This window comes from Ictalurus furcatus, chromosome 16 (genome assembly GCF_023375685.1).
Source record: "Ictalurus furcatus strain D&B chromosome 16, Billie_1.0, whole genome shotgun sequence".
Taxonomy (NCBI): Eukaryota; Metazoa; Chordata; class Actinopteri; order Siluriformes; family Ictaluridae; genus Ictalurus; species Ictalurus furcatus.
Genome location: NC_071270.1, coordinates 25,855,067 through 25,997,878, shown reverse-complemented (window position 1 = coordinate 25,997,878; position 142,812 = coordinate 25,855,067). Strand labels below are relative to the sequence as shown.

At 42.4% G+C, this 142,812-nt stretch overlaps 7 protein-coding genes across 23 annotated transcripts; 4 read left to right on the top strand and 3 right to left on the bottom strand.

The window, feature by feature from the left end:
- Nucleotides 1–30,666: 30,666 nt before the first annotated feature.
- Nucleotides 30,667–36,271, bottom strand: LOC128620419 (NADH dehydrogenase [ubiquinone] 1 alpha subcomplex subunit 8-like). The gene is made up of 4 exons (XM_053645399.1): nt 36,063–36,271; nt 35,090–35,253; nt 31,665–31,830; nt 30,667–30,996 (listed from the first exon to the last, which is right to left on the bottom strand). Exons 1-4 carry the CDS (start codon nt 36,111–36,113, stop codon nt 30,859–30,861), a joined length of 519 nt encoding a protein of 172 aa, XP_053501374.1. The 5' UTR covers nt 36,114–36,271; the 3' UTR covers nt 30,667–30,858.
- A 102-nt stretch (nt 36,272–36,373) lies between these two features.
- LOC128620418 (MORN repeat-containing protein 5-like) lies at nt 36,374–51,813 on the top strand. Of its 2 annotated transcripts, none has more exons than XM_053645397.1 (6): nt 36,374–36,741; nt 37,008–37,161; nt 37,444–37,555; nt 37,772–37,903; nt 48,459–48,543; nt 51,611–51,813. In XM_053645397.1, exons 1-6 carry the CDS (start codon nt 36,695–36,697, stop codon nt 51,636–51,638), a joined length of 558 nt encoding a protein of 185 aa, XP_053501372.1. In that variant the 5' UTR covers nt 36,374–36,694; the 3' UTR covers nt 51,639–51,813. The 2 variants fall into 2 exon arrangements, with proteins under 2 accessions (XP_053501372.1, XP_053501373.1); XM_053645398.1 differs by having other exon boundaries at nt 36,552–36,741; nt 37,008–37,155.
- Nucleotides 51,814–52,746: 933 nt separating this feature from the next.
- On the bottom strand, nt 52,747–74,596 carry LOC128620417 (LIM/homeobox protein Lhx6-like). 4 transcript variants are annotated; one of them, XM_053645396.1, is made up of 9 exons: nt 74,299–74,596; nt 73,349–73,397; nt 70,627–70,828; nt 67,655–67,776; nt 54,865–55,085; nt 54,591–54,691; nt 54,393–54,488; nt 53,931–54,105; nt 52,747–53,815 (listed from the first exon to the last, which is right to left on the bottom strand). In XM_053645396.1, exons 1-9 carry the CDS (start codon nt 74,384–74,386, stop codon nt 53,736–53,738), a joined length of 1,134 nt encoding a protein of 377 aa, XP_053501371.1. In that variant the 5' UTR covers nt 74,387–74,596; the 3' UTR covers nt 52,747–53,735. The 4 variants fall into 4 exon arrangements, with proteins under 4 accessions (XP_053501371.1, XP_053501368.1, XP_053501369.1 ...); XM_053645393.1 differs by lacking the exons at nt 73,349–73,397; nt 74,299–74,596 and having other exon boundaries at nt 70,627–71,690; XM_053645394.1 differs by lacking the exons at nt 73,349–73,397; nt 74,299–74,596 and having other exon boundaries at nt 54,865–55,082; nt 70,627–71,690.
- Nucleotides 74,597–77,115: 2,519 nt separating this feature from the next.
- LOC128620294 (probable RNA-binding protein 18) lies at nt 77,116–92,945 on the bottom strand. 11 transcript variants are annotated; one of them, XR_008388114.1, is made up of 7 exons: nt 92,809–92,945; nt 91,132–91,245; nt 85,378–85,555; nt 84,432–84,518; nt 81,014–81,377; nt 80,697–80,785; nt 78,102–78,119 (listed from the first exon to the last, which is right to left on the bottom strand). XR_008388114.1 is itself a non-coding variant. In XM_053645162.1 (6 exons), exons 2-6 carry the CDS (start codon nt 91,236–91,238, stop codon nt 77,954–77,956), a joined length of 621 nt encoding a protein of 206 aa, XP_053501137.1. In that variant the 5' UTR covers nt 91,239–91,245; nt 92,809–92,945; the 3' UTR covers nt 77,116–77,953. The 11 variants fall into 11 exon arrangements, 7 of the variants coding, with proteins under 7 accessions (XP_053501137.1, XP_053501140.1, XP_053501139.1 ...); XR_008388113.1 differs by lacking the exon at nt 78,102–78,119 and adding an exon at nt 80,440–80,489; XM_053645162.1 differs by lacking the exon at nt 81,014–81,377 and having other exon boundaries at nt 77,116–78,119; nt 84,438–84,518.
- Nucleotides 92,946–92,959: 14 nt separating this feature from the next.
- Nucleotides 92,960–112,219, top strand: LOC128620293 (ribosome-recycling factor, mitochondrial-like). 2 transcript variants are annotated; one of them, XM_053645160.1, is made up of 8 exons: nt 92,960–93,128; nt 93,213–93,302; nt 98,841–99,005; nt 99,326–99,478; nt 103,387–103,505; nt 108,772–108,863; nt 109,945–110,104; nt 110,608–112,219. In XM_053645160.1, exons 2-8 carry the CDS (start codon nt 93,254–93,256, stop codon nt 110,683–110,685), a joined length of 816 nt encoding a protein of 271 aa, XP_053501135.1. In that variant the 5' UTR covers nt 92,960–93,128; nt 93,213–93,253; the 3' UTR covers nt 110,686–112,219. The 2 variants fall into 2 exon arrangements, with proteins under 2 accessions (XP_053501135.1, XP_053501136.1); XM_053645161.1 differs by lacking the exon at nt 93,213–93,302.
- An 11,496-nt stretch (nt 112,220–123,715) lies between these two features.
- On the top strand, nt 123,716–130,886 carry LOC128620458 (annexin A3-like). Its single transcript, XM_053645480.1, has 13 exons — nt 123,716–123,805; nt 124,123–124,163; nt 125,757–125,838; nt 125,968–126,062; nt 126,417–126,530; nt 126,744–126,834; nt 126,923–127,002; nt 127,096–127,152; nt 128,454–128,547; nt 128,663–128,758; nt 129,034–129,092; nt 129,869–129,991; nt 130,609–130,886. The coding sequence occupies exons 2-13, from the start codon at nt 124,149–124,151 to the stop codon at nt 130,666–130,668; spliced, it is 966 nt and encodes a 321-aa protein (XP_053501455.1). The 5' UTR covers nt 123,716–123,805; nt 124,123–124,148; the 3' UTR covers nt 130,669–130,886.
- A 4,273-nt stretch (nt 130,887–135,159) lies between these two features.
- On the top strand, nt 135,160–142,721 carry LOC128620457 (annexin A3-like). 2 transcript variants are annotated; one of them, XM_053645477.1, is made up of 14 exons: nt 135,160–135,310; nt 135,709–135,749; nt 136,706–136,753; nt 136,853–136,934; nt 137,111–137,205; nt 137,666–137,779; nt 138,429–138,519; nt 138,608–138,687; nt 138,781–138,837; nt 139,551–139,644; nt 139,766–139,861; nt 140,051–140,109; nt 140,534–140,656; nt 142,364–142,721. In XM_053645477.1, the coding sequence occupies exons 2-14, from the start codon at nt 135,735–135,737 to the stop codon at nt 142,427–142,429; spliced, it is 1,020 nt and encodes a 339-aa protein (XP_053501452.1). In that variant the 5' UTR covers nt 135,160–135,310; nt 135,709–135,734; the 3' UTR covers nt 142,430–142,721. The 2 variants fall into 2 exon arrangements, with proteins under 2 accessions (XP_053501452.1, XP_053501454.1); XM_053645479.1 differs by having other exon boundaries at nt 135,174–135,403.
- Nucleotides 142,722–142,812: the final 91 nt, after the last annotated feature.

Below are 142,812 nucleotides of genomic sequence, written 5' to 3'. Positions count from 1 at the left end.
AGCCAGGGGCGCGTGGCGTGGTGTTAACGACTCTAAACACCGTATTTACGGAGCCTTTGAAGCTATGAATGATCCGTTAACACACCGCTGGTGGGGGTGTTAACGCAAAACTTAACGAAACGGCATCATTTCACGTGCGGCGCTCGTGTCACCTTTTTGCCCCGCGCGAGGTTGTTGGCCCCGGTTGCCTGGCAGTGGTGCAAGCTCGCGCTCGTTAGATGCTTGTTTCGGTGGAGAGCAACAATTACCTCCGAACACAAAAGGAATAATGTGGACAAAAATTTAATGTCCAATTGAGTAACGCGTGCGCGAGGCTCTTCTGGCGTCTTTGTCCCGCAGGCAATCTGGAGACTGGGCACGCGCCAGTAGTGAGACACTTTTCTTTTGTTTTTATAAAAGCTTCACAGACTTATAAGAACTGGTTTTTTCTTCTAGACTGCGATTTAACACTGATATTAATCATCTGAAGAGAAACGTGTAGTTTAAAACACTGACCTTTATTCATCTCTCTCTCTCTCTCTCTCTCTCTCTCTCTCTCTCCGTCTCTGAGGGAGGCCCTTTCAGAAAAATCACACACTTCACATATGAATAATTTTCAGACATGCAGTGCATGCGTTTTTCTTTCTTCTCTCTCTCTCTCTCTCGCTCTCTCTCTCTCTCGCTCTCTCTCTCTCTCTCCAATGATTCATTTATTCTCACATACTGTCACAGGTGTACTTGTGCTCGCGCGTGCAATTTGAAGGTACTTGAACCTGTAGGCATATAACGCGTGTGTAGAACCCTTTCAGGACACTAAAGAACCCTTAACTCTTCACATACAGATATAATATAATGTGTGTGCATTACTTACAGTAGTCTAAATGATATATAAATATATAAATATATAAATAAATAAAGCAATGTATAAAATGCATCGGAGAGATAACAGTGGGGGGGGGGGGGGGGGATGGACAGATCAGCCAGACTCAAAATCAAGAGTGAAAAGGTGTATTTTTGAAGTAGGTTTAGCGTCCAGGTGTGGGGAGGTCCTCACACTAAGTGTACCAATCAGAGGTGAAGCTGTAACTTTGTAAGTTTGACAGCTTCAGGACAGAGGGGCTTACGCTTCTTTGTGTTTTTCTCAGCAACATGAGCTTACACTGTGTTTTCTGATTGTCTTATTAACTTCAAAGAGAGAGCGAGAGAGAGAGAGAGAGAGAGAGAGAGAGAGAGAGAGAGAGAGAAGCTGGTGTGGTGAGGGAACACCTGTTTAACATAAGTGAGAACTTCTTTCATGGATATTCCACAACATTATGTAAGTGTAAATGGATAAAAAAAAAAAAAAGTATGATACATTTTTAATAAATAAAAATTGTAATCGGCACATTTCTGTGGAATAAGAGTAGTAAAACACTTCGGGATGTGCTGTTATAGGACAGTAATCACCTTCAATGTTGTAACAGTAACTAATATAGCTTCATCACACTGACTAATTTCCTAGAACAGCATGACATGCAGAGTGTTTAATTCCTGGACAGATTTCTGCCTAACAGTCTTGACAGGCTGCAGTTCCTGTTCTGTGACAGTAGGGGCGCTGTTGCAGTTGTTCAGGTTTGGAGGTTTGGGTGGAACACATGGCTTAGGACCAGAACCCATCCGGCTCCACATGGCTCTCAGTGAAACCTCTCATCCTCTCTCCGCCCGCTTGCCGCCTGCCGCATTCTTCGCTGTTTATGTTTGTTTCCATACAGATTCCACAAGTACAGCTGTCCGTTTTCCAGCCAATCATCAAGCTCCGTAAATATATCCTCATGATGTCATCGGTAATGGCTTTCGATTTTCAGTTACACCCAACATGTTTGCTTTTTCTCACAGTGTTTAGCTTTGCAAATATGCGCACACGCATGCAGCTACCAGTCAATCGGACACGAGCCGTTTCACCGTACCCTCCGTCCCGCCGTCTCTTATGGACGAGGAGCTAAAAAACGTCTTCAGGATTAAACCACATGTCCATTTGTTTTTGCTCGTGTCTAGCTCACCCTCTGAGGGATTTGCATGACTGCACACCTCGTTCCTTCTCACATATCAGAACCCTGTGTTCGAATTCCACTAAAACGTCAAACCCCGGGGTTCTGCTACCTGTGCTGGATTATGGTCACGCTATCGTTAGATGTTCTACCATAGTGCCTTACATTTTATTACCAGTAATAAATGCAGAACTCATAAAGTACCAGTATATCCTATGTAAAAATGTAGATATCTACCAGACTGGAACTGTGCTATACTCTCTTTTGTTTACTTACAAGGAAGTTTGAGGTATTTTTACTCTTATCTCTCCTTTATAATCACTTTTAAACACAGTTCTGTTAATACTAGGTCTCAGGGTGACCTACTTTTAAATCCTCCCCATGTTAACATAGACCTCGCTAATCATATATCAGACTCTATGCTCCTCTGAAATGGAAGAGTCCCCGAAACACGACCATTTCATCACATTGAATGATTTTAAATCTAAAGTTTATCTCCGTAATGACGTCCGTACATGTTTTCAACCTAAAACGTCTCAGCTTTTATTCGCTTTTGCCAGGTTTTACCGGCCGCTTGTCCATGTAGAGTGTATGCCGTAACGTCTGTTTATTCGATCGGTTTTATTCGAATTCGTTACATTTTGGTGGACAATTTGTTGCTAATTTTTCTTCATCACTTGACAGACACCACACCCGAGAACGCGAAGATTCACACAGGCTTCCTCAGAGATATATGAAGCCCTTACATCTTCTCAGACTGGAGCTGATCTCAGAGAAACGAGTTCTTCACGGGTTCTTTCAGTGAGAATGGAGTTTAGCTTCTTAAAGGACTTCTACCTGGTACATTTTTTTTTTCGGATAGTGAAACACTGAATCCTTAAGGGTTCCCGTCAGAGAGACCAACCGAAGAACCCCTCAGCTTCATAGGCTACGCTCCTAGAAAAAAGACCCTGAGGGTAGCTTGGAAGGTTATGGATTTGTAGCTTCCTATATATTTCATGGGCCTTTTTGTGATAAGGAATATTCTGGGCTACTCTGTAGGGTTTTTTTTTGTTTTTTACATTGAATCTTTAAGGGTTTTTCCCAGAGTGACAAACTGAAGAACCTTTTATGGTTCTAGAGTTGGCGCTGTTTTCCACAGAGTGTAAAGTGGCTGTACACATTTGGAGGAGACGTTCACTGTCCCGTTCTGTATAACTGTGTTGAGGGACACTTACGATTGGACAGCATCACTCTGACTGAATTGGAAAACCAACTGAATTTCCAATCCCATTATAGAAACAAAAATTGGAATCTAGAACCCTTCATGGTTCTTAAGCTCGTCTCTACAGGGAAGCCCTAAATGTGTTCTGTGTAGAACCCTACAAAGGAACGTTCCATATAAACCGTTAAAGAAGCTACAGACCATGAAATATCCAAAGAACCCTAGAAAAAAACGTATGAAGGTTTCTTTTATTCAAGAGTTTTAGCTTCCTAAAGAGATTTTATTTGGAAGTATTTCAAATGGATTTCTATTTGTAGTAGGGTTCTATGTAGATCCCTCAAAGGTTCTCCCAGAGGGACAAAGGAAATATTTATTTTTCTTCTTTGGGAAAAATCTAGGGTGCACTGTTAAAAGTGTTCATTGGATGGTTAAATTCTACGTAGAACGGTTAAGAATTCCCCAGAGGGACGTACCAAATAGCCCCTTAAGGTTCCATATTAAACTAGTTTTCTAAGCTACACTGGGAGAAAAAGGGTTCCTTGAGGCTTTTTGAATGACAAATGACTCTAGATTCCTAAGCAGGTTATACTTGGAACCTTTTCTAAAAGGGAAACACTCTGTTGTAGGGTTATACATAGAACCTTCAAAGGTGTTTCCCAGAGTATACCAACAGAGTATTGGTATACACTGTCATAAGAGGATTCCTCATGGGTTCTTTGGATGGTAAAGTGTTCTAGATTCCTGTACAGATCCTACTTGGAACCTTTTCTGAAAGGGAAACACTCTGTTTTATGGTTCTATGTGGAACATTTAAGGGTTACTCAGAGGGGCAAACCCAATCACCCCAATAATATTCCCGATTAAACTTCTTTCTAGCAATGTATAGGCTACATTCTGGGGAAAAAAAATGTTCTTTGATGGGCTTTGATTGGCAAAGGACTCTAGCTCCTAAAGAGATAACACTTTTATACAGGGGCGGAGTCTAAAGCAAAAACGACAACGAAACATGAGGAAGCCAAGAAAAACAAGACACGAGAACCGTAACGCGTGCTAAGAGGGCGAATTCGTGACACACACTGTGAGAAAAGGTTCTTATAAGGTTCTTTAAGGGTTAATTGGATAATTAGGGGGTTCTTAGCTTCCAAAGAATGGTTCTACTTGGAACCTTTTCTAATAGGACAACACTTTGTTGCAGGATTTCCCATAGAACCTTTAAGGTTTTCCCCAGGACACCATTTTAAACATGTAGAAACAATGATATAGTAGTTTAATCATTTTATGCTTTGATAATTTAGTAACTAAGAATTTTATTTTAGCACCCAAAATGGTTCTCTAAATGTTCTGGGATTTAGCACTTCTGGTCAGCATAGGTTCCACTCTCTCCTTCCATAGCACATTAATTTCTCTCTCTTAAGAGGTATCTGTCCCCGTTGTCTGTTCTTCAGGAAGGGACTTCCCAGTGGTAGGAAAAAGGGGGTCTGGGGAAGAGAAAGCGTTTGTCCCGGGAAGACCAGCGCTCCGTGGATCCTCCATTGTTTACTCTGAGACTGACTGCGGTTTCCTCAGCAATAAATCTGCCCCGTCAGGGGGCAGGATCGTCCCTGTGTTGCCCCTTCCATTGTCTCTCACAGGAAACCTTGGCGAGGAGGAGACCGGTGTGTGTCTTTGGTTCTGTGAGAGGGCAGGAGGGCAGCAGGAGAGAGTGGACTGGAGTGGAGACCGCCCGGTTAGGTAAACAGCAGCCATGCTTCCTCAAGTTCAAATGCGTGAAGGACGGGATTTTGCTGATCATTACACGGAGGGTTCCGTATTCCCTTTTAAGATTATGACAGATCTTTATCATTTCTCATCAGAACTACAAGTAAAGATTACTAAAGTTATTCCTGGAGCTTAAGAGCAAAATAAAGACCAATAGGTTCTTCAAGAGTTCCTTAAGGATTCAGTGGAAAACTAAGGGTTCTTCCTGGTACCGTTCTGATCGGGAAGCTCTGTCACAGGATTCCACAGCCATGTAAGCTCAGGACACTTTAAGGTACGCTTGAAGAACCCATTCTTTTCACTCAAAGCAAAAAGTACTCAAAGCCAATATTAAAAAAAAAAAGTCAACGCGAGTATCAGATGCACATCTTCACAACGTTGAGCTGTTTTTGGTTTGTAAAGTTGGAAAATTGTGTCCAGAACAAAAGCTTAACATTTCACTGTGTGTATTCTTGCATTAAAACCGCATGATTAAAGACGTATATCTATATCTTTCTACTTTTTGACTCGGGTGTTTATTTTATAACCTGTGCGAGGTTAATGCGCGCGACGTGAAATGGCGTCCACCCGACTGACCGTGCGGCTGCTGTTCTTAGTGAGTGGCGTGAACGTTAAATCTCAAGTGAAAATGCTCAGTGCAATGCGAAAATGCTTCCGGATGCTTGAACCACGTGACATTTTTCACATTTTTTCTCCTTTCTCTGCTAATTGATTTGAACGCATTAAGCGGAGAGGCATGCGGTGAACATGCGGATTTCAGAACGAGTCTAACGTTGGCACGGAGGAGCAACGAACTGGAGCGCCATCGTCTCCATTCTACTCTCTCGCTCCAAAGAAGGAGACTTTGACTTTGAGATTTGACGGACAACGAGAAGAAACGAGAACGCACGAGCGCTGCCCCGGCCTTCGGGAGTCTTTGGGAATCGGCCAATGGAGCGACCCATCGACGTCTCGCTGACTCAAAACCCTGACACGCGCTTGTCTTTTCCTGAGGCTCAGTGGGTGGCATGTGAGGAGGGATGATTTCATTTGACAGCAGTTATTGCGCTAATACAAAACAACGGCTGAAATGCAGGAGAAAGTGTGCGTGTCTGTCTGTGCATGTGCGTGTCTGAGGGGAGGTGGGAGTGAAATTAAATCCCGATGTCAACAGAAATGCAAAGGAACACTAATGTAGAATAACGACAAGGAAAAGGGAACAGGGGGAAAAAAAAAGAGGTGGTGTGAGTGACAGGATTGACTTGGCTGCCTTGTAATGGAGGCGTAGCTCAGGGCCAATAAGCAACACGGAAATGAGAGGCGAGCCGGGAAGGTCCGCGGGGTCTCTGTAAGACAGCCGAGGTCTACGTTAGGGCTGCACGCATTAGCATTTACATGTAGCCTGTCACGAGACAGGTGAAAATAATTACTACTACTACCGGCCTCATTACACATCTGGTTAAGTTTTGGGGGAGAACTTGGTGCTAGGGTGGTCCTCTCACCGCAAGCAGAATGTCCTTTTAATGCAACGCACTCCGGTCTCCTAAAAAAAAAAAAAAGTGAACATTTCTTTCATGCAGGTCCACGCGATAGCGATATCCATTGGTCCCGCTCCAATTATTGATCAGCGAAGGCTAGTTCAAAGGAGGCATCTTTGGAGTTGACTGCGTGCCTGTCAAATTGATTAATTGGTTCATTAGCCGTCAACAGGATACGGCGAGGGGCTCGGGCCAAGAAGGGGAGCGCAGATGTGCGTCCTCGAGACGGGCTCGGCTGCCAAAACCGATCTCTCGGGCCGGGAAGCTCCCTTGGTGACAGCGTTGGCAGAGGCCAGAAGGCTTTCCTCAGTGGAAGTGCATAAATGTGTACTCATGCTCAAGAGCTGAGATAAAAGAGCGGGGAGGGGAGCGCTGTCGCTGGAGTTAAACATCAAGCAAAATTACGCCTGCTCAATTCGGCAACGGTGCGTGGAGACTTCTTATTCGGTAGACCGAGAGACGGCTTCTTTTTTATCTTCGCTTCTGAGAGAAGTATCTTCAGATGGCTCCGTATCAATGAGTAAACCGCGACTAGCGACGTCTCAATGCAAGATCAACATCCGGTCAAACGTTCGTCCCGCTGAACCGCAGTGCCGTTGAGTTCTGGATTGCGATTGGTCAGGAGGTGTTGATTCATTTTCCGTAACAGCAGCTCTGACGGTAGCGCATCTATACGTCACAGGTTTGTATGAATTCACGCGTTCTAAAACCTTATCGTTTCTATAGTAACAGCTCCATCGCAGCGACTTGGTTGACACGCTCGATAGGTTCTCTGTAAAGATGCATTTATTTAACATTTATGGAAGGAGTCTCCAGTATCAGCCATTTGTAACAGTCAGACACAGAGGAGTTCACGCAGCATGACAAGCTGCAACAGAGGTTGCTAGAACGTAAGCGAGAACGGGAACTGACTTGTTCTGCCGACGTCCTACAACATTAAACGTAACTATAAATGGATAAAAAGTATGACTTGTCGCTCTTTAATAAAAAATAATAATCATAAATGGTATTTTCTAGCAGATTGCTGTGTTATAGGAGGAATAAAACACCAGGGGACGTGCTGTTAGAAGAAAATAATCCACTTTTGGGGTAATAACAAGAACTCAGCTTCATACCTATGTTTATCCTGGTAGCTATAAATTTATCCTCAGGTACTTGAAGGTTTATAAGAGTTTTGTGAAGCCAGTGACCTCCTTATTTGGTCAGATATTTGGTGTGTTCATTCTGACTGATACTCACTTTTAATTATTGCGCATAAAGGATGATATCTGGCACACAGCAAGACAGTTTCAGTCTTGCGTACGTACATGGCTCAAACCGAAAGGTCATAGGAATTACACACACACACACACACACACACACACACACACACACACACATACATACACATACACACGTACGTACACGCTCATGTTTTGCGAGGCCTTTGAAGATGCTGTCTTTCAGATCTGATTGCGAGGTCTTGTTCGCCATGGCAACACACACAAAGCAGCGCTTGCATCTTGGACATAAGTAGCAACAGATGCTGAGCTGACCTCAGCTGCTTCCTGGAAACGCAAATTTGTCAAAATACAAAAAGTTAAGTTAATGTGGACGGGCTCGTTCTTCCAAAGGAACGCGAAAGAAGGTGGCGGGGGATGGGCAGGTTCTTATCCGAGTAACTGTTTAGACGCTGACGAAACTGAAAACAGGGACCGTTCTGCTTAAAAACGATGGTGTTTAATTCATCGTGTCGACTCTGCGAAGCTTTCCGAGCACTTATTATTACCTCGCCCGGAAGCAGTCGTCTTCGACCTCCATAAACGAATCCTAAGTAGATCTTCTCAGGTGTGACGGAAGCCGAATTTCCAGAACAGGACCGGAGTCCATCATACTTGCGGTCTGTGATTACAGCGCTTGCTTGATGCGATCGAGAATCGCGGATCTCCAGCACCATGCGGTAATACCGTGCCCTCCTCCTTCTCCTGGGCCGGCCGCGGCTGGCGGAAGCAATCACCGTATCAGAGGAACACTCTTGACCGCGTGATATCACCTCCTATAATAGAGGAAAGCACACCGGCCGTGTCCACATGCAATCAATTATTTCTTAAAGAAAGAAAGAAAAAAAAAACATGTGCACAGGGGGAATTTCGGCCATTAGCTGCATGGTGGGATCATATCCAGGGTAATGGTGGCTCCCAGAACAAACACATTTAAGCAGTAGGTCAAAGGGAACAAGCCTGTAGCGGAGGAGATCGCCATTTTCAGTCTGCTGGACCTCCGATCGTGTGGCAGAGTGAGAGTTTAAGCAGCACTAATTGCACCATTTCCAATAATCCCATGACCCTTGACCTTGTTTGCTGGCTCCTCCTGCTTCCCGAAATCCCGAAAGTTTTTCCAATCCAGGAACGTGCCAAAGAAGACAAAGAGCAAATGCAAGGAGAATCAACCTAGCTTCGATGTCTGGGAAAACATTAGAATGGTACAATGGTGTATTTGAGTGTGTGTGTGTGTGTGTGTGTGTGTGTGTGTGTCTTTTGTTTAAATGTTTATTTTGAGAGATATTGCACGGATACACATTTTTGTTTTTAAAAAATAATAAAAAAGATCCTATTTGTAAAACTTCCACCGTGCGCTTCCATTATATTTTGACATACAACAATTTATCGTGAAATCTTTTTGCAATAAATTAATTCTGTACTTAAGATTTACTTTAATGATGCTGACTCAGTAATTATTACAGAAATGTCCATAATTAAGAAAAGCTTATAATGTTGGGAAATACGTATAAATATAACAATCACGTTATTAATTAAACATTAATACAGTTATATAACGGCGTCCAGCAGAATTCTGGACTGTGATTGGTCAGAAGGTGTTGATTAGTTCTCTATAACAGCAGCTCTGACAGTAGCGCAGCTGCGTATCACAGGTTTATATGGGTATTAACGCGCTCGTTCTAATACGTCATTGTTTCTACGGTAACAGCTCATGCACAGGGACTTGTACGGCGGATGATCCACATAAACGGTGAAACTGTTAAAGTGCACCTATTACGGTATTTCAGATGTTCCCTTTCATGTAGTGTGTTATATACGGAGCTGTTTGTGAATGTAAAAAGTCTGCAAAATTTAAAAAATCAAAGCGCACGACAAACGGAGTTATCGACTCCCAAAAAGAAGGAATCGATTCTGAACAGCCGAATCGAGTCGTTAGTGATTCCAGACTTTACTTCCTGTACTAACCTACATAGGTTCGTAATAAAAAGCCCCGCCTCCGGTCTTCATCGTCTGCTCGCTGACGGGCGGAGCTGAAACTCGGTACGGTAGTGGGCGTTTCCAATTTGAAACACGCTGACACATGAGACGTCTGACCAATCGGAGCAGAGTATGCTCTCTGCAAGGAGGAATTTCGAACGAATCCTTTAGAACGGATCATTTAACGAGTCGTTTGTGACACTGGGGGGAAAAAATGTAACGCTGCAGTTTAAATGATGAGCACGTTAAAGTGTTTTTTGACCTTTTTGCACGTAAATTTATTGTATGAGAGCTTTAGAACTTTTAAAGCTCTTAGTTTTAAAAGTTTTTTCTGTATTTTCTGTATGGAAATGTTTATTTAACACTTATGGAAGGAGTCTCCAGTGTCAGAAGTACAGCTGTAACTTTACATTTTCTGACATTTTCAGGACAGAGGAGTTTACGCTTTGGAGTTTCTTGGTAACATGACAAACTGCTGGGGGTTTTTTTTCTGTCTTCCTGACGTCAGGAGAGAGGGAATGACTGTTTATAGCCGCTATAACACAAGTGAGAACTTCTCTCATGGATATTTCACATCATTAAATGGAACGATATACAGATACAGAATGGAGATTCCTTTCTCCAAGCATAACGCTTCTCATTTAAAGCAAAAAGTTCTATTTTGGTCTCATCGGTCCACAAAACATTTTTCCATCAGTCTTCTGGCTCGTCCACGTGATCTTTAGCAAACTGCAGAAGGGCGGAAATGTTCTTTTTGGAGAGCAGAGGTTTTCTCCTTGCAGCCCTGCCATGCACACCGTTGTTGTTCAGTGTTCTCCTGATGGTGGACTCAAGAACATTAACATTAGACAATGTGAGAGAGGCCTTTAGATGCTTAGAAGTTACTGTAGGTTCCTCTGTGACCTCGTGGACTATTACACGTCTCGCTCTTGGAGAGATCTTTGTTGGTCTCCATCCAGGGGAGGAAAACAACGGTCTCGAATTCCCTCCATTTGTACACAATCTGTCTGACTGTGGATCGGTGGAGTCCAAACTCTTTAGAGATGGTTTTGTGACCTTTTCCAGCCTGATGAGCTTCAACGACTCTTTTTTTTTTTTTCCTGAGGTCCTCAGAAATCTCCTCCGTCCGTGCCGTGATACACTTCCTCAAGCACGTGTCGTGAAGATCAGACTCTGATAGATCCCTGTTCTTTCAATAAAACAGGATCTCTCACTCACTCACTCACTCACACCTGATCATCATGCCACTGACTGAAAACACCCGAGTCTAATCCCGCCATCAGATTAAACTGATCATCCGAGCGGTTCACATACTTTTTTCCGCTCACAGATATGTAATATTGCATCATTTTCCTCATTAAATAAATGACCGAGTGTAATATTTGTTTTTCTCGTTTGTTTTCTCTTGATCTCGTTCTACTTTTAGGACTTTGGAAAGACTTCCCAAGCTTTCAAGCACCACTGTAAAAGTGTGATGTGTCTTCGTTTAATTAATGAGAAAATGTCTCTGTTATCAAATTGCTGTGGTGGAAGAGGAATAAAACACTACAAAATAATCAACTTCCATAAACATGTATAGTCTGGACTCGATTTCAGGGCAGATGCACTGTTTTTTTTTTTTCACTTCCCTGCCTGTCAGATTAACATTCCTCTCCCGTGAAATGGGTTTTAGGGCATTTTCCAGAGCAATTTAACGACATTTGGGAAAAGTCTTTCTAGCTACGCCAAAAATAAGTATTTAAATGTGGTTATAACTCCAACCGAACACCACCCCTCATTGTTTTTCTGTTTTACAAATGGACCAATGTGTACATGGTATATTACGTCCTATTGAGTACAATGGAAAAGCCAGATAAAGATATAAGTATTACTGCTATGTGACTGTGCACTGGGTGACGTGTCGGTTCTTGGGCCGCTGTGGGCCAAGTCTGTCGTTGTGTTTATTCTTGTTGCAGCGCAGCCAGGCTCTGGAGCCCAGAGGAGCTTGTTTCTCAGGCACAGGCCAGCTCTCCTCAGAGCCCATATCAACACAGTGTAAAAAGAACTGGGCTGATATTTCCCAGTGCGCAAAGCCGCCAAACGCTTCCAGACTCCCACCGCCGGCAATGTAAACAAGGCCATAGTGGGAACCGGATTTTTCGTGCGTGCCGTGAACCTGTTGTGCTCCGACACGGGCTCGGTGATAGCACAAACCAGCCGCCTCACCTGCGGCTCGCCGAGTCCCAGAACTCTGCAGAAAAAACAGAACAAAAATCCATCTCAAGATCTGAAGCCAACACGGTGATCGGCTCCAAATGTGCACGGAACTCAGAGGCGGCGCCTCGGCCCAAAACACGGCCTTGGCCGCAATAGAGGGATGAAAGTGGGTTTTTCAGACCACGCCAGCCAGAGCAGATGTGTTCGGGGTTTGGGAAGAGTGTTAGCCGTGTGCCGAGGCCAAAAGAATCAGAGCGTTCCACCGAGGCCGGCTTGGACCGTATGAAAAATGTTCTTAATTCTATTAAGACACATTACTGTGGTTCAGGCCAAGACATTACAGATCCTACACACACACACACACACACACACACACACATATAATCCTACACTCCTAGAAAAAAAAAAGGTTTCATCTAACATCCTTGAGTGTAGAACCCTACAACTGAGGGTTGTCCTTCAAAAATAATTCCAAAGAGAACCTCTTTACACAGCTGGACCTGCAAATGCAAAAGAACCACTACACTCTTTAAAATAAGGTAAATTCTTCAGCGTATCCTATTTAGGGAACCCTTAAAAGGTTCTATGTAGAATCCTGCAACAAATGCTTTCCTTCTCAGAAAATCAAGAACTATTAACTATCCAAAGAACCCTTTGTGAAGCCTTTTATCGAAGAGTGCTACGCTGTAGGGTTCTTTGGCTCGTCCATCTGGGAGAACTCCTATAGCATCTAAGAAGAACTCTACGGAGAAGAAGCGGGTTTCCGTTTCAGTATGGACTATTAACGATTCGAAAAACCCTAGAGGAGCTGATTTTTCTAGCAGAATAAACACTATTGGAGAAGAAGGTTAAATCTAAAATCCTAAATGGGTCCTTTAAGGTTCTATGTAGAACTCTGTGACAGAGTGTTTCCCTTTTAGAAAGGGTTCCAAGTAGAACCTTTAGAAAGGTAGAACATTAACTATCCAAAGAACCCTTAAGGAAAATGTTTTTCTGTGAGTGCAAGTGAATAATCTGGAACCGTGAAGGTTTCTTTGCTGAGGAACCCATAAAGCTTTGTTGAAGAACAGATTATGCCTCTTTTTCATAGAGTTCCATGTAGAACCCCTTTAGGAAGCTAAGAACTTTAGAAAGAACCCTATTGGAACCCTTTTTTTTCCCCCTATGAATGTAAAAGCAAGTTCTGGGTTCTTTAAGAAAATCCTTAAAATCTAAAGATTTTCTTAAAAGATTTTTTAGACAATTTTATAATCCTATGTAGAACCCTGCATCGGAGGGTTTCCCTTTTAGAAAAGGTTCCATGGGAACACAATGGGATCCCTTTAACAAAAAGCTAGAACCAAGAATATCAAAAAAACAACAAAAAAAAAAACAACCCTTAAGAAAACATTTTATCCCCATTGGGAATTTAAGAGCCCTTAAGTATCTAAAGAACCTGAAAGAAACCATTTTTATTCTAAGAGTCAAAGAGTGTACACTTTTAGAAAACCATGTTAAATCTAAAAGCCAATGAAAAAGGTTCTATGTAGAACTCTGCAACAGAAGGTCTTCCTTTTAGAGAAGATTCCAAGAAGAACCCCTCTAGAAAGCTAGAACCATAACTGTGTGTAGAACCCTTAAAAACGTTATATTCAAAAAAAAAAAAAAAATCTAGAACACTATAGAATGTTTCAAGTTGCTCACCTGGGAGAATCCATGAAGCTGCTGTGTAGAACTCTTCAACAGAGCTGAGAACCCTTAACTATCTAAAGAACTTGAGAGGAACCTTTTTTTTTTTCCTAACAGTGTAAACATGTACACGATCGGAACGCAAGCAATCTTTGGGGAAACCCTTAAAGGTTCTATGTAGAACCCTGCATGAGAGGGTTTCCCTTTCAAGAGAGAGTTCAACCACAGAGCAGAACCACAATTGGAAGCTAAGAACCCTTCACTATCTAAAGAACCATAGAGGAACCCTTTTATCTAAAAGTGTTTTACACGACACATTTCGAAATCAAGGTTCAGTAATGAGGTAAAAACCCTGAAATAAAGCATTTTCCTTTCTGAAGAAAAGGTTCCAAGTAGAACCCTTTATGAAGCTAGAACAATTAACCATGGCAAGCAATACATGAATATTATTTATGTCAGCTTGCTATCTAACTGGTGTAGTTAATAACTTTTTAATGTTGTAATATCGGCTCAGCTTTTGGCTCACCAAGAACACTTGAGAACTTTTCGGAGAACATGTCTTTTATTTTTATACTTGTGAAGTCGTAGAACCAAGATGAAGAACCAAGTTCCTGCCATAACTCATTTTTCATCTACATCTTTTTGGTGGAACTTAAGAAGGATGAACCTGACTTTACTGACGCTACTATTCATGACTGGACAGAAATCCGCCCTCTGAGTCCTGATTGGCCCACTTTACACAGCTGTTTTTTCTTCATTTGCATAAACTAAAAAGTGGACCCATTTTTCCCCCCTCGCGATCCCACAATTCCTTGCAGACTAATTAACAGCAGAAATTTCGCCTAGCGACTTCCTATTCCGTGTGCAGGAACCCGAAGAACCGATGAGGAACCCTCTGTCTAAGACACACCGTGTTTTCTTACGTTTTGAGGAAAAGCAGTAGCTGGAGTGCTTTTGTGCTGATATGAAAGTTGTGCGCACTGTAACCATGGCAACGCTCGTAACAATCCTAGCTAGTATTGGCGAACTAACTCGCCTATATAACCTCTACAGGTTAAGTCTAATTATCGAATTCTTTTGACGCGCTATTTATTCTTATGCTTCTGTTCAATGGTTTCATTCAGACCCGAGTGCAGTTATTCCAAGTGCGATGCTAAAATAAACACCGCTTTCACACATTTCAGATTATGGCCATAATTAAAACAAATGGCTGAAATAAACGACTGAAATGGATGGATGGATGGATAAAATCAGGTCAGGTCTAACAGAGGATATGGCTGTTGTGTTTTTTCTAACAGGTCTGCGATGGTGATGGATGGAAGCGTGTCAGAACGGAGCAGACACGCCGCCTGCACCACCCAATGTCAAAAAACGGTGGTTGTTGGGTTTTTTTTAAAAAAAAATATGGCGGTATGAGTGAAAAATGGAGAATTAAAATGTCGCAGTCACGTTTTTCAGCTCAGGAAGACTCTTTGACTGATGGTCTGATGTACAGGCTATTGATTCTGATATATATATATATATATATATATATATATATATATATATATATATATATACATATATATATAGTAAACATTGTCATTGCTATGCTGTTAAAATGTGCAGTGTCCAGGCTGTATACAGTCAACTCCAGAATTATTGGCACCCTTCATGAAAATAACGAAAAATGACAATACATCGTTTTAAAAAGCAGCTACACGAATTTTATTTTTGTTAGATTTTTAAAGCATTTTTGAAAAATGATTTCTTCTCTAATTTCTTTTAATTTTTGCTTTTCAACTAGACAACTCTATTTGATATATTTCTATTGCTTTCTGATAATAAAATAAAAAAAAAACACCCCTCAATTTTTATACGATTTCTTCTGTTTTTATTTTTCTCATTTTTGTTTTTCTTAATTATTTATGTCTATGATGCATTACTATTTATTACCGATTTATTATTATTATTATTATTATTATTATTGCTGCTCATATTATGTCTGTGCTTGATACCTAAGATAATGTCTTTTTAATCTGAGCTGCATTTTGTGTACGAAAGTCGCTCCACACGTTAAAAATAGCTTAATTCATGCATTTACTAATGTTTACCAAGGCATGAACAAAATGTTTTAAGCAATTTGTAGTTAGTAATTATATAGTACTTTATAATTATTAATAATGTTTTGTTACCAAAGCTCAAATTAAAGAAACATGAAAACGACTAACGCGATGACGTATGATGATTCACCAACTTATAAAACGGCACTTGATCCAGCACGTCCTATTATTTTGCTCTGCCACAAGACACTTAACTGATGTCATGAAATTGTAATGTGTGCTGTGCGTGGGAGGGAGGGAGGGAGGGAGGGAGGTTATTTTATCGTGCTTTTAATTTGCTATTTTGATTTAACGAGCAGAATTAGGAAGAAAGAAAAAAATACCCCTAAATGCTGGACATTTGCGCATGACATCATGATTGTGTGCGTGAGCCGGGGCTGTGCTTCAGGGGTCTGAGAGGTGAAGGCCGAGCACCAGCAGAGGGACTTTCAGCCATTTCCTCTCGTCCTTATTTATTTTTTGCTGCGTTGTTTTCTCAGTATCGCAATGCATCACTTGACATTACCCAAGCAAGCTGGAGCTGCGCAGCATCAGCTGAAAGCAATTTGGCTCCGGAGCAGCACAGCTGCCAGGCGGATAAGACTCTCACTCTTTCGTTTACTTTGAAATGCTTTTCTTTTTTTTCTCTTTCTCTCTCTCTCTCTCTCTCTCTCCCCAACATCCAAAATACACAAGGCAGCCAAATTGCTGACATGTGTGCAAGAGCCTGGTGAAATCCTGCATTCTTTCATGCCCTTCTATGCAAAACTCCCTGTTGTTTATTTAAAGAACACAGAACACTTTAGCACTATTAAGAAACATGTTATATAGTAAACTGAAGGTTTCCTCGCAGGAAAAATCCTCCGCTGTTTATTTTCCTATGCCACCAAAAAAGTTCGTTTTGATTTGGAAAAAAAAATCTATCTATCTATATATATATATATATATATATATATATATATATATATATACATATATTGGCCACGTTTACAATTAAAAGGACAAAAGGAGCTGGAGGGAGGTGGACGGTGGGTTGTTGGTAGTGGGTGGTGGGCCGGGAACGAGGGGTGGGTGGGGATTTGTACCGAGGCTGTGCAGCGTCTGACATTAACAGGCAAGGCAAACGTGGAAGTGAGCTGTTTATTTGTGCTCGGGGAGCTGGACAGCTCGGCTGGGTTCCTTCTCTCAATGAGTCCACACATCACTTCATATCTCGGTGTTCAGCCAGCTGCTGGCCACCGCAGACCTCCTGACAAGGTGCAGCTCTGTTCCTAACCTCCAGCTACTGCCCGTGACACTCCGCTCCACTCACCGGTTAACTAATGTTTCCTCTGGAAGTGGTCTGAAAGCTTAAGAGTGAGTCAGTCAAAACGTTCCCTGTCCTGAAAAACATGCTCTGATAATAAACATCTTATTGCGTTTGCGAACCCTTACAGAAAACTTCATTACACGTCATACAAACGTCCGGCAAAACTGATGGATCCAGGAGGAGTTGTTATTGACCTCCAATGAAAACTCAGTTAAATTGTGATGTAACAATAATGCACTTTGACCTTCCATTCAAAGGCATAATTTGGCTCCTGAGCGCCTCAAAAGAAAAGCATTCGACCCTATCTTTGGGAGATCGCAAGTCCGTATCAAGATGATGCCACGGCTGTCTGTGACCGGGGGCTAAACTGGTCGGGCGCTCTGGGTGGGAGGGGCATACTCTCTCTTCTGTCATTCACAGCAACACCAGCCAATCGTGTGCGTCTGGGAGCTCACGTATGGAGAAGAGGGTGGATAGCTCTTTCCTCTGATCATTTTACGATCGTAGGAGATTGCTTTAAGACCACGCCTGGCTGCGTCTGCATTATTCATCACTCTTGGTGGAATTCAGTATTTTAGCGAATCACATATCTCACTGCAATATCGCACCGCTTGTTCGTTTGATTCAAACTGTTTTCGGCGGACAGCGCGGCCTGCGTCAAATAAGTTCGTTGAAGCCCCTGGTGCAGCGCTGGCAGATGCCACACTTCTCTTGCGTTCAGGTACACTGTGTTTTAATGGAAAGAAATGGCTTTTAACACGCCGTTCTGAGCCACGCCCAGATGCCTTGCCTCTCTGGTCCTGAAGGCAAGTGCGTGTAGGTGGGCTCTGTAGAGAAAAAAAACCCATCCCGGCGTTTATTAGACAGTGCGCTCGTCACATGTCCCACCTGGACGCACGCCTTCTCGTCATGATGACTGACAGAGCTCTCAAAGGGGCGGAACCTCATGACCAATTGCCAATCACTGACACGGTAATGAACATGACTGACACCTCAAACTTATCGGCACCAGTCAGAATCTCTTGGACCTGCAGTACTGGTTGGTTGAGAAGCTTAATCCACTAGTATACGTTGTCATTTTTTAAATCTGAGTTTAAGTTATATAGATTATTATTATGATATAGGTAACGTACAGTATATTGCTAACGACGTTTCATGGTCACTGAGATACTGAGAAAGGTTTGAGGCAAAAACATTTATTAAATAAACAACTAAAATCAAATGGTACTATAACCTTCCTGTAAATATGGTATAACAAATACTACTTTTTCTTTGAAATGTAATTTTTTTTTTTTACTTTGTGTACTCATATTCATGTAGTATTTCTTAATAAAAATTAAACTAAACAGTCCAAATCTACCTGGAAGCACTGGCTGGTTTTATAATTAACCTTGAATGTTTTGCTTCCAAATATCGTTTCGTTATTAGTGAAAAGTCATTAAATGGTTAAAATGGCTATACAAGTAAACTTAATTTAATTCTCAGTAAATTCTTTAGACTTTCTTGAAGTTAATAAGATACAAAAAAAAAAAACACAGCTTGTCACGTTACAGAGAAACCACGAAGGGGCGTAAACTGTCACGGGTTCATGCGTTCACAACATCACGATTGCTTGATTACTGCAATTGTTTGTTTGTTGGCCTCCCGTCTAAGTTGATTACCAAATTACAATGCATTCGAAACTCTGCAGCACGGCGTCATCACCCGTACAAACGCTTCTAACATATTACTCCCACTTTGGCTGGTTTGCACTGGATGCCTGTCTCCTGTCGCATTAAATTCAACCTTCTGCTCCTCGCCTTCGGAGACTTAAATGTTCTCGCGCCCCAATACCATGTGACTTACTGCACATATACGCACCGACACGCTGCCTTCGCTCAGCAAGCCTAGGACTCCTCTGTGTGCCTAAATTCCATCTCTCCACTGATCCTTCAGTGTAGCTGCCCCCAAGTTAATGAACTCGCACCCCTAAAGTCTCCGGAACATATCCTCCACATCCTTATTCAATCTCAGATTAAATTCTTTCTCTTTTTCCAACGTTACCTCTCTACTTCTGATGCCTGACTTTTTTTTCTTTCTTTCTTGTCTATATGTTCAATTGTTCTTTGTTCCTGGTTGTAAAGCGTCCTTGAGCTATGGAAAGGCGCTATATAAATAAAATTTATTATTATTATTATTATTATTATTATTATTATACACTCCGCCGTCTTGAAGATGTCGGAAAACTTTCCAAGTTCCAGCTTCACCTCCGTGTGTTACAAAGTGCTGACACTGGAGACTCCTTCCATAAACGGTACATAGACATCTCCTTACCCTGGAGAAAAAAACGTCACCATATCGGTTTATCCATATATGTTTATGTGGAGCGTCCACTGTACAAGTCCCTGTGAAGGAGCCGTTACTATAGTAACGAGACGTTAGTGATCCTAGACTTTACTTCCTGTACTAACCTACGTAGGTTCGTAGTAAAAACTCTTGCCTCTGGTCTTCATCGTCTGCTCGCTGACAGACGGAGGTTACGGTAGTGGGCGTTTCCTTTTCAACACACATTGACAGAGGTGGACCAATCACAACAGACTGGGACGTGTGACCAATCAGAGCAGAGTATGCTCTCTGAAAGGAGGGGTTTAGAATGAATCCTTTAGAACGAATCATTTAACGAGTCATTTGTGACACTGGGGGGGAAAAGGTAGTGCTGTGATTTGAATCAGGAGCACGTTAAAATGTTTTTTGACCTTTTATCGTATGAGACCTTTAAAACAAAATTAGGCGCGTTTCAAATCCATAATGAGTGCGCTTTAAGCGTTAGTGATGATGTAAGCTCACAATCCTTACATACGGTGACAGAATCAAACTTTGTTGGTCGCCTTTAGCACGTTAAACTGGCAGGATGATGAAATCCACACATCCTCCTTGGAACAAAAGAATGCAGGAATTTCCACACGAGACGGAGAAAGATTCGTGACTAAGCTCTCTTCACTTCCTCAGACGACGAGCTGTCGACCCTGCAGGTGCTCCGAGCGGGGGATGAGGAGTAAACAGGAACGTGTTAACGTCTTTCAAGTGCTTTAACGAAATCTAATTCACGAAATAAAACCACTGGGTAAAAACATCACAAGTGCCTCTGTTATCAGAACATCAGAGCTGAACGCAAAAGTTTGTGCGCCCTGAGTGAGATTGATTTTACAGATATTCCTTTGTTCCTCTGGACACAAAGTATCTGTTAAAAACATTAATAGTGAAACTGTGATTTTGGACCAACTTTCTGTGCTCCTCTGAGAATGTTTCATATCATTCGACATTATGTTTTAAAAGTTTTGTGATGCTTTCCAGCAGTTTTTTCTTTTTTTTTTTTTTGGACATCGCTCATGTCTGTGTCTTTCATGATTCTTCCAATTCTAGCTCTGTGAAAAATCGATGATTTCAGGTTAAGATCCGTTTTCATGATTCCAATTTAGTCCAATTTAGGAAGGGGGGGGGGGTGTTAGGGGGTTGGGAGGCACAAACTTTTGCACTCAGTTACATAAACATCCCGGTGTCTTTGTGGAAGGTGGATTACAAATAAGTTTAAACAGGAAACGGATCAAACCTTTCGACTATGAACGTAGTCAGTGTGTGTGTGTGTGTGTTTTGGGGGTGCACTCAGGGTGAAAGTGGGGTCCTGGCCCACAGTGACTGATAAACCCACCGCAGTCTCAGAAACCCGAGCTGCAGGAAAAGACTAACACACCTTGACATGTTCAGGAAACTGCAGCATGATGCTGAGCTCGGTGAGATCCGCTCGCCACCAAACTCGCCGCGCAGGACCACTTTTAAACTCGCTGTGCTTAAATGAACACAGTGGCGAGGAATGTCTTCATCACACACCTCCTCCTCCTCTTCTTTCACTCCGTCTGTCTAAACTGCGGCGTCCTCCATCTCTGTGAGCTTTGCCTTATATGGAGTTTCGTGGGCGTGGCTGAACGAGCTAGGTCATTTTTCATTTTTTTCTTCAGTTTTGGCTACGAAATCATTTACACACAACTTTACTGTCTCAAGGCCCACTTGTGAGTGAGAATAAAAACGGTGATGTATACAGAAAGAAATGTGACGTGTAAAGAAAGCCTTGGAGGAAAGGAAAGACGAAAGAGGAAAGGAGGTGTAGAGAGACGGCAGACGAAGGTCGTGCAGAGAGCCATGGCCTGGCCTTCTTTCTTTTCCGCGAAGCAAAAGTGATCCGTCAGAGCTAAAATTTCAACAAACACCCTGTATATGAGACAGACAGAGGAAAAGATAGACTGAGAGAAAGAAAGACAGAGAAAAAGATTTGCAGCTCGCACGAATACCGAAAGCAGAGCGTGTAAATAGTGCTTTGCTCTGTATCTCAGGAGGAGTAATGAAGGCCTGGGTACGAGCCAAGACAAACAGAGCCGGCTGTGCACCCTCTTTCCTCCTTTTCAAACCCACACCCCGGTTCTCTCCGTCATCTGCATCCCCCCTTCCAGCTGTCAGCAGCTGGACCTGTCACTCACTGCAACCTCTTCGAACCAGCAATCAATCACTCCCTCTGTTTGTTTACGTATCTATCTACAGTACGGCACGAAGCGAGCCCCGGCCCCGGTCCAGCCAGAGATGCGTGCGAGACAACAAAACGCGTCGCCAAGCGTTCAGGAAAATAAACACGCCGCAAACTTACAAACATATCGGCAAAAAATAGAACCTGTTTAGGACAAAACCAAACAGAGGACTCGCGTTAAAGCGGCGATGCAGTACAGTGGCAAATCATTTTTACTCGATCGCTCCAAACTCGTTTTTCTGTAAATGTTCTCCAGTGATTTTGGTGTCAGTTAAGCACACAGTGGAATCTATAAACAGGAACGAAAGTTCACCGTGTAGCTCAACACTGCAATATTCTTTATGAGGGCGGCCATCTTAGATCATCGACATCCTTTTTTTTCCCTCCTTTCACTGTGCAAAATTTTTTCCCGGACGTATTTTGCGGTCACAGACACACACAAAAAAATCGCACAAGAATTCAGCGGTCGTCGGTCGAAAGCCGATTTGGTTTCACTGCAACCTGAGAAAGTCTTTCTGCAGTGTTGGAATAACGATAAACGGAACACACTAATGGACAGAAAAACTCACTCTGAAGAATGTTTTAGTTTACGCAAGATTTCCGAATCACTTTGACTGATGACGTAAGCATACTGTGCGTTCAAGTCCTCCTGGAAAGTTCATATTTACGGGTTGGGAAGTCGTAATTACGACGTAAGGTGTGCTCATGTCACTTTGTTAGGAGCGAGATGGCGGTGTACCTTCTCACAGCAAGGTTTTTAAACTCTACCTCTAGAAAACGAAGAACAAAGAATGCGCATCAGGTGCGCTTTGACTTTTTTAGATTTGAAATCAATTCCCGAAGCCGCTGTAAACTTTAGCGTTATATATTATATCCTGTTATATTGTAAATAAAAACGAAATAGATAATAACTGAAATCAGCTTCTGAGACGAGTCCATAGATTCCACCATGTTTTTTTTTTTTACTGACACGCCCCCAACTCGGACGCTCTGAGCTCAAAGAAAATCCAGAGTTTCCCACCTGTAATTACGACTTTGTGGTGGCGTTCATGTGCGTTCAACTCGTAAATACGATCTTTCCGACGACTCGAACGCACCAGTGGTCATTTTCTTTCATCGTAGAGCTATCGTTAGAGGATCTTCGTCGCACATCTCACATCATCACACGGTCTGTTATAGAACTTAGACGCAATTTTATTGGAATCTTGTACATGATGCTGAGTAAGAATCTCTAGCGCGATTTGGCGTCGCATCTTAAAGTTTAAAAGTTCTACTTTAACCTTAAATTAGTCAATAAAACATCCTTAATATTTCACTTAAAAAATGACATTCGGTCGCTTGATAGTGCTGTATAAAGTGGTGAGCATCGATGGACATTGATTGAAATTATTTGTACGCTAATGTCAGACCACGCCCACTAGCCTCCCAACGTTTGAATGCAAGCGGGTTACGAATTGAACAATGTCGGATGAGATACACTTAATAATTAACCACAATATCCACAATTAGCTTTGTAGCTCTCAGGCTAATAGTTAGCTTCATATTAGCTAGCTAGCATGATGTTGCCGAGCAATGTTTAACAATAACTGTAATGCCAGTGGTACGCCTTACAACTTCATGTAATATGACATGTGTTGGCACATTTTCCCAATTTTGATAATTGGTTGAACATTAGCATGCTTCCTAGCAAACACGGGCAATGGTTTTAGCGTTAGCTAGCTGTCTACCAATATAAAAGGTAGCCTATTGCTTGCCAGCTTGCTAGGATAACGGTTTTTAATAACACAGATTAACGACTACAAAAAAAAAACTGTAGTATTGTTTTAACTAGCTTGTTAGCAATGTTTTAAATAACAAGATAGGATAGTTGGTCTAATGTTAGCTCGCTTGCTAAGAAAATTAGCCATTGGTTTTAAAAGATTAGTCACATTAGCAGTGTAAGCACCAAACACGTCTTGTCTGATGGACTGCGTTTGTGAAAAACGTTACGTCAATGTCTTTGATATTGCGAAATGACCTCAGAGCTAGCGCATGCGTTAAGGCTCGGGGATCCGTCAGCGCATATTCAGTGGCATGACGACCCCCACAGTCGCTCACACACTGTTTAGACGGCTCATGTCATAACACACGAGCGCACGGCGGTTTGCTCAGACTGCTGGTGCGGCTTCTTTTTTTCCTTAAGTTCAGTTTTGAAATTTTTACAAATGATATTTGAAAAGTAGGACAAAGCGTTTTCTGGATCCACAGCCAAAGAACACAAACACTCGGCAAGCTTGGACACATTACGCATACACGCGGTACCAGGTTCCCCAGCAAGCGCTAAGATCACACCACTCAGAGTCATTCAGGTGCTTCAGAGCGCTGCTCTCGACGCCCCGGCGTTAACACTTCACTCCAAAACATACCGGCCATACAGCGAACCTTTCACGCACCTCCTCGAGCACAAAAGAGCTTTACAGTAGTAGCCATCAGCTGCCAGATGCTCGACATTCTCTCTTCAGTGAGGAGCAGAACAGTGTAAATACGGGGGAATATGGCCGACATTCCGGCATATAACATTCCCTAGTTGGTAAAACACTCCGAAAAGTCATATAACCCCACACACACTCAACACTCTTTCTAAATGTAGAAATGTTTGATCAAACAGTCAAAAACATATCAACAAACCATGTTTACTGCTAACCAGCTGATACTGTAGATCAAGACACGCCCCTTGGGGTGGGACATATACACTCTAGAGAGCATTTAATTGGACGAACACAAGACTAGTACGGGATGAGTCGTCAAATTTTTTTAATAATTTCCCCGGCAGTGATGAACTATAAAAAATTCAACCGTGAATATCACCAAAACTATTTGTTTTTTTTAAAACATGTTTTCCTAGATATAATATTGTTTCGGTGTCCATAACACTATGAGGAAAGTACAGAAAGCTCGGAAACACCTATTTTGATTTCAGGGCCACTTTAAAATCATTTGACATCATCCGCAATTATCCACTTACCCCAGATGTAGTCCTGGAAAGCCACAACATGGTTTGCTTCTTCAGTTCTGCACTGGAGCCTCGGTGCTAGCGAACAAATCAACAAAATTTATCTCACTCAAAATAACATTTTTCATAAAATACATACCTTCAAATTCTTCATAAAGTTAAGAGGCAAACAACGTTGTATTGTCATTTCAGTTTAGTTACTACCAATTTCACTTGCTAGTTAGGTCTCACTCTAATACGAATACTAACACTCTATAATATTAGCTAGCTATCATGTATGGGCTAATATTGGTAATAACAAGACTTACCCTTAATGTTTTAGCTAGCTTGCGTACTAATTTTGACAGCAGTTGTAACAACAATATATAATTAGCTTTTCTGTAAAATTATTTTTATAAATAAAATTGAATTGAATTCTGTTGTATTAATAGTTGGTTTGAAATTAGCCAGCTTGCTAGCAAACAGGTTTTTAGTGATAGCTACAGTAGCTTGCTAGCTAGCAAACATGGCTACTGTTTTGAATTGCACAATATAAAAGTTGTTTGTTAGCTTGTAATCACAGGTTTGGGGCTATATTACACACAATAGCACGATGGCTTAGCATTATGTTAGCTTGCGTGTTAGCGATGTTTTTATAACCTGCTAACAAACTTGGCTAATAGGTTTAATGCTTGCTAGCTTGTTAGCTAGCCAACTTGGCTACTACTATGTTCATGTATTAATTGCATCTATAAATGTTAGCCTTTTGATGGCTAGCTTGCTAGTAAAGATATATAATGTTTTTTTTAATAACACGGGCTCGCCGATTAACACAGTTAACACGGTGTAGCTAGCTTGTTAGGGATATTTTAATAACCATACGATAGTTAGCCTAATATGGCCAAATGTCAGCTAGCTTACTAGTAAACTTGTAACCTTTATGATTTTAAAATAGCTAGCTTGCTGGCTAGTGAACTTAGCCCATTGCTCGATAGCTTACTAACAATTTTGGCCGCTTGTATATTATTAGAAATAGATTTTATATTTAATATATGGAGCTACTATCTTGGAAAATCTAACATTATTTATATATATGAAATGCATTACATTTATTTTTCAGTATATTCTTGAATGTGGGGATATTTGTGTGTGTGTGTGTGTGGGGTGGGGGGGTCATTTAAATTATTTTTTTTCAAATATATTGCTTTTCAATATGGATAATTATATTCTAATTTTAAAACACTACACAACTTGTCAGGATCTGTGAATATTAGGAGCAATTTATTCACACTCGTTCTACTTGGAGCTTGATTCTTCTGATTGCCTGGGAATCTGTGGTTTAGTGGTTTTGTGTGTGTGTGTGTGTGTGTGGATTCAGTCATTCCCTGCTGTCAAACACCTGACACTAATCTCATTAAAAATGCTAGCTTCATTATACATATGGTACGGATCAGACGTCGCAGTATCCCGGAACGTCCCGTGCATTGTTCGGTTGCGAAGAGAACCATCTGGGAGGTTTAGGGTTTTCAGCTCGACCTGCAGGAAAGTTCAAAGTCACTCTTGTGACAGGACGTTTTAAAAGGAAACATGAAAAGCACCCCTCGAAACTGTGGATCAGAGCGAAGGAGAAGCGAGAAGGTAAACCGTCGCGGCTTTTCTTTCAGCGGCGACGGAACCCTCAGGAACGTTCGGGTTTTGTTTGTGGATGGGCTGAACACGCCGCTCTTCCTGCACCGAGGTCTCTGATACATACAGCACTCGTGACCTTATGACCTGCAGGGCCGAGCGCTGGTCCACGAGATGTTTTGCGTTCACATGTTTATCTTAAAGCTCTCGATAGTGGGAGCGAACAATAGGAATATTGACAGTATAGTTCTGCGAATGAGGCGTTGTGTTTGAGTGTTTCAGCACCGCTTTTTTGAGACTTTGAGACTGTATTGTATTTCTTTCCGCTGCCAGACTTGGCTTCCTGCGCTGGGGCGGCAGTGTCAGGTTCTGACCCCATTTTCCTGTGTTAGGGTCTGAGCTGAAAGGCTGCCACGAGCCCTCAGGCCCTGCCCACAGCCTCCAGACCTCAATCCCCCCCCAAAAAAACCCTCCACCCCTGCTGTCATGGTGTGGTCGAGGTCACAGCCAGAGCTGTCAGCGGCTTCCTGCACGAGCTGCTAGCCTGCACCACACCTTGGGAATTCGGGGAAATGTAGCGTGTGTGTGTGTATGTAAGTGAGAGGGGGATTTCAGATACACACATCAGGGTCAATAACAACTCTAGGAGTTTTCACAAGAAGCTTCTTGTATAAACAGGAGAGCAGATCAGAGCAAGGCGACACCTGTGGAACAAACAATACAGGCTAACAATATAGGCTATGTAACATAACCCAAAGGAAGTTCAGCATCATGGTGTAAGTTTAATTCGTTAGGCTGCTAGATATATAAAATGAAAATATATCTAGAGTTGTCTTAACAGCTATGTATCCTGTAGACCATATCTGGTTATGCTAGTGAGAGACGTGTAAAGAATAACACAGTAAGTGTCGTGCTGTTTGAGGAAAATACGATGGGGTGATGTGTGATGTGATGAAGCAGGGTCTCTTTCCTATCGTTCTTGAAGTCCTGTCCTGAAGACAACTATATAAATCTAACAATACAGCTTCAGTCGTCCTTCCCTTTAAAAAATTAACTTTCATTTGCACAGCGCTTTTAATTATAGACAAGGTCGCCTGGAAGCGTTACAGAACTCTGGATGCCGTTTTAGATCGATGATAGACAATCCAGAGGCGATAGCGGCGAGGAAAAACTTCCTGAGAGGACACGAGACTCGAAATGGAACCTGGATAGTGCGATTATAAATCAAGACTAATAGTACCGAGTGTGATTACAGGATGCTCAGCATGAGCAGATTATGAATAAGAGTCCTGGGATGAACAGCAGGACGGTCTTTATGATTACAGCAGCAGTTCCTTGCTACATGTCTACGGTATCCAGGTGAGATCAAACACTGACGCGCGGGTGAAACTTGGACTTGAACTGTTTTTGAGAATTTTTTCATTTTTTTGGTCAATATTGGGCCATCTACATGAGCAGAAAGTGAGTCAGATGTGCAGAAGCAGATGTTTAAATTAAATATAAAAATACATTAATGATAACTGCAAAGAAATCTGGTTTAGGAGTTCAGGCATGACGAGTGTATTTTGGACCAAAAGTGGTCTAATGGCATGAAAAACGGTCCGAAACAACAAACGACTGTGCTTCATTAAAAATGTCAGATGACCAGATGTGGTAAGTTTAGGTGAAGTTGAGTCAACTTACTCTCTCTCTCTCGTTCTCTCTCTCTCTCTCACACACACACACACACACACACACACACACACACACACACTATAACGCATTATAAGATCTTTTCCTAGTCTTTAATTCACCTTTTAGAGCTGCCGGAGAATCCCTGATCCCTATTAACAGTGAAACTCGATCCACCACAATCTGCTCTCTTAAAAAAAAAAAAAAAAGCCAGCAAGGTTCTTGCCTATTTTCTATATATTAATCAAGAGTGGTGAAAAACAGAGCTTTGCCCATTAGTTTTATTTATATTGGGCCATATAGTCGTGCATCGCCTGTGGGGCCGCTTGACCCAAGGTGGTCTGGAGAGGTGCAGTTGAACAGAAGGGCACTGCAGACCTGCTCTACGGCTCTCGCGCTTTGAACTGGAGTTGTGTTGCACAGACACTCCTGCTGCCGAGCTCGAAACAGGAAGTCAGAGCCGAGCGCTGGAGGAAATTGGCCTCGGCCCAAAGGGACCGAACCTCCAACCTCGAGGTCTCTGACATTACACAGCCTCAGTCTGGTTTTACACTCACTCACACACACACACGTATATATATATATATATATATATATATATATATATATATATATATATATATATATATATATATACACACACATCTAGTACTCGGAGCTTGGAGAAGGAGTAAATTTGCACTTGATTTGTAGCTGAGTGCAGCCATTTACTCTGGAGGCACAATGCCGAATGAATCGGTGTATTCTCTGACAAACGCGCCCCTCAAACACCCGTACGTATAATTTCATAAAGGCTTATTATGTCCTTTGTTATCGAGGTTTTCACGTGCGTCTGGTTGATTGCAGTCATTCTTAACTGCATTGTTTCATACACAACCCCAGAGAGACCACACATTATCGTATCCTCGTCCCCACGCCCCAAATTGTTTGCTCTGTTCCGTCTTTAAAACTTGTATGATTTTCTTTGTATCTTGTGAAATTTCTTTCTTTATCGATTATTTAACAAATACGACAAAACTTATGAGCCAGCTTGTTCTTTTAAGTAACTAACTAGCAATTGTTTTCCTTTTACCTTGAGATCCCAATAAAATAATTTAAAAAAAAACAAGTTCTCAAAAAAAGTAGTGAAGAAGTAGGATGTGGACGTCACAGTCTCTGAATAATTCTTTGATTATGGAGAATGGCGAGATAAATAATTCATGTTCTGCATCTTTCTTCTTTAAATTGGCTGGTTGTGGAATAACCCTCAGGATGGATGCTGGCTAATCAATATATGCTTTTTTTTTAATCTGCCAAAAAAAAACAAAAGAAAAAAAAAAACAACTAAAGCTGACCATGTGATCCTGAGAAATCATGCCATAATGAAATAAATAAATATAAATATATGAACTGTAATGAAGCAAGGTCTCTGTTTGGATTAGAAACTGTACGTTGTTTTCTTCGTCTTATACCTCAGCAATTTGCAAATGATTCCAATTTTTTTTTAAAAATTATTAAACAATGGCACGTCATCCTTTTTATCCGTTCCTAGTTACATTTAAAGTATTTAAGTTAAGTTGTTTCCTGTTCTCACTTACGTTAGAGCAGCTATAAACAGCCGTTCCCTCACCAGCACCTCTTTTAGCTAATAAGGAAATGAAAATAAAGCATAAACTCCACTGTCCTGAAGATGTCAGAATGCCGCTAGAAAGCGCCGACACTGGAGACTCCTTCCGTTAATACTACGTTATTACAGCATTTATTTCTCCTTACAGAAAACTTTACCATGTCGACTATTTAAAAAAATCTGGATATGTGGAGAGTACGCTGTACAGATCCCTGTGATCGGGTGGTTACTATAGAAACGACAACGTATTAGAACGAGCGCGTTAATATAAGCCTGCGCAAGAATCCAGAATTCATCCATGTGAGCACTCTGTTATGTATTATCCTTACAACCCATTACGAAGCATCAACATTCAAGCCATAATAATAATAATAATAATAATAATAATAATAATAAGGTTCTTCTCCATGCAGATGTTCTAATTTCTCCAGAATTGCTTGATCAAGGTGCTAAGCACTGCTTATGAACATGTTATAAATGCTTAATATCTGTACCCTGTACCCACACAAGAATAACCCAGTTATTCAATAAGCCATGAAACAAAAAATGGAGGACAGTCACTATATAGAAGCAGTTTATATATATATATATATATATAAATATATATATATATATATATATATATATATATATATATATATAAATATAAATATATATAAATATAAATATGTATAAATATAAATATATATAAATATACATATATATAAATATACATATATATAAATATATAAATATACATATATATATATATAAATATATACATATAAATATATATATAAATATACATATATATACATATAAATATACATATATAAATATACATATATATATACATATATATAAATATATATATACATATATATATAAATATAAATAAATATATATAAATATATATATAAATATATAAATATACATAAATAAATATATATATAAATATAAATAAATATAAATAAATAAACATATATATAATTATAATTATATATAAAAATATAAATATATATAAATAAAAATATAAAAATATATAAATATAAATATAAAAATATATAAATATAAATATATATATATATATATATATATATATATATATATATATATATATATATATATATATATATATATATAAACAGCTATAGTATATTAGTTACATTTCTGTGTAAAAAATATGAATTATGAAAAGAAAAAACGTGTATAAAAATATACACTCAGATATCTATGGTAAAGATGTTTGCCTGGATAATGAGACACAAAATAAAAGCACAAGCCCAGTGTGAATGAAATGATTTAATCCACAACACATGAACAACTGTGTTTATTTAATACATTTCTACACGTAGGAAGGCGGACCGATGCTGTGGGTGAAACACCGGGTCCGCTACGGTCAGTCTGTCGGGTTCTGGAAATGTCTGAGAGGAGCGTCGGTGGGTTCGGTGGGAAAAAAATGAAAACGTCTCTCTTCACCAGTTCCAGAAAAACAGGCGGCTGCCGTGCTTGGCGGGCTCGAGCGGGGCGTCGATCACAGGGTTGGCCTCGGGTCTCACTCTCGAGTGGTACGGGTTCTCGGGGAGAGGCCGAGAGGTCGCCACCTTGGTCACCTGACACGACACGGAGAGAGAGAGAGCGAGAGAGCGAGGGTGTAATGAGGAAAGAGAATGACAGACATCTGTATGTGGTTCCTAACAGTTCAGATCTCATGTATAGCTCTAGATAACTTCATGATCTTGTCCTTATTCCAGAAAGCAAAAAAAAAAAAAACAAGTCGTTTAGAACTTATTAATATCCTAAAACTCTGTCTGAGTGTTTATTTTATATTTTAAATTTAAAGATAAAATGCTTGATTCAGCACTTGGACATGGCATCACAGGTCAATTTTAACGTGCTTGTTTGAATTCGTTTCTATAGCAACAACTCATTCACAGGAAGTCTCCGGTGTCAGAGGTAACAGGAGCTGTAACAGGATCTTCAGGACAAGAGGGGTGTACGCTTTCCTAAAACATGCTGTTGGAGGAAAATAATCGGCCTCGCAGTGGTACCGGCGAGTCCGCTTCATCGCAACACGCCGTCGTTGATGATTTTCTCCAAACAGCAGGCGGAGCGTTGCGTTCGATTCGAACTTTAACCCAGAAAGACTCCTGTTTAACCAGGCAATCAGCAACAGGTGGAAAAGGAGTTTTAGCGATGTGGAGAAGGTTAATGGTGGAAGAAAAGAGATATCTGTGTGTGTGTGTGTGTGTGTGTGTGTGTGTGTGTGTAAGTGTCTGACCTTGGACAGGTCTCCCAGCTCTGGTCTCTCCCAGCCGAGCTTCTCCAACACACAGTTATCAAACTCCTTCTGCTGCTTACGGCAGTGACGGAGCTCAGCCAGGTTCGAATAGTCCAGACAGGTCCAGTACTCGGTGAACGACTCGGCACAGTTCCCCTTAATCTGCCTGCACAAGCACACGCGTGTAGGGAAGAGAACATTATTTACAACTTTGTAAATCCTTCTGAATTTACTCTATACGTCACAGAACAGGTTTTTATCGCTTTTTTTTTTTAGCTATTATATCCGAGTGTGCGGTCCTTCTAAACACGTTTATCAGTCCGTACAGGATTTCTCGGGGGTTTTTTTCCTGATCGATGCGGCCAAAAATGCTGGATTTTGCTGCGGCTTAAAAAAAAAAAAAAAAAAAAAAAAAAAAAATTTGATGTTTTACTTTGGGAATTTCATTTATTTTTGAAAATATACACTTATTTTTGAAAAAAAAAAAAAAAAGTCGTTTAAATACAAGTCAAAGTACATTTACACATGACTCCTCTTTGTTTTTATTGATATTTCCCGCACTGTTCCAATTTTTCCAGAACTGGGGTCGTACCTGAATTGGCAAAAATCGCAATCGCACGAAACAGTTTTGAACGGTCTTTTCAGTGATGTTTGTTGGTAAATGAGAGTTTTCAGCTGTACTCATGATCGACGCACGTGAATCTAAGAGGGTTTCTGGCTGAATGCTCGTTGTGATGACGTCACATGGCGCGTCCTGGCCCAAATCTGTGGTTCTGAAAAATTGCACGCGTCTCCGAATATCGCGGAGTTTGCTCGATTCCGGTTTCATTTCTGTGATCGCAAAATCCGAGAGGGGCTGCTTTGTTTAGACTTTTTTTTTATTTTTATTAACGAGCAGTTTATCCAGGGCCGTGTCAAAGGGGTGGGCGAAAAGGGGCGGTCTCGGACCCTTGGGGGGGGGGGGGGGGCTCGTACTCCTTACACACTATGTAATGGATGTCTGTGTGTAATGGACTCAAAATGAGGCGGTCTTTAAGGCAGATTATCTTCAGTTTGGTATTTTTAATTCATACTTAGTCTACTATTAAACGGTACACAAATACAGGGGGGACTTGATGGCCGTCGAATACGAGTCTAACGTTTTTATAAAATGGACTGCGATCACCACTTTGCAGCCAAACAGAAAGGGTTCAGCGAAAGCCCTTAGAGAGAGAGGATTTTTCCAAATCAATAACAGATACACCAATTTCTTTTACCGTTTAAGCCTGAATCAGAGATGGGCCTTATTTAATTTGCCAAGTGCCTGGTGTTTACGCAGGTTTCGAAGGCCAGCCGGCTGGGACGCTTTTTTAGATGCTGTGCAGACTCGGGTTCTTTTTCGCTACATTTTTCTCAAAATTGCATTCCTGGTGTCCGCAAACCTGCGGGCTCCGAAGATGCTCAAAAGATACTGGGATCACCACCCCATATTTTTTCCATATACATCACCGCTAAACCCAATGAGAACTACTTTAGCTGCATATTAACCGGTTTTGATCGTACGCCAGTTAATAATTAAATCCATGGCTCTATTTAGTTCCCTTCTCTCGGCTCACGCAGGTCCCTTTCCGCTCTGTTTACGCTTAGTCCCGCTTGTTTACACTGCGGACAGAATGGTTTATTCCACCCTCCTCAGCCAGCGGTTAGATCTGTACGCGTCCCCCCCTAAAAAAAAAAAAGAAACGAAGCTGTTTTGTGTTTTAATGACAGACACCAGTCACGGTGCAGAGGCGTCGCTGTGTTATTAGAGCCGAGCGCCTGCCATTAGCCAGACTGAGACGAAGCAGACCACTTCCTACACATAATCGAGCAGGGGGCAAAGCTCTCTGCTCCGCGCCGCTCAGGATGTACACACAGCCACCAGACAATGCAGACTCGACACGTAATTACGGGATTTAGTCACGCGTCATGATAATGTCACAGCGCCACGGCTGAGGACCGTGTGGGCCGGGCTATACACACACACATCGCAACTTTTAATTACGTTTACTCACTATACTACAACACAAGCGTTCTGTGTCTTTATATCCACACTAGAAAACTACAAATAATGTGCGAAGGTAAATTGTAGAACTGTTTGCTTCTGATTACTTTCTTTTTGATTAACTTTGTGAATTATATCTGATGAATTTTATACATGGAAAAAGACTAGGTGAAGTCCCCCCCACCCCCCAATCTCCAGCTGTCCAGTCTGGGCGAGTCTGTGCTCACGATAGCCTCGGATTCCCGTTCTTGGCTGACAGGATGGAACCCGATCTCTTCAGCTCTTCTGCTGTCGTAGTTCATCTGCCTCAAAGGTTCAACGTGCTGCGCGTGTTGAGATGCTTTTCTGCTCGCCACGGATGTAAAGACTGATTACACCTAGAGTTACTGTATCCTTCCTGGCAGCTTGAACCAGTGTGGTCGTTTTCCATAATGACAAGGTGTTTCCACCTACAGAACTGTCGCTCACTCGATGTTTTTCGCACCGTTCTGTGTAAATGCCAGAGAGTGTGGTGTGTGAAAATCCCAGATCAGTTTCTGGAATACTCAAACCAGCCCATCTGGTACCAACAACCATGCCACGGATAACACAGTCACACAGATCAAACTTTCTTCATGTTTGATGTGAACAGTAACTGAAGCGCTTGAACTGTATCTGTATGATTTTATGCCTTGTGCTGCTGCCACACGATTGGCTGATAAGATTGTGCTGATAAACAACTATACAATAAAGCAAAATTGGCAAAATCTAGCTAGAATTTTGGCCCTCTTTTGGTACCATGCTTCAAAATTAAGTCAAATCATTAACAAAACAATTAATAAAAAGTTTTTAAATAATTTAAAAAATAAATCTATATCTGCAATTCAACTGTATTCATCTTTCAAAAGTACTTCCTTCGCTTTAGTATATATATTTATTTCATTTTATAATGTGTGTTTTTCACTTATTCGTGTATTCTTATATCTTATTTTATTAATTAGATTTTTTAAAAATGATTTTAACTACTTTTGCTTTTTTAATGACATTTCATTACCTTTTTGTCTCCGTTTAACGTTTATACTATTTGATCCTACACGACGTTGGATATGAATAAGACGAATGAAACTAACTTATTTATTAGTTTATTTATCGACTGTGGGATTGGGACGTGCATGATTAATTCTGTTCCTTGGAGAACAGTGCATTTGGGGTAAAGAATCTGAAAGACGACGCGGCTCCAACCTGAGACCTTACGATCCTACGAAATCGAAAGGACAAAAAAGTTCATCGGAACGGCAACTTTGTACGTACCGTGAAGCGAGAGTGGAACTGTGGTACGTTATCGTGTTATTTTCTGTGAAACACGCAGCCTTCAGATGTAAAAACAAATGTAAAATGTCGTCTTGTGATCGCGTGAGAGTACCTGAAGAAATTAAGTGCGCACTCGTTGACTTTCCTGCCTTCGTTCAGACACTTCCTAGGGTCCTTCTCCTCCCACCTGCACAGCATGAACTCCTTGTTGGGTTTGTCACACTGCGAGCCGAAGTGATGTGCGGCCGCCTTCAGGACGGCTGACGAGACGTTTACCTTTAAAAAAACAAAACAAAAAAAACACAAATATTAACAGGTGCTTTCACTTTACCCTGCTGTGTTCTCAGTTCTTCACTAAGGTGAGAGCACTCGCATCCGAGAGCATCTGTCTGATCGACAGGGTCTCCATCCGCTTCCATGTGACCTCTAGTCAGAAAGTGATTCGAATCGACTCCCTGAACAAAGTGAATCAAACACGCTGCACTGCTGTCAGAGAAAACTAATCAACACCTTCTGACCAATCAGAGCGCTGTATTATACAGCAACGTGTGTATAACGAGTGTATATGGTGTCAACATTGATAAAGTAATCCTGAATGAAATGCATTAGTCGTGATATGCAAATTACAACATGTTTAATATTCATCGCCTCATTTGCATATTGAATTCAACAATTCTCCTGCTGTATACTTTCACCAGGTTAAGCTTTCTCCTAATATGAGTGAAAGACAAACCCTTTAGAATACGCTTAAATGGTATTTATGAATAATTCGTATTTATGAATAATTAAGAAAATGTTGTCCGTCTTCTTACAGAATGGACAGTGACTATATTTGTCTCGGTTAATAACAGCTGGCTAGTAAAGGTGGTGCAGGACATTTATCCACTCAGCTTATAAAAGGGGCACAGGTTACATAAAGTATGCAATATAACATAATATATTATATTATATTATACGTTATTAGACATATAAGCTAGCTAGCTGGCTAGCTATCTCAGCCCAAACTTCATTTCTATGCAGCTAGCTAGCACCACTTTTGCTTTCAACTTTAAACCTAAAAATGGTTTCAGCTTTTATAAACATACCTCTTCGACGCTCAAATCCGACAACGTCGGAACATCAACCGGACTGGGCATTATTCTGATTTACAAACACGCCAAACTAAATTAAAAACAAGACTAACAGCCCACTCGCTGCTAACCGTTTTAACGTCCCGGTCAGCGGCGTTATTTTTCTCCGCACCCGTATTACTGAAGAAAGCCCGCCTCCTGCGTTAGGATTGGCTAATCTGTGACACAGAGACGAGAAGTCAGCCAATCACGTCAAAATATTCACGTGCGCGTGAACTGCAACCTCGAGGCGTATGTCGTCTGAATACAGGCGGGAAAACAACTCCGCTGTAGGAGGACAGTGGGACTCAATGGAAGGTCAGTAAGATGCGCATGCGCGAAATTTTTATTTATTTATTCAGGCGCGAGTGCATGACGCAGTTATTGTGCGACGATGTGTATTTCGGGGCTGGAAACAAACAAAACAAAAACTAGATTTTTTTCAGGTTTTTAAAAAATGTATATATTTTTTTTAAACTTTGAAAACTTTGTAAAGTCCTTCTTAGCGAGTTAATTTGTAGAAATGCTCACGCTCATTGAAAGGCTAAACTACGCTCGTGATTGGCCGAGTGTTTCCATGGTAACGTCAATGCGTTTGCATCGGCAAAATGGAGTTTACAGGTAGCAGTTACAGTGGAACTTATCAAAGTGGCAGGTAAAAGAATTAAAACGTATTTTTACACGTCTAAAGCACTTAATCGTGTTTTTTTTGAGAAATGAATAAATGATATGGCTTATTGATTTAAAGCTTTTACATTATTATACGTTTGAAAAAGGATTTATAGCTCAAATATTTGCGTCTGTTCATGTTTCTTATAGTTCTCAAGTCATTCCTCACTGCTTTTGTTCTTATAGTATTCAAACGATTATTTTTATAATTTTATAGTCTTATTTTTTTTTTTAAATGATTTTCCGTTTTAGGATGGAGGGCAGAGGAGAGTACACACTCCCCACACATACCAGATATGAAGGAGAGATGAAGGACGGCATGTTTCATGGAAAAGGAGTCTTGCACTTTCCTAATGGAGGGAAATATGAGGGAGTCTGGGAAAATGGGATATGCAAACAGGTTCCTGTGTGTTGTTTCTCGATCAGTAGCTCAATAACACAGTAACATTTGGACCGATCTGTCAGACATTTCATAAACGAGGTTTAAATGACAATTCATTAGCCTTTAGGATCCTAACCCTGGTCCTGGAGACATACCCCCCCAGGGCAGTTTAATGTTTTCCTGCTCCCACACACCTGATGTAATTAATCGTCTCATTAACAACCCTCCCTACCAGTGAGGATCCAGAACTCAGCAGCACTGTGGTATAAAATGAGATAATATACTAATTGATAGATGCACTTACAGGGTCACTACATCTTCTCCGATGGACTGGAGTATGAGGAGACAGACTGGGATTACTGTGACGGCTACGATCGACGTTTCTACACCGAGAGATGTTACGGACTCAAACCTGCAGGTAAATACCTGTTATTTCTCTGCTGATACTTAATTTCAGCTCTAATTTACAATAAAGTAAAAAAAACCACACACACACAAAAAAACAACAACAGAACAAACCTATTTTAACTTACAGCGGTCATTTTTCATCCTAAGGCAACTTTTCGTTATAGGAATACTTTTCTGTTCTTCAGAAAGTTGCTTTTGATAAACAGCCGTTGTTTTGTGATGTCAGGAGAATCCCAGCTGACTAACGGCGTCCCTCCTCCTGTCATCCCTGACGGCTGCTACGACTGCGGAGACGGATTCTACGATCCCAACAGCAGAGTCGTCACGGCTTACACAGGCGGTTTTCTCAGGAACGCCGGTAAAAGGGTTAACGATAGAATAGTTAATAGTGTTAGTACGTAAGACTGAATCCCCGTGCACGCGTCGTACACTCATACAGGATATGTTAATGACAAAAAGTCCAAGAAAAACACTTTTACAGTAGTTTTAAATCCTTTTCTAAGGGTTTTCCTTTCCAACCTGCTTAGTTAACCAGTCCAAGAATCCTTAAAAAAAACCTTCTTTTTTATTTTTCATCTAAAAATGTAATATATCAAAATAACAGATGCATATACAGTACACGTTGCGCTTCTCCAGCCTCGAGAGGACATTTTTGCATCAAATCCCCAACTCTTTGTATTTTAGCGTTTCTTCAGCCACTACAAGAGGAAGTCTGCGATGCATTTTAGCCACGTTATATGCTATAATGTTGTATGTTATTAAGTCCAAATTCCTCTGCCGGTCTGAAAAACCAAAAACGCTTCCTAGTGCGTTCTCGTCACTGGCGGCTTACGAATGTTAGCCAGGTTAAAAAAAACGGCAGACAAATATCCCCATTGTTGATATTTATAAAACAGCTAAAAATTCCAAAACGGATTCGATGACCAGGTGTAAACAGATCCGGTGTGTTTTCGTGCGATTACGCAACAACGCTGTCAGAGTCGGGATTTAAACTCGCAACTCGCAGCCGTCCAGTGAGCAGCGCAGGAGCGTAACCGCAGAGCCACCGCTGTCTCACTGACTCATTTCAGGGCAGGAAGATTGCGATCACACGATAACTCCAGGGTAGGTCCTTTCTCTCGGCCTGCCATGCTGACATGCTTCTCCGTAGCAGTCATTTGAGCCGTGTCTCCAAAAAAGCCAAATGTAAAACACATTTTTTTGTCCCCACCGTGTACGATGCCCGGTTTGTGATTTGAAGGGAATTTGGGATGTCGGGATCGCAGATAGCAACTCCGCTCCCTGTGCCAGAGTTTCAGATCGGCACACCACCAGGCAATGTCGTGGATTAGGGAAAGGTTGGGAATTAAATATGATACACACACACACACACACACACATAGTCTGGGCCTGTGTATGCTATATGTGTCTGTGGTTAGACGCTTTTGTATATATGAAGCCAACATGTGCTTTTAATAAACCGTATCTGAGATGTTAGTTCGATTTACACTGACAGAATATGTCAGGGTTTTATAGACTACTTCAGTAAAAGATAATATGATACTCATTCGTCATCACTTTGATCAATGTGTGTGTGTTCAGGTGTGTGTGTGTGTGGGGATGGTTCTGACGTTCCATTTGCAACCACTTGGCAGTTAGATGTGTTTTCCACTGTATTTTGGTAAAACGCTGTCTGAAGTAACTACGTGTAACTCGAGACGGATTACCTGATGATCTCGGGCTGATTCACAGCGTGCGGGTATCCGAGAGACTCGAGCACATCTCGAGCACGTGCGTCGTCAAACGTTTCAGGAAAACACGTACAGAAATCCCCACGCCACGTCGGAGCCATCGTGGACGTTTGTCGGAGTTGTGTCGATCCCTCGCCTTGTAAATAGAGGTTTCCAGCAGGTTTTTGTCAGGAAATACGTCAGCTCAGCTCGGCAGCAGGACACGTTCAGCTGTTAGCTGTGGACGGATCACTGACGTGTTTATATTTTGCGAAACAGAACCAATGTGGTTTGTTAGGAAATAGCGCAGGCATGTGCGAGCAAAATGATAACTACAGGAGTGGGTGGGACTGAGCGGAATTCCTTCAGAAGCAGGTGCGATTGGTCCGAATTCTTTGGCGAGCAAGGAGAGTTTGGTCAGAATTCCTCCAGGGGAGGTGGGATTGGACAGTATTCCACCTGGAGTGGGGGGTATTGGTCAAAATTCATTTGGAAGCGGACGGGATTTGTTAGAATTCCTTCAGGAGTGGGAGGATTCGCTAGAATTCCTGAAGAAGGTGATTGGTCGATATTCCCCCAGGAATAGAGGGTCCTGGACAGAATTCCTCAGGAGTGGATGGAATTGGACAGAATTCCTCGGTGAGCAAATAAGCTTGGGCAGAATTCCTCAGGAGAGGGTGGGATTGGTTAGAATTACTTTAGGAGTAGGGGGATTAATCAGAATTCCTTGTGGGTGGATGGGATTGGGCAGAATGAATTCAGAAGCGATCGGGATCGGTCAGAATTCCTTGGTGAACAAATAGAATTGGGCAGGACTCCCCCAGGAGTGGGCAGGAGCGAGATAAAACACAGTCTCGTTCATAGAACTAACAGCAGGACTTATACTGTCATCTATAAACATTAACTAGTCTCCACCTCCCCTAAGCCCCGCCTCTGCCTCCCCTAAGCCCCACCTCCCAGTCTTAAAGATGAAATTATCCTGGAACACTGCAAGTTACTCTGAATGTGAATGAGTTTCATTTTAAATTTGTAAATGAAAGCTCTCCCTCTTATCGAACAACTTTTTAACAACGTTACGGAGCTTAACCGTGACATTCGAAGCAGATGTACGGTTATCGAATTTTGGGCGAGAGAGACTTTCATTGCTTGTTAGCTACATTAGCATTGTAAAGATTGTAAACAAACACTAAACATTGCTGTTAGGTGGAAAACCCTTTTTTTTTTTTGCAGAGACATTTTATTAAGCTTCTAATCACAGAAACAGCTGGAAATTCCCAAAGATCAGAAACCTCACATGCAATAAAATGCTAATGACCATCAATTTAAACTTTAAAAAGATGACTTTTACGTATCAGACACCTTTATCTCTTATTTTCGAAGTGTATTTTTGTGGTATTCCTCTGTACTGGTGGTGGTTCTTTGTGCGAGAGAGTACAGCACAGCGAAGTGATATTTTTATCACTCAGAGGTGAAGGTCTATTTGTCAAAATGGGTGTGAAGACGGAATTTATTGCCGGTGGCTTCCCTCCAGGATGAGGGACGGTCGAGGGGAGGCACACACACTGAGCCACCGCTGAAGAGGAACCCCCTGTCCCAGCAGGGGGGGGGGACCATCAGGGAAGGACAGGAAAGACGGACAAACTCAGGGATGACAGGAGGCAGCCGGCACAGGGAGCAGCAGCACGAACCGGGGCAGGAAGCCTCGAGGAAATGCCCCGGCTCGGGGCCAAACACTGGAGCAGGACGGAGGAAACCCTGGGGGATCTTCGCACAGAGCCGAGCGTCGGATGGACGCAGGAGAATGTGTTTTTTCTGTATGGGAACATGAGTCACCCGCATACCTGCTGCTGCATCACGTACAGCTTCCCTGTCACACTGCCAGATCCCTCCTGTCCATTAGCAGTGCTTCAGCAGCATGACCAGAAGGTTGTGAGGTCAAACCCCGGGTTTGTTTAATAACTTAATCCTACGGTGCGACCTTTCTTCAGTCCCTCACTCGCGACTTAACTCGGTTCCTACCTACGATCAGATCCCATTTCGTGTTTGACACACGAAAATAAAATCAAAACTTCTACTCATGGTGTCCACTCGTCATATCACACGCAATTTCTTGTTTAATGTGTACAGAGATGTTATCTCAGAAGGAAATAGCAGAGGTCGTCGGAGCCTCTGGTGAGCGTACGGACAGTAGGTAGTACAGAACGAAGCTAGTACAAAGCCGAGCGCGTAACGTACATAAATCCTACAACTGATTCGATTTCCACACGGGTTAGTACGTTATTTCCTTTGTGTTTACCTCGTTAGCTTTAGAAGATATACTGGATATAGCTGCTATGGTTTATCATCAAAATAAAATAACTTTTAAAAAAAATGAGATTGCATTAAATTTACATAGGCTTCTTCTTCATTTTAAATAGAATGAATAAAATGTCAAATCATTCGATTTAGCGCACATGAACGACAGCGATTTCAGCCCGACGTCTCCTTCTTCATGATCACCGCGGCGTGAAATCTATCCTGATCACTGCACGGCGAGCCAATTACGTGTTTGTGCCCTAGAGAACTTCGAAACACGCGATTCTGAATAACAGCATCATAGTGTGTGTGTGTGTGTGTGTGTGTGTGAACGGTCCGTCAACAAACAAGGCCTTGTTACGGTGCACAGCCGCAAACACTCACACACACTCACATGCACTCACACGCTGGCACTGCTCTTCAGGTTTCTGGATGTTCCTCTGAAACGAGAGGTGTTTTCCTGCGTGCCAGGGAAGCGTTTAGAGGAAGGACAGATGATTACTGCGGTTCCTCCCTGAGCAGAGACGCTCTGTAGCGCGAGGAGGGTTTCCAAGATCCCGTCATTAGAGCACGACGGTGCGATAAAGCAAAAAAAAAAAAAGTGTGTAGGAGCTTCACATCGCTGTTAAGCACTCTCAGATTGCTTTTAGACAGCCAGGCTCAGGGTCCTCTGGAAAATATACTGTGCAGAATTGTCCGTCCACCTCAAATATATATGTCCCGTGTCTCACGTTAGTTTCTTTAGTTTTAAATCGAATTATATTAATAAGTAATGGACGTTGATGCCAAACAAAATGTTTGGTTTTACATTTCTTCCTCAAACCACAAGATTCCGTCTCAGAGTAGTGCTGGTGTGGTTTAGGACACAACGTAGCCTATAAATATGATCTAAACCTCACCGTGTAGCTGGAATGTTAGCTATAGCGGCGGCCATCTTGAGCTAAGTTCACGGTGTATTATTTTGAGCGTGCCTTTGCCGAATGTTTCGATGCGACGAGACGAGTGAGTAATAAGCTTAAGAGACCGCTTAAGTCGCATGAATATTTTTAATATATTATTATATCCCCTCCACCAAAGTTTGAAAGCTGTATCCTACGATTGTTCCGTACGTCACGGATTACCGTGTGAGCCGGATTGTTGTCGATTCGATGGATTGGATTGGATTGGATTCATCCCTTTTTCGGGGCTGCTCTTGGATTTGTCACCGAGACGACAAGTCCGTGATCACGAACCTGCTCGAGAGCAGCTTATTCAGCGTGAACAAGATGATACGACGACGTGCAATGAATTTGCGTAAGTGCTAGCGCGAGTCCTCGGAGTTTGCGCTTTCAGCGCGTTTAAAAGGAAAAGCGTATAAGGAATATAGCAGCTGAAAGTTTATTGGTTAGGATTTCCTGAGTCGGATTTATTATCCCACAGCCACTAAATTGCAAGAAAGAGAGAACGTTTAACGGTCTTTCCAGGTCTGCGTACCAATGCGTCGCATTAGCTAACTGGTGACTCGCTGATCGGATTTCGAGTCTACACGCAGTAGCAGTTCTTTCCTGGACAAAACGTTCCGAGGCGCGTTCGGGGAACTGAATTGTCCCGAGATAACGGTGAGGAAATCTGCCATTCGTCGACTGCGATTTGTTAAACGACGTACAAGATACAGGGCCCTGATACGGACGAAATGTTCCCTTAAACGCGCGAATATAATATATTGCAAAGCGGCTGACGTTACAAACTCCTTTACTCTCATCGCTCCGAAGACGCGAACTTTACACTCCGAGCACTTCTTTTCCAGAGGACGCCGTTGAAGGGAAACCGAAGGGAAACTGTGCGTCTGTGGCAGTAGGACTGGATTCATTAGCGTATAAAAGAGAAAAACAGATCCTGTAGCATCCTGAATTTTATTCGGGAAAGTTAAAAAGTTCAGTTAAAAAACCAGGATGGTGAAAAGTTGACTGTAAAAAGCCCATTAGGAGATTGGTGTGTGTGTGTGTGTGTGTGTGTGTGTGTGTGTGTGGGGTTGCTAGGCTAGATATCGTTTGTGTAAGAACGTAATATTTTCGTGGACATTTTAGTAATAATGGAATTGATTTATGTATTATGAAACCGTGTTCCGAGTCTCAGAGTCGCTGGCTCTTTTCCCGACGCTCTGCTGCCGAACTGTTTGTCCAGGTTTCCTGCTTGTAAAGTAATTTTTCCTGTGAAATAAGCGAAAGGTTCCCGCTCGCCCTCGCTGCCAGTGAAAACAGGACGAGCCCGAGGTCCTTCTCCACAACCCGCAGACTACGAACAGGCTTTGTTACCCCGCGTTCACGCTGGCGAGTGAGAAGTCGCTCGGGTGACGCTCGCGTCTGTTGTCTCTTGGCTCGGATGATATCAAACATCGTACTCATTCCGTTGAACATATTGTGCTTCGTACTCAGATTAGATTACTGACGAAAGCGAACCGTATTAGCTACGTACACGCACCGGAGGCACCAGCGATCTCCTTCCGAGCTCTATTTTCATCCTAATGTCCCTAAACACGTTTAATTAAAGCTCGGATGAAACGAAACCGTAACGAGGTTATAAGACGTTCTGCCGTTGTCGTGAGTCAAACTCACGCAATGGGAACTGATTGCATCATGTGAGGGGGAAACAGAGAAACATCACACACACACATACCCACACACACACACACACACACACACACACACCATAGGACCGCTCCAATCGTTTGGATTTGTCGCTTTACTGCAATCAAAGCTGATTCGCACAGACTTGAGAAAATCTCGTTTTTTTTTAGCGTGGTAAGTGCAGCTCGGTGTAGAAAATGAAGGGCCGCTTTGTAGCTTGCTGTAGCCTAGCGTGAGGATCTCTCGCTTCTTCGACCACAAGATCGCTGTGATCTCCCGGCCATTAATGCAAGTGCAGCTCTGTTTGGAAGGAAACACTTTTCCTTCTGAGTGTATTTTAGGGATTAAGATAAACACCTTTTAACAAGGTGCCATTAGAGCTTCCCGTCTCGCCGGAGGGCTCCAGCGCAGAGACCGAGTGACGAATTATTACCAGCGCTAAGCAGAGAAAGGAGACACGCCGGAGGACAGCGAGCCCCGCTTCTTCTAATCACCGAAACGCGGGCTGGGAATAAAACAACAGGGCAGGCACGTTTTTAGCGGCGTTCGACTTCTCGGCGGTTTTAGAAATAAAGTTAGCACGAGTTAAAGGTTAAAGGTCAAAGGTTTCGTACGGAGCGAAGAATAGAAGGTCTTCCCGAGATGTATCAGCCATTCAGAGAACCCTTTAGGAACCCTTCATTGTATTTATACATGGTCATCAAAATGTTGTGTATGCTGAATTTAGAAAGCGTAAATGTCCCTTTTAAAGTTTTTTGATACAGTATGGATATGAGAAGTCCGAGTACCAGGGAATATCCGATACCGAACCTTGCACAGATTTCTGTTGCTGCGAGAACACAAACAGTCAAGATCTTTCTGCTTTTACGCTACGATATGTTTCAGTAAGCCTGTTATGAAAGGCCGGAGTGCAAAGGTCTGCGTACTCGTACTACAAAACCAAACAACGGAACCTACAAGACGTTTAACGCGAGTTTGGGTTCCGAGGCACAACAACGGCGAAGATATCAATAGTTAAACAACCGAAGTGATTTTTCCGAATGTGTCCCGCCCCCCCTCCCCCCACACTTACACTGCTCCTCGACTCTTTGCTGGAGTTTCTGTGTGTTTCTGTGTTTTAATCCTCTTCTCACTTATTTTTTGATGACTCCATGAGTCTGAGCTTTAATATGTTTTCTTTCACCCGGTAATACCCGGATATAGAGACGTTTAAAAAAAGATTGAAGGTACCATCATTGGACCGTAATGACCTTTTGGAGATAATAAATAAAACAAACGTACACACACAATATATGGATACAGGGTAATGGTGCAAGTTCTTGGTGGTACCGTTCGTGCAATAAGGAAAAGTCCAGTTTAGAGGATGTAAAAGGGGACACAAACTTCTGAGCTCGATAAAAGGACTCAGTCGTTGTAGGCTCGGCTGCGGCAATCGATAAACATGGGATTATTCGTTCAATTATTAAAATAAAAAAGGAGGTACATTTTTCTTTGCATTTTTAACCAGAATCCAGGGGAGATGCAAACTTTTGCACTCAGTTATTACTACAGAGTGAATATTGATCGAGTTTGATCCTCACGTGTATATACTTTATTTTTTTTTTAGTGTTTTTGGATTTTCTTATAAAATAATAATGACCTGATATTCTTTTATTATATATTTCTAATTTTTAAGTTCACACACACACACACACACACACACACACACGTTCTACCCCCAGGCCTATTTTTGTATTTCTTCATTCTTACTATTGAACATGATCACGTGAGTAATATTTGATCAAAACACGTGAACACGGTGCGTCTCACCATTGCATACCCTGCAACTGCACGTGTGAATTCGTAAGTAAACACGTCTGACGTCATGTGGACTGTGTGTGTGTGTGTGTGTGTGTGTGATAATTAAACCACTTGTGGGAAAATGAACGTGAAAATAAATGAAAATAAAAATACACACACGTGACAAGTCGTGTTTAAAAGCCACGTGACTGCTCACGCGTGGAGTTCACGTGCTAAATAGCATTATTGAGCATTATTCACCTCTTAACTTGTACATTAGGATATTTTTGCTGCGCACTAACGCTTCTGCAGCAACACGCAGTGAGTGTGTTACTCTGCATTCTTCCTGTCTTCCTTTCTTCCTTCCTTTCTTCCTTTCTTTAAGGCAGAAACACGGCGCGTGTTAACTCCTCCGCTTTCACAAAGCACTATTGATATTGAAATTGATGTCACCAGGTGACTCTTTGCGGGCCGTTAAATACAGCGGATAAAAAAACCCAACAACTCAACCACCGTGGAGTCCATCCGGGGCTCCTTTTCGGCTTCACCGTGAGCCGCGCGAGGCCACCTGTGCTCAGAAACAGAGCCAGATTAGCCTGTGAATTATAGCGCGTCGGTAAACGCCTGGGAAACGATCAGCCTCAAGAGGGCAATTTGGCCGCAAATATGAAAATGCGCAAATTTCTGGACCCATTAACGTATACAGGCGCGCTCGAGCGCCGGGGTGTAATTGCGGCGCGACCCCCGGCGCACATTCAGCCGCTTGCGCGAGCCTATTAATTGCGTTAAAATAGTAATGAAATGACGCGGCGTTTGCACGCGCGCGGGCTGGCAGCGCACCGCATAAGCATCACGGAGGCCTATAGGCAGGTAGAAGTGGCGCGCGGGGCGCGTTGGAGAGGCAGTTTTTAGGGGCCATCGCGCGCAATTACGGACAATCAGAGGAGGGCTCGAGACCCCGCGCTCTCCACAATGGGGCCCGGTGCGCTCCGGTTTTTTTTGTTGTTTTTTGCTGGGTTTTCGAGCGAGTGAGTGAGAGAGAAAGGGATGGAGGGATGCGGGGTGTTAGGGTGGGGGTGTGGCGCTCAAGTGCGTGCAGCTGCGCGAGCGCGATTCAGCTCCGGCATCGGCGGCCACCTCTCGCGCCGCAATTAGCAACTCCTTTCACTTTTTTTCCCCCCTCCTCTATTTAAAGAAAAAGAGGAGGAGGAGGAGGAGAAGGAGAGAGAAAAAACCCCGCAGCAGCGCCACTGTTAGCCACTGTTTTCCACCCGCGGAATCATCTCTGGCAGAAAAGCAAGCGATTGATTGTTGCCTCGAGTGGCTCGTGAAGAGCGTATTTTCATAATGGAGCTCTTAATCCTTCGCTTAAAAAATGGAAATTGCCTTAACTGCGCGTGAATGATGAGATTGACACATGGCCTCCTGTTTTGTTTTGGGGTTTTCTTTTCTTTCTTTTTTTTTTTTTTTTTACGGGGGGAGGCTATAATTCCTGACCAAGACCTGCATCACTGACAATATCTCTAGGTAAAAGTCTAAAAGTGAGGATATTTATTTATATGTTCGGTGCTTTATGCTTTACACGAATAAGCCTGCGTTGTAATTTTCTACAAACTTTACGGATAACATAAAGCATCAACAAATAACATTTCCTGGATTATCCAATATTTCCATCTAAACACATCAAAAATCAATAACTGAGACTTTCTCTCTTACTAATAATGCATTAAAACCGATTATGATGTCACTAAATACGATCAACCAATCACGTCGGATATGTAAATGATGTAAGGAATAAAGCACAAAGGGCCCTGCTGTTATACACACAGAGTTGATCATTTTCCCATAGCAGAATGCCACGACGTGTTTGATTCCTCTCCTGCCATTTTAAATCGATAAACAAACATCATGCCGTACTTTTATCCGTTTATAGTTACATTTCACGTTCGGAACAGCGACGAGACGAGTGAGATCCCGTTCCCGCTTACGTCATAGCAGCTTGTTCCCTCACGAGACGCTCTTTATTTATAGAAATCACGTAAGAGTAAACCCCACTGTCCTGTGAAGATGACGGAAAACCTTTCGTAAAAACCTACAGCTGTACTTCTGACTGTCACAGAGCACCGACACTGGAGACTCACTTCCGTACACGTCGAATAAAGATTTACTCACCTTACTGAAAACGTCGGCGTCGAGCTGTTACTATGGAAACGATAACGTGTTACCGTGCCGTCAAAAGCTGTGCTGCTGCGATTCCAGAAATCAGAGCTGTGGGATAAATAAAAATCGACATGTTTTGACTGGTGTAAAGTAAATCAGGGATGAATTGAGGATGTGAACGGAGGGTATTTGAAGTGGCGTGAGGACTTTCTTCGTGTAAAAGTCTAGAGAGCTTCCTGTGCCGTTTTAAATAGTTCTTGGGTTAAAAAGCAGAGTTCATCGTGTAGAGATTAGTCTGAATGAGTGATAATGACACGCCTGGGCTACTTTAACATTATAACTTTACACTGCCTGTCTTTTGCAGATGATCAGGAGCACGAGTGGATCACACGGACATGCCGGAAGGGCTGGGATGAGTTCGTTGGATGTAGTCCCAGGAACAGCACAAAGTTTGTATAGTATAACTTGCCTTTAATGTACGTTTGAATAAACATGCCGAGATAACTGATTGTCTAGAATGTAAGAGCCTTTGCAGTATAACAAGGAGTCGGAGAGTAACCTGCTGCATTTATGGTTTGTTATATATGTTTTTTTTTTTATCTTTTCCAAATCTGCGGGTTCGAAAGTGGAGTCCCGGCGAAGCCTGATCCACTTTCTGGATCTACGTTTTATCGGTTTTATTTTTAATGGCATTACGATGGTGGAGAACAAAATTAACCACGATCAGATTCGACTGGCCTCTTTTAAAAAAAAAAAAAAAAAAAAAAAAAAAAAAAAAAAAAACTTTAAAAACAGCATGACATTTAAAATATATCTATATATATATATATATATATATATATATATATATATATATATATATATATATATATATATATATATATAGCTGTTTCTGTTCCAGCATGTTTTGACATTTTAGTAAGTGGTGGAAAGTAAAGAAAGAAAACAAATCTCTAATAGTGTAATAATTAAATAATGATGAAGAAATAAGATCAGGTGTATAAAATCTAAATGATGGGATTCTCTTTCTAAAATAAATCTGGTGGGATTATTATTATTATTATTTTTTAACTAGAAGATGCAATAAGTTCGAGAAGCCATGGGTTAAATGATGAAACGTGTGTGTGTGTGTGTGTGTGTGTGTGTGTGTTTTAATATTTTTGTGGGGTCCTATAATGACCGGAATATCGGACAGTATTAACCTCGTAGGGACGATGATTTTTACAAACACTGCAGCTTTTAATTAAAAGTACACCCAGAATGTTAACAGAAAGTCCTCACAAGGTGCCTAAGACGCATTTGTGTGTGTGTGTGTGAGAGAGAGAGAGAGAGAGAGAGAGAGAGAGAGTGCGTGTGTGTTTGTGTGTGTTTGTGTGTGTGTGTGTGTGTGTGAGTGCTCCAGGCTGAGCTGTACCTCAGATCCATGTGGTAAAAAAAAGGAAATAATAATAATAATAATAATAATAATAATAATAATTTCTGAAAACAGAAAGCATTTTTTTTTAAACCCCAGCAAAGCCAAAAATCCAGCTCTGTTCAGATCGCACACTGCCTGTAGGGGTTTCAGTCTCGTGCTTCTGCACAATACAGATTTGTTTGTTAGCATTTAGTCCTACTTTGGGAAATATCGGCTGAGCAAATGTATTCGATGCCCTGCGATGGATTGGCACCCTGTCCAGGGTGTACCCCGCCTTGTGCCCCATGCTCCCTGGGATAGGCTCCAGGTTCCCCGCGACCCTGAAAAGCATAAAGTGGTATAGATGGATGGATGGATGGATGGAAATGTATTCGAATAGGACAATTTATTCTTTTTCTTTTAGAAAAAAAAATGCAGTAGATATCCTAAAAGAACAAAATCAGAAGTCACTCCACATCAGTCTGTCAGTTATCGGACGGATACGAGCGTAAAATTCAATTCAGTTAAGATATTTGTACAGCGCGTTTAACAACGGACGGGTGTCACAAAGCAGCTTTAAAGACATCTATACAGTTTAAACGTGTGAATTGATCCCTGACGGGCGAGCCACGGCGAGGCGACGGAGGCGAGGGAGGGAAAACTCCCTGAGACCATACGAGGAAGAAACCTCGAGAGGAACCGGGCTGAACAGGGAACCCGTCCTCGTCTGGGTGACCCCGGAGAGTGCGATGATAAATCATATGCCAATATAAAAATGGTGGATATCAGAGTGCAAAAAGAATTCATTTGATCCGATCCGGTAAGAAACGGAAAAGACTGGAATTGGGTTTGGATGGGATTGTTTTGGAACTGTAAATGTTTTGCTAGGATCGATTATTATTATTATTATTATTATTATTATTATTATTATTATTATATTAATACTATTTATTATATTTATATCATTCTTGCAATGCAAATGATTTCTGTGAGAAAGCTGCAGTTTTGTGGAAGTCGTGGACTTTTAGAAAGTGCTCCAGTTCAAAAAAAATAAATCATCTTAACGCTTAGTGGTTTATAAAAAGAAAAAATATCATATGTATATCGATGTGGTCTGATTATCTGATATGGTTAAATCTGGAGTGCAAAAGTTTGCACCCCCTCTTGTGTTTTTTGTTTGTTTGTTTATTTTTGTGGAACAAAGAAATGTATCTTTATTTTACAGTAGAGGTCTCCAAAAAAAAAAAAGCAAAGTTCAGTAATAAATGTTACCGTGGGTCTTTGTGTCTTCCGGCACAGATATTTCAAAGGATCTAAAAGCTTGGATGCAATTAAAGGAGGCAAGCTTTAAAAACAATCGATCACTATAATTATAACGAAGGATCATCTCTGAAAACAACCGCGTCTCTTTGCTGTTCCATTTCTTCATCTTCTGCTTTTTTTGTTTTTTTTTTACGAGGGTGTACAAACTTTTAGACTTTCTGTAAATGAGGTAACTATATATATATATATATATATATATATATATATATATATATATATATATATATATTCTACTCTGTGTCTTTGAATATGTATTCAGAGCAGAGCTTACAACCTTGCTGTGTTTTGTTCCTGTTATAAACGACAGGAATCTTTCGTTCATTAATGAACACGTCGTACGTTTTTTTTTTGTTTGTTTTTTTTTTAAAATCCGTTTAATGTCTGCGAAACAAGTGAGTCCCGGTTCTCGATAAACAGTCACTGTGTAAACTCCTCTGTCCTGAAGAAAACTTAACGTCGCAGCTTTAACCTCTGACTGTTACAAAGCGCTGACACTGGAGACTCCTTCCGTAAACGTTACACAACCGTATCAACAAGGACACGTTTCGGAGTCGTACGTTTTAACACACAGTGTATAGAGTGACGGATAGAAAGATTATCACGCACGTAGACAGCAGCTACAGAGGAATAAGTGTGTGTGTGTGTGTGTGTGTGTGTAATTCATGCCCACCTATTGCAGCTGCTTCTCCAAAATTTTCCATCCAACTAATGATCCTTTTGGGAAAATAGACCTAAACTCTCCTTTAGATTTAAGTGTGTGTGTGTGTGTGTGTGTGTGTGTGTGTGCTTTGAAACAGTACCCGGGACAGGAGATCAGCCCCGTGATGCAGCCTGACAGTGACTTCCTGTGTGTGATGGTGCTGGAATCAGTGAGTGAGTCATTACTGCACACGCTGACCCGTGAAGGGCCTGGCAGCTCCGCCATCGGCCTGTGATTGCTTCCTGCTTTACACCGTACACACACACACACACACACACACACACACACACACACACAGAACTATATAATACAGTACGGAAAGATCCACTAGATTTTCTCCCGTTAGTATTCGACAGTACATTCTCACATAAACATATCGACTGTTAAACACATATATTCAGCTCTTTTTGTTCGTTTTTTCCCTCCACCGAGCGAGCGAAGCTGTTTTTAATTTAGCTCGTGGTAAATCAGCGTCCGAGAGCCTGATGGGCTCCGGATCGTCCGTCTCTGCACTCCGTACGGATACCGCTCGCGTTCAAGGAACACTCGAAGACCACGTCATTTATTCATTTTATTTATTTCAATTTTACAAAACAGACAACGGGACAAGGGGAAAAAAAGTGCTTTACAGGCTAATATCAGTTTCAATAAATACAAGAACGTCGAGGCGTCATCCTCATCCTCATCCTCATCCTCCCCCACGACCGAGCTCAGAACACACAAGCGTACTCCGCAATACAAATATACAGTTTAGTGACAGCGATAGCTTTTCTTTTTCTTTTTCTTTTTTTCTTCTTTTTTTTTTTTTTGCCCAAATCATTCCCACGCCACGTCAGAGTCCGGGCCGAGCCGCGCGCTCGCGTTTTACACCGCAGGAACCGAGGCACAAGCTAACATGGCAGACACAAAATCAGCGAAAAAACAGAGAAACACACACACACACACACACACACACACACACACATTCTGCTCCCATTTCACGTCAGGACACGACTTAAATTAAAAAAAAATACATGTACGTGTTTTTGTCATTTTTTTTTTTTTTCTACATGTACTCGGTTTTCCGTTCATCTCTTCCTACTCTCTGGGTACAACATTGAGAATTTGATCATAAAAAAATAAACAACAAAAAAAAAAAAGCCAAAGCATGTTGCAATCAGGGAAGTATGGGTTGTTGTTTTTTTTTTCTTCTTCTTCTTAGATATTGTGAGTATGGTGAGTTTTTATAACACTGACTGACTCCAGTATTACTTACAGTAACAAGTAAGATTGCTATTCTATACCAATTTAATACCATTTTTTAAATAATTCGACTAGTTTTTCCATCCTGTGGCACTGCAGTTCACTTCAACCTCTACATACGATGATGCATCTTTGTTTACTCTGAAAAGCGTCTTCAAGTATTGAGATATTTTCCCCCTCCACATCGTATCGCCCGTCCTCGGTCAGGACGGCGATACGAGATGTGTGTTTTGCGAAGCCGTTCAGCTCAGCCGCCGTCTCCGGGCAGTAATCAGGCTCCGTGGGTTTTTGTATGCCTGACGGAGCAGAGACGCAGATGTTCGCAGGCGATGAAAGTGGCTTTTCGCTGATAAATCCATCCGAAGGAGTGAGACACAGAGAGAGAGAACGAGAGAGAGAGAGGGAGAGAGAGAGGTGGCACGTGCAGTCTGTGCTGTAGATCCATGTAAACACTCGGGAACAAACGCACAGATCCAGCGCCATACTCGACAAATCACCACTGATCGGTTTTATTTATTTATTTTGTTTCTGTTATTGTTTTTGTTTTTCTCAAATTTTTTTTTTTTTTTCTCAGAGCGAGAGACGGAACCTTCCCGCTACGTCCCACGTCTCGCTCCGTGGGTCTCACGTCTTTATCGCGTTTTAATCCTGCAGTAAGAACCGGGAATGTTTCGAGCGGTCAAACCGCTCTTCAGTGCGTGCATTCGAGGTCCAAATCCTGGTCCCGGTTCTCGTTAACGAGGTCCCGGGCCGACGCTAACGGCTCACAGGTGTGTGAGACTCGCCTGCAGGTGAGGAAAATCCTGTCCACTGAAAAGCAGGAGGAAACAGCCCCCCCTCTCCTGGCGAGGTCGGAGGTCAAGAGCACGCGGGGACGGTGACCCTGTCCTTCAGCCGGAGGCGACCTCTGAAGAGTGGACGGACGGAAGTCAGGAGCGGGAGGTCAGGGTTGAGGGGTCGGGGTCAATGTGGCGGGGTCGTTAGCGGCTGAGGGGCAGCTGCGGCAGAGACATTGCCTGGTGAGGGAGACTCTGTGTGGTCAGCACCGAGAACGGATGACCTGCAGACGTAAAAAACGGCGGATTAATACACACACACACACACACACACACACACACACAAGCACAAATTCTGTGCTTGTGGTTCTATTCATGTTATAGGATTGCGTCACTCACTGTCGATGTAGCCGCGCAGCGCCACCATGCGCGCTCTCTCCGGGCTGCCGAAGGGCGAGTAATGCAGCTCGTCAGGCAACGACGGGGGCATGCGTGCCTGCGGGTGGGCCTGAGGAGGGCCGCCGTGCTGCGGCGTGTGCTTTTTGTGTCTCGCTCGACAGTTCTGAAACCAAACCTGCAAACAAAAACAGGACAGGAGTTACAGCTATCTCAGCTCCTCCTCCTACTAATAAGAACACTCCATAACATGCTGTTAAAGGACAATAATCAACACCAGCGAGGTGTGATGATGCAGACTTACTGTCACCGTGCCACTTCCCTATAACAGAGCGTTTTATTCCTCTTATACGCGACGTTTTATCCGTTACAGAATGAGACGACTCGTTCCGAGCAAAACAGAATAAACGAAGCGATAACAAGTGAACGGGAGAGTACGAGAGATCTCATTTCAGCATCTCTCACCTGTATGACTCGTCTGCTCAGCCCCGTCATGTCCGCAAGCTTCTGCAGCGTCTGCGCATCAGGGTTGTTATCCTGCGCGAACTGAGCCTGCATCACCTGCACACGAAGCGTCGCGAAACAATTACAAACCCAAAGCGAACACGACTCACTCGCTAAGCAATAAAAGGTCCTCGTGTCGTCAGAGTCAGGGTTTTGTACCTGCAGCTGCTCAGCGGTGAAGGACGTGCGAGCGCGTTTAGCCGGTTTGGGCTGGCTGTCCTGCTCCGACGGCACGGCTCCTTCCAGCGTCAGGCCACTTCCTGTACGGAGAGAGAGAGAGAGAGCGGGGAGAGAGAGAGAGAGAGAGAGAGAGAGAGCGGAGACAACAGCAAGCTGTCAGTACATGCTAAATCTCAAAATGACTCTCAGGTACAGGGAGCTACACAGACAGCACACAGGAGTAAAGTGACTATAGAGTACTCTAGACACACACCGCTCTCAGCAGCCCGCTTCAGGTTCTCCACCATGGTGTCGTAGTGGATCCTGCACAGCACCTTCTCCTCGACCAGGCCGAACTCCTCTCCGGTGGAAAGCTGCCGTTTGCAGGAGAAGCAGGCGAAGCAGGCCAGGTGGTAAGCGTTACCGCGAGCTCGCCTCACCCAGTCGCTGGCGTAGATCTGGCGCCCACAGCGGGCACACTTAGTACCAAACCTACTGTGAGAGAGACAAGGCCCGGCGCATCAATACTCTGCTGCGACTCATTAAAGTACTGAGCACTCAGTAGATTACAGCATCATTGCAGTCTGGGAAAACTAGACTTTCCTGAACTCAAATGTGTGGGGTTTTTTTAATACAGGTATCTCAACCATAAGTGTAAAGCTCTTTTCTACCCCATTTTATCCCAACTTGATCACCTGCCAGTTCCCTCCCACCAGCCAGCCCGACGTTATTCTACATCCTCTACCAACTGGCGAGGGTGAAGCTTAACACGTGCTTCCTCTCAGACGTGAAGCCAAACACCACGTTTTTTCCTAACTGCTGCTTCACGCGGAGTTGCAACACACTTGTAAAACTGCTATCTGCCCTCTTCCGCATACATGAACTCACAGATGCCTACGATCGGCTAGTGTCACTACGACTGACAGGCAAAAGTCCCTCCTACCCAGAGAGCACGGCTAATTTCGCTCCGTTCGACTGGCTTGTGCGTCACCTGATTCCAACTCATAATCTCTCGACAAGAGAGCAAACGCTTTTCTGTTCTGTACTGACTTTCCAGAGCTTGATTAAATCCTGCCCCTGACTGTGGGAGGAAATCACACTTGGAGCTTTCGTTACGTCAAATCTGCGGCATCCGTTCAGTGCAATTCAATCTGTTATGATTAAAAACGTTTCAAAAAAGACATCACCGTACCAACGATATCGCCGAAAAGTGTATCGCGTAATCATTTTCACAATATCTGGATTATATCGATATATCGCCCAGCCCTGATTTCCACGCTTAGTCGTTTGACCTTATGTTCTTATACCGAAGAACCTACAGTACAAACCACGATGGGAAGTCTGCATCTAGGAAACACTGTAGGATAATGCTGATGTACGAAATGATGTGCTACAGTGATATAACTGCTAATAAAAAGGACAAACAGTAGTACAAATTCACAAAATGAGGGCGTAATATCAAATAACAAGGGTACGGAAATCCATAGAAGAATAACAGACATGCAGAGTAACGTACAGGAACCCTGACGCGACTCCTAGATATATTTTTTTTTAAAAACCTATATTGCTATATAATAAATGTTTCCGGCTTCTGTTTGCATTTTTACAGCCCTGAAATAAGCCCCGCCCCCATTTGTAACAGCTCAGCTGTCGTTTTAGCGGAGGACATGGGGATTATTAGAGAGAAAATTACAGCTCATGAAGTTCATGCGATAACTGTAATACATCTGTCACACAGCAGACGGCTCTGGAAATTGCAAACCGCACCTTTAATTTGATATACAGCAGCTCGGGGTGTGTGTGTGTGTGTGTGTGTGTGTGTGTGTGTGTGTGTGTGTGAGCGAGCTCAGCACTCGTTCATTAACAAATTCATCTACATGCTCCCTCCGTGTATCAGAATGTCCTTCATGTTGTCTTTCAGACGTGTTATATGAAGAACAGGGTTTTGGAGGTGTGTCGGTATAACCTTACCTTCGTGTATGAATATGAATAAGTGCACAGTGTTGACGGAGCTTGTGGAGCAACCAGGATCTCTGTTTGCCAGCTTTAATACATTTGCTTTTTTTTATTTTTTTACAGTGTTGAAATGAAATTTTTATTTCCCGGCAGTATTTACACCCTCACCCAATATGCATTTAAAGAAAGAGAAATGTCTTCCTATCCTGTTTTTTTTTTTTTTCCTTTTAATTAAAGACAGAAAACTTGGTCATTTCAAGACCTGAAATAATGATACGATCTTAAAGAAACCTTATAGAGACTTTATTTACAAAATTGCCATACGATGAAGGTTTCAGACATTGATGTTTTTTACAGCCCTAAAATAAGCCACGCCCCTATCTATACCTGTATACCTAGTGTTGGAAATGATTTACATGTTATTATTGGTATTATTATTATTATTATATAAACATTTAATGACTGCTTTGTATACTTGTACCAGTGTGCACTTATACTTGAAGAAAGCTCTGTAGGACCATAAGCACAGAAGCTCTGAAGTCATGTTATCAGGTGTTATTTTGACGGAACCGGACCGAACACATAACAACGCGGTTCTGCTGCGGAGAAGGTCAGTGCGGCTTGGCGCAGCGGCTGAGACTAATGCTGTGCAGATGGCGGCGGCTTGCATGGGAGCCCCAAAGCCTAGACCCCCTCACACACACACACACACACACACACACACACACACACACACATGGACCCATCCACCACCACACCTCTGGCACATGGAGCGCTTGTGTAAACAACGTGTCGTACACCACCTCCTCCGACCACAGAGAAATGTGGGATATCAAGATGACTGATTTGGCTGCGGTTCCCCTTTCCCTTCGTCCCAAGAATGATGACACCAGGCTTGCACGCCGGATCGTGGGGCCGAGGGGCCCAGGTTTGGAGTCGGTGGTGGTGTGGGGAGGGGGGGGTCTGACGAGCGGGTGGTTGGGGTGAGTTTTTTGTCCACTGAAAATGACATCATTGCAGTCTAGAGAGGCTCGCAGATAGCCTAACAACTCTCGACTGAAACGTTCCTGGCGAGACGATTTTTCCCATTTTTGATCTGCACCCAGGTTCCCGAAAACACCATAAAACCAGTTTCCCTGCATGATTCATGCGATGCTTTTCTCTTTAACACTGATTTCAGAGCAGCGACACTTATTTCTGGGCCATAAATAGAAACATAACATTAGCAGGAAAAGTGATACGTTTAAATGGAACCTGTGAATTTGTGCTTTAGACTTCGGAATGCGAACACACAATACGTCTTCTGTTTAACTGGTTGAAGTCATTAGAACGTTGTTGCTAGGCAACTGGAAAACACAGACACCGAGTATACGCTAGTTAACGATTGATTTGGATGCTTGCATGTAGACGTCCTTTTTCAAGGACAATGTGAAGTGGAAACGAGACACAACCCCGAGGAACATCGACCTTTCCCACATATGTGTAGAAATGACAGATTATAGCCTCAGGACCGCCGTAATTACACTGTTATTACACTTAGCATCCACCGCTAACGGAACCGCCGTGGGTCCTGCCATGGTGAGAAATTTCAGAAATGGGTCGCAACTCATCCAGCTCGACTTCTGAAGGTGTAATAATATAAGACAAACAAAATAGTGTAATAAACAAACAAACAAACAAACAAACAGAATCAGTAAACACGAACCCATGTGAATGTGGCTTGAGTTGAAATGGATCCGTTTCCTAAAACCTAATAATCGAAGGAATGGGAATTCTAGAACCCCAAGAACATTGGAATGGGAATTCTAGAACCCCATGCACAAAGCAACTCTAGAATTACAATTCTAGAATTGCACAAATGAATTCTAGAGCCTCATCCACAAAGAATTTCAAAATCTAGAATCGGAAAAGAAAGAATTCTACAACCAAAGACGCTAAAGTTTTCTAGACCGCCCAGGCTCAAAGGAATTCTAGAACCCTGTTCATAAAGAAAAATTTTAGAATTGCACACACAAAGGAATTTTAGTGTCTTTCCTTAACTGAATAACAATTCTGAAGATATGTGGCAAAACCTATGCACAAATAAATTCTAAAATCCCCAACACAATATCGTTCCAGATTCCCATGCACAAAGGAATTATAATATTCCATGCACAAAGGAACGGGAATTATATAATCTAGAATATTAAAATCCAATGTGGGTGTCTTACTTAATCTAACTGAATAAGAATCCTGAATATTCCTGAAAAGCATTGTTCCACCACACAGTTTGCCGAACGCTTCAGCTCAAGCACAGAGCCACTTAATGAGGTTTGATGTAACTTCGTCTTTTTGCTTGTTTTTCCGTTAAAACATAAAAAATGTCTGAAATCATCGAGCAGGAGTCAAAACCATTCAGTTGGATTTTGTGTACTTTACTAAACCCGTGTTCTGACAGAACCGGACCGCACAAACAACACAACGTCGTAATGGTGCATTTCAGAGGACTGTTTGGAAAAAAACTGGAACCCTGATGGAATTTTGACACCACCACCAGCACTATCAACACCCCCACCCACCACTATCACCCCCACCACCTGTATCACCACCACCAGCACTATCAACACCCCCACCCACCACTATCACCCCCACCACCTGTATCACCACCACCAGCACTATCAACACCCCCACCCACCACTATCACCCCCACCACCTGTATCACCACCACCAGCACTATCAACACCCCCACCCACCACTATCACCCACACCACCTGTATCACCACCACCAGCACTATCAACACCCCCACCCACCACTATCACCCCCACCACCTGTATCACCACCACCAGCACTATCAACACCCCCACCCACCACTATCACCCCCACCCCCAACTATCACCCCACCACCTCTATCACCACCACCAGCACTATCTCCCCCACCATCACTATCACCACCATCAGCACTATCAACACCCCCACCACCACTATCAACACCACCACCACTATCAACACTCCCATCACCCCCACCACCACTATCAACAACTCATCACCACTATTACCACCACCACCACTATCAACACCCCCACCACTATCAACATCACCCCCACCCACCACTATCAACACCCCCACCACCACTATCAACACCCCCACCACTATCAACACCACCACCACCACTATCAACAACACCACCACCACTATCAACACCCCCACCACCACTATCAACACCCCCACCACCACTATCAATGCTCCCATCACCCCCACCACCACTATCAACACCCCATCACCACTATCACCACCACCACCACCACTATCAACACCACCACCACCACTATCAACACCCCCACCACTATCAACACCACCACCACCACTAGCAAGACCCCCACCACCACTATCAACACTCCCACTACCATCAACACCCCACCACCACCAGTATGACCACCACCACTATCAATACCCCCACTACCACTATCAACACCACCCCCACCATCACTATCATTAACACCTCCACCACCACCACTATCAACACCACCACCACCACTATCAACACCCCCACCACTATCAACACCACCACTACCACTATCAATACCCCCACCACCACTATCATTAACACCACCACTATCACCACCACCACCACTATCAACACCCCAACCACCACTATCAACACCACCACCACTATCAACACCACCCCCACCACCACTATCACCACCACCACCACTATCACCACCACCACCACTATCAACACCCCCACCACCACTATCAACACCCCCACCATCACTATCAACGCTGCCCCCACCACCACTATCAACACCACCACCACCACCACTATCACCACCACCACCACTATCAACATCACACTACTCCAGGAACAAAAATCAGCAATACGGTTTTGAAACTGAACGGTGAGAGCGGTGTTTTGTGCAGCAGGTATAACTGCGGTTGTGTTCTGGGTTTGTGTCTGTCGTTCAGAGCAATAACTCGCAACAGGAAACTCTTAAATTTTCAGAGTATTTCCGAGAGCATCTGAACTAATTCACATACCGGGATAAAATAACAGAAAAACCCCAACCTGAGGAAGTACAAGCCCGGAGGATTAATCCTGATGTGCTGTTCTCTAATTTCCAGAAACAGAACTGTTTACTTTAAGGGGGAGTTTTGACTGTGCTCAAAAGTCTGCAGTGCACCAGGGACGCAGAACCACCTGAAATTTACTTAACACATTCTACAAATGTTCCATATATATATATATATTTATGGGGAAAAAATCTTTCTCCACATTTAATACTACGGCAGCAGGTGTTGTTCACATTTCATCACTTCATCACTCGTGTAGAATAAGAAAGAAATTCTCTAAAATGGAAAATTTTATCTGATAGTATCCGATCCTTTTGTGTGCTTCCTATGAAGATAGTTATCGGTGAAAATGCCAAGGTGTAGATCGGATTGGACTCGACATGAAGGGACGGTGAAATCTGAGAGGCACTGAGACTCGTGGAGGAGAGCAGAAGAGAGAAGATGTGAGGGGCTGAGCCGAGTCTTTCCTACAGGAGTCTCAGATTCCGCCGTCCCTTCTCCCCGTCTGATTAGCAGCCGTCTCCATCTTCCTGTGTGGCCCTCCGCTCACGCTCCTTGGCCTGTTTAGTTGTTTTTTTTCCCTCCTTAGGTACAGCCTCTGCTGTGTCCTGCCTCCCCTGCTGCTGAGAGTAAACCCACTCTGATTTCCTGCAATTACGCCCGATTAGAGCAGCTGTCAGTCCGGCGCAGATGAGAGGCCGACACGTCCACGTCTCCGTTTCCTTCCAGACGCTGACGTTCGGCTCAGACGAGTAAAAAACACACTGCTGTGCCCCACAGAAAATCAGATTATAGGTTCTATCTCTCCAAACCTGCAATGTGGAACGCTGCGGAGTCTGCAATCTGTAGAGTAGCTGTTCATTTACCTCCAGGGATCAATAAGGAGTTGGACAAATCAATGAGGTCATTATGGACAATATTCTGCCTGCTGCATCCTGCCGTAGCTCAGAGTCACTTCGAGATTAACAACAGATGAGGTTCGGCTGTCTGTCTGTCTGTCTGTCTGTCTCTCGGGTTCTGTGTGGGAACGGAACGGCTCGAAAAGGAATTCCGCAGCACCGCAGAGCGCACACGCCGTTTCCAATCCACGCAGTCAGTCAAGATGACGGACGTGTAAACGATTCTCACACTGTAGAACCGTTCCCTACCCTATCATGACAGAGGTTCCTCAATTGGACATGAAAAAAAAAAAGTCCTCACGTGCACCAAGGAATTCTAGAACCCTACACACAAAGGAATAGAAATTCTAGAATAACAGTGATTTTACACAGCTATGATTTTACACACAAAAAGCCCTTAATCTTAAGAAGAAAAGAAATGCTAGAACTGCTTAGAACCCCAGGCACAAAGGAATTTTAAAACATTGTAGTATCTAGAACCCCACGGACAAAGGAAAAGAAACTCTAGAACTGCACGCACAAAGGAATTCTAGACACACAGAGGAAGAGAAATTCTAGAATCACGCGTACAAGGTAGTTCTAGAAACCCGAGCACAAAAGAACAGGAACTTTATGATCACACGTGCAAAGGAAATCTAGAACCACACACCCAAACGAAATATAAAATGTAATCACGTGTACAAAGCACTAGAAGCTGTAGAAAAATCAACAACCCCACGCACAAAGGAATAGAAACTTTAGAACCCTACACAAAAATGAATAGAAAGTCTAGAACCAAACGCACAAAGGAATAGAAAGTCTAGAACCCTACACAAAAAATAGTAGAAAGTCTAGAACCAAACGCACAAAGGAATAGAAACTCTAGAACCCAACACAAAAATGAATAGAAAGTCTAGAACCAAACGCACAAAGGAATAGAAACCCTAGAACCCTACACAAAAAATAATAGAAAGTCTAGAACCCTACACAAAAATAAATAGAAAGTCTAGAACCAAACGCACAAAGGAATAGAAACTCTAGAACCCGACACAAAAATGAATAGAAAGTCTAGAACCAAACGCACAAAGGAATAGAAACTCTAGAACCCGACACAAAAATTAGTAGAGAGTCTAGAACCAAACGCACAAAGGAATAGAAACTCTAGAAACCTACACAAAAATGAATACAAAGTCTAGAACCAAACGCACAAAGGAATAGAAACTCTAGAACCCGACACAAAAATGAATAGAAAGTCTAGAACCAAACGCACAAAGGAATAGAAACCCTAGAACCCTACACAAAAAATAATAGAAAGTCTAGAACCCTACACAAAAATAAATAGAAAGTCTAGAACCAAACGCACAAAGGAATAGAAACTCTAGAACCCAACACAAAAATGAATAGAAAGTCTAGAACCAAACGCACAAAGGAATAGAAACCCTAGAACCCTACACAAAAAATAATAGAAAGTCTAGAACCCTACACAAAAATAAATAGAAAGTCTAGAACCAAACGCACAAAGGAATAGAAACTCTAGAACCCGACACAAAAATGAATAGAAAGTCTAGAACCAAACGCACAAAGGAATAGAAACTCTAGAACCCGACACAAAAATTAGTAGAGAGTCTAGAACCAAACGCACAAAGGAATAGAAACTCTAGAAACCTACACAAAAATGAATAGAAAGTCTAGAACCAAACGCACAAAGGAATAGAAACTCTAGAACCCGACACAAAAATTAGTAGAGAGTCTAGAACCAAACGCACAAAGGAATAGAAACTCTAGAAACCTACACAAAAATGAATAGAAAGTCTAGAATCAAACGCACAAAGGAATAGAAACTCTAGAACCCGACACAAAAATTAGTAGAGAGTCTAGAACCAAACGCACAAAGGAATAGAAACTCTAGAAACCTACACAAAAATGAATAGAAAGTCTAGAATCAAACGCACAAAGGAATAGAAACTCTAGAACCCGACACAAAAATTAGTAGAGAGTCTAGAACCAAACGCACAAAGGAATAGAAACTCTAGAAACCTACACAAAAATTAATAGAAAGTCTAGAACCCCACACAGAAAAGAATAGGAACTCTAGAACCCCATACAGAAAGGAATATAACGTCTAGAACCCCACGTACAAAGGATTAGAAACTCTAGAACCCTACACAAAAAATAATAGTCTAGAACCCTACACAAAAATGAATAGAAAGTTTAGAACCAAACGCACAAAGGAATAGAAACTCTAGAACCCTACACAAAAATTAATAGAAAGACTAGAACCCCATACAGAAAGGAATATTACGTCTAGAACCCCACGCACAAAGGATTAGAAACTCTAGAACCCTACACAAAAATGAATACAAAGTCTAGAACCAAACGCACAAAGGAATAGAAACTCTAGAACCCTACACAAAAATTAATAGAAAGACTAGAACCCTACACAGAAAGGAATATTACGTCTAGAACCCCACGCACAAAGGATTAGAAACTCTAGAACCCTACACAAAAAATAATAGATAGTCTAGAACCCTACACAAAAATGAATATAACGTCTAGAACCCCACGCACAAAGGATTAGAAACTCTAGAACCCTACACAAAAATTAATAGAAAGTCTAGAACCCCACACAGAAAAGAATAGGAACTCTAGAACCCCACACAGAAAGGAATATAACGTCTAGAACCCCACGCACAAAGGATTGGAAACTCTAGAACCCTACACAAAAATGAATAGAAAGTCTAGAACCCCACGAACAAAGGAATAAACAGCTAGGGCTCTCTATTAAAATGAACTCTGCCTAACAGAAACATTCTTTCAATAATAGTAAAATGTTTCGGGAACGTTTATGGCAGCCGTCCTGGACGAGCACAAGAGATCTCTAACAGCTTGCTCTTTAGAAATATAAACACCAACACCTCTGTAACATTCGTAAAAAGAGTTTTCACCAGAAATAAGTGAGGTTTCAGCTCAACAAGCTGAAAGTGCCAGCTTCACCCCTTGCCTACTGCAGTCATGATCTCAGCAGGTATCAGCTCAGGAAACAGGGTTCTAATCTGGACCGTTCCTTGTGGCTCGGGAGGTGCTCTTATCTTTTCTTCCTTTTCTTTTTTTAACCTTTGTAAATCTATTATCTAGAAAGGTGCATGTAGAGTATATTTAAAACTTTACTTGGAACAAAAGTAAATATTGGACTATTATGCATCTTAAATCGTTTTAAAGGTCACTAAATCATGTCTCCAGGTGAAGGACACGTGTTAAAGGTACAACAGGTACAAAAGTGAGAAGGACAGATATGCTTTAGAACCTTTTTTTTCTGAAAGGGATTTAAAATCGAATTGAATTAAAGCATTTTCCGTATTGTTTAATCTCCTGGCATGTCAGACACTCGGGGTAAAATCATGTAGTGGGTTTTTTTTTTTGACAGTGTCTTGGATAAAAGCCAGTTCGTCTCCTAATCACAGAACAGCCTGGAGAACAGAGAGAAGGTTTCAGAGGTTCGATCTTCACAGAGAGCTTCACTCACTTACTCCTGACTGCTTGACAACTTGAAACTATTACAGCCGGCTTTTTACTTGTCTGCACGAATCTCTAACACAGTCAATCACTGCAGGGCCTCCGGTAATGTTCCCATGATGCCTTGATATATAAGGGCCTCCACAGAAATAATAAGAATTAAAAAAAACAAAAAAAAAACAAAAACAAAACAAAAAGAAACAACTTAATACAATATAATAAAGGGCTGAAACCCAGCAGCTGACGTGTCTGTGGGAACCAGACTTTTTTATTTTTAATTTCGGTAATTAGGAAAAAATTTGCATGTCCCAGTGGTTGCTTGTGCCTTAAGGACACGACTGAGATTTTTTTTTTTTTTTTTTTTTTTAAAAAAAGAAAAGAAAAGAAAAAGAAAAAGTAAAAAGAAAAAAGAAAAGAAAAGATGAATGCACGGTGTGTAAAATGTTTTATATTGTAATACAGCCTCGCGCGTAAACATGTGGTGTGAAAATGAGACAGTGGCGGTGAGATCTATCAACAAATCACACAGCGAAGGTTCAAATAAGAAAGAAAAAAAATTCATATTTCAATCCTGGATGATTTGTCAGTTTAGACCGAGACAAGCTGATATCTCTGCATGCTGATTTGAATCTGATCTATCTCCAGTCTGATTGCATGCAGAATGGAGAGGAAACACACACACACACACACACACACGCACACACACACACACACACGTGACACAAATCTGGCACACACACACACACACACACACACACAAAACATTCCCTATGAAAACTAACGCTCTACACCCAGCACTTCTGCCTTTCTCCAACAAAACTGCTGCACAGATGTGTGTGTGTGTGTGTGTGTGTGTGTGTGTGTGTGTGTGTGTGTGTGTGTGTGTGTGTGTGTGCCCAGCCCCAACACGGCCCGTGAAGAGCCAGCGGCATTCACAGCCTATCATGTGAAGCATCACTTCAGATTATTGGCTCTAACACAGAAAACAAATGTTCTCCTAAAAACACCGTATCAGCTTTAAAGGGGCCAGTCACTTCACCCGGCCCGGGAACGAGCGGGGAAGGCAGGCCAACATCCTGCACGCTCTGCAATCACCGCATCTCACACACCCCTCACATCCCCTCACATCCTGAACACCATCTCCCAGCAGCTCGTATCTCCTATGTTCACTCCGCACTCCGAGACCCGCGTGCGGATCAAAAACACCCCCCGCGCGCTGCCGCCATTACATCACGAGTACACCGCCGGTGTGGACCGCGCGCACTGCTAGATTACACAGTGCCGTGCGGTCAAATGATTACTATTCGGTGGATTGTCTCAATGTCACGGTTCCTCCTCACACCATCTCTCATATCATTATTATAGGGAAGCAAAAATATCCTGACTCCAGACCGTCCAAAGCCTTGGATTTCAGCACGACCGTAATAACATCACGCGCGGGAAATGTTCATCTTCTTCTTCATCTCACACTCATGTCAGCTGTAATGCAAGGGAACTCCTAGCACACAAACTGGCACTAAAGAGGACCTTACCTCGTTACCGTCGTTCAGTAGGCTAGATAAATATAACATCAAAAGAGAAAGCAGAAATAATGGACTTGCACGACATTTAGTAAAGCACTCAAATGTTTTTGTTTGTTTGTTCTTTAAAGGTGAAGTCTCAGGGCTTCCTGCGTCATAAGAACTGAGACGGTACAGCTTACCTGTCACTGTACCATGTCATGGCCGTTTAATTAATTAATTAATTAATTAATTAATTAATTAACGGTCAAACATAAACACACCTTTAAAAATGATCGAGTGTTCGAGTCCTTTAAAGGCACACCGCATGCATCTTTCCAGGTGTAAGATATAGGAACAACAGAGGGTGATAAGGAACAAGTTACAAGGTACTGTTCAGTACCCTTAGCACCCTTCATGTCGTCCTGCATGTATAGAAATTAAACGAGGAAGCACAGAAATATTCCACTTTCGGATTAAGAAGCATATAAATAAACAGAAACAGAAGGAAAAAAAAACAAGTTACGCTTGATTTGTTTTGTTTTTTTTACTAAATGTAACACACATCCTTATTTTTCCTTTACCTTCTTAATGTTAGAATGAATATTAATATTCAGCTTGCAATCAACAATAAGCGATTAAACAAAAATGATATGCCGTGTAAAATGACTTAGTAGATTAGTTTCTCAAAGTGCACTCTGTGGTTTGTTTGTTTGTTTGTTTATTTATTTATATTTTTGTCACGACGCACTGCTACATAGCAAAGTGATCCTATTTATTTGTGTTGCCTAATTATTAGTTTGTTTCTCTGCACACTTGACTTGAATTCCTCCTGTAAACGATGCCAACATGGACCTGTAGATGAACTCGTGCAGTGTGATCAATAAGGAGCTCTCCAGCTCCAATAAACCTCCAGAGTGTTACTCTAAGCTTTCCCGGGTGAAGATATTGAGCCTCGTGGTTAGGTTCTGTTCAGAAAATAAACCTGTGCTGTTTCCTTTTGAACAGTTTAAAGGACCGCAAGCAGGTTGAGAACTCGTGCTTTAGAGCTTGCTGGAAAACTGCAGCCTCCTTTTTTTTAAAAAAAAAAAAAAAGAAAAGAAAAAAAAAAAAGAAGGAAAAGCAGACTACTTCCGGGATGAAGTGCATGGGGAAAAAAACTTACCCTACCTGAAATAATCCATTTTGCAGAAGATCTCCTTGTTTTTGATGTAGCAGCTGCTGTGTTGGCGCAGTGACGTCCTGCACACTGAGCACTCCAGGCAGCGCACGTGCCACATCAGATTGTTCACCTGCCAATAATAATAATAATAATAATAATAATAATAATAATAATAATAATAATACACTTATCTCTTTAGCTTGTGTAGGTTGTAATGCATTAATGATTATTGTTGTTGTGACATTTGAGCCGCATTTTAAGCTCGTGCGTTTGCGTTCACGCGATAAACAGGCTATATTAACACTGTGCACTACAGCCAGCTCTAGACATTATACTTCTGAAACTACATTTACACTTGTGCACAATAATCCGGTTTATTGCACTCGTCTTTTGCTCATATTACTGTCCTTCAATAGGCTATATCTGACGCTTAAGTGACTTTTTGTTTGTTTGTTTGTTTGTTTGTTATTTATTTTGTTGCACATGGACACAATTCCCCGATATGTTACACTCAGCACATGTTCTAATATTCGCTGCACTACACAGGTATCATTCACAACTTTTGTCAGAACATTATCTTATGGTATTCATGTCACTCTCACACTTCTCCCTGTCATCACTGCACACACTGCGTGCTCATTATCGCTTTCATTTCCCCGCGAGGGATTAACACTCTCAGTTTATCTCGTTTTTATCTGATCTCTTATTATATTATCTTGTGAAAGATCATTTCGGAGGCACGAAACTTCTTTTGGTTTTATTTTAACGGGGGGAAAAACAATTTGTGACATAAATAAATCAGGTTCAACACAAACTCGTGTTCTAACGATACTGAACTGTTCCTGTGAAGAAGATACAAATAAAGTAAACATGAAAGGATTTATTTAAATAACTAATTTAGACACTGAATGATTTTATTTACATATAAGCCTCATCATGTATTATTATATAAACATTACAGTCGTGCTTTAAATTCTAACTTTTGGAGTCATGTTTAGGGAAAGTTTGCCCAGAAATAAAAAGAATTCTAGCTACATGCCATGCAGCAGTTATTATTTTATTTTTTTGGGAGCAATTAAAGTGATAAATATGTGTAAAATATTATGCTGCTATTAGCCTGCTTGTATAACTGTACAGTTTAGACTCTACTGACTTTAGGTTAAATTACAAATTGCATTTTTTTTGTGTCATGTATTTTTTTTTTTCCCAATGAAGACTTTAAGGCTTTTTTTTTTTTTTTTTTTTTTTGCGAATCTGAAAACGTCACAAAGTCGTTTTTGTTCTTCCGGCTTCGCTCTCTGTAGATTTCTCAGAAGCGGATCAAATTATAGACACGGCTCGTGCCACGACAAACGACGATTCAAATAATAATAATAATAATAATAATAATAATAATATATTAAAATAACATTTTTTTAAAAGAAAGGGGGGAAAAATCCTGACGTTTGTTTTTAAATAAAAAGGAATCAATCCAAAACCAGGGAAGCGCGCGCATAATAATAACGACGCCGCCTGATTTGTCACTAACAAGTTTATGAGAACAAATGGTTTGTTAAACAGAAACAGAAGTCGCTTCTGCTGCACGCGCTGCTCTCTCGCGTCATCAGATGGGTGCTGTAACACCCCACGTGCATGCTGAGCTTTTTATTTTTAATTCTATATAACAACAACAACAACAACAACGACAAAAAGACATTTTCACTTACATTTTAAAAATGATTTAGACTGCTGCACCGTAATCATAATTACAGCCAGTCATAACACTAGACATGCACGCGCAGCTGTATTCCTACAACTCAGTAATTCTGCTCTCCAGAGTAAGAACTTGCCTCACGTGCATCCGTACACACAGTGTGTTATATCTCTGATGCAAGATCAGAACACACCGCATGCATGCTTAACTCTTGTTTATTTATTTATTTATTTATTTATTTTTACGAGTGCACGAGAGCACGTTTGTAATTTATTAGATTGCTGCTCCGTAATTATAATCATAGCACCACATATGCACGCGCAGCTGCTCTGTTATAGCCTATTGCTAACGCATAGCCTAATCAGAGCACACTTTAGCCGATGCATGCTCTTTTTTTTTTCCTCACATTTTTTTTTGCTCTAAATAAACATTTTGAGTAAATAAGGACACGCTATGTGACGTGCATCTACACTACCGCTTCCTTATATTGATTTCCCTCCTATTTTCGTGCGATTATATTATTATTCCTGCTCCATATTAATAATCACAACAATAGCACGACATATACATGCTTAACTCTCTCTCTCTCTTTTTTTTTTTGCTTTATGAGACGTTTTTGTCTAAAAAACAATGACACGCTCTGTCGCGTGCACCTACACTGCGAGTGGTTATATCCCATTTAAATCGCTTTTTGGTTAATTAAATTGATGCCGCATAATTATAATCATAACACACACACACACACACACATGCTAATCCCATTTCCCTTCTACACGTTTTTCTACGGGTCGCATTTTGGCGCATTTTTTTTTTCTTTCTTTCTTTGGTTAGATTGCTGCCTCATAATCATGCACGCGCAACTGTATTCTTATGTGAGACTACTCCTGCTTTCCAAAAAAATAAAAAAATTAAAAAAAAAAAAACCCGAAGAAACCCCGTGCCTGATGCGTGATAGTACCACACCGCGTGCACAGTAGGACACGGCGCATGCTCAACTTTATTCCCATAACAATATGCAACTCTGCTCACGTGCATCTGCACAGTTAACGTGCTATAGCGATTGCTGATGCATGACCACAGTGATCGCAGCACACCTCATGCATGCACAGGTTCACTTCCTATAAAAACCAAAATGCTACATCACACATTGTGCGTGCACATCCTGAACATCCCGGGCACGGTACACATCGTGCAGGGTTTAAAACAAACACACACACACACACACACACACACAAAAAAAAAACCGCACACAGAGCCGACGTCCTGTACGCGCCGTGACTGTCCTACCTTGAGCAGGTACCTGTCCAGGATCTCGAGGCCGCAGCTCGCGCACACGTTCTTGCCGGTGGAGGGGACGGACGAGGCGGAGGCGCTGGATGTGGGCGAGCAGATGGACGGCGTGGACGGAGGACTGGGGGAGCAGCGCGGCTCCTCTTTCTCCATCACCGACCTCTGAGACTCGCCGTCGGAGTGGGACTGTACCGGCCCGGGGTTAGAGAGAAAAAAACACACAGATATTTCTTCAGCAAACCAAACAACATACAAAGCAACATCCATCTGACCCGCCTAAAGGCCTACATCACCACGTGAAGCTGAATTAAATAACTTTCAGAAATGATTTTTGCCTTTTTATTCACTAAATATGACGCTGTATGTTTGGATATAAATATCTCCGGTCCTGTGCAGGTTCACTTCATATTACAGACACAGCGACATTTCAGCTCTAACGCGCAATAACGCTGCATAAGCGGAGATTTATCAAGGTTTCATATATTTATTAATAATAATAATACAATACAAACCCAAAGTAGCCGAGAGAGAGAGAGAGAGAGAGAGAGAGAGAGAGCAGTACAGTTAGGCTTCATGCTGTCATTCATATTCATCCACAGCTCTATCACTAACATGTAATCACACTCAGCCTGTCACACCGCACACACTTTAGAGTAAATACTGAATGAGTTAGTCCAGTGTTTAAAATGTCACATGAATATATATATATATAGATAGATAGATATACATGAGCGGATTTACTCTTTAATGCGCTGCGAGAGACTGAAGAAGTGAGAATGAAAAAGTTCATCAGTTCGTCCCGGTATTTTTCTGTCTCGATGCAAGATTTTGTTTTTGTTTTTGCAAGGTCTTACACTGCAGGCATCATTTGGCTCAAAGCACAAAACTGATCAAACTCGCGGTCTATATGTAGTTTAGAGAGACGACGGGCTCAGAATTCGCGTTTAGTGACGTCAGAGTAGTGGAAACGAGCGCGCGCGCAAGAGAGAGAGAGAGAGAGAGAGAGAGGGAGAGAGAGACAGAGAGAGAGAGAAGTTCAGAACATGCAATACGATTTTTAAATCAAGGTTTCAGCTCGTTAGAAAAGAACACAAGCACAGAGAGAGAGAGAGTGTGTGTATGTGTGTGTGTGTGTGTGTGTGTGAGAGAGAGAGAGAGAGAGAGAGAGAGGGTTTTTCTTTTTCAAAGCAAGCAGCACATAACTAAACTATTGCACGGGAATCCGTATTATTATGAATATTATTATTGTGATTATTATATTTTTTAATAAGGTAGCTCGATACTCCAGGATGGACGAGATGTCTTATTTATGAGTTATTTATGTTTGTTATTTATGTTTGTTATTTATGTTTGTTATGTCCAGTCTCTGAATGAATATTGTGTTGTCTTTTAGAGCAAGACTCGCATGTAAAAGATTTTGGTCTGAGTGTGACCGACCCGGATTAATCAAAGATACAAAGAAAGAAAGAAAACAATAAATAAATAAATAAATAAATAAAAAGAAATACATTCAACACACGTCTAAAGCCACGCGACAAGATAAGACCCTGTGTGTGTGTGTGTGTGTGTGTGTGTGTGTGTGCGTGCGTGCGTGCGCTTGTGTGTGAATGTAAAAGTACAGAACGTGCACAAATAACCAATCTATAAATAATTACAAATAAATAATGCTGTGTGCATCAACGCCAGCATACCGAGCGGCACGTGCACAAAATGGAAGTGGAGTGCAGCAGCGCTTTAGCGTGGTGTAAAAACAGATTGTGTCTGTTTTTTTTGTTTTTTTTTGTATTGTTTTGGTTGTTTTTTTTTTTTTTTTTAAAAAATGTAGCGTCTAAGATCATTTTGTTGTAGAGGTGCTGCGAACTATCATTTATGTTTATATTTATATATGTATATATGCGTGGATATATCACATATTAAGTATCCATGTGATTATATATCTATTATATATTATCATATCCATATTACAAGTGGATAATCCTAGTCTGTAATTGAATATTTTTTAAAAGTCGGGTTGACTGATCGGTGAGTTGTTTATAACTCTGAAACGCAAATAGCATGATCATTTAGATATTTAAAAGTTTATTCATCTGTAAAGAAATAAGGTGTCAGGCTGTAGGATACTTTTCCCTGCCGCTCGTCTTACTATCAAGAGTACTGCATTTTGATGGTTTTGTGGCTTTAGTATAAATATATATATATATATATAGCCTATATTTATATATTTAACCTGGAAAACTTTAGAAATCATTTACTTTGAAGCTAAAACATGTCCACTCGATGGTAAAAGACCAGAGACAAGCAAAAGTAGAGTTTATGTCATTAGCAGAAACATAAATTAATGTCACAAACCCGACAAAGATTCAGTTTAATACCAAACACATTTTCCAACTCATTTCGTCTGACTGTTTAAAGCTGAAAGGATCCTTTCGCTGAAGCGACTTTAGAAAGTTCAGTAACATTAAAAGCGACTCGAAACTTTCAGTCAGTTTCTCATTTGAAGCCGCGGTGAGATTTTGAAGAAGCGTCTACACTTGAGACTGAGTAAACCGGGATTGAGTAATCTCACACCGGAAAATAAAAAGAGAATAAACCCGGGTTTAGTGTTGCACTAAAACCTCCATCAGCACTGAGTTAGTTTCCTAGACATTTTTTTTTTTTTTTTAAATGTGTGTGAAGTCGATAAGAAGCCGCTTACCATGTCGGCGTGTCGGCGTGTCGGTGTCGGGTGTCCACGCGGCGTGACGCTCCCGGTATACCGCGCGTGTGCGTGTGCGTGCGTGTGCGTGTGCGTGTGTGTGTGCGAGCGCGCGTGTGTGTGTGTGTGTGCACGAATCACCTACAAAGACACAATTCAACGGCGAGGCGACGTCAACTTGCGGCATCTCTCTTTCTCTCTCTCTCTCTCTCTCTCTCTCTTACACACACACGCGCGCACACACATACTGTGTCTCTCTATTCGCCCTATATATGCGCTTAAAAACAATAAAAACACCGACATAAAGGCGCGTCTACAAATACGCCCCCCCCCCCTATTTTTTTTAATGGAGCTATATTCCAACTGGACCCCCCCACCCCACCCCACCCCCCCGCCTTCAAACAACACTTAACCCATTACCTCTTTGGATAATCGCGTGTTTCGACGCTGAGAAAGAAAGAGAGAAAGAGAGAGAGAGAGAGAGAGAGAGAGAGAGAGAGAGAGAGAAGGGGGAAAAAAAACTATAATAACAAACTACCTGCAATTACAAATGGCTTGAAATGCTGAGGGTCCGGGAGTGTCAATTTCAGCTGTCAATCAGAGAGGAAGAAGAAGAGGAAGAGGAAGAGGAAAACCACCAAAAGAATTGCAAATTAGATTTTTTAATTGCGGTAATTAAAATCTAATCTCTCTCTCTCTCTCTCTCTCTCTCTCTCTCTCTCTCTTTCTGCAGACGTGTGAAGAGGACGAGTCAGGACTCTTCATGGTGTAGCCTATATAGGGGCTGATGTTCTTCCTCACAGCACTTTTATAAGGTTGAAAGTTTAGTTGAAATCTCAGCCGAGTGAAGACGCGACTCGAGGTGCAGGACTAAACCCCTGAGCGCGCCGCTGGCGTTGGGGAAGAAAACAACAAGCCCCAGTCGTGCACTTTTCTTGCACTCCGTGACACTGGGTTTAAACCCTGCATGCCGAGTCTACGTACCTGTTTCGAGTTAATTCCTTCGGAGAAAAATCGATTTCCCTCTGACAGAGGGGCCAAAATCTCATTTTTCCAATACATGAAAGAAATGCGGGGGAAACAGACGTGAGCGCGCTTTCGGACGTCCCTCGGGCGTGAGCAGGCGCCTTGTGGAGCTCTCTCCCATAAGATCCGCGTCTCAAATCCGCCTCACAAAGTTGTGTAAAGTCGCTGAGGTCCGGGCGCGCGCTCAGTTCAGCCTGCTGCACTGCGTTATTTAGGACTGTTAGTGAAATTCTTCCTTCACTTCAACCCCCCCAACACCCCCCACCCCCCCACCACTCACCCCCTCCTCCTCCTCCTCCTCCTGTTTTTTCTTTTGGGATGGATGGAGTTGCTGACTGCAGGAAGTGGAGAGAAATTGAGGGGCTGGCTGGCAGGTTTTTTAATCCTCTCCCGGTCCGAGAGCCGCTTGTATTAAAGCTTCACCTTTTCCCCCCTCTTCTTCTTCTGAGGCTTCTGAAAAGCCGCACGCACTAAACATCCAAATAGTATAACGGGTTGCCATGGTTACCCTCCGTCTCGGCGTGATGTTTAACACGGAAGTGTGTTGTTTCATTTTTTGACAGGTTTGGTGTGAGTTTCTTGAGGAATTTTTTGCGAAACTAAAAGATGATGAAAGAAGAAGCAGAGGTTTAGTACAGAAGTTTGCAGGGTCTTTATTTTATTGCACAATAACACGCGTCATGCGTCGTTTGAAAGCTGTAGCTAAATATTTCATACGATATCATCATAATATTAAAACCTTTATTTAAACAGAACAGTGTGAGATTCATCATCTTATGTACTGCTGTTTATATACAGCTGCAGTAACTATAGTATAGTTATAGCCTATATATATATATATATATATATATATATATATATATATAATAACAAACAACTAAATAGACACCAACTCGAAATCGCATACTAATATATATATATAAAGAATAAGAAATAACAAGTGTATATATATATATATATATATATATATATATATATATATATATATATATATATATATAAATTTGTTATTCTTTATATAACCTATGTTAGTATGCGATTTCGAGTTGGTGTCTATTTAGTTTTTTTTTTTTTAATAAATATTTTTATTTCCCAGGCTACGTGGTTTTGGATCTATCTATTTTAATTGGTTAAATCTTATAAAATGATGATTCATTTTTCATTAATATTAGCCGCTGTGGCTCCTGCTGTTCGTCTGCTGATGTATTATCTGTTTTATTCACGACACATGACTGAATTTAGTTTTTTTTTTAAAGAGGTTTATTGGATAATCCGCATATCTGCAAATGAAATGTAAAAATTAACAAAAAAAAAAAATCAGTGTAAAAAAAAAAGCACAGAACAAACATCACTGAAACTCATCTTTAATTCGAATTAAATCGCACTTTTTTTTTCTTCTTTCTGTTTTCTGTACTCGTGTTCGATTATTTTGAGAGTGATCTACTGTATAACACTCCAATCCAATCGCACCTATCACATGTTAGGGCAAAATAAAATGTTTACTCTGCTGTCATTTGTCAAGATTATTATTTTTTTTTTGCATATTAAAATATACAGTTTGGTCATTTCTAACCGCAGTGCAGAAGCTTCAAGTCCCAATATGATGAGTAGTGCTGTACATCTCCACAAAATACTACCACTAATAATACGTCGAGTATGAGGAAATCATTATATTTGTAGTAAATACGCCCCATTTACTCTTTTATTTTTCTCTATTACCTTTTAAACTTATTATAAAATCACACATACAGTACAAAATTATAACAAAATTTAGATCATAACATTAGAAGAACTAAAATATAATATACATCTCTTTGTCTCATATTGTAAGCACAGTTTCCTTTGGAAAGGGAAATTATATATATGTATATATAATACACACACACACACACACAAGATACATGTTTATATACGCATTCCGGACCGGAAGGTGTGTGTGTGTGTGTGTGTGTGTGTGTGTGTGTGTGTAGAAATAATAGACAAAGAGGGAGGAATAAATTTTAGACTGAAGCTGAAAGGACTCACCTATCAACATTTCTTTTCCTTCTCCTCTTTATTTCCCAAAGCCTAAAGCATCACTCACTGAAACACTTTAATGGAGTCATGTTAAAGTCTTTCTCTAGGTATGTACAGGAAGTAATAAGAACAATAGCAATAATAATAATAATAATAATAATAATAATTTCACTTGTATTAAATATCAAACTCACAAAAATGCACGTGATGGGCCACTCCTGAGCTCTTCAGAATCCGAGGGGACGTTACAGTAAACTGTTTATGATAACAGTTACGTCATTATGAGGCACAAAATGGAGGCTATATACCTCATGAGAAAATTGGAGTCGCATTAAATGAACGTAAAAGCAGCTTTTAACATGACTAGTTTATTGAATCGTGTACGTGTATGACTGGACATGTCTCAGGAAAAAAATAATTACAAAAGCATTACTGAAGTATTTAAGCACAGAAGCGCCTACATGCTAAAACACGAAAAATGACAGATGATTTGAATATGCAAATCGGGAACGCCTTCTAGCCACACCCTTTCTTGAATAAAGACGTGTTGCATATACAGTGGGCTGGATTTGCATTTTATAAAAATACAAAATAAAAAAAAAAAAAAAAAGAATAAACTGGTTTTGAGTTTTATGACGTAACAACACACACACACACACACACACACAATTGAATTTCACACCATAAAAGGTGTGTGTATATTTTTATAAGTTAAAAAAAAAAAAAAAACAGCCATAATTTCTCTGAAATTACTGAAAAGACGATCATTGGTATTTTTATTTCAGGACCAAAAAAAAAAAACAAAAAAAAAAAGGAAATCATTATATGAAAATATTAAAATAATAGTTAACACGTTCCATGTATTACAGAGGTTTAGACGGCGGTCAGATGGCGAATTTCTCTGAAATACAAGTGAAAAGACGAGCATTTCTATTCCTAGTTCAGGGTTAAAACATAAACCTAATTATTATTTAAAAGTTTTTCCTTGAGATTAATAAAACAATGAGATCACAGCTACAGCTCGAACTCAATTCCAACGGTGCTCGGACATTATCGTCATAATGGATATAAAACAGTGAGCCGAACGTCACGTCGCGTCACGTCGCTCCTCGTCGTCAGTGTAGATCACGTGATTGAAGTCGGGGGGGGGTTGAGTCGACAGTGAAGTGACTCCTGGAGCTCAGGTCCAGTTCTGTGCTTTCAGACTTACAATATTCTCAAAATACAACCAAATAAAACAACAGACACGACGCAGGATTACGATGGAGTTCATAACTCAACACGCAAGATGTTTCAAGCACGAGTAAAAGGTTTCAGTTAGAGAAGGAGAAAGGAAATCGTCAAAAACTGAAAAGTTACAAAAAATGTACAAAACCTTAAAATATTCATTAAAAAAAACAAACAAAAAAAACCATCCACTGGGAAAGAGAGAAGTGTTCCACACGAAGGTCTTCCTCCTCCTCCGGTCCTGACAGAACAGCGCATTAAAGAGTGTGTGTTTTTATTAACCAGAAGTCCTCAGTGTGCCTGCGTGTGCCTGCGTGTGCGTGTGTGTGTGTGTGTGTGCGCGTGTGTGTGAGGACGAGGTCATCTCTTGAACCTGCGGAACTGTTTGTTATAAGGCTGAGATCTCTTGTCCTTCTTCTCGGGAGGTTTGTTGTAAAGGTACGGCGACGGGCCCGAGTATTCCTCGTCCACGTTGTCCTCCATCATCTGCAGCTTGGCTTCGATTGCTTTAATCTTCGCACTGACACTGTAAATCAGAGCGACACACACACACACGGACAGAGTTAACACACTACTGCACTACTTTTGTGATGGAAAGGACAAAAAAATAAATAATATTCAAATGTTTAAGAATCGCAAGTTGAAACTTTTTTTTTTTTTTTCTTCACTAAACACAAACATCTAAACATTTTCATTCGAAACTTGTAGTCGGAAGGAAGGACGCAGACTTTATATTCACATACATAACTGCTGTCATTATCTTCTAATTAATTATTATATACATTTTTAAAACTGAACTTATTAAACCTTGCTATTTATTCACAACGCCAATCCCAAAAAAGTTGGGACGCTGTGTGAAATGAAAATAAAAATATCGTAGGTTTAAACTGAGGAAATGTACCGATTTGAGAAAAAAAAATAAGGAGATTTTGAATTTGATGGCAGCGACATCTCAAAAAAGCTGGGCTGGGGGGGGGGGGGGGGGCAACATAACAGCTGGAGGTTCATCGGGAACAGGTCAGTCAGATGATTGGGGATAAAAAGAGGATCTTCGAAAGGCGGAGTCTTTCAGAAGTAAAGGTAGGATGAAATCTGGATGTTGCTCTAAAACCTGTATATACCTGTCAACAATGATGTCGCCTTTCCAGATGTGCATGCTGCGCATTCCATAGGCACTGACGCCCCCCATACCATCAGAGACGCGGGCTTTTGAACCGAGCGCTGATAAAAATCTGGACAGTCCCTCTCCTCTTTAGTTTAGAGGACATGGTGTTCATGGGTTCCAAAAAGAATTTCACATTTGGATTCGTCTGACCACAGAACAGTTTCCCACGTCACCTCGGTCCATTTTAAATGAGCTTTGTCCCAGAGAAGACGGCGGCGTTTCTGGATCACGTTCACATACGGCTTCTTCCGTGCCTGATAGAGCTTTAACCAGCGTTTGTGGACGGCTCGGTGAACCGTGTTCACAGACGATGAGTTCTGGAGGTGTTTCCGAGCCCATGCAGTGATTTCCATTACAGAATCATGTCTGTTTTTAATACAGTGGCTCCTGAGGGCCCGAAGATCACGGGCATGCAGTATTGATTTTCACCCTCGCCCCTCTCTCCAGATTCTCAGAATCTTTTGACGATATAATGTTTTGTAGATGATGAGATATTCATAGTCTTCACAATTTTACGTTGAGGAACGTTGTTCTGAAATTGTTCCACAAATTGTAGATGCAGTTTTTCACAGATCAGTGAAACTCTGTCCATCTTTACTTCTGAAAGACTCCGCCTCTCTAAGATCCTCTCTTTATCCCCAATCATCTGACTGACCCGTTCCCAATGAACCTCCAGCTCTTTCTTTTTACTAACACTTACTTTTCCAGCCTTTTGCTGCCCCCCGTCCCAACTGTTTTGAGACGCCAAATTCAAAATGTCCTTATTTTTTTTCTTAAAACGGTACAGTTACTCAGTTTAAACATTCCATATGTTTTCCGTGTTCTGTTGTGAAGAACATACGGGTTTACGAGATTTGCAAATCATTGCATTCTGTTTTTATTTACATTTTACACAGCGTCCCAACTGTTTTGGAATTGGGGTTGTACTGAAAGGCTCCAAATAAACAAACAAACAAACAAACAAACAAACAAACAAACAGCTGTTAAATGCATTTTTTCTTCTTCTTTGGAGCCTTTCTAATACTTACAAATGTGTAACATGAAGTAACACAACAAACAAACAAACAAACAAACAAATACATAAACATCCAAAACAGCTAAGTATTTCAAATGTATTTAGACCATGGGTGTTAGAAAGGCTCGGGGAAAAAAAAAAGAAAGAAAGAAATGATTTTAAATTACTTAGTTTTGTAAAATCGGGATTTGTTTATTTACATATTTGTTTGCTCGTTTATTTATTTATTAATTACTGTGTCGCATAAATAAAAAAGCAATTTTGGGTGTTACAAAATAAACAAACAAATAATTGAATAAACAAACACACAAACACACAAATAAAACTTACCTGTTTGTCAATGTTCATCTAGATCTTTGTTTGTTTGTTTATTTGTGTTACTTGGTGTTATATCACTTTCTAAAGTGACCGTGGGTGTCTTTTTATTTAGACACATTTATTTACTCCTTTCTTTAGAGAGGGTGTTAGAAAGGTGCACAACAAAACAAACAAAAACAACTCGATACTTAATTATAAAATAAATACAGATTTCAATGTGTGAATATAAAATTATGCAAATAAACAGTTCTATAATATAGCACATATGTAGTGATAATGCAGCTTTAACAACTACACATTATTCTTCTTCAATGGTTTATGCCACTGCGCGCGCGTCTCTCACTCACTCACACACACACACACGGCTTGAGGAAATCACGGCGGTCGGCGATACAGCACTAATGACATAAGAGTTAGAATACACTGCGGGCGTTTCTACTCTGCTGGAATGTTTTTTTGTGAAGCGGTGAGAGAAAGCTGAGCAGCGGGAGAGGGGGAGAGGAGGAGAGGGGGAAAAACAAAAAAATACCTCCATCACGGAGAGAGAGAAAAAAAAAGGAGGAAAAGGAGGAGAAGAAGGAAAAGTCGAGTACAATATCACAAACCTCAGCGAGGTCGGCTGCTCTTCTGCTTCGCTGCACGACGGCTCCAAGCTAGCAGGCAGGTTCTTATCTCCTCTGTAGGGCTCAAACCTCTGACACACACACACACACACACACACACACACACACACACACACACACACACACACAGAAGATCCTATTAAGACACCACGGTTGCAAATCTCACATCACGAAGCTCTGGATACACAGATGGAAATTTTTTTCACGTTATTGAATCAGTTTAATGAAAGTCATGTGAAACCGAGTCGTTTCGTATTAACGACTCGTTCTTGTCGAACATCCTTCGAAAGTATTGGTACCCTATAAAAAGTGTCGGGTGGAGTTAGTGTGTCTATGGTAGCTGAGCTGCGTTATCGGAAGATTTAACGCTACACTTCAGGAGGCGCTCGTTCACTGTTTAGCCGCCATCTTCCGCTCCCTTTGCCGTTTATGGGGGTTTGTGGGCGTGGCTAAACGTTAAACAACCATATCGTGAATGTGCTTGGTAATATACAGCCATTTGAGTAGGACGTAAACCTGGATAACTTTTGTAAAATATTCAGTTCATCTGAAAACGTTTACACAACTTTACTAAAAGACTAGCCAGACAGAGTAGAGACGCCATGACGGGTCCGGGTCCGGGTCTGTGTGTTCGTTCCTTATTCCCGTTAGTGAGGAGAGAACCTGCGGAGAACAGGAACAAGAGGCACAATTATCAGAAACACTAAACACAAACGGCAAATTTTCACACAGCATTAAGAACTCCGAACATCACACGTGCTTTTAAAATCATTAACTCCTCTGAGATGCTGATTCTGATTACACATCATTAGGAGTTGACTATTTAGGTAACACGTTCTTGCTAAATTCACTCCCCCCCCCCGAACAAGCGTGCTAGGTTTAGGTTAGTCAGCTGATGTAGCTAATATCCGTGTTGAGTAGCCGCTGGTTGCCATGGTAACGTGTGTGTGTGTGTGTGTGTGTGGAGGGGGACGGGGTTGGGATACCCAGACAAATTGAAACTGAAACTAAAATCTCCTCATATTCATCTGTGAATATTTTTGCATAATTTTTGCATATTTATGTATAGTCGAATAATTAAATCAAGCCACTTTGGCATTAAAAATGCGTATTTTTACCAAAACATCCTGTATAGATCATTTTTTTGAGTTAAAATGACCATTTTAAATTCTAATACCGTGAAAAATCGAACATTACGGACTGATTTATTACTGCGGCTTTGTAAAAGCGGTGGTTTTAGCGTGAAAGCATTATCCCGGGACTCACCGAGCCACTCGGGTCTAAACAAGACTGACTCTTTGAGACGTTAATTATTTGGATTGATCAAACAGATTTAAAATCCGCACCCTGTGTTTACGGATTTCCGTGAAGCTGCTTTGAGACGATGCCCGTTGTAAAAAGCGCTATACGAATAAAACTGAATTGAACCGAACTGAAACAATAGTCACTGGATTCTTCAATTCAACCCGAGATAAAAATGCTCCCTTATAGCTATTTACGCCAAAGCAGCTGGTTTCCTGTAGCGACTCATCAAACCTACGAGACTGACAAAGAATCCCGTGCCCATACCATGTGTAAATAATTATCCAAACTAAACAGCACATCTCTGATGGCTTCAATATGGCGCTGTACATTGTCCTGTAACATCACTCCACATGTAGTTCTAACGAGGTGCTTTCAGCTCAAAAAAATAAAGGAAGAAGAAGGAGGGGGAAAAAAAAGCCGATGACATGTCTATGGAAACGCTCGAGACTGATGCCGATCGTTAAAGACAAAAAAAATACACTTTAAAGGAACTGTCGGAAAATTAACCGTACACGATGTACTTATTACACCGGATGTAGCTGGTTTGATTTCCCAAGTTTGCGTATTTCGTTTCTGGAGCTACAACGCTAACAAGTAACACAAGCTAAGAATCCTGGTTCAGTTCCAGCTTCAAACTCTAGGGGGCGTGGTCTCAGGACAGAACAATCCCAATCTGCTTATTATCCTCAGAAGTTAGAAACACAGACTTTACATTTTCAAGCTTGCCGCGTTTAAGCTTCAAAACAAGAAACAAAATGGACGCGTCCATGAAAGCACGTGCATTTCCTGCTACAGGCGAGGCAGCGAACATCAACCATCAGAAGTTTCGGATTTATTTCAATCTCTCTCAAAATGGCGATCGACCAGAGTTATAGAATGAACCAACTAACGTGTCGGTAAACTGTGAAATTTGAAGCCGTGAAGTCGTATTTTATTCACTGTTGACGGGGTGAGCGGCCATTTTGTCATGACGATGAACTTGGGATTAAACATTTCCAACTTCCACAAAACAGGAACTCCAAGTTGATGAAGTGTTTTCTTTGTTTTATCCCCCTAGTCAGCGGTTGGAAAGTCGGAATTATGAGCTTTCACTGAATGCTGTGCTTTAAAAAAAACAAACAAACAAACAAACAAACAAAAAAGCGCGATTTGGCTTTCCAAGATGGCCGCCCCACGGTGAAATTTAAATTGTGATGGCAGATTCTGAAGAAACCGTTTACATGCATCTCAAAATCAAATACAAGCCGTATTATTTACAATCCGTTATTTATAATCCGATCTAAAAGGCACGCAAATGCAGAGAGAGGGGACTGGCGTCAATGTTTCCATGACAACAAAAGGTCAAGGAGTCACATCAGCACGTTCAGCGTTTTAATCATGTTGTTATGAATGAAGTATCAATAATTTCAGATCCGATCAGCTCCTGCTTCTTGTTATTGTTGTTGTCAACAGCTCTGCTCCTTGACCTTGACCCCAGCCTGGTGTCCCGTTCCCCTCTGAGGGAGCGACCGGGACAGGGTGAAGGGGGGGGGGGCGTCATTCTCGACCATACAGGATTTCCTCTTTCTCAGAGGCAGCTGCCTATTGTTAAAGACCAGCTTCTCTGAACGAGTCCTTCAGCTGCCCTCAACACTGCTTCTGTCTCACCGAGCCGCTGCCGGAAAATTCCAACCCGGAATTCTGTCCTGCTTCTGTTCTAACGTTCACCTTAACTACAGACGGCACGGTACCACTTCTACTACGAATACCGAAACGAGTAGGAGTCGACACCCATGTGATTTTATTTCCTTTAAAAAAAACAACAAAAACTACTAGGCTATAAAAAGAAGCACTTAAAAAAAAAAATACAGAAACATTTTTTTTCCCAGCTACAAACATGGCTTACATAAAAACTCAACTTTTTAAAACTCAGTTCTCAGAAAAAAAAACATTTACACTGTAAATATAAATAAAGTACAAATAAAACAAAATCAAACAAAAACTACAATCAGGTCTCTTTATAAACTTTGTAAACACTGTCCATTCCAATTTCCGAAAATGTGGAATATTTCCACTCAGATGATACAAGAGCAACTCCCAGCATTTGCTTTGCTGAATAGCTCACTGTTTGTTGTTGACTTTAAGTAACACGGTTACTGTTGTTATTGTGTAACCTACTTCACCCTACTTTATGCTTCTACACAGCAGAAATTCTGATATTTCAGGCTAGGTTTGTTACAGGATCCCATTAAATTCAATATCTGATCCTGGTTATCAAATGGAGGTCATTTCTAACTTTAGCTGATCATGTTGCTTTCATAGTTTGGGGTTTAGAGTTTAGATTTAGATCTTAGGCCCAAAGTTTGGGTTTAGAGTTCCAGCTCAGGGTTTTTGCTTAGAGTTCGGGCTCAGAATTTGGGTTTAGACACTTACCATTACCTGTGCGTGGGCCCAACGCACCACCAGTTTCTTGGACAACGCCAGCTTTCCATTGAGACACTGTATGGCCCGTTCAGCCTCCTGAGTATGGAGAAGAATCTCAGTTAAGAAACTAAAACCACACAGCATTCCCTAACATATCATTTCTGGGACACATACACACACACACACTCCAACAATGAATTTACCAGGACATCATACTGCCAAGACGCTCTTTTTCTTTTCTGAAGAGCCCTTTCACATATACAGTATTAAATCCATTGAAATGAAACCACGGTGTGTTTCGGGCAGGTGAACACACAGCCATCACGTTCAGGTGTGACTGAACTCTGTATTTAACTGTAGTGAGAACAGAATTCAACCCTGACCATGATTTGTGTAAATAAAAACTCTTTACTTTATTTATTTATTTATTGAATGTGTATTTAAGGACAATACACATGAATCAATTTCAGTATTAAAAGGGTCAGGATCATATCGTGATCTCGATTTCATCAGGAATCGTTCAACACACATCAGAACTAAAAACCGAGGACCGTTTGAAGATTTCCCTCAGCGCCTGCTCAGTAACAACACAAAGCAGCAATAGTGGTGGTGATAGATCACTGGGGCCCCCAAGATGCTTGTCGAGCGTGTGTGCATGTGTGTGTGTGTGTGTATAAAGCGTTTAAATGCTTCTCCAGCTTACACCACTCATGGGAATCACAACTGCTAGACAAATGAAAGAACCCACGTTTAGAATATGAATATCGTTTCTTTACTGCTAATGATCAGCGATATCGGTGTTTTCTACCAAATCCGGTCGACCGATAAATCACTGTAACGATAATCCAACAAAAATCAAACGCATACTGTGCACGTACTGTGGTCGACAGGCAAACTTAATCCTTTACAAGTGTTATAGCTCTTATATAATTAATTAAATCATACAGGTTAATACCAGAAGTAGCATCAAACATGGACACTTCTGAATCAGACATGTGAGAGGAACCTCTTTGGTGTGGAAGTTGACGAAGCAGTATCCTCTCGGCTGACCCTCCAGCGGTCCGGACTTGTGGAACAGGAAATCAAACTGCTCCACCTGTCCGAATTTCTCCAGGAGCTTCACCAGGTGATACCTGCAAAGCAGTAAAATAAATAAATAAATAAATAAATAAAAATCCACCAGGAAATCCACGGCCAAGGTGTGGAATAAAACGCTCCGTGTGCCATGCAGTTACAGTAAAATCAGCAACCACAGGGTGGAGTGATGAAGCGGAGATACTGGTACCGCCCGGGAGTTGATTATTTTCCTATAACAGCGCGTCCTGAAGTGTTTTATTCCTCTTATACGACAGCAACATGCCTACGATTACAGTTTTTACTTATTAAAGAATGACACATCGTACTTTTTATATAGTCACGTTTGTAAAACAAGTCAGTTCCTGTTGAAGTAGTAGAAGAAGAAGGTTTACAGAGAAACCCCGAAAGTACAGCTTTACCTCTGTCTGTTACTAAGCACTGACACTGGAGACTCCTTCCATAAATGTTAAACAAACATTTCTTCTTACGGAAAACTTGAGCGAACGAGCCGTCACCATAGAAACGATGACGTCTCAAAACGAGCGCATTAACATAAACCGTCAGAGCTGCTGTTCTGGAAAATGAATCAACACCTTCTGACCAATCAGAATCCAGAATTCCACGCAAACCGTATACGCAACCAACGAGTGTTTGTGTTAACCCGTTACACCCCGTAAGAGGTTCTGTTTACGTATTTGCGAGCGCTTGCATGTGAAAAGAGCAATAAAACCCCGACACGTATCCGTGGTATGACATCACACTCCCGCCGCAGATGGGCTTGATTAGAATGACAGGTCACTTTACACCTTTTTAGCTGCCGTAAATCTGTTATTCACACAATACAGAGGATACAGCAAGAGGACAATGAAAATATCAAAACGAGGAAGTCTGAATTCCCTCCAGAGCTCAATTCAGAACAAACATCTACGACTGTGCGCAGACCCAACCCCCCATACCCCCAAAGACGCTGACCGACACGCCGAGAGCCAATCAGGGAAAAGAAAAAATACCGAAGTCCCGCCCTCGGTTTCCGGTTCCGCCTTGAACGAGGGCAATAGATTACGCTCGCTTCAACAATCCTTAAAGCCATTAACACCAGGAATGGCTTCTCCATGCCCGGGCTGTGAGCTGTACACCACCCGAGGATGTGTGACTTTCCTCACATGCCGCCAAGAAAGAATAGAACAACACGCGAGAGCGGCATTCGCCTGCGTACGTCTGTACGGCGCTCTACGCCTATAAAGAACTACACCGCCTGCGAGTTGTGACCATGCCAAAAAATATCCAACAACATTAAACGTACACCACTCTGGAAAATTAAACATCAACTACACGAAGAAGTAAAGAATTAAATAAAGCCCGCGGGTCAAAAATCTACACGCTTGTTATACTTTGGTTGTTCTATTTGTGAAAGACAAAAATAATGAACTTGATTTTTTTATGAAAATATTTATTTGTGGGTCTTTCTTATTCTTAAAGGTTCCATGTAGAACCCTAAAACAGATACAACTCATTCCCGATCACCAGAAACCCTTTTCAGATCCCTTTTAGGAGGTTAACAACCCTCAATCCTACAAAAAACCCTCTTTTTTTTTTTTTTTTTTTAAATAAGAGCACACCAAGTACCAAGAGCTGACAGGTTCTAGATATTAGGAAGGAAAAAAAAGAGCAATAATTTCCCAGTTAGTACAAACACTCCTTATAAAAAAAAATGTTCTTTAAGGGTTCATCAGGTGGGTCATTAAGGGCTCTGCAAAAAAGAAAAAGAAAAAAAAAAGGAAAAAAAAAAGGTTTTACTTGGAGCCCTCAACTTTTTTTTAAGGGCGCATACTTAAAGTTTAAAAAAAAAATGCAAAATCAAAATATAAAAATAAATATAATAATTAAATAAAGGTAAAAGGGGAAATCGACAAAGCTCCACATCTACAACGTGGAACAAGGTGACCGTTTCATTTTCTCATTTGCACGTCATGTGCCCGTATTATTAAATAATTAACTGGCATTATTTTTCTTTACTGGACCAATCGAGTGTACTGCCATGTACACCTGAACACTTCAGAAAAGTGAAGAGTTTGTGCTATGTTATTACGGACGCTGCACTAACACCACGTCACTTGTAGCCGGGGTATTTCTGCGTAAACAATCGGAGCGGTCTGGGAACGGCGGTTCTCGGGCCGAGCTGCGGACCCGACTCGGGGTCTGCGTTATTGTTGTGGGGTTATTTTTAATCCTGGGCCAGAATCGGGGTCCTGGCCGCTGTCTTAATGTCTTCCCCTTCTCTCCCAGGAGCTTTATCCCTGCTGAGCATTTCGCACTTTCCCAGACTCCACCCACTCGGCCCTGGCCACCAGATCTTCCTGATTGAGAAACGGACCGAGACGTGATGCACGGGGGACAACCACAATGCACCTCTCCGGGGGGCAATAAAACGGAGTGGCTGGGAGGAAAAAGAAGTGGGTTCTGGATTCAGAACTTGTTCTCTGACTGTAGAAATCAGAGCCGAGAGAGAGAGAGAGAGAGAGAGAGAGAGAGAGAGATCGGTGTGAGCCAATGAAACGAGAGCACTGTTTCTTTTCTTCTCCACCCACCTCTCATACTGAGGTTTCGGGGATCTGAGTGCGTGAAAGGCAGGAAGATGTAAACGGAAAAAAAAAAATCAGAAAACAACACGGCAGTGTTTTCCAGTTAAACAACAGGCGTATTATACAGATATACATCTGCGTGTTCTGATGAGCTGAGCACATGGCAGGAGGTCCCTTTCTCCTCCCCTCGTCTCATTGGAACCGGATTTGTGTACACTTTATCTGTCTACGTTATAGAGGACGGGGAGTGTAAACACCACGGACAGGGAGTACACCTCAGGCTTCCACACGACACGATGGAATCAGTAGTGAATTCGTGATGATGAAGTACAAAAGGACTATTCCAAATCGCCTTACTAGCACGTTAAACCGTTTACGCACCACTTCTACTTAGGAATTATTTTTCCCCACACACACCAGTTACATGTCAATTTTAATTTGCAATAACTGATTTAGAATGGCTGCGTCGGTTCAAATCGTTAAACCTCGTGATAATTATGAAACGTTGCGTATATTTGAAAGAACTTTCCCACTGGTGAGGTGTTTATTTTGGAGGATTTGATTAATCCGGAATTGTTGGAAATATTTCCAAAGCCAAAACTGGTTCGGTTCGGGTGAAAGCAAGAATGGATTGGTTGACGGCTAAGGGACTTTTTTTTAATTTAAGTTTTTTAAAAAGTGGAACCATTTTATCGCCATGACGACAACAACCCAATGACGCTCCACTCTGAAAGCTCAACTGATTATTAAGTGGACTCTAGTGCGAGGGAAAATGCTTCTAGTTTGCATTGTTTTCACATTTGTTCGCCCCATTACAAATGATTGGGGTGGCTGGCCAAATAATAAACAAACAAACAAATAAATAAAATAAACACACAAACAGCACAGGAGGTTTGAAACATAACAAAAAACCAACAATAAATCACCAGCTTGAGGAAGAATCAGCACTTCTCATCTAAATAGGAGCTACATTATGCTCCATAACACTAACGCTAGCTTAGCTAATCTTCCTGCTGTGATAGGATCCGACTTAAGAAATTTCGACTTATTCTTATTATCGTGCGACTTATTTTTGCGCCGTTCGTTAGTAAACTGCCAGAGACGGTTAAAAAAAAATCCTGGAGGAAAAGCAGTAGCGATAATGAAGGAGCTCATGGGCTTTCTCACACTCCACTGCATCCTCAGGTCAGCGATGTCACAACCTCACGCTTAAATAAATCTCAAGTTCAAGTGCAAACACAGAAAGTGTTAAAGCTCTCGTGGAAAGTCTGTCTCGCCGGTTTTCTTTTTTAGTTTCTCCCTCAGTGAATTTCTGTGAGCTGCCAAGCAATGATGTGATGCAGTACAGAGAGAGAGAGAGAGAGAGAGAGAGAGAGGTGGTGAAGTGTGAGTGGTTTCAGCAGGGTGGCTCGTCACACTGCCCTGATGCTGACCTTCTACAGCAGAGGTTCTCAACCTTTTGTAACCAAAGATCCCGACCCCTGCCTCCTCCATCATGTCGCAACCCCCCATATTGGAGGAGACCAGGTATAATGATTATCTTTTCTATATAAAATCTATCTCTCTCTCTCTCTCTCTCTTTTTTATATATATATATATATATATATATATATATATATATATATATAGAGAGAGAGAGAGAGAGAGAGAGAGAGATGGATCAAGAAAATTTTTCAAAATTACCGCAGATTTGAGACGAGACGCGTCACATGACGTCATCACGACACGTGTTCAGCCAAAGCCTTCTTCGATTCACGTGTGTCAAACATGAGTACAGCTAAAAGCTCTCATTTACCAACAAAGTGAATATTTTTAATAATAAATGAAATGATTTATCGAACGCCTGCTGGATTTGATCATATTTGTGTCGCTGTTTAATAAGAGCTACTCGTTAGAACATTAAAAAAAAAAAAAAAAAAAAAAGAAGCAGGAAATCAAGACTAGCGTAGGAAAAGAAACGGAAAGTTTTGGGAGGGGAAAAAAAAAAAAAAAGTACTTTGTAAAGTTGACATATTGTTCTGTTCGTCTTTCTAAACTTTCCCGATGACATGACAGCTTTCATACAGAAGAGGAGATGGATTTTTACTATACACGATATAAAAGGTTTCCTAATAAACTGACAACAATACAAGAAAAGAAAAATCTAAACTATTCTTATTTAACGTCTAGAATTTTTTTTTTTTTAAACCAGTTACCATGAAATCACTGCTTCCGGTTAAAGTTTTAATAGTTATTAAAAGAAAAAAATAACAATATGGATGTTAATGCATGATCTTGCACACAGGCTGTATACTGATCTTTTATTCAACTGTCTTTTCCTTCCTTCTGTTTCTAATCCACACCGTTACAGCAAAATATTCACATAATGATTCCTCTACCACTAATAAACACGTTGTGCAGATGTAATATTTATTTACAGGTCACGTCAGTGCATTAGCGAACACTCTCTCCTGTATCCTGATAGCTTTTCTGTGGCTTGGTTTACTTTCGCAGGATTAGCACCGCATCTTCTCTTGGACTCGATCGGTCATCCTGACGCACAGACACAGACACATGAGCTACAAGATTTGGAAACTTCGGGGAAGGGAAAAAAAAAGCCCAAAAAACCGAGCGCTGACGTCACACCGCTGGCTTTTCACTGTGAAGTGGACCCTGATACAACAAACAGTGCCGGCATGTGAACTAATTAATCTTCCCCGAACACCAGCCCATGGGCACCCAGGCTGTTTTCAATCCAGCAGGTTATTTAAGAGAAACAGCAGATGGAGGGGACGGAGGGGGAAGGAAACGCCTGTCTAGACACCAGCCTGAGTGAGCTGTACATTTTCCAGCAGCTCTTTCTCTTTCTCTCTCTCTCGCTCTCTCTCTGCAGGTTGACAGAGTAAACATGCCAGGTGAGTAAGAGAGGACGGCCGAGCGAACAAGCAGGTCTCCACGGCTCTTTTCTCACACGCCCCTGTGGTCATCTGCACATTCTCCAGCCTCACACACGCACGTCTAATCCATCATCCGAACAGGTCAAGACCGTATCGTGGCCTCCGGGTACTCACTCTGTGATTTTAGCGTCGATGTTGCCGATCCACAGGCGGTGGCCTTCCTGCGACGAGCCGCTCGAAAGGATGGAGGCGTTCTCCACAGTCTCCGTAGCCGACTGCATTGGACTCCTCAAATACAGACAGAGGAGGTACACATTACCTGATGAGTAAAACACTGCGTGCTGTGCTGTAACAGTAAAATAATCAACGACGAGGTCCTACGATGTAGCCGACGTACTGTTATCATGACAACGTTGATTATTATAATACCCTATAATAACAGCACAACATGGTGTGTTTTATTACACCATATTTATTACACAATGGCATTATACTTCAAAATTTTTTTTATCCGTTTACAGCTACATTTAAAGTTGTGGAGCATCCAAACCAGTTACTTCCTGTTCTCACAGACACTGGCGACTCCTTCCGTAAACGTTAAACCAACGCGTCCTTACTTTTAAGCCGAGTGTCTGCCGCCATGAAAATCCCTGTGAATGATCCGTTACTATAGAAACGATAACGTATTAATATAAACCTGCATCGGGGCAGTGGTGGCTTGGCGGTTTAGCTCTGGGTTACTGACCGGAAGGTTGGGGGTTCAGCACTGCCAAGCTGCCACTGTTGGGCCCTTAAGCAAGGCCCTTAACCCTCTCTGCTCCAGGGACGCTGTATCATAGCTGACCCTGCGCTCTGACCCCAACCTCCTAACATGCTGGGGTATGCGAAGAAAAGAATTTCACTGTGCATATGTGACCAATAAAGACTCATTACTCATTGCTCTCAGAGCTGCTGTTAGAGAAAATGAATGGACACCTTCGGACCAATCAGAATCCAGGATTCAGTAGGGCTCTGGGATAATCCTCTACAAGCTGACATGCCGATCTATTCACCTCAGTGTTTCCTCATCCTTGTGTCATCTCTTTACAAACATATTTTAGACGGATATAATGTATGAAAAAGTGAACATACATCTCTTTTATCCAAAGTAAGAATGCTCCAGTCCTACTTCTTTCCATTTTAGATACTAGATCTAAATCAAATCACTGGGTCAGATCCATTATTTCAGGCACCAGTAGCCTAGACGTTTGGTAGATCCCAACCCCAAATAAAACTCTCTCTCTCTCTCTCTCTCTCTCCTTATTCATTTTCTCATTAATAAGCCCAAAAACTTTTAGAAATAAGATTTAAACCATAATGTTTTTTTTCCCCTTCGTCTTCTTTTTATTCTTTTCCTTATTATTATTATTACGTAATGAGAATAACACTCACGACTAACTAAATAATGCTCTTGTGCTTCACACTAAACATTTAGACTAAATGAATTATAATTCCAGTTTTAAACACATTTTAACTTCATCTTTCATTGTTGCACTAAACGCTTGCCGAAGCTACCATGACAACCTTAACTGTAATACAACACAAACCTTACACGTAATATTATACAACACAACAGCTAAGCTAGCTAACTAACTAACTAACTAGAATCGCCAACCGCGAACATTTCGTGCTTTCAACCCAACAAGCACTTAAATATCCGACGATAAAGAGTTCAGTAACATTTAACAAACAACCGATAGATAACGTTATACTTCGGTAGGATCTTTATTTTTCCATACTAAGCCCGTTAGCTCGCTAACGCTAGCTAGGTTAGCGTCGCGTTTTCCTCGAAAGAAATCGTTATTTACTTACCGTACTGTTCAAGCTCGCGACTAAAAGCAAGAAATAAAGTCGCAGTGATTAGAAATGATTTAAAAACAAACCATATCGTAAACTAAATCGCTAAATTTCTTTCTGCCAGCCGATATTTAGCGTCTGTGCTAGCAATACTAGCAAGACGTCAAGAAACGCCGCGCCCGAATGACGTTTTCGGCAGGTCTTAATTTTAGTTTGGGGGACAGGGCCGCCATTTTTGATGACGTAGAACACACGTTGCTGCATGGCGTTGACCCGCGTTTGAAGTAAAGTACACTGTAAAGCGGTGCAGAGTGTGAGTTTAACCTGCGTGTGAGGTATGTTTTCATATTACTCTTACACAATAACAAAGCTAACAGTTTTTTATTTGATAAATTGTTCATTATTTGTTTAAAAAACAGAGTTTTACCGAACTGAGAGCTCTCATAACAGAGTGTCCCACATGTCCTCTTCAGCTGCGGTGCCATCAAAGAGTGAAGCTTGGTTTGCTTGTTAGTGTATGATTATTATAATTATTATTCAGACAGATGATTTTTCATTTACTTAATTCAGCAATGCTAAATATTACCGCGATGTTTTGCATCAGATTCCTAAATGACATGTTTGGTAATGCTTGTTTTGTCATGTAGAAATATTAAACTGCTCAAAGGCAAAATAAATGTGTGTTTATAGTGACAACTGTAATACAGCAGCTTATATTCTGTAGATTCTGTAACTGAATTGTGTCTTTCAGAGCTGTTTATTGTCGTTTGGACGGTTTTGAAGATAGAAGAAAGATGCAGCAGCCCGTGAAAACCTTCCACATGGCCAACATTTTAATGATAATGATAATAATAATAATAATAATAATAACAACAACCTATTTTAAAGTGACGAATAAAATTTCACTCAAAGCGATGACGAATTAAGTAGGAAGAATAAACAAATGTGTAATAGAATGCGCAAGGATAAAATAAAAGCAAGAATAAACATTTTTTTCAATTAAACTACACAAAAATAGAATACATTAAACGCAATAAAAATAATTCAAGGATTTTTCAAATATTTCGGTAAAATAAATAAATAAATAAATACCCAAGCACCTTCAGTTCAATGCCTGCTAAAATAAATATCAAATATATATTTTGCATAATACAAAGAGAAGCACAGTAACAAAAGGAGGCCTGTTCATTTCTAGCTTTTTAAAAGTCTCCCGAAAGTAAAATAAATAAATAAAAGAGGAGAGAATCACGTTTAAAGATTTAATTCCACTGAAAGGCACAGCGCTTACGTCTACATTTTAATATTAACCTCTTCTAGTGATGGAAAAACACTATTACTGACCGATTGGAAAGAAAGACTTCGAAGTTTATAACAGGAAATGAGTCCTCACGTCGATTGTCATCGTCGTCCACACCGGTCTCCGTCTCATCACCTCGCGGCGTTTAAACCCGAGCCTCGTCGTCGTCGTCTCTTCGCTCCACTGTTCGTAATAACATCGCTATGGAAACTAATCACAGATTCATTCCCTCGCTTCTGTTCTCTCGGATCGGGTTCGTGTTATTGTTTATTATTCGTCCGTTTAAACGCTTTACCAAAGAATGTGTAAGCGCTCTTCTCTGTTTTGATGACGACGATGACGGTACAGGAGCACGGCGGACATTTTGATTTTGACAGTCGCTATAGTAATAGCTATAGTATAGCGTGTTCCACAGGGACTCGTACGCTCCATGTGAACGGATTAAAAACCACGTGTAATCACTGATGTGGTGAAACGTGTCTGGAAGGAGTCTCCAGTGTCAGCGCTTCGTAACGCTCAGAGCTGTTCAAGCTGTAACTTTAAGTTTCGTTTCAGTAAGTAATCTTCAGGACAGAGACTTGAGTTGATTCTTGAGTCTTATTAACTTAGAGAGAGAGAGAGAAGGTTTATAGCTGTCTATATCTGCTAGCACAGGAAGTAACTTGTTTCGTGGACGTTCCGTGACATTAAGCGTAACTATAAACGGATAAAACGTATTTGTCGTTCTTTACTAAGTTAAAAATTGTCCGAGTGATAAAACCCTTCAGGATGCAGTATCTCGGCTTCACCACAACACACCGTGGTTAATTATTTTCCTATAAGGCGCTACCTCCTGTAATATCTCTCAGATTCTCCGTGACTTTTATTACTCTTACAGTTGCGTCTGCTGCTGACGGACGGCATTGTTCCCTCTTTTCCGATAAGGATTTAAGCTACAAACGCTTCTTTCATGAGCTGAAATGTTCCATAAAGGGAGCAGCAGCTGCCCTCGGCGGTGGTCAGAGGTGCGTCGAGGTCCACGTGGCACCTGTCCTGCACTTTTCCGCTCGGCTTGCTCTGTTAAAATCTGCCATCGCCCTCTCAGCCCGCGTCCTCTCCTCCTCTCTCGCCAGACGGCTGAGGTTGTCAGAGTCTCTCTTGTCAGCTTTGCCTTTAAACTGCACCAGCTGTGGGCTTTTATTGAAGCTGCCACACGCCGACGCCGGGGTCTGATAATAATCACAGTTGTGGCGTGAGGGCAGGAATCAGAGCGCGGGGGGGGGGGGGATTTAAAGCCTGTGTGTCGTGAAGCTTTATCGCTGACGAGCAACTGTGAAAAGACACGGAGCCTGCGCCGCCTCAGCGCCCAGCACTTCAGAGACAATAAGCAAGGCCTTGTTTTGGCTACAGCGATACCTCACACCTAAACGCAAAGCCGGGGCTCGGCACACGAGCGGAGGCGCTTTGTAAACATCTGGATCAGCGGCACTCTTCATGCTTCTGTAGAAGAATGGGCCTTTTTTTTTAGTTCGCGTGCAAATTTGTTTATAACTACAGGGCCATGAAGGCACCACGGAAAACTTTTTATTAGTTTAATATTTCCACACCATACTACTTTAAAGTCAGAAGTATGTACGCAGGACGGGGGCGGGCGATACGACACTAACATCACGTCACAAAGTTTCAGGACGTTTGCCTTGCAAAATAAACCTTTAAAATTTATGAGTTTGACGATGCTTTTATTTAACGTGTACGAAAGTATGTGAGAAATTGTACTGTAACGAATTTAAGGTCCGAAGTAGAAAACCCGATCAAATCTGCGTCTAAACTGTTGGAACGGCGAGGGCAAGTGTGTTTATTTGGGTGTAGACTGAAGACATTTGGGTTTGAGATCGAAAGATGAATACGAGACGAGAATTTCAGCTTTCATTTCCTGGTATTTATATGTAGACGTGTTAAACGACATGGCACACGGCACATTTTGTATCAGACCTGGTTTCGTCTGTGTTTGTGTAGATCTCATACTAAATAGTTTCAGAAATGAAAACAGAATCTGACATACAACGAATGTGATCTGTGTAGACACACGGTACAGTTTTTAAATGATAATGTTGTTTATTGAAGCAAAAAAAGTTATCCAGTACCAACTGGGCCTGTGTGAAAATGTATTTGCACCCGTAGTTACTAATTCCCCAGATCTATGAAACTCCATTAATAATGGGGTTCAGCTGGACTAGACACAACCAGACCTGATTACTGCAAACCCTGTTCAACCACATCTACACTTAAATAGAACTTTTTCAACAGCTGGAAGTTGGTTAAAAGGTCTTAGGGAGTAACACACTATGCCAAAGGTGAAAGAAATTCCAGAAATGATGAGGAACGTGATTGAAGTACATCAGTCTGGGAAGGGTTACAAAGCTATTTCAGAGGCTCTGGGACTCCAAAGAACCACAGTGAGAGCCGTTATCTCCAAACGGAAAAACTCGGCACGGTAGTGAACCTTCCCAGAAGTGTCCGACCTTCTAAAATTCCTCCAAGAGCACAGCGACGACTCATCCAGGAAGTCACAAAAGAGCCGAGGACAACATCAAAGGACCTACAGGCTTCTCTTACATCAATAAAGGTCACGGTTCATGACTCCACTATCAGAAAGACGCTGGGCAAAAATGGCTCCATGGAAGAGTGGCGAGGTGAAAACCACTGCTGACCCAGAAGAACATTAAGACTCGTCTGAATTTTACCAAAACACACCTTGATGATCCTCAAACCTTTTGGGAGAATGTTCTGTGGACTGATGAGTGGAAAGTGGAACTGTTTGGAAGACAGGAGTCCCGTTGTATCTGCCGTAAACCAAACACAGAATTCCACAAAAAGATCGTCATACCTACGGTCAAGCATGGTGGAGGAAGTGTGATGGTGTGGGGATGCTCTGCTGCTTCAGGGTCTGGACAACATGCAGTAATTGAGGGAAACATGAATTCTGCTCTCTACTAGAAAATCCTAAATTAGAATGTCCGCTCTTCAGTCTGTGAGTTGAAACTCGAGCGCGACTGGATTATGCAGCAAGACAACGATCCAAAGCGTAGGAGTAAAAATCTAAATTAAAGTTTTGGCCTATACAAAGTCTTGACTTGAAACATTTGAGATGCTGTTGAAGAACCTTAAACGGGCGGTTCATGCTCGAAAGCCCTCCAGTGTGGATGAACTACAGCAGTTCTGCAAAGAAGAGTGGGCTAAAATTCCACCACAGCGCTGTGAAGGACTGGTCTCCGGTTATCGGAAGCGTTTGGTTGTTTGAAAATCTAAAACTATTTAGTATGAGATTTACACAAAAACAGAAGAAATACTTTTTCACAGCTCTGTACTCTTGGTTTGAGCCTTCAGTTTCACCTGTGAACGCAGGATAAACCAGCATGAAGATCAGAGAGCTGTCAGTGGATCATTTTTTTTTTCCTTTTTCATCTCAGGTCTGATCCGAGCCTAAAGAATCAGATCTGAAGATCTTAAGGTCAAATTGGAGTTAATTTTTTCCCCGTGTTGTATTATTTTTGTGTTTAAACTTTTGTTAAGCAGTAGTCTCTGAGTAATACTTGGCTCTGCTATACCGTATATTCCAGTAAAACTTCAGATGTGTGTGTGTGTGTGGGGGTGGGGGGGGGGGGGGGGTTAGGAGTTGTGTATTGTTGATGTTAACGTTAAGGATGTGGATTGATGTGAGTCAGTCTGCGACGCGCCTTCTATCAGTAACAGCTGTCCTGTTTATAACTTACGGAAAGATCCTACAAAGAAACCGTGGGAACTCCATTATCCGCAGTGAGTCATGTCAGAACCCATAAGGAGAGGAGATCGCTCACTTGGCCGTCTTGGCCACGCCTCCTCGCTGGCAAGACCAGGCCCTTTGCTACTTTCCGTGGGAAGAGACGCACGTATCCCGAACCGAGAACCAAAACGACGCCTCGCTGTTAAAATCTGTCCGTCAGTCATTTGTAGTCTTCCGACATACAGCCGTTTCCATGGTAACAGCGATCCTGAGATCACTAGGGGCGAGCGATGTGACGAAACCATCGTATCAAGATCACGATCATCATTTCCGTGTGCAAAGTTTTCACATCAAGTGAGCTGCTTCCGATTAAATGTTTGTAATTAGATATATTTTTAAAAAGCAAATGAGAACGATATCACGATACCTCAGAAAAGCGAGTCGCGACATATCGCGATATCGATATTATCGCCCAGTCCCAGGGTAGACCAGATTGTTTTCCTGATGCACTTTTCCGACAAGTTAAATCGAATTGGCCCTTATTTAAAACCGAAAAAAAAGGCGGGGCTCCTTGTGACACAACCACCACCATGTTTCTACTGTTACGATCATGTTACAGAGCTTTTATGAATATTTTATTATGACAAATAAAATGTCGAAATAATATAAAAAAAAAAGTCATGTATTTGCATAAATCTCGATGTAGATTAGAAGCTTTAGATCATGATCGATGATATTCGCCCCCTTGTGGTGAAAGGGAATCGTTACCGTAGTACATTGAAAAGATTCGATTGTTTATTCGTTCTCGAGTAAACGAACTCGTAAATTAATTCATGGAGGTTAGAAAAAGTTTTGTGTCTGATATAGATTCAGACCTTCAGACCTTCATGAGCCTATGTAAGCTGAAAAGAAAAAAGGTTTATAACCATCGCACTGTATAGTGAATGTGGCGTCTCGGACAAACGCTAAATCTGTTCCCTTTCCTCTCGTGTGTGTTCTTATGTACAGACATGACGTCTAGTCGTCTAGGCTTCCTGCGTCCGTTGCTCTACTACATCAGAAGCCCCGTTGTGAGCAGCGCGCGAGTGCCTCCTCTCACTCAACATCTCTGCCCCCATGTTGTCGTCTCTCCACCTTGTTACGCCCGCCATTACGCTACGAAGAAAAGTAAAGGTAAGTGTAGCGCCCGCACGGCTCGTCTCGCCACGCAGAGCATTTCAAAGAGCCGTCTGTGAGGGTGAGCTCGGGGTCGGGCCTTTGTTCCGGGAGAAAATCTCCGCTCTTCAGTTCTAGTGCTTGCTTAGGTTGAGTGGAGTGGCCACATGAGAGGCCGGAGAATTCCTCTCGTCTTGCTTTCATATGTAATGGCACTGATGATCTACCAGCATGCAGGCGACTCCTTTCATTTCTCCATCAGAAATCTGTAGAATAGCTTTAAACCCTCTCATCTGTCCTCTTGTGTCTCCTCTCGTCCACACCGCCCCTCTGTGAAGCCAAAGCGAAGAGCCAGACTGGTAAAGTGAGCATCAACGCCGCCCTGGTGGAGAATATCATCAGCCTGGACGAGGTGAAGGAAGACATGGCTGCCGTGCTGGCTACGCTGAAGGATGACTTCAGCCGAAACCTGGGCATCAGAACCTCGCCAGGTCAGCGTCGTTATCCCCCCCACCCCTTCTCTCTCTCTCTCTCTCTCTGTCTCTCACACACAGACAATCTTATACTAAAGTTCCTGTACTGTAAGGCAGGAACCATGACGGTGCAAGAAATTATATACCTTTGACTGTATAAGCAGCACCTATTCATTTGTCCACCAGTCCACCATACTCTGACTCACTGATGCCAGTCTGAAACTACAAGAAGATAAGAATCTGTTCTTCTACTTTTTCTATTTTTATATCATCCCAATTAAATGATAAAAATATCCCAGGAACCTGAAAGATTTTCCTGCTTTCCTTGTTTCTAGTTTACTAAAAGCAGGAAAAGTTTCCTGGTTTTCCTGACAAGGTTTCAGAATGAGTTCCTAAAAATGTTCCCGAATGGGTTTCTGGGTTCTTCAAAAAGCTCTCTGTTCCTAAAAAGGTTCCTGGGTTGCCATCAGGTTTCTAGGTTCCTACAAGTACTTTCTGGGGTTTGGAAAAAGTTCCTGAATGGATTCCTGGCTCCCTGGAAAGCTTTCTGTGCGACTGAAACAGATCCTGGGTCTCCAAAAGGTTCCTAGGGTTCTGAAAAGGCTCCTGAACGGGTTCCTAAAAAGCTTCCAAGGTTCTCTCGAAGGTTCCTGGGTTGCCAAAAAAGTCTCTAAGTTCCCGATTGGGTTCCCAAGAAATGTTTCCATGGTTCCTGGGTTCCTTAAAAAGCTTTATGGATTCCTTACTGGGCTTTTACAGGGAAGGGGCTCCTGGGTTCCTAAATGGTCCATGGTTTAAAAAAAAAAAAAGTTTTCAATGTTCATGAAAAGGTTTCTGAAAGGTTTCCTAGAGGGGAGGGTTCTGAAAAGTTCTTAGTGTTCCTGAGAAGGTTCCCGAGGCTCTCCGGCTCCTAAAAGAACTTCTGAGTTTCTCTAATTCCTGAATTGTCAAAGGGGCCAGAAGTTTCTAAAAGTTCCTGGGTTCCCGTATGGGTTTCGAGAGATCTCTCCGTGAAAAGAGGGTTTCTGCAGGGTTTCTACAGGGTGATCAGAGGCGTCTTTATATTTGTCGTGGAGGTTATGTCAGGGTAAAGCAGCATTGTTTTACCTCCTGCTCCCCAAGGGATTACTCCACAAGCATCCATTCACCGATCCATTCTGTTGTGGACTATTGTTCCCCGAGGTGGGAACGTTCACTGTGTTTATGGTCATTCAGGGTCAAATCTGATCACCTCAAACCAGCCCAAGCGCTATATCGGCAAGGTGGATGTTCCCTGACCTTTTGGCCTTCTTGTTTACCCCTCTCTCTTGCTTTCGCGCTCTCTCTCCGGCCATCATTTGGGAAAGCAGGCCAGAGGACTTGAATCTGTCTGGCATCTGAGCTGGAGGAGAAACCGGTTCATGCATGACATCATTTTCTTTAAGAGGGACTGATGGTCATCTGGGGCTCATTACCGAGTGATTTTGTTGTGGAGGAGGGGCGGAGGGAGACACCTTAACTATGGGAAGGACGTGACGAGGCGCACGATTAATGCACTGACCCAGCGTCTGGTCGCAGTGCCACTCTGGAAGCCTCACCATGCCATGCTCTTTATCTCCATAGCACCTTCTTCCTTTCCAGCAGAAAGCTGGACGAGTGCTTCGAGTTGAGGACGCATTAGCTTTCGTGTAGCATTACCTGCTAATCCGAGAACACACAGCTTCAGTTCAATCACGTAATGCAGCACAGTGTTCCAGAAAAGGTTCCTGAATGTTCCCCTGGCCCCCTCAAAAAAAATTTCTAGTTTGCCAAAAGGTTCCTGCATGGGTTCTTTGGCTCTCGAAGAAGTTTCCTTAAATCCCGAGCTCCTACAAAGCTTTCAGTGTTCCTAAAACGATTCCTCAGTGGGTTCCCGGGCTGCCAAATGGTTTCTGGGCTCCTGAAGAAAAGTTTTCCGGGTTCCTCGGTTGCCAAAACGGTTCCCGGACCGGCCACAAATCATTCCTAGGTACCTGAAAAGGTTCCTGCAACGAATAAGCGCCTATACAAAGGTCAGCCGTGTCTGTGTGAGATAAAACAGCAGCTCCGGGTGAATCAGGGTTCAAAAACGTCTCCGATTGAACTCGTTAGCGAATCGTCACACTCCGGGCGTCGGAGTAAGCGAGATAAAAAACGTCCGTGGAATCCGTTAAGGCTGGAAATGCCATGTGAGTGTTAGGGCTTTCACATATAACTGAAATGAGTTTTAATTAAGGCTGGGTGATCTGATGATGATGATAAAATATTGCGATTGATTCAGTACACTTTTCCGGGATATCGCGAGTACCATAATTTGTTTTTAATAACAATTACAAAATACGACATAGAGCAAAATACAGCAGGAACTAACGAAGCGTCCTGAAGATAACGTTGTGAGGTTACGGCTCTCTCTCTAACGCTGGAGACTCCTTCCACAGCTGTTAAACTAACGTCTCCTTACGGAGCGTTTCCCCACGTCAATCGCACGTCACACGTTAATATCGGAGTTTCTGGTGTAATAAATTAGACACATTCTGACCAATCAGAATTGAGATCTCACCAGTGCTGTGTGTGTGTGTGTGTGTGTGTGTGTGTAAGAATATTTAAATGTAGTGATCCAAGAAGGGAATCTGTGGTTTTGAGAGCGTTTATCGGTGAATATGTTCTTTATCTGAGTGCTGCGTGACCTCTGGGTGTTTCCGCTGGAGAGGGCGTGAGGTGGTGGCGCGACCAGGAAGAGCTCAATTGGTTAATAGCCTCCCCGTCGATCCTCATCGTTTTGTAATGGAGGAAACGGCGGTCTGAGTCGGCGGGGGGAAACGTTAGCAGATGTGAGACGGACCAGGTAACACACACAAGCGCGCACACACACACGAGACAGGGACCTGAGACACACTCATCTAGGCCATGACCAATCATTATCCACAAGCGGCAGCCAGCGCTGTTGCTCATAGTCGAGGCACGCGCTGTTCCTAATGACAAAATGGAAGTTTGGTTCTCTTTAAAATCACATCTGTGATTAGGACTGGCTCGGATTCCGAGGGCAGTTTCGCAAATGGTGTAATTTTTTTTTCCAGGTACAGCCTGGAAGATCGAGACACAGGGGTTATGCAAGAAAATGGTATAAATATGGAGTTTTTGGCGCGCGCCCGGGTCGAGCGAGCGGGAAAGGAAATAAATCAGAGCGCAGAAAAAACGATGGTAGATTGTGGCGTGTCTCGAGCGAGACGGTTAGTGAGGTAAGACAGGAGAGACAGCGAGACGAGGCGCAGTGGCGTGTGAGGCAACGCAGATGAGTGGAGGAGACGTGCTGGCGTGAAGCTCTCGGTTCTCCGGCTTGAGAAGGAGCAGAGCGAGGAGGTGGAACTGCTCACTTTCAGGACGAGTCAGGCCTCGCTCTCTGTTTCCTGATCTTACGCTCAAATTAAAGAGGAAGGAAGAAAGAGTGCAGAGAAAATATCCCCGAGCCAAAAATACTTCCCTTTACACATTAAAATGAACACTGCTGTCGGTCTGTCTGCTCTGATCATGTCCTGTTTACGAGGCGCGAGTCCTTTCTATATGCACTTTAATGTTGCCTGTTGAGTCCTGCGTTCTGATTGGTCAGGAGGTGTTCTGCAGCTCTGACAGTAGCGCAGGTTTCCGTTAGCGCGCTCGTTCGAACGCGTTCTCGTCTCTATAGTAACCGCTCGTCCACAGGGACGCGCACAGATGTTTTATGTAGCGTTTATATGGAAGGAGTCTCCTTCTCCAGCATCTTCAGGACAGAGGAGTTTGTGGTTTCGCGCTAACGTGGCAAGCCGCGTCAAATTTTCAGAGAAGCTTTTTAGGTTCTTGGCCCAATTCGGATAGTTTAAAGTCGAATAAAAATCCAGCAGAATTGATGCGCGATACGTGCTCTGTGTGTTTCATTTCGTCTGTGTAAACAGGTGCGCTGGACCACATCACCGTGAGCACCAAGGACGGTAAATTCCCTCTGAACCAACTCGGACAGATCTCCATGAAATCTCCACAGCTCATCGTCATCAACATGGCCAGCTACCCCGAGGTACACAGGGGACCTAAAAGGGGTTGAGGGTATTTAATTGCTCTTGGCTTCTCCCAGAGGTTCTCTATTGAACGTGTAGTTAGGGTGTATAGAGAACCGTAAAGAGGGACAGACGTGTTCTCCCATCATAGCTGCTGTAATGGAAGTAAGAAATGCATTTAGGAGTTCCTTTAGGGCTGTTAAAGGAATAAAAATATATATTACACAAGTGAGTGATTGTGTTTTAAAATGGCTGCCTTCCCAGGTGTTGATTTGTCGATGTGCATCTGGAACCTTCCATTCCGAGTCGGTGTTCTGAGGGAGAGAGCGAGTCGGTGTTCAGAGGGATGGTCCGAGTCAGTTCTGAAAGCGTAGATTGACTGAGTCAGTTTTCTGAATGAGCAGAGGGACGGAGCGAGTCAGCGTTCTGAACGGTGGCGCCAGTCAGTGTTGTGAACTATGGGGCGAGTCAGTCTTCGTCGGGTGTCGTGAGCGGCGGGGAGCGGGTCGGTGTCGTGTGCGGCGGGTCGGTGTCATGAGGGGTGGGAAGCGGGTCGGTGTCATGAGTGGTGGGAAGCGGGTCGGTGTCGTGTGCGGCGGGTCGGTGTCATGAGGGGTGGGAAGCGGGTCGGTGTCGTGAGCGGCGGGGAGCGGGTTGGTGTCGTGAGCAGCGGGGAGAGGGTCGGTGTCGTGAGCAGCGGGGAGCGGGTCTGTTTCGTGTGCGGCGGGTCGGTGTCATGAGTGGTGGGAAGCGGGTCGGTGTCGTGAGCGGCGGGGAGCGGGTCGGTGTCGTGAGCGGCGGGGAGCGGGTCTGTTTCGTGTGCGGCGGGTCGGTGTCATGAGTGGTGGGAAGCGGGTCGGTGTCGTGAGCGGCGGGGAGCGGGTCTGTTTCGTGTGCGGCGGGTCGGTGTCATGAGTGGTGGGAAGCGGGTCGGTGTCATGAGTGGTGGGAAGCGGGTCGGTGTCGTGAGCGGCGGGTCAGTGTCGTGGGCAGCGGGGAGTGGGTCGGTGTTGTGAGCGGCGGGCAGCGGGGAGCAGGTCGGTGTCGTGAGCGGCGGGGAGCGAGTCAGAGAGTCAGTCCTACTGTCTGGGACTCTGATGGATAGTTGGGGTTGAAGTTCTTTGATCTTTCAGAGCGATTGAAGCAGAAGCCAGGACTCTGTCAGTGATCAGGAAATGACCGCACACTGCCCTCTGCAGCACAGACCTGCTTTCTAACACACACACACACACACACACAATCTCTATCTCCCTCTGGTTTTCTCTCTCTTTTTGTCCTGTATTTCTCTCCTTTGCCTGCTCACTTCCTGTTCATCTCTCTCTCTCTCTCTCTCTCTTTTGTTTTCCTGTCTTTTATTTCTCTCCTTTGCCTGCTCAGTTTTGGTAAAATCTTTCTCTCTTTCTGTCTCTCTCCCTCTGTCTCTCACTCTACTCTCTCGCTGTCTCCTATTTGTCTCTGTCTCTTGCCATCTCTCTCTATCCATCTCATTCTCTCCTCTCTCTCTCTATCCATCTCTCTTTCTCAGAGCATGTCTGTCTCCCCATGTCTCTGTCTGTCTCTCTCCTTCTCTTCTTGCCTCGCAGTCTCTCTCTCTCCTCCCTCTGTCCGTCTCTCTCTCTAGCTCTGTCTCTGTCTCTCTCTGTCTTTCTTTATATTTATCATTTTCTGTTTTGTTCGTTTGCTCGTTCTCTCTCTCCTGCCCCCCCCCCCCACCCCCCCCCCCTTGATGGATGACTTTTCCTCTTGGATTAAAGGTTCCTGAATGTTTCAGGGTTTAGTTTCAGGCTGTGGCTCGCCCTGACGGAGCAGGATTACACTAAAGCTGTTTTTTTTTTGTTTTTTTTTTTAAAACTCGGTGTTGTGTAATAACAGAACTTAATAGAATCTGCAGTACTTTTGAACAAGATATGACTTTTTTTTTTTAAATATTCTTTATTTTCATTAATACACGTAAGGATCCTTTCCTCGACGTGAGAAGTGGGTGTGAGAAGACCCCGGACACGCGGACGTGTCTTAGCCGGTTCCACTTTGGTACAGATATTAAATTACACTCTAGCTGTATAACATTTCCTAAAACGTTTTGGCGTGGAATCCCGACACCCCGTCGTTGATTATTTTCCCTTAACATCACGACACGGAGTGTTTAAATCCGTGCTCGGGTGTGTGTGTGTGTGTGTGTGAGCGATTACGTACCAGACCTGCACAAAACTAACACAGAGGTGACTGGCCCGGCTCGAAGGCAAACAGCTTTATAATGATCCTAATCCATTACACAAGCCTGCGCCAGAGACGACGACGACGGCGTTGTTTTCCCGTCATTCATTACAGCGGCACTGAAGTTGCAGGAAGAAAAAAAAACAAAAAAAAAACCCCTCCGTCTGTCTGTTGTGTGAGAGTTCATCAAAGAGCAGCGGTTAAACGCTTAAGCCTTCTCTCGTCATTAGGGGTGTGTTTACTTTAGCTCCACTTTACTCCACTTTGCTTTGAACTCTGCTCACATTTTTTTTTTTTTTCTTCATCTTTCTTGCTTATAAGGCATTACCTAAACCCAGAGTGTTATTTGCCATTAGAGGCAGAACTGCCCGGGGAAATAATGATAAATGAAATTCAGAGAGCAATCAAACACACACACACTCCGTATCGATCATTCGGCGCGAGAGGCGGAGGGCTCGGGGAAAAAAAAACCCCAGCGCTTTTGAATCCGTTTGGGGAAAGAAACCACAAAAAGATCCACCTTTTCTGAGAGCTGTGCGCCAAAATATGGGGAAAAAAGCCTCCCGTTGTTCACGTTGCACGGCCGCACGGTTCGGAGCTCTGCCAGACATCACCAGATGTTTTAGTGTAGAAAGTCCAAATATGTCGAACATCACAATTCTATCCGCGGTCGTTTCGATTGTAGAAATAACTTCCTCATGGCCGCATGGGATCTGTTCGGATTCTGTGCCTGGTTAAAAAGTTTGCGCAATTAATACATCTTTAATCCATTACCGCGTTATTGGCGGTTTCACAAATAAATAAATAAATAAATAAATAAATAAATAAAACCAGCAGCTGCAGTATGCAAATGAGCGCCGTAAAAGCATTAGGTCTCGGCCGTTCTGGATATGATTTTATCGGCGGTTTGGCGAAACATCGATTCGCAGTAGCGTGATCTAGAACAAATGGCAGATTCTATAGACGCGAGAACGGGCAGATTAACAGGCACCAAGATCAACTGTTTTAGTGTGAACATAAAAGTAAAAAAAAAAAGAAGGTGAAATTCTTGGAAGTGGATTAGAGCAGTGAGGCGGAGGTGGAGCGGAGTGTGTTGAGTGTGTTGAGTGTGTTGAGCGTGTAGTGAGTGTGTAGTGTGAGTGTGTAGTGAGTGTGTGTAGTGAGAGTGTAGTGTGAGAGTGTAGTGAGTGTGTGTAGTGTATGTAGTGAGAGTATAGTGAGCATGTAGTGAGTGGTGTGAGTGTAGTGAGAGTATAGTGTGTAGTGAGCGTAGTGTGTGTGTAGTGAGAGTGTACTGAGTATAGTGTGTAGTGAGTGTGTGTGTAGTGAGTTTAGTGTGTGTGTAGTGAGAGTGTAGTGTGTGTAGTGAGAGTGTAGTGTGTGTAGTGAGTGATGAGTGTGTAGGGAGAGTGTAGTGTGTGTGTGTGTAGTGAGATTGTATTGTGTGTAGTGAGAGTTTAGTGTGTAGTAAGCTTTGTGAGCGTGTAGTGAGCGTGTAGTGAGCGTGTAGTGAGCGTGTAGTGAGCGTGTAGTGAGTGTAGTGTGAGCGTAGTGAGTGTGTAGTAAGCACGTAGTGAGTGTAGTGAGCGTGTAGTGAGTGGTGTGAGTGTAGTGTGTAGTGAGCATTGTGAGTGTAGTGTGTGTAGTGAGCATGTAGTGAGAGTTTAGATAGAGTGTAGTGAGTGAGCGTGTAGTGAGCGTGTAGTGAGCATGTAGTGAGAGTTTAGATAGAGTGTAGTGAGTGAGCGTGTAGTGAGCGTGTAGTGAGCGTGTAGTGAGTGTAGTGTGAGCGTAGTGAGTGTGTAGTAAGCACGTAGTGAGTGTAGTGAGCGTGTAGTGAGTGGTGTGAGTGTAGTGTGTAGTGAGCATTGTGAGTGTAGTGTGTGTAGTGAGCATATAGTGAGAGTTTAGGTAGAGTGTAGTGAGTGAGCGTGTAGTGAGTGAGCGTGTAGTGAGCGAGTAGTGAGCGAGTAGTGAGCGTGTAGTGAGCGAGTAGTGAGAGTGTAGTGAGTAGAGAATGTGTAGTGAGCGTGTAGTGAGCGTGTAGTGAGTGTAGAGTGAGAGTGTAGTGAGCGTGTAGTGAGTGGTGTGAGTGTAGTGTGTAGTGAGCATTGTGAGTGTAGTGTGTGTAGTGAGCATATAGTGAGAGTTTAGGTAGAGTGTAGTGAGTGAGCGTGTAGTGAGCGTGTAGTGAGCGTGTAGTGAGCGAGTAGTGAGCGAGTAGTGAGAGTGTAGTGAGTAGAGAATGTGTAGTGAGCGTGTAGTGAGCGTGTAGTGAGTGTAGAGTGAGAGTGTAGTGAGCGTGTAGTGAGTGGTGAGTGTGTAGTGAGTGTGGAGTATAGAGTGTAGTGAGTGAGTAGTGAGTGAGTAGTGAGAGTGTAGTGAGTAGAGAGTGTGTAGTGAGCGTGTAGTGAGTGGTGAGAGTGTAGTGAGTGTGTAGTGAGTGTGGAGTATAGAGTGTAGTGAGTGAGTAGTGAGTGAGTAGTGAGTGAGTAGTGAGTGAGTAGTGAGCGAGTAGTGAGCGAGTAGTGAGAGTGTAGAGTGTAGTGAGTAGAGAGTGTGTAGTGAGTGTGGAGTATAGAGTGTAGTGAGTGAGTAGTGAGAGTGTAGTGAGTGTGTGTAGTGAGTGTGTAGTGAGTGTAGTAGTGATCGGGTGGGCTGGCAGGACCCCGAGCCTGGTCAGGGTCACTAAAGGTCAGCAGGCTGTACTGCAGCCCCTCAGCTGTCTCCCAGAGGAGTGTGTGTGCTGACAGTGCCCTGTGGCGCTTCTGCGACAGACACACACACACACACACACACACACACACACACACACACACACAAAACCCTGCTGTAGCTTCACTACAACAAGATGGTGTGCAGTTCACCTCTGATCAAAGGCTTGTGTGTGTGTGTCTGAGCATGTGTGTGTGAAAGTGTTTGTGAGTCAGTGTGAGAATCTTTGTGTGTGTGTGTGTGTGAGGTAGTAGTAGGCACAACAGCCTCAGCTGGCGGTCATTAAAACCCACCCTGAAATGTGTGTGTGTGTGTGTGTGTGTGTGTGTGTGTGTGTGTGTGTGTGTGTGTTCTCAGGCCACAGCAGCAGCCACCCGTGCTCTACAGGAGAGCAGCATGAAGCTGAACCCAGAGGTGGATGGCACCATCATCAGGGTCCCCATTCCCAAGTAAGAGAGTGAGAGTGTGTCTGTGTGTGTGTGTGTGTGTGTGTGTGTGTGTGTGTGTGTGTGTGTTTGTCAGTGTGTCAAGACTTAGCAAACCACTTTCACCTTCCAGTGGCCTTTGTCTGTCTGTCTGTTTGTCTGTCTGTCTCTCTCTCTGTGTGTCTCTCTCTCTCTCGGGTCAGAATAAATCATTGCAGTGTCTCAGTCCCTCTCCTCGTCTCCTCTCTCCCGTTGTCCTCCCTCACCTCTCTGTCGTAATGTTCCGTGTTGAGTCCTCGGCGCCGGCTGCGTCTGCTCGGCGTGGCAGCTGCTCGTCTGGCGGCGGATTGCGAACGGGCCGGACGAGGCGTCCGCAATCAGCGCAGCCTCCTCACACACATTTGCATGTATAAAATACAGAGTGCGTGGCTTGATTGGATCCCAATCACTAATTACGCACATTGTTTGCAGTAAACACACGCCGCTCTTGGACTGTTTGCAAAACGGCTCGTATCAAAGCACTAATTAAGGAGGAGCGGCAGAAGAAACATTCCTACACCTACCAGAATTTAGACACGCATTGTGGTGCTCGGGTTCCTGAAGGTTTTGTTTTCCCCTTTGCCAGGATGTTTTATTTCAGCACGGTATGAAAGGGGTTTCGATCTGGTGTTTTATGTGGCACACCTGGGGGAAACCCTCCGCATGGTCAGATTTTGTACTACGTTTGTGTACGTAGTTCCGAAAACGTTCCTCAAGTCAAACGTTTCTCGCTTGCACATATCTCAGTCACACGTGAAGTTCTATCATACACGCACCGATCAGCCTTAACATTAAAACCACCGGCCTAACACTGTGTAGGTCCCCCTCCCCTTGTGCCACCAAACACGTCAACAGTGTTGTGTGATAATTTCAGGAGATCGCCGTAGTGGAAGCGTCATTAGGAGAGATGGGATAACGTTTCCGGTCAATATTTTCTTTTATTACTCTAAATTGTGGTGTTTTTGGCCGTTTTCTACAATTTATGGAGTAAAATTGTGGTGCGGGCTATATAAAACAGTCTGCTTGTTATAGGGTGTGTGTGTGTGTGTGTGTGTGTGATCGGCAGGGTGACTCGGGAACACAGGGAGAACCTAACCAAGCTGGCGAAGCAGTTTAGCAACAAGGCCAAGGAGTCGGTGAGGAGGGTTCGCTCCAACGCCCTGGCGCAGGTGAAGAGGAGTAAAGAGGGCGTGTCCGAGGACACCATCCACCTGATAGAAAAGCAGGTGAGAGGTTTCTGTATTGCTTATTTGGATCACGGCAGTGGGGCGAGGCGGAGCCGAATGTGATGCGAGCGTGCCGTGTGTAGCGAGAGTGTTGCGAGAGCGTAGTGTGCCGCGAGAGCGTGCATAGCGAAAGTGATTAACTTCATTACTTTAAACCCGGATTTCAGTTCCAGTCACGGATTCAGTCTTAATCTGGAGTTAATCTTAATATTCACTTACCTTCACGTCAGACCTTTTACCCTCGGCGTTAATGCGATGCTGTTTATTACTCGTTCGGAGCGAAAGGATGCATTACGCTGTCAGGATAAACCCCGGCTTTTTTATCGCTTCTAATCCGTTTTAAAAATAAAACTCGCATCAACAAATCCCTGATTACTTCAGAACTGTTTCATTTAATCCTTTCTGGTGCAAACCACTCGGAATTTAAACCGGGACGTGCTTTAAACCAGAGACGCCAAAATAGCGGGTGTGTGTTTATTTGTGATTTGTGATTTGTGTCCCAGGTTCAGCAGATGGCGGACGCTTTCGCAGCAGACATCGACAAACAACTCGCCTCTAAAACCAAAGAGCTCCTGGGCTGACACGGACTCTTTAACGAAGCTTTCCAACGTCGTTTATTTCGGGTGTCATTTCAGGAGTCGGAAGCCGGACATCCCGAAAAAAACGAGCGGAACTGTTTTTTTTTTGTTTTTTTTTTTTAACCAGCCCCCCCCCATCCCCCCCGTCAAACTAAACATCCCGTAACCAGCGCGGTGATTAAACCGGACTGTAGAAGGCAGCGATTGGGGCGTTGTTTGTTTGTGTGTTTTTTAATCGCGTGTAAACAAACGTCGCCATGGCACGGCAGCGGCTGTCGGAGGCCACGCCCATCCTCACATCCTCACATCCTCAAACAAACAGCCGGGAGGACAGATGAAGTTTTAATGTGGTTCTGGGGTTCCTCCCTGCTAATCAGAGCGATGCCACACGGCCGCGTTTACGTAAGAAAGTGTAAACTCGTCAGTCTTTACAGGACGGAGCTCGTAATAAACCCTTCGTTTCCCTACATAGCTGCTGTTTTGTTTCTGTTTTTTTAAATAAAATACGGAGATTTTTTGTTACCAGTTCAGTCGTGTTTTGTCTTTTGGTTTGTTTTTTTTTTTGTTTTGTTTTTTTTAAAGGTGACATTTATCTCGCACATGCACCAAACCTGAGCTATTACATTGTGTACTTACATTTCGAGAGGTACACAGCGCAAGGGAAACATCAGGGTGACTGAATAAACAGGCGTTTAAACGAGGCAGTCCACAGGCGGGTTTTCTCCGAGGCCAGGTCCATATGTCAGTAATTTGGGGGCATTGTGTATCTTGGCCTGGACTGGAGGCTCATGATCGATGAAAGGGGTGAAAATCCCGAGTCGCTGGCTCCGTGCACCGGCTTGAAAATTGCTTTCAGCTGATAGCTTCACTTCGCTTTACATTTATCACGCGGATTGCGGTGCGTCTCTCCCTCTCTCTCTGTTTACAGCCGCCCTGACGGAGGCGATCGGGAAGGCGGGAGCCGGGGCCGAATGTTTTTCCTTCTGTGTCGCTGAAAATATACACGCGTAAATTGACTCTAAACTTTCGGGATCGTAAAAGTCTCGCTGTCGATTACCCGCTCGTCTCGGGCACGTCTTAACATTCTAAAACCGCGTGGGGAAACAAAATGGCCGCTCCCTTTTTTTGGCAGCTCGATCTGAGAAACCGGGACGAAAGTGATGGAGCGGTGCGGATTCGGTTCAGTTATTTAGATGACTGTTTATACTACAGAAAGTGTTGATGATTCATCTTCTCTACAGCAGCTCTGAAAGTAGTTCTGACCGTTACGCCAATCGCAGGTTCATATTAAGGCGCTCGTCGTAACACGTTGGCGTTTCTATAGTAACGGCTCGTTCACGGAGACTTGGACCGATTTTGCGGCAGCTTCTTTCACGCGCCTTTCGAAATCGGCGGAATTGTTCCGCGCACGCTTTCGCAGTGATGCTCGTCGGTCAGCGAGACCTATCGGCTGCACTCGTGTTCGACGCACGTGAATCGAAGGGCGCGTCACGTGACGCGTCTTGGCCCGGATCTGCGCTAATTTTCGAAAACAAATTGCGCGCTCCTCCGAATATTGCGGAGTTTCCTCGATGTTGCGTTCGTTTCCACGCTAAAAAAAAAAAAATCGCGTAATCCTGTAGGGACTGACCGCAAAAACATCTACTGAAGTGTTTACGGAAGGAGTCTCCAGTTTCAGTGTTTTCTGAACAGTCAGGAAGTGAGAACGGGAACGAGCTCATATCGTGGACGTGTTCTGCAACGTTTAAAACGAGATTATTTTCCTATAACCGCACCGCTCGAAGAGACCGTGACGCGTTTGTCGTGTCGCCTGTAGCGTGCTGATCTAGGGCGTGTGTGGAGATTTGGGATGCGACCACAGGATGAGGAGACTGATGTCTGACCATAAAGCATCTTCTTCCTGAAAGTATAACCGTGAAATACATCACACTGTGTGTCTGTCTCGGGCGGCTTCTTTTTTTCTTTTCTTTCCCGTCTGGTTTATATGCAGATTATTTACGCTCGAGCTGCATCACTCATCCTGGCGTGCGGTCTCGGAAGCGCCGATATCCCGGTTTCAGTGGAGAGCACGAGCACTTGTGGAAACGGCAGGGTCTCCAGCGCAGAAGAAGCGCTCTATTATTCTCATCCCGGGCCGCGCTGATTACGCTCTGTGCGCTCTGCTGTGGATGGGTGGGTGAGGCGCGAGGAGGACGCTGGAGCTCGAGAGCGCGTTTAATCACTTCAGCGGCGCTCTGAATTGGCTCGCCGCGTCTTCGCCTGTCTCTCAAGTGTACGAGGCCACCCGACGGCCTCATCAAGGATCCAATCAGCTTAACTGCGGAACGCACTTCGGAAAGCAATGGTTCTTTTTTTTTTTTTTCTTCCCTCTCCCCTCTTTTCCACCGGTGCCTTTAAAAAGAGGGCACGCGGCCTCACTGCATATGCAAATTGCACCCAGGAAAATTAACACGATTTTCCTCTTTCTTTTTTTTATCTTTTTCTTTTTTGGTCAGATTTTTAAAAAAAAACAAAACAAATTCTGTCACACTTCTGATAGCGGCTCGTGTTTCAAAAGCGTACAATTATTCCAAGGTGCGTCGTTTCCGTTTTTGACTCCGGCTTGTGTTTTTCTTTTGTTGTCTTTTTTTTTTTTTTTCTTTTTTAAAAAAAACATCTGAGGAACCAATCGAGAGCTTTAAACGAATTACGCACTTTAATCAGCTCTTCTGTTTCCCGACAAAATGACAGCTGAGTCCTCTGCGCCGTAAACGTTCGATTCGAGACGGCTCTTGGATGCACACTTCGCGCAGGATGTAGAAGTCATTACTTCATACCCGTGCTTCGTACACGGCGCACTCATAAGGAGCGATCCGGTTTGTTTTTTTTGTTTTTTTTCAAACATTCAATCTACAAAACTTGTAGGAGCGTGTCAGCGGAGTGAAACCGTCAATGTCTTTTCTACGTTTATCCGAGAGAGCTAAATAATGTAATGCACCTTTAAATGTCTATGTGCTCAGCGCTGATTGAACCCTAAGGGCCACTGATGTACCCTATAGAATATTTACATATTTACACCCCCCCTCCCCCTCCCCCTCCCCCTTTTTCTGAATTGGTACGGGTTTGGTGATGCCACGAAAATATCATATCACGACACCCGAAGACACGATATGTAGAAACGGTAGCGTTACATTTCAAATTAAATTAAAAATGTAACGTGTATATGATATCATGATATCCGCACGATACGTTTATTACGACATAACGTCTCCTGATATTGGTATTCTTACGTCATCGTAACGCCCAGATACCTTTAGGTATCTTTTAGCTAGAGAGGAACCCGTACCGCGACGTTAAAGCTTTAAAAGGGATTCAGTTTTGTACCTAAATTGTCGCTATGAACACATTTCACCAGGTAAAGGTACTACAGATCAGTACTCAAGACTCTAGGCGAGTGAAACACTTGGTCAAGCGAAGACTCGCGCTCAGGTGAGTGGTCTGATCCAGGTTCAGAGCAATCACTTCCTGTAGAGTAGACGTAAACCCGTCTCCGAGAGGAGCGTCGCTTTAAGGTCGGAGTGCTTAAGTCTGTCATTTCGAATCGTCCGGACATCGTGATTACCGACACGGGAGGAATTATACGTTTAGCTTTTTACATCCGAGACGATTTCCTGTCCACGTCTTGATCCTAAGTGAGTAGACACCCAGCCCCACACCCCCTCGCCCCCACACCCCCTCGCCCCGCCGTCTCCGAGGGAGCGCGCTCTTGTCTCATGGGAAGGCTGTAATCAGCGCCCGAGGAGAACGGGATGAGGAGCGGCGTGCGGGTGGGGCTGTGTGTCTACCACATGTTCGTTATATGTTATCAAAACCACACACGGGTCCTCCTGCAGGAGAACCTCTGGTTTTCATCCCGCTCTTCCGGGATCAATATCAGTGATCCGCTTGTCCAAATCCCAGTGCTCTGGCCAGTATGGAAACGGACATAAATAACGTGTGTTACTCCATCCCTGCTGGAACAAACAACAACAGAAACCCTCGCAGACTTTATAATGGTTTTAATGGTTATAATGGGAATTGTATTCGTTTTAGTGGAAACTGTAATGGTCCCTGTGGGTCTCTACTGGTAATTTGTTGCTTTCTAATGGTAGCATGTTGTGTCTAGTGGATACCATTAAGGACGTACATTATTAAGACTTTCTACTATGTAATGGAAACCATTTAGTAATGGTTTTAATGGTTATAATGGGAATTGTATTGGTTTTAATGGAAACTGTAATGGTCCCTGTGGGTCTCTGCTGGTAATTTGTTGCTTTCTAATGGTAGCATGTTGTGTCTAGTGGATACCATTAAGGACGTACATTATTAAGACTTTCTACTATGTAATGGAAACCATTTAGTAATGGTTTTAATGGTTATAATGGGAATTGTATTGGTTTTAATGGAAACTGTAATGGTCCCTGTGGGTCTCTGCTGGTAATTTGTTGCTTTCTAATGGTAGCATGTTGTGTCTAGTGGATACCATTAAGGACGTACATTATTAAGACTTTCTACTATGTAATGGAAACCATTTAGTAATGGTTTTAATGGTTATAATGGGAATTGTATTGGTTTTAATGGAAACTGTAATGGTCCCTGTGGGTCTCTGCTGGTAATTTGTTGCTTTCTAATGGTAGCATGTTGTGTCTAGTGGATACCATTAAGGATGTACATTATTAAGACTTTCTACTATGTAATGGAAACCATTTAGTAATGGTTATAATGGGAATTGTATTGGTTTTAATGGAAACTGTAATGGTCCCTGTGGGTCTCTGCTGGTAATTTTTTAGCTTTCCATTGGTAGCATGTTGTTTCTAGTGGATACCAGTAAGGACCTACGTCCTTAATACTTTCTACTACATACTAAATACCATTTGTAATGGTTTTAATGGTTAACAGCTGATGGTTTGTAATGGAATTTCACGATGATGTGTGTTTGATCCGAGCTGGAGCATCGTCATCACTGATGGTGACGGAGAGCCGAGTGGTTTATAGCTACACGATCATCATCATCGTTATTATTACTACTTGTGTAGACTTTTGTCTAGATTGTTACACAGTGTTAGGAAATTGCTACTCTAGAGTGAGACACACCCACATGGGCGGGGCTTAAAGTATATGTTTTAGAGCGCATTTCATTGGTACAAAAGTACAAAGTGAGGCGTAAAATAATTTCTGATATGTTACCTGAAGGTGACGCAGCGGGAACATGTCCATATGAAGGAAAAAAAGATGCTCTAGTGGTGTTATAGCTCTGAAAGGCCGGGTTTGATCACTTTAAAGCTGTACAGATCTGTCAATCAAAGGTCTGGAGGTGGGTAAGTACGTGAACGCATGATGATCAGGGCGGGTCCTGACGTTCAGATAAAGACGTGAGGGTTCAGTCAGGAGTCAGCGGTTCGATTTATCATCCGAACAACTGCACCGGCGTTCCGAGGTTTTAAAATACATCTCGTATTACACACGCCACCCGTATTTATTACATCAGTGTGACACACGATTCAAGTGTACCATATGTTCCACTTATCTCTCTCTCTCTCTCTCTCTCTCTCTCTTTATCTCTCACTCACTCACTCACTCTCTCTCTTTATCTCTCACTCTCTCTCTCTCTCTCTCTCTCTCTTTATCTCTCTTTATCTCTCTTTCTCTCTCTTTATCGCTCTCTCTCTCTCACTCTTTCTCGATTTCTCTCTTTATCTCTCACTCTTTCTTTCTGTCTCTCTCACTTTCTCTCTCTCTCACTTTCTCTCTCTCTTTATCTTTCTCTCTCACTCTCTCTCTTTATCTCTCACTCTCTCGATTTGTCTCTCTTTCTTTATCTCTCACTCACTCACTCTTTCTCTCACGCTCTCACTTTCTCTCTCTATCTCTCTCTCTTTGTCTCACTCTCTCTCGCTCTCTCACTTTCTCTCTCTCTTTATCTCTCACTCTCTTTATCTCTTTCTCACTCTCTCTTTCTCTTTCTTTATCTCTCACTCTCTTTCCCTTTCTCTCTCACTCTCTCTCTTTCTCACTTTCTCTCTTTCTTTATCTCTCCCTCTTTCTCTCTTTTCTCACTCTCTGACACTCTCTCTTTCTCTCACTCTCTCTCGCTCACTCTTTGTCTCACTCTCTCTCTCTCTTTCTCTCTCTCTCTCTTTCTCTCTCTCACTCTTTCTTTCTCACTCAGTCTCTCTCACCCTCTCTCTTTTTCTCTCTGTGTCTCTCTCCCTCTTTCTCAGTCTCTCTCTCTCTCTCTCTCTCTCTCTGAGCTATCGGATTAATAACAGTCGCCTGGTACCACTTTGTAGAAACTTTGTAAAGATTTAGCGTAAGACTTGCTGCGATGCTTATTGCTAATCCTCCTCCATCAGGAAAAGTCAGGGGGTAAAATGGCAGTTGCGTTACAACTAATACATGATAACCTTTGTAATAAAGAAGTATCATTTGGAGCACAAATGCGCCGAGCGGACAGGAAGTCTGCTAATCTGAAACCCGATGCGAGAGGAAGGAAGGACTCAGGAACCAGCCTTCAGAGCTTTCACCGATCATATTCATCACAGGGCTGAGGGCCCAGACTCATTAGGCCACAGCACTGCACTTAACTAAACATCTTTTCCATAAAATAAATGCTTCCAGGTTAGGCCTCAGCGTCAGCCGTGCTCGCATCTGATCCCAATTAGCTGCGCGAGATGGCTACGGCCTGAGCACAAGCAGTGGCCATGATCATGATCATGATGGTGATGATGATGATGATGATGATGATGAAGATGGTGGAACTCTTTCTCTCCAAGCTGTTGTGTTCCGCTGATGTGTTCGGTATCGTTCTTGTTTTTTAACAGGGTGAGAATCCTGTATAATACGGATGTACATGAATACGTTCTAAAGAATGAACAGATAAGCACGTTATTCTTTCGTTTGGACAATAATTTTAAAAAGAAAAGAAAAGATTTTTACTTTCCTGCTAGTGTAAGCCGGCGAATTAAACACCGTGTTGATGTTCATGAACGCTCAGCCGTCATTGGAAGCGTCCTGATTTAAATCACGCTACGAGTTTGTGTATAGTTTGGAAATGAAACCAGCTAAGTTCGCTATAAAACCCTTCAGCGGGTGCGAACCAAAATTACGCTGCGTTTGTCTCGTGATACTCGAACTTCCAAGCAGGAAAAAAAAACGCCCTCCCGGCTCAGGAACCCTGCGCGGTCTGCTCGCCTCCGCGTCCCTGCGAGTCCGGCGAGTGACGTCAAATCAAGATGGCCGCCGTCAAATCAGCATGAGACATAAACGCAGCAGCACTTCTTACCTGCAAATGTGTTCGCGTTAGATCGATCAACATACAGACGTGTGCGCTTGTTAAATCTATAACCGAGGAGGAAAATACACATCACTCATCACAATTGAGTTCAGAACATTCTGGTTTAGGCCACACCCACTTCTGGAGTTATACTTCATTCGATTAACCTCAGAATGATGTCATTTTCGATCCCTGCATTCAAGCGACGAAGCGTCGATCAGACGGACGCCTCCGTGTTCGTCTTGTATTAGCAACAAGCTGACCAGCTGGCCGTGTTGGGTAATCGGTGACCTGTAGAGTCTGCGGTATAGATTTAAGTGAAAATGTCTGTACGTGGATTGATCTAAGGCGAATACTTACAGTATATACGGCGTAACTCATTGACGGGTACGAAGCGCCGCTGCGCTTACCGTTCCTGCTGCGAGCGGCCATTTTGATCTGTCGTCACTTGCTGAACTCGGATTTTGAGAAGACCATCGGTTTCCAAGCGGGACGTCTCCTTCGTTTTGGAACGATGTAGTGGAGGATGGGAAGTTTGAGTTATAGTTGAACTCCAGGATATTTGAGATCCTGAAACACTGAAGGTGTGTATAACGCTGAAACCCGAAGTGAACGCTGTTCCATCGCGTGATTCCAGGTACCGTTCCTTGTCGTCAGGAGCCGTATCGTTTTAGTAGCTGTAGTACGTATCTGTTCCCTAGTGTAGCTTTAAATCTACCTGAAGATAGTTATGATCCTGTCATGAACATTAAATCTGTTTTTTAAAGGTACTATATTTACATTTCGGGGTCGATATTAAAGTTCCGACATCAAAAAGTACCAAGGAAGAGGTATAGTACTCTTTAGTTTTGTGAGACTGCAAGGCTTTTTGGGATCGTTACCGGTTTGGAGAGTTCTGGAGAATTTCTGTTTGGAAACGGTTCTGAAACGGAAGTTTGTTGTGGGGTCTTTACATGGAACCTTTTAAGGGTACTAGAGGGAACCTAGGCTTTGTATTGTAGTTTATTTTTGAATATGCTTGAACGTATTTTCTAAACGTCTTTTCCTCTCTCTCTCTCTCAAAGAACAAAAGGATTTTTCTGAAAAGGGGAGAAAAAAACGCCGCATGCCTAATTTTTTCTTTTCTTTTGTTTATTTGATTTTATCGAATGTTTTTATGGATCGAAAAAGAAAAGAAACCCTTAAAACCTTCTCATTTTTTTTGCCTTTGTTTTTTTTTTTTTTTATTTAGCGATGTAGTTCATTAATTAGTGAGTTAAAATGCGCTTTATTTTCCTTTCATATTAATGGTCATTTTTCTTGGTCTTAACCATATTTTTTAAAAAATATGAATATTTTCTGTCGAGTTAAAAAAACAAAAAAACAAACCTAAATTCGTTGATTTGTTTGTTTGTTTATTTATTTGCACTTTATGACTTTAATTCTCCGTTCATATCCCTGGTAATTTTTCCTCTAAACATTCTTTAAAGTGTTTTTTAAAGTTTTTTTTCTTTTTGCATAATTCTAGTCATTTCCTATAAAAACAGACAGACACGGTGAGGACGCGGTGAGGGTGAGGACGCGGTGAGGACACGGTGAGGGTGAGGACACAGTGAGGGTGAGGATGCGGTGTGGACGAGGTGAGGGTGAGGACGTGGTGAGGATGAGGTGAGGACGAGGTGAGGGTGAGGGTGAGGACAAGGTGAGGGTGAGGACACAGTGAGGGTGAGGATGAGGTGAGGGTGAGGACGTGGTGAGGATGAGGTGAGGACGAGGTGAGGGTGAGGACGAGGTGAGGGTGAGGACGCGGTGAGGACGCGGTGAGGACGTGGTGAGGATGAGGTGAGGACGAGGTGAGGGTGAGGACGCAGTGAGGATGAGGTGAGGGTGAGGACGCAGTGAGGATGAGGTGAGGGTGAGGACGTGGTGAGGATGAGGTGAGGACGAGGTGAGGGTGAGGACGAGGTGAGGGTGAGGACGCGGTGAGGACGAGGTGAGGGTGAGGACGCAGTGAGGATGAGGTGAGGGTGAGGACGTGGTGAGGATGAGGTGAGGACGAGGTGAGGGTGAGGACGCGGTGAGGGTGAGGACACAGTGAGGGTGAGGACGAGGTGAGGGTGAGGACGCAGTGAGGGTGAGGACACAGTGAGGGTGAGGACGTGGTGAGGACGAGGTGAGGACGAGGTGAGGACACAGTGAGGGTGAGGACGTGGTGAGGGTGAGGACACGGTGAGGACACGGTGAGGACGAGGTGAGGGTGAGGACACGGTGAGGACACGGTGAGGATGAGGTGAGGGTGAGGACACGGTGAGGACACGGTGAGGACTATGTCCCGTGTCTTCACCCCACGTCACACCGAGGTGAGCTTTGAGATCTTGCAGGATGTGTGTGGTGTTGAGCGGTGAAGGTTCGGAGGTGGAGGCGGTAGTGATGGCTCGCTGTGCTGTAACAGAAACTCGCTGGAACGCTGTGATAAATAAAGTCCGAAGAGAGAATTCGGTGTGGTGCAGACGCACACGTTGAGCGACATGTGAAGACGAAGGAGCTCGGTCAATAATTGCTTCCTGATGTGTTCTCAGCCTCAGAGTTATTAATCACATGTTGATTGAGATCTTTCCCTGGTCTTGGGGTTGAAGCAGCGGGAGGGAGCGAGGCCCGGTGGACACCCGCGTCTCGTCTGAAGGCTTTAACTCTCATCGCAGCTCAGGATCCAGCGTTCGGTCTGAAAGAGCGGTTTGAGGTGGACGGAGATGTTTGGCAGGGTTTCACACATTAAATAGAGTTAATTTATTCTTCACAGGTCACAAAAAAGCTGAAGAGCATCTGTGTGTGTGTGTGTGTGTGTGTGTGTAAGTGTGTGTGTAAAACAGGACAGATCAGAAGGAAAGAGGACAGAACAGAATGGAAAAGTTCAAAAGAGGACAAAGAGACAAAGCAGAACAAAAAGGATCAAAGAACATAGCACAGAAGAAAAGGACAGGATAGATTGAAAGAGGACATAAGAGGACAAGACAGAGCAAAAGAGGACAATCAGGATGAAAGAGGACAAAAGCAGGCAAATGAGGACAGAACAAACTAAGAACAAAGAAAAGAACAAAAAAAAACTGAAAGAGGGCAGAACAGGACAAAGGAAGAAGGAAGAGGACCGAACAGAAAAAAAGAGGACAAAAATAAAGACAAAAAACGAAAAAACAGGGAAAAAGAAGACACAGAGAGAGAGAGAGAGAGAGAGAGAGAGAGAGAGAGAGAGCAGAACAGGACGAATGAAGACCGAGAAGGACAGGAGAGGATGGGACAGAAAACACCAGAACAGAGTTGTCAGGATTGATATTTTAGGAGTAATCAGCAGGACGTGTCCATCGTCTCCATCCAGTCTTCTGCTGCTTCGCCATGGCAACAGAGGAAAAGTTGATCCCGTGTTGGAAAATGTGAAGAAGACGCCATCATGTGGTGGAAAACAGAACAGAACAGAAATCTGAAAGGAATTCGTTTCGAACTGCACATGGATTAAATCCCAGCTGAATGTTGGTCATGCAGGTAGCTGCAGTGTGTGTGTGTGTGTGTGTGTGTGTGTGTGTGTGTGTGTGTGTGAGAGAGAGAGAGAGAGAGAGAGAGTGACCGTTGATGAGCATGTCACCTTGACGCAATCGTACAACTTTTTAGGAGGACAGATCTTTCATTTTTAATGCCAGGATGAATTGAAGTAGAGATTTGTGAGGTTGAGGAAGGAACTGAGGAACGCAGGCTGGCACGAGCTTCAGCAACACAAGCGCATAAAACTGTAATATTAAAGAACAACCACGAGAGGGAGACACATGTATTTATTCATTTATACATGTCATTTCTTTATTATTTTATTTATTACACATGTTTAGACTGTAGCTGCTATTGTCGTAAGCGAGAACAGGCACTGACTTGTCAGCATTAAATGTATCTATAAAAGGATAAAATGTACGACAGTTTGCTGTGGTACAAGAGGAATAAAACACTGTGTAGTGCTGTTATAGGAAAATAATCCATGACAGGGTGGCATTTTAGAACAAACAAACAAACAAACAAAAACAACTGAGGAAGTAATCCACCCCACTCATGTTTATTACATTTCACATCTTTCCTTCCTTCATTACTCCCTCCCTCCTTCTCTTCTTTCTTTCTTTCCTCCTTTCTTTCTTTCTTTCCTTCTTTCTTTCTTTCTTTCTTTCCTTCTTTCTTTCTTTCTTTCTTTCCTTCTTTCTTTCTTTCTTTCTTTCCTTCTTTCATTCCTCCCTCCCTCCTTCTCTTCTTTCTTTCTTTCCTCCTTTCTTTCTTTCTTTCCTTCTTTCTTTCTTTCTTTCCTTCTTTCTTTCTTTCTTTCTTTCCTTCTTTCTTTCTTTCTTTCCTTCTTTCATTCCTCCCTCCCTCCTTCTCTTCTTTCTTTCCTCCTTTCTTTCTTTCTTTCTTTCTTTCCTTCTTTCTTTCTTTCTTTCCTTCTTTCTTTCTTTCTTTCTTTCTTTCCTTCTTTCATTCCTCCCTCCCTCCTTCTCTTCTTTCTTTCTTTCCTCCTTTCTTTCTTTCTTTCTTTCCTTCTTTCTTTCTTTCTTTCCTTCTTTCTTTCTCTCTTTCCTCCCTCCCTCCTTCCCTTCTTTCTTTCTTTCCTTCTTTCTTTCTCTTTCCTCCCTCCTTCCCTTCTTTCTTTCTTTCCTCCTTTCTTTCTCTCTTTCCTCCCTCCCTTCTTAGCTTCCTTCTTTCTTTCTTTCCTTCCTCCCTCCCTCCTTCCCTTCTTTCTTTCCTCCTTTCTTTCTCTCTTTCCTCCCTCCCTCCTTTCTTTCTTTCCTTCTTTCTTTCTTTCCTCCCTCCCTCCCTCCTTCCCTTCTTTCTTTCCTTCTTTCTTTCCTCCTTTCTTTCTCTTTCCTCCCTCCCTCCTTCCCTTCTTTCTTTCTTTCTTTCTTTCTTTTTCTTCCTCCTTTCTTTCTCCCCTCCTTTCTTTCTTTTTCCTCCTCCTTTCTTTCTTTCTTTCTTTCTTCCTCCTTTCTTTCTCCTTTCTTTCTCCCCTCAGAGTTCATATCTGTGTTGGAAAATACACAAAAAGAAAAAAAAGCCGAAGTCATGCTAATTCATGCTAATTAATAAATATGGATTAGTCAGTTAGCTTTCTTGCTACCCCATGTTGATGTAATTGAAATGGAAAAGGTTAGTGGCTAGCTAGCATCTAGAGTAAGAAGATATTAGAGACAGCGCGCCAGTGGTCAAAACGTCAATCACATACAGTTTTGTTCAGAACCATAGAAACGTAGACGATCACAACCAGTGAAAAAACATCAGTCCTTTCACCATGACGCGTGTGGGGTAACGGTCATTTTTCATGTGCTATAAGGAAATATTCTTAGGGCGTTGTAAACATTACATGTAATACTTACAGTTTTAAGCTAACTTGACTATAGTATATACTGTGTAACTAGATAATTTCCCTCAGTTATGTCTACATTGTGTTAGCTAACAGCACCACACACACACACAGGGGATTGTTAGCATAGCAAATGAAAGTTAGTAAGCTAGGGGTGTCAAAACTTATGCAAAACCGCTGTATGTTAAAACCATAATTTGGGGAATTAGTCGGAGGCATTTATTTATTTATTTATTTATTTATCTATCTATCTTTCGAAAAAGTTATCATGGAGTCTGCGTGGTGAATCAAACGAATCAAATCCCGCGAGTCTATTCTAAAGAATCGATTCAGTGGAGTGAATCGTAACGCCCATCGCTATTAAACAAGGTGCGCTGATTTCGGGAAAGGTGATTCACTTCCTGCATTAGTCGGGTGTTTACCTGCTCTAAACACCACCGTGTGTTAGGGGAGATTATCATCGAGACAAGGTAATAAAACAGACTTTTATCATCCCTTTATTGAGAAAATAAAGCAAACAGAGACTCGTGTAGATGTCCGGATAAACCCTGCGTTCTCTCGGTGCGTATTCGGATAAACTTTGGATCCATTTTGAGTCAGTTTTCAGGGTATAGAGTGTACTATAACCTCCAGTGCATGATATCTGTTCTGCAGGGTTTATTGTGCAGTTAGTGTTTAGAATACTTACTATAGAGTGATTATACAGGTGATCTAATGAAGGTCTTGGATTGAAGAGAGGAGGAGGAGGAAAGCATCAGATAACACAGTGTATAATCTCTCACTGCAGGGTTACAACCCATCCTAACATCTGGAATGGCTTCTCCTGGGGTGAGTAAAGTAATTTTGAGGTTTATCTTTTCTGCATTAACACACAGAAGTATATATCAGGCGTATTCGGTCTTATCCAGAGAGAGAGAGAGAGAGAGAGAGAGAGAGAGAGAGCCGGTGTGGCTGCATCCTTTCATTCCAGCCGAACAGGTGCCACACCTGGCTTCTCTCGTTTGATCAGATCATCCAGTCAGCCATCAAGTTTGCCTCCAGTTTGGCTGGAATGAAAACCTGCAGCCGTGTGTGGATCGGACTGAAGATCTCCGGTACAGATGTTTCACATGTGTGTGAAGCTGTAAACAAGACGACCGTGTAATAAACTGAAGAGAAATCAAATTATGCCTGACTTAAAGGATCTTTTCACCTGTTAGTGGCTGGAGATTCCTTTCAAAACCCATCACCGGAGCAAGATTCACATATTTGAAGAAATACAACGCGCCATGTTGTTGTTTCGTGAATAACAAGTTCTTTAAGTTATAGTCCTGTAGTTAAAATGCAATAGTTTACACACCCTTAACAGGAGATGATGTTGGGCTCGCAGATGTTACTTCATGATCACTAGGTTTGGTACTCGGACTTCTACGTAGGACTTGTGGTGCGTTTTACGTCCAGTCTATAGTTTCACAACCAGGTGTACTGTACGTCCAGCTGGTGCAACCGGTCCCACAGGTAGCAAAAACGCCGAAGACAGCTTTGAGATCCTCTCAGGATTTTGCGTTCATTCTACACGCACGTTTCTAACCTTGGTTACGGTCTGGGTCGTGTTAATGTTTTTTTTCTGCTCGAACACACCTGATCCGGTTAATCAGCTAATTAACATTCCTTCCCGAGTGTGTTACAGTAAACCAATGAATGTACAGTAATTGTATCAGGTGTAAAAACTTTTGCATGCGACGTTTTACTATTTTAGTATTTGATACAAAACCTGTATGTATTTTTAAATAAATAAATAAATAAATAAAAATTTATACCATTTTGTTATTTGTGATAATAAAGAAGCATGTATGAACATAAACACGCTAAACATATTGCTGCCATAAACCTGTTTGACTTCTTTGCCATTGTTTATTTATTTATTTTTTTTAATTTAAAAAAAGGGGTTGGGAACCTGTGACACAACCAAACGGTATTTGAGGTGTGGTGAGGGGTGTAGCTGACTCTGAGCGTTAACTGAACTCTGCGTTTAGAAGTGTTGTGTCTTCGCGAAAGCGAAAAACAGATTCCTATTTGTTTACATGAGACACCCTGCCATGTTCATCAGCCAGATCACCATAGCGATAGAGGTTTCATTTCAAGGTCAGAAAAATTTTTTTTAATAATCAAAAAGACAAAGGCATCATGAGAAAAATATATTTGTTGTGACACTGTAGTGATATAATAATGTTTTACAAACCGAGGACATGAGTGTGTAAACATGACTGTTTAACTGCATCGCCGTGTATTGGACACACATTCGCGTTGGACGATTAGTCTCGTGTCTCAGAATGATTTTAAGCCTCCTTCAGGACTCACTGGACTCGCAGTCTGTCTCTGTAAGTCCGTCCTTGCGCGATCTTCGTCTTCATCTCTGTGTCGTTCTGGTCTGCCTCTCAGGGTCGAGGAACCATTAAGGATAAAGCGGGTTTTAACGCAGGTGAAGACGCTGCTGCTTTACGGAAGGCCATCGAAGGATTCGGTGAGAGGAGTGCTTCAAAACCTCCATCATCATCATCATCATCATTATTATTATGTTTGAACACCCACATTGTCTCAAAGATTATGTGTGTGTGTGTGTGTGTGTGTGTGTGTGTGTTGGCATCTTAAGGCACCAATGAGAAGACTCTGATTGACATTCTGACTAAGAGGAGCAGCGCTCAGCGTCAGCAGATCTGTAAAGCGTACCAGGACGCGACTGGAAAGGTAAAAACTCCACCGCTCCATCATCTCCTCAAAATAAACAAAAAACAAACAACAAACAAACCCTTCCCTTAGCTCATGAAGAGCTCCATAGTTCAGACTAAGAAACACCAGAGACAGCCGGTTATCATCATGTCCTGCTTGTATACCCACGCTTACATTCGGGGTGGTCAGAAGGTGTTGATGAACCATGTCATTCTCTAGAACGGCAGCTCGGACAGTAGCGCAGGTTTACGAGCTTGATGAGTTGCTGCAGTAGAAGGGGAATAAAACACTCAGTATTGTCCTGTAGCAGTGTTCGTGCAGGACTGTACGTTTACTCAGCGATTCAGCTTTAGTCTGCATGTTGATTTGCAGTCTCTCGTGGACGCTCTGAAGGGAGACACTAAAGGAAACTTTGAGGACATCCTGGTGGCTCTCGTCACCCCGCCGGGGCAGTTCGACATGAAGGCAATTAAAAAAGCAATTAAAGTAAGAGCTTTACACTTTTATATTCTGTGTGTCGTCTTGTTTTATCCTGGTGATTAAAAATGATCAAATACATGCACTCTAATTTAATCAGGACTTCAATTAAAAACATACTTTTATGAATCACATAAAGCAGTAGAAGTGTGTGTTTTATAAATGTGTGTGTGTGAGATAAATGATGTATTTGGTTAAAAGTCTCTGTCTGTGGCGTCTCAGGGAGCTGGAACTACAGAGAGCACGCTGATCGAGATCCTCGCCTCCCGATCCAACCATCAGATCAAAGCTCTGTCTGACGCATACTTACAGGGTTTGTAGTTTTATTATTCTGGTTTAGAAGATCATGTGACTGTCACACGCTGTAAAGTTGATGTAATGTGACTGACGGTGTGTTACAGAGACGGGGAGAGCGCTGACTAACGATCTGAAGTCGGAGGTGGGGGGAAATTTTGGGAAAACTCTGACCACCCTGGCTGAGGTCGGTGCATTATGGGAGGTTTTGCATCTTTGGCTGATGGATGGAAACGTGTAACGTGTGTAACGTGAGCCGCTCGCTTTGTTTAACTCACAGGGCAGAAGGGACGAGAGTAACAATGTGGACGCTGCTAAAGCCAAAGCCGATGCGAAGGTAAAGTCAAAGAGAAACTGCAGATTTCCGTTTAGAAGCTCTTTTCATGCAAATGTTTGGAACTAGGAAATGATTAGGGGTGTAAACAGGAGTGCAGGGGGTGGAGCTTTTACACCTTAATGAATGTAATTAAACTATTTAATGTGATAAATTCTGCTGAAATAATCTTTAACAGCTACATTTGAGCAATGCTAATGCCCCACCTCTCCCCTTCTAATGGTTCAGGATGAAGTAGGTGTGGCCCCGATGCCCATTCCTAACAAAAGAGGTGTAGCCTCTGCGATTCAGATCTAATCAGGGAGTTGTGGCCTCTGTGCTTATTATTTCTACAGAAAGAGGCGTGGCCTTTGTGCCTATTGCTGTTATTATTATTAATGAGGGAGGTGTGGCCTCTGTGCTTATTATTTCTACTGAAAGTGGTGTGGCCTTTGTGCCTGTTATTATTAATCAGGGAGATGAGGTATCGGCTCCTATTATTATTAATGAGGGAGGTGTGGCCTTTGTGCCTATTATTATTAATGAGGGAGGTGTGGCCTTTGTGCCTATTATAATTCATTAGGAAGATGTGGCCTTTGTGCCTATTATTATTAATGAGGGAGGCGTGGCCTCTGTGCTTATTATTTCTACTGAAAGAGGTGTGGCCTTTATGTATGCCTATTACTATTATTATTATTATTATTATTATTATTATTAATGAAGGAAATGCAGACCCTGAAGGAAGCGTGGCTTCAGTGCCTGTTAGTCCTAATGAAGGAGGTGTGGCCTCAGTACATGTTAGTCCTAATGAAGGAGGTGTGGCCTCAGTACATGTTAGTCCTAATGAAGGAGGCGTGGCCTCAGTGACTGTTAGTCCTAATGAAGGAGGTGTGGCCTCAGTGCATGTTAGTCCTAATGAAGGAGACGTGGCCTCAGTGGCTGTTAGTCCTAATGAAGGAGGCGTGGCCTCAGTGGCTGTTAGTCCTAATGAAGGAGGCGTGGCCTCAGTGGCTGTTAGTCCTAATGAAGGAGGCGTGGCCTCAGTGGCTGTTAGTCCTCATTAAGGAGGCGTGGCCTCAGTGGCTGTTAGTCCTAATGAAGGAGGCGTGGCCTCAGTGGCTGTTAGTCCTAATGAAGGAGGCGTGGCCTCAGTGGCTGTTAGTCCTAATGAAGGAGGCGTGGCCTCCCACTTCTCAACGCCAACATCCTTTTTTTTCTGGATGAAATGTATAATTTGCACAATATTAAACCACATGTGTATTGTGTTGCATCATAAACCTGCATCTGTGCATTTTCCACACTTACCGTGGGGCTTGACTGCGCAGGTCCTGTACGAGGCCGGAGAGAAGAAATGGGGGACGGACGAGAGCAAGTTCATCGATATCCTCTGCCAGAGGAGCGTTCCTCAGCTCCGACAAAGTGAGAGTCAGACTGGAGAATAAAAATTCTGTACTGTATCAGAACTTGTACAGAAATCTGAATGCTCTGTGTGTGTGTGTGTGTGTGTGTGTGTGTGTGTGTGTCTTATTTAAAGCACTGGTGGAATATAAGAACCTGAGCGGGAAAACCCTGCAGCAGAGCATCGAGAGCGAGATGTCCGGGAATTTAGAGGAATTGTTAGTAGCCATAGGTATGTTGAATGCTTGGGACAATTTTGAATTTGTCTGTGTATAGGCCCTGCATGATGTTGTGTGTTTGTGTTTATTTTAAAATATTGAAATATAGTTTTGTTCAAATCAATTTCTTGTTTTGTCAATTTCAAGTTCTATGTTTTTATCTTTTCGGAAATGTTAGATTTTGTGTTGATCTTGCACTGATTTATAAAAAATTCATTTTATTAAACAGGTGTTTTATTGTTAATGGTTTTTTTCTGTAGCACTGATGAATGTGTGTGTGTCCTTACAGTGAAATGTGCGAACAGCGTCCCGGCGTACATGGCAGAGCTTCTCCATAAGAGTTTGAAGGTAAAGACAGCAAACAGATCACACAGTGGATATACAGGAAGAAAAAGAAAGAAATGGAGGGAAAAAATTATACAAAGTAATAAGAGAAAATAATAAAATAGAATAAAACGGAGAGAAAGTATGAAAAGAAAGAATGAAAGAAAAAGAGAGAAAGGTGAGCACGCCCGTCTGTCTGGCTCGCAGACACGCCCGTCTGTCCAGCTCACACACACGCCCGTCTGTCCGGCTCGCAGACACGCCCGTCTGACCGGCTCGCAGACACGCCCGTCTGTCCGGCTCGCAGACACGCCCGTCTGTCTGGCTCGCAGACACGCCCGCCTTTTTAAAAATAAAAATATATAAATGTTGGAAATATCACAGCTGAGCACTGAAGCTTAAATATTTTTGCCTCTCCCTCCATTTACACGTGTTTTTTAAGCAGGAAGTAACGCTTTGTAGTAAACCCGTGTAGTAAACCCGTGTCGTAAACCCGTGTCGTAAACCCGTGTACCTGGTTGAGCCTGTATTTCTACTTGTATTATATTCACGTTATACTGAGCTGGTGTTCAGGTGCTGTCCTGTACAGCTATCTTGCACGTCTGCTTTCACGCTCGGGTTCTTTTCCGGCTCGGTTCTCCGTGCCTTTTGTTTAAAAGGTTGTGAAATGACTGACAGGAATGTGATGAGGGTGAGAGGGTGAAAGTGTGTGAGGTGAATCCCGCAGCCAGCAGTGTATCTGTACAGCAGGTTCAGTCTTGTTCACTTCTCCTGGTTCATTTTTTATTTTTTTCTTACAGGGCGCGGGCACTAACGAGGCCATGCTGACTTGGATCATGGTCAGCCGCTCCGAGATCGACATGTTGGACATCAAGGCCGAGTATAAAAAACTGTTCGGCCGCTCCTTATACTCCGATATCAAGGTACGTTAGAGCAAAGTGTTTACACAAATACTCCCATCATTCACCCTGACAATGACTGAGAACTTCCTACTTTCTTTGTGTGTGTGTGTGTGTGAGTGTGTGTGTGTGTGTGTGTCTTCATTTCTGTGTCAGTAGTTATTGTGATGCATCTGAGCGTTTATACTCGATTGTAAACGACTTCCTCTTCGTGATTAAATTACAATTGCCACACGGTGGATTAGTGGTTTGCACGTTTGCCTCACACCTCCAGGGTCCGGGGTTCGAATCCCGCCGCTGCCCTGTGTGTGTGTGTGTGTTTGTGTGTTCTCCCCGTGCTGCGGGGGTTTCCTCCGGGTACTCCGGTTTCCTCCCCCAGTCCAGAAACATTTCTCCACTATCTAATATCTATTTTGTTTTCTTTTGTTTTGTTTTTTGCTTTAATTTTTTATTTTTTTTATTCAACCTCTCAATATTACTCAATTGAAATATTCACTATGGTTCAAGGTTGTTTTTTTTTTTTTTTTTTTTTTTAAAGGAGTTTAAAGTCTCCTGCAGCTTGTAGGACGTAATATTTCTCAGATGAAAAGTGTGTGTTGTTTTAAAAGCTGTATAAAGCTGTATAAACCCGTGTGTTCCAGTCCGACACAGCAGGAGATTATGAGAAAACACTGCTGGGGATCTGTGGAGCGGAGGCCTGAGCTGGAGATCCTCCTCGTCACCCTGAGAAACACAACACGCAGGAGCCGAGATGATCAAACCAGAACACGCCGCTGCTTCCTCGATGCTCACGACTGTATTCATTTCTTTGCATTTTTACTTACAGAGATATGAAAACTTTCGTCGTTAATAATTACAGATACAGTATGAAGTATGATCTAACACACTAATTCCGAGAAATAAAACGTATTAAACCTAATTATTTGCTCTGAATTTGTGTTTACAGCAGACAGCAAAAAAAAAACTTTAAAAATTAGAAAATCAATATGACAGAAAATGTATTTCTTACTCACATTAATAACCTTTTAATCAGCAAATAAGCAGCACTTTATTTACCTGTTATTACAGCGTTCATGGATTCTTTGGTGTCGGGCAGAAAAATACAGAATTATCAGAAGAGGAATGTTTGTGTTTCCGGATGTGTGCACGCACGCCTGTGTGTGTGTGTGTGTGTTTCTGACCGTTCCTGAGCATGGATGTGAAGTATGAAATATGATCATATTAATAAGAGTTAAAAAGAATTCTCTTTGCACCTCAACCTTGAATGAATTTTTAAAACTTTTAGGAGGACAAATCTTTCATTTTCAATGCTAAGATCAAATGAACCGGATATTAGCTCAAAGTTTGCAAAACTTTGGAGGACCACACGTATGTTCTATATAACAAAAATAAGCTTTAGCAGTACAAAGAATGAAAGAAGAAAGCCCTGAACTCGTGTTGGATTAAGAGCCGTAGTTGTAATACTAAGCGAAATCCAGCAGAGGGAGACAAATCACACATTGAATAAACACTTGTTTATAGCTACTGTTTACTTCAGTGAGAAAAAGAACGGACTCGTGTAACTATAAAAGGATAAAAAAGTAAGGTGTGTCATTCTTTAATAAATAAAAACATTTCAATCGTTGACAAATTGCTATGACTTAAAAGAAATAAAACACTGTGTGGTGCTGTTTTAGGAAAATAACCAATGACAGGAAGGTATGATGAAGCAGAGTTACTGTTACCACCATGAAGTTGATAATTTCCCCTTAACAGCACAGTATAGAAACAAATCAACCTTAATCTTTACTTCATACGTGTTTGTTTGTTTGTTTGTGGGGGAAAAAATGGAAGCTTTCTTTCTTTGGGTCGTTGTCATGCTGGAAGGTCGTCAGCTGTATAACTGAAACCTGCAGGTTTTGTGCCAGACCTGATTGGGATTTGGAGCTATCCATGATTCCTTCTATCACAGGGGTGTCCAATCTTATCCTCAAAGGTCGGTGTGGGTGCAGGTTTTCGTTCTAATCAAGCAGGAGCCACAACTCATTCCACCTGTTTAATCAGTTGAGCTTGTCTCAGACTCAGGTGTGTCTTCTACTTGGTTGGAATGAAAACCTGCACTCACACCGGCCCTTTCCGGATATGATTGGACACCCCTGCTCTATCTTGGCTAGAGCCCCAATCCTAGCTGAAGAGACACAAACCCATAGCATGATGCTGCCACCACCGTGCTTCACCGTGGCTTTGATGTTCTTTGAGTGATAAGTTGTCTTGTTTTTGCACCAAACATATCATTTAGAATTCTGCCCAAAAAGTTCTACCTTGGTCTCATCAGAACATATTACATTTTGTCACATGGTTTGGGGTAATTTCGTTGGGCTTGGATTTTTTTTTTCTTCTTCCATGTAGCTGCAATACCCCATAGCCCAGACATGTGAAGAATATGAGAGATTGTTGTTACATGTGTAATCAGTACTCATCAGATGTTCCTGCAGCTCCTTTAATGTTGCCGTAGGTCTCTTGGCAGCCTCCCTGGTAAGCTTTTATCTTATCCTTATGTCAGTTTTGGAGGGACGTCCTGTTCTCGGTGATGTCACTGCGGTACTCCTTTTTTCTCCACTTCCATGGTACGTCTAACATTTTGGAAATTCTTCTGTACCCCTCTCCTGATCTAAACCTTTCGACAGTGAGACCCTGTACAGGCTCTGTGAGGTCTTTGTGGACCACGGCTTCAGACGCCAGATGAAACCAAGAAGAAAATCCTACAGAAACAGAAGGTCTTTATGTATGGTTAATCAGAATGACTTCATTAATGACTGTATGATAATTACTTTAGAACATGAGTTCGAACATGATCGGGTCATTCTGAAAGGGTGTACACGCTTAATGCAGTCAGGATATTGCTTTTTATTGTTTTTTCTTTTTTAAAAAATGTTTCTATCTGTTTTTCACTTGAATTTGGTTGGTTGCTGCATCTCATGAAAAGTGGAAGACGACCTGACATGACTTTATCTTGGTTTTATTTTTGTATTACGTCACAAAAACCTGCCATTTTGAAAGGGGTGTGTAAACTTTTCATACCGTCATTGTAGAGTACAGCTACAGAGATTCATGTACAGTACGAAGGCTTTATCTTGTATCCTTCCTTTTTTTTATGGCCTTGTTCTCTTTTCATTTCCTGTTCCTGACTCAGCCGAGGTGACCGAAGGCCGTTACCCACAATTCCACTCTGATTGCCTTCACACAGGACAGACTAAATTATATTTTGATGTTTGCACAGAACGCTGTCATATACACGTTTACTTTAGTGTACAAACTGTACAAACACGTCTGTGCTGTCTCTGTCTCCGTGTGTACGTGTGTGTGTGTGTGTGTGTGTGTGTGTGTGTGTGTGTGTTTGTGCGTTGGTGCTCAGTAGAGATGGACGAGAACCTGCTGTGCTTCGCCGTGTTCAGCGCCGTGGTGTGGCTCGTGGTGGCTCTCTATCTGCTCGTCTGCACCTACCTGCTGTGCACCATGTGTAAGAGGATGAAGAGGAGCGAGGAAGAGATGGAGAGCTCCACAACTGAAGTAGCAGACATCTTATAACACACTTCTATATCTCGTGAAGAACCGGAGCGCTGACTTCCTGTCGACTCTGCTTCCAAGATCAAGGTGAGACCTAAGATGATTTTATTTATTATGTACTCTGTTACTTCAATAAAAAAAAAAGATAGGATGGTTGAGAGAATCATCATCATCATCATCATCATCATCATCATCATCATCCCTAACAGGAAAACATGTTTTTTGCAAAATACATTTTATATCTACTAACTTTACAGTCATTGCAATCATGAGCATAGGAAAGTAAGTGCCATCAGGTTTCTTATGAAATGCAATCATTTTACAAATTATATGAAACAATTCCAAACAGTTATATAAAAAAGAACCAATTTCCCACAACAGATGGGATCGCATGTCGATAAGTATAAAACACTCTGTGTCATGCTGTTTGAGGAAAATAATCAATCACAGGATGGTGTCATCATGTTACTACTGAATTGCTCTTACTGTACGACAGATCTGTCACATCAGTAAAACTTCAAGGGAATCGAGACGAACAAGAGGCTTGAGTTGATGTCGAGAGGTTAAAAAGTTCTAAGCAAATTTACGAACCGATGACTGACTTATAGCGTCATCTAGACTTGAAATGATATCAACTTCTTTGAGACCCCAGGATGGAATATTTCACTAGCAAATTTAGTCAAAATCCATCTACATGGTTGCTAAGAGACGCCCAAGTTTGCTTTACTATCAAATTTCTTTGCGTGTTATTCACGAACCATCCTGTATATCGAAAATCAGAGAAACAATTTTTATTGGGGCTGGTCTCATGATGCTACATGCTAAATTTGGCATCTTTAATTCAATTCAATTCAATTTTATTTAGCGCTTTTTTTTTCTTTAGTGCTTGGCCCCCTAATTAAAGCCTTTTGTGGTCTTTGCAGTTCCCCTAGGAGGCAAAATAGAGTAATAAACCCAGGGCCATAAACTCAGCTATTGACAAAATGTGCTAATGATTTAGCATTCATTCATTCATTCATTCATTCATTCATCTTCAGTAAGCATTTTATCCTAGCCAAAGCACCTACTAGCATGTTTTAAAGTTTGTGTTGGTTTTTAGCGGCTATATCTGTTTGTACATTCATAAGGTGCCGTTCAGATCAAAATGGGGTTAAACATGAACACTTTATTTAAGATGAGGTGTTGGTGTGTTATCGCTCATTAAACTAGTTGTTTTGGTCCAGTTCAGTGTGATGTAGCCCATTAGCTAAAATGACTCTGACTCCCCTGGATCGCTTAAGTAAATGAGTTTAAAGTGAAACCAAATGTGATTCTTTTCTTCTTCTTCTTTATTTTTTAGGAAACTGTTCATCTGAGTAACTTTTAAAAGACATGAATAAATCCAACCTGAAACTAGATTAGCTAGATAGCACTGGAAAAGTGCTCTGAAATGACGTTCAATATTTCCAAACTTGTATAAATGGTTAAAAAGTGTTGTTGTTTTTTTTTTTAAAAAAAATAAATAAATACAAATAAAGATATAATAGTGCTTATCTACCTAATGTACGCCATAATTAAATACTACGAGGGATTACTTTACAGAATAAAGTCTGCGCGGTGAATCAAACGAATCCACGTCTCGTGATTCAATTCCAAAGAGTCGACTCAGTGAAGTGACTCGCAACGCCCATGGCTAATATAGCAGTTCATTGACTTCGGAAGTTGATTCATTTCCTGCGTTGCTCGGGCGTCTCCTTGGTCTAAACGCAAGCCTGGAAAGGTCTATCGAGTGTTCAAGAAGATTATCATCGAGATAAGGTAATAAAACGGACTATTATTATCACTTTATTGAGGAAAAATAAAGCAAACAGAGACTCGGGTGGATGTCCGGATAAACCCTGCGTTCTCTCGGTGCGTATTCGGATAAACTTTGGATCCATTTTGAGTCAGTTTTCAGGGTATAGAGTGTAATATAACCTCCAGTGCATTATAAGTTTTGTCCAGTGTTAGTGGTCAGAAGACTCACTATAGTGAGCTAGAGATGATGTAATAAGTGAGGAATGTGCAGAGCTTGGTGTTTTGGGCACACTCAGGATCAGGATCAGGATCAGGAAAGTCTTCATTATTATCATTATTCTGTAGTGTTAGTAATGTGAAGCATTGAAGAGAGGAGGAGGAGAACATCAGATAACACAGTGTATAATCTCTCACTGCAGGGTTACAACCCATCCTAACATCTGGAATGGCTTCTCCGTGGGTGAGTCAGGAAATTGTTGCATTTTGTTTTCTGCGTTAATACAGAAGCGTACAGATGTTTAAACTGCAAGCGTACAGATGTTTAAACTGGAAACCAAGTCAGTAGTGTAATAAACTGAAGGGACTGTGTGACAGAGTTTCTGTTCTTTTTGATGCTCGTTATATTCATACTGTTCAAATGCAAAAGTTTACACACCCTCAAGACAAGAAGGTGTCATTCAGTTTAGAACAACATTTAGTGTGATTGGTTTCACAGAGCTTCCTATTTTATTTTATTTTATATTATATTATAACAAATAACAAAACACACACAGCTTTTGGATCATCTCAGCTGTAAACCCAGATCTTTCCAGATGTAATCAACAAGTACAGTAACACTGAAACGTTTTTTTCTTGAGTGCAAAAGTCCCCCCCCCCCCCCCCCAGCATCTTGTCAAGTTTATTCACATTTGATGGATTATTGTATTTATGTATGTATTTATTAATAACAATTTACACTACTCATCCTGCTCAAAAGTTTACACCCCCTGGCTCTTAATGTGTCATGGTACCATCTGTTTTCGGAGGACAGGGGAGGTTTTCTGGGTGTCTGGGGTGTGCGTGGTATTATGTATGAATGAATGTAATACAGTAAAACATTGCTTATTTTTTTCCCCCCTAAAGTTGAATGCAAAACTGTAAATCATGCAAATGATAAATAAAGCTTGCACTCATTTCTAGAAAACTTTTACTGTATTACTTTCGTTCGATTAAAGAAAAGATATTCCAAAAAAAAAAATCTGAAAAGCTGTGTGTTTTTTTTGTTTCTGCATTTTTCATCACAATTTGGTAACCTGCCAACGGATATCAGATTTCGACACTGTTTTTGGCACGGAGACGTGCACGGAGACGTGCATGGAGAAGTGCACGGCCGTTGAAGCATTAGGATTATACACTCTTGTGTCTCCTTTGTTTCAGGATGATTTGAGCCTCCTTCTGGATTCACCGGTCTCTCCGTCCGTCCCTGTAAGCCCGTCCTTGTGTCTTCTTCGTCTTCTTCATCTTCCTTCCTTCTTCGTGAGCACCTTATTAACGTGCTCCGTGTCGTTCTGTTCTGTCTCTCAGGGTCGAGGAACCATTAAAGATAAAGCGGGTTTTAACGCAGGTGAAGACGTTGCTGCTTTACGGAAGGCCATCGAGGGAATCGGTGAGAGGAGCGCTCCAGAAAACCTCCATCATCATTATTATTATTATGTTTGCATTCCCACCCTGAGTAAATTTACCTATCACCAGTGTGGAGGTGAAGAACACCCACATTGTCTCAAAGATTATGTGTGTGTGTGTGTGTGTGTGTGTGTGTGTGTGTGTGTGTGTTGTCTTAAGGCACTACCGAGAAGACTCTGATCAACATTCTGACTCAGAGAAGCAGCGCTCAGCGTCAGCAGATCTGTAAAGTGTACAAGGACGTGACCGGAAAGGTAAAAACTCCCCTCGAAACCACTCCTTTACCACACACAGGACTGTCCTTTATCTCCTCTTAGCGCTGATGAATTCTGGATTCTGATTGGTCAGAAGCTGTTGATTTAACTTTCTATAACAGTAGCTCTGACTGCAGTGCCCATACTGTACTGCATCGTTTCCATAGTAACAGCTCGTTCACAGGGACTCGTCCAGTGGACGCACCACAAATGGATTTAAAAAAAAAAAAAAAAAAAAAAGTTGATTCTGTAAGATGTTTATTTCAAAATGAATTATGGAAGGAGTCTCCAGTGTCAGCGCTTCTGTATAACAGTCAGAGATAACGCCGTAACTTAACGTTTTCCGCCATTTTCAGGACAGGAGGTTAGGATCGAGTGATATTACCACCAAACCCTGTAGTGGCTGTAAGTTTTCTCCACCGCTCAGTGATTCAGGTTTAGTCTGCATGTTGATTTGCAGTCTCTCGTGGACGCTCTGGAGGGAGACACTCATGGACAATTTGAGGACATCCTGGTGGCTCTCGTCACCCCGCCGGCTCAGTTCGACATGCAGGAAATTAGAAAGGCAATGAAAGTAAGCGCTTTACACTTTCTATATTCTGTGTGTCGTCTTGTTTTACCGTGGTGATCGGAAATAACTCGGATTAGGTCTTTTAAATCGTTAAAGCTACAGTGTGTGTACAGTTTCTGCTTAAAAATAACGTTTAAAAAAAAAAAGGCATTACTGAGTCGGATAAGACCGGGTTGATTATAATAGCAGCTCAGAGTGATTCTCAATCGGAGCTGTTTGGTTGAAGTTGGTGGGAAATTAAAATTTTGAACTCCAGCTCATATACACCCTCACGTCAACGTCCCTGAACGTTGCAGTGTGCCGATGGATCATACCTCGGAGAAACATTCCTCTTTCAGACGTTCTCCAGTGTTTGAGCTAGTGCGCTAGTGATATGTTTGTGTCGTGGCAGGCGATTGCATCTCCGATTCACAACCGCAGTGCTGCAGAAAGCACGAGACAGCAGATGTTAGCCAAATAACTGCTTGACGTTAACATTAACATGCTAGCTAAAAACAAGCTCTTGTTTTTTTGTTTGTTTGTTTTTTTTGCTTCGTTGCTGTACGATAAAGTTTTTATTCTCGTGACACTTCTAATATCGATGAGGCAATGATAATCACAGCAGATATAATTATAATGTCTGGTATAAAAGTCTCTGTCTGTGGCGTCTCAGGGAGCTGGAACTACAGAGAGCACGCTGATCGAGATCCTCGCCTCCCGATCCAACCATCAGATCAAAGCTCTGTCTGACGCATACTTACAGGGTTTGTAGTTTTATTATTCTGGTTTAGAAGATCATGTGACTGTCACACGCTGTAAAGTTGATGTAATGTGACTGACGGTGTGTTACAGAGACGGGGAGAGCGCTGACTAACGATCTGAAGTCGGAGGTGTCGGGGGATTTTGGGAAAACTCTGATCACCCTGGCTGAGGTCGGTGCATTATGGGAGGTTTTGTATCTCTGGCTGATGGATGGAAACGTGTAACGTGTGTAACGTGAGCCGCTCGTTTTGTTTAACTCACAGGGCAGAAGGGACGAGAGCAAAAATGTGGACGCTGCTAAAGCCAAAGCCGACGCGAAGGTAAAGTCAGACAGAAACTCTTTTCATGCAAATGTTTGTTTCAGCAAATTCCACTGAAAAAATGTTAAATGGCTACACATGTGAGCTATGCTAATGCCCCACATCTCCCCTTCTAATGGCTCATGTAGGAGGAAGGAGGTGTGGCCTCTGTGCTTATTATTCCTAAGGAAGGAGGCGTGGCCTTGGTGTTTGTTATTCCTAAGAAAGGAGGCGTGGCCTCTGCTTATTATTCCTAGGAATGGAGGTGTGGTGTCTGTGTTTGTTATTCCTAGGGAAAGAGGCGTGACCTTTTTGTTTGTTATTCCTAAGAAAGGAGGTGTGGCCTCGGTGCTTGTTATTCCTAAGGAAGGAAGCGTGGCCTTGGTGTTTGTTATTCCTAAGGAAGGAAGCGTGGCCTCGGTGTTATTCCTAAGGAAGGAAGCGTGGCCCCGGTGCTTGTTATTCCTAAGGAAGGAAGCGTGGCCTCGGTGCTTGTTATTCCTAAGGAGGGAGGCCTGGCCTCTGTGTTTATTATTTACATTCCTTTGTAGGAGAAACATCAGATTTTTATATATATATATATATCATTATAAATTTTCTTTCTAGAACAGACTGTATGTTCACCGTATTTTCATTTGTAATCAAATGAACATTAGATTACATTTTATTAAACAACAAAGTTTTGTACCGTGGTTTACCATGTTCCACACTTACCGTGGGGCTTGACCGCGCAGGTCCTGTACGAGGCCGGAGAGAAGAAATGGGGGACGGACGAGAGCAAGTTCATCGATATCCTCTGCCACAGGAGCGTTCCTCAGCTCCGACAAAGTGAGAGTCAGACTGGAGAATAAAAATTCTGTACTGTATCAGAACTTGTACAGAAATCTGAATGCTCTGTGTGTGTGTGTGTGTGTGTGTGTGTGTGTGTGTGTGTGTGTCTTATTTAAAGCCCTGGTGGAATATAAGAACCTGAGCGGGAAAACCCTGCAGCAGAGCATCGAGAGCGAGATGTCCGGGAATTTAGAGGAAGTTCTGGTAGCCATAGGTATGTTGAATGCTTGGGACAATTTTGAATTTGTCTGTGTATAGGCCCTGCATGATGTTGTGTGTTTGTGTTTATTTTAAAATATTGAAATATAGTTTTGTTCAAATCAATTTCTTTTAAATTAATGATCTCGTTTAGGGCTGATGAATGAATGTGTGTGTGTGTGTGTGTGTGTGTGTGTCCTTGCAGTGAAATGTGTGAAGAGCGTCCCGGCGTACATGGCAGAGCTTCTCCTTAAGAGTATGAAGGTAAAGACAGCAAACAGATCACACAGAAAGAAAGAAAGGAATAAGCAGAGAGAGAAGATCAATCAGAGAAAGTGAAAAAGAAAGAAAAATAAGATGAAGTAAGTTGAATTAGTAGAAAGAAGAAAGTAAAAGAAAGTGAAATTAGATCGATTAGGGAAAAGAAAATAAGTAGAGAATGTAAAAAGGAAAGAAAACAAGAAACTATAAAGAAGAATAAAGTACAAGAAAGGAAAAAGAATTATACCGATAGAGAGAGAGATATAAAGAAAAGGAAAAACAAATATAAATAAAGTAAAAAGTGATCGACACGCCCACCTCTACCGCTCAGGTCACTGTTCTGTGCCGCTCTCTTCCATACGTCAGCTAGCTGATGTTTCCTGGTTAATTATTTATTAATGATCTAATATTTCTGATTATTTTACAGGGCGCGGGCACTGACGAGGCCATGCTGACTCGGATCATGGTGAGCCGCTCCGAGATCGACATGATGGACATCAAGGCCGAGTATAAAAAACTGTTCGGCCGCTCCTTATACTCCGATATCGAGGTACGTTAGAGCAGAGTGTTTACACAAATACTCCCATCATTCACCCTGACAATGACTGAGAACTTGTGTGTGTGTGCGTGTGGGATTTTCTGCCATTGCTTCCTACTTTCTCTTCATCTCTGTGTCAGTAGTTACTGTGATGCATCTGAGCGTTTATACTCGATTGTAAACGACTTCCTCTTCGCGATTAAAATACAATTGCCACACGGTGGATTAGCGGATTAGCCGCTGCCCTGTGCGTGTTTGGATGTTCTCCCCGTGCTGCGGGGGTTTCCTCCGGGTACTCCGGTTTCCTCCCCCAGTCCAGAGACATGCACAGAAGGATGATTGGCGTATCCAAAGTGTCCGTAGTGTGTGAACGTGTGTGATTGTGCCCTGTGATGGATTGGGTGTACCCCGCCTTCTGCCCCACGCTCCCTGGGATGGTCTCCAGGTTTCTCTAAGCGGTTTAGAAAATCGTTCACCCTGACAATGACCGAGAACTTCCTACTACTCTCTATGAACCGGTTACTGTGATACCGCTGACCGTTTATACTCGGTTCTGAACAACTTCCTCGTCTCACTCGAGTTTTGAAGAAAGGAGACACTTTAGGATAAATGAGAATGTAGGATTAGCCTTCAGTAAGGCAAGGAGAGCAAATCGATCATGCAGCTGAAAGAAAGAAAGAAAGACAATTAAAGAAGGAAAGCAAAAGAGAGGGTAGGAAAAGGAAATAAAAGGAACACGGTAATATACAAGAAATAAGAAAGCAAGAAATGATGTGAAAGAAAGAAACAAATGAATAAGCCAACAAAAAAGGGAAAGAAAGAAAGCTGTAAAGAGAAGAAAACAAAGAAGAGGATAAAAAGAATGAAAGAAAAACTAAGAAAAGAAATGTCGAAGAAAGAGAGGAGAGGAAACAGAAAGAAAAGAAAAAAGGTAATAAACAATTTAAAAGGTGAAAAATCTTTTAATGAAAGAAAGGAACATGTAAGAAAAAGACAGAAAGGAAATAAAGAAAGAAGAAAAAAGGTAATAAAAAAACAACAACAAAAAAAAGAGAAAGAAAGGAAAAATGGAAGATATGAAAGATGTAAGAACAGTAATTAAAAAAAAGAAAGAAAGAAAGAAAGAAAGGATTGTCAGTTTAAGTGAATCGAACGTCCGATGTAAGTGAATCAGTTTCACCCGGATGAATCGTTTCCGTTATCTGAACACGGTCAGTGATGATGGTGTTGGGTTTTTAAAAAAAATATTTTTTACTTCTATTTGAAATTTGATTGCAGTTGTACTAGAATATTTTAACCAATTACTAATGCTGCACAGATGCCTCGCGAAGACCGAATCAGACGAACCTGTGAACCGGTTTGACCCATTCGTTAAAAAGAAACGACTCTTATACAAACGATTCGTTTACAGAGAGCAGCAGTTTCTTTTCTTTTGGTCCTCCAGCCTCCGCTTTGCATCAGAAATTCAGCAGCACGACGCGTCCATGCTGTTTTTCTTACAGATTCAAATCGTTTCATTTGCGTTAGCACGTGAGAATGAACGATCAGCAGTAGATCAGGGAGGAGAAAACTCTTATTTACGCTGAAACTGTGGAGCTGAAACGGCACCTGCACGTTATTTCTAACTCGGACGCATTTCTAAACCGTAACCCGAGCTTCATTCACTCTTAATTCCGACATTCAGTGTAATTAAAAGCTGTGTAAACCTGTGTGTTCCAGTCTGACACAGGGGGAGATTATCGGAAAACTCTGCTGGGGATCTGCGGAGCGGACGATAAGGCCTGAGCTGAAAAATCCACCTCGTCGCCCCGAGAAACACGCGGAGGAGCCCAGATGAAGTGACGAGGAAGCAGCGGAGTGTTCTTGTTTCAACGTTCATTACATTTCTTTACATTTTTACTTACAACCATATAAAACCTTTCGATGTTAATCCTTACAGATACTGTATGAAGTATGACCTGTGAATGTAACCGATGGATTTATATTACTCTAGAGCGTAAACAGAATTGTATGTGTGTGTGTGTTCAAGGTATGTCACACCGGGAAGATTTAGAGAAATAAAACTTGCTAAAACTAATTATTTGCAGTGAATTTGTGTTTACAGCAGATGGCAAAAGCTGATCTAAATTAATTTCTTACTCTAATGAACCGTATTAATCGCCTTTCAC

Coding starts and splice junctions, on each gene's coding strand:
- LOC128620419 (XM_053645399.1), bottom strand. CDS start 36,113: ATGCCCAGTCCGGTTGATGTTCCGACGTTGTCGGATTTGAGCGTCGAA. Junction 35,254..36,062: donor CGGATTTGAGCGTCGAAGAG/GTATGTTTATAA, acceptor GTTTTTTTAAAG/GTAAACGTCTCGTCAGCCGT. Junction 31,831..35,089: donor TGCGCACTTAATTTCTTCAG/GTACTCTCACGC, acceptor GTGCTTGTGCAG/GCAGATTAAGGGGAACTGTG.
- LOC128620293 (XM_053645160.1), top strand. CDS start 93,254: ATGTCCTCTTCAGCTGCGGTGCCATCAAAGAGTGAAGCTTGGTTTGCT. Junction 99,006..99,325: donor CGCTACGAAGAAAAGTAAAG/GTAAGTGTAGCG, acceptor CCCTCTGTGAAG/CCAAAGCGAAGAGCCAGACT. Junction 99,479..103,386: donor GGGCATCAGAACCTCGCCAG/GTCAGCGTCGTT, acceptor CTGTGTAAACAG/GTGCGCTGGACCACATCACC.
- LOC128620457 (XM_053645477.1), top strand. Junction 137,206..137,665: donor ACAAGGACGTGACCGGAAAG/GTAAAAACTCCC, acceptor GTTGATTTGCAG/TCTCTCGTGGACGCTCTGGA. Junction 138,838..139,550: donor AAGCCAAAGCCGACGCGAAG/GTAAAGTCAGAC, acceptor TTGACCGCGCAG/GTCCTGTACGAGGCCGGAGA.
- LOC128620417 (XM_053645396.1), bottom strand. CDS start 74,386: ATGTATTGGAAAAATGAGATTTTGGCCCCTCTGTCAGAGGGAAATCGA. Junction 55,086..67,654: donor TGCAAAATGGATTATTTCAG/GTAGGGTAAGTT, acceptor TCTCTCTCACAG/TAGGTTTGGTACTAAGTGTG. Junction 54,692..54,864: donor GAAGCGGGCTGCTGAGAGCG/GTGTGTGTCTAG, acceptor CTCTCCGTACAG/GAAGTGGCCTGACGCTGGAA.
- LOC128620294 (XM_053645162.1), bottom strand. CDS start 91,238: ATGCAGTCGGCTACGGAGACTGTGGAGAACGCCTCCATCCTTTCGAGC. Junction 85,556..91,131: donor ATCGACGCTAAAATCACAGA/GTGAGTACCCGG, acceptor ACTGCTTTGCAG/GTATCACCTGGTGAAGCTCC. Junction 78,120..80,696: donor GAGCAGCCGACCTCGCTGAG/GTTTGTGATATT, acceptor TCTGATTTACAG/TGTCAGTGCGAAGATTAAAG.
- LOC128620458 (XM_053645480.1), top strand. Junction 128,759..129,033: donor GGAATTGTTAGTAGCCATAG/GTATGTTGAATG, acceptor GTGTCCTTACAG/TGAAATGTGCGAACAGCGTC. Junction 129,992..130,608: donor CCTTATACTCCGATATCAAG/GTACGTTAGAGC, acceptor CGTGTGTTCCAG/TCCGACACAGCAGGAGATTA.
- LOC128620418 (XM_053645397.1), top strand. CDS start 36,695: ATGGAGTTTACAGGTAGCAGTTACAGTGGAACTTATCAAAGTGGCAG. Junction 36,742..37,007: donor GGAACTTATCAAAGTGGCAG/GTAAAAGAATTA, acceptor TTTCCGTTTTAG/GATGGAGGGCAGAGGAGAGT. Junction 37,162..37,443: donor GGATATGCAAACAGGTTCCT/GTGTGTTGTTTC, acceptor ATGCACTTACAG/GGTCACTACATCTTCTCCGA.